A 144,179-nucleotide genomic window follows, 5' to 3' on the forward strand; every position below is an offset into this window, starting at 1 on the left:
AGATCCCTCTAAAGCCTGCAAAATGCACCTAATTCTCTCATTTGATCCTCAGAACAAATTTGTGAGGTATGTACTATAGGCATTTTTTTTTTTGCAGATGAGGAAACTGAGGCTTGGAGAAGTTAAGCTGGCTGTTCATACATTCAGTAAGTGTCAGAGTTGGGATTTGTTTGAACACAAGTATTTCTAAATCTGTCTCTTTTTCTGTCCATCATACTATGCTGTCCATTATTCTATGCTGCCCCCTAGTCACTGAAAAGGGGAAAAAATTGAACAAAAATGCCAACAATTTAAGTTCCTGAACTGAGGAGAAGAGAAGGGAGGTCGTTTCCAGCTGCACTTTTCTTCCTGCTGAGAATCCCAGCAAACCACGGGGTGGGAGTGGGGTGGGGCTGGAGGGGATAATGGCAACCGGTTTATGGATCTACCCTATGGCTTTCTGATGTCTGATAATTACTGACCTGCTGGTTGAGAACTCCAAAGCTACAAATATTGTCTTAAGTATCAGCAAGGTGGCACAGTGGGTATAGTGTCAGGCCAGAGTGGGGAAGATCTGAATTCAAATTCGGCCTCAGGCACCAGCTCTGTGACTCTGGGCACTTAATCTCTGCCTCAGCTTTCTCATCTGTGGGATAGGTTAATGATAGCCCCTACTTCTGAAGGTTGTTGTGATGATCAAATAAGAATTATAAAATGCCTGGTACATAGTAGGCACTATAAAAATATTATATATTAGAGGCAGCTGGGTAGTCTGGTGCCAGGAAGGCTTCCAAATCTAACCTCAGACACTTTCTAGCATGTGACAGTAAGCAAGTCACCAAGCCACTTTCTGCCTCAGTTTTCTCATATGTAAAATGGGGATAATGATAGTACCTACTTCCTCCTAGGGTTGTTGTGAGGATCAAATGAAATGATTATAAATCATCTGGCACATGATAAACGCCATGAGAATCTTAGATGCTGTTATTAGTTATTAATTATGTTGCAACCAAGGATGTATCTTTAATTAAAATAACTCAAAATGTGCAAATTTAGAGACATCACTACTCCAAATGTTCATTTGGACTATTTGTGCCTGAACTGTGGTAGAACCATCCAAGCTTATAGTAGTCTGATCGGCCATAGTTGGACACACTGTACCCTGACTCCAACATAGAAAACTGTCATTTTGGTTCTTTGTGATCATGAAGGACAATAACCAACCAAACAACTATATATGCCTTTAAGAAAATCAGCATTTCATTCACTCTTCTATGGACCTTTATGTGTGGCTGCAATTCCCACATTTATTCATAGCCAGCAAGAACTTTGGCATTTGATGAAAGGTCATCAGCTACAGTTACAGACTGTGTGAGTAACTCAACTCCTAACCTTTCAAAGTAGCTGCAATGGGGTATCACTGAGGCACCTGGCTGTCAGTTATAGGCCAGATGGTGCTAGAAATAGCCAAGCCTCCCTGGGCTCCCTTTGCCGGCCTAGGTTACACAGAAGTTACTTAAGAACACTTTAGTTCAATCTTTCAAGATAATTTCATTTTCATTGAATAGCTGATATCAGGATTACTTCTCCCCGAAATTACAGATTAGATCAGGAAAAAACCCTAGAGACATTAGTTAGGCCAAAGAAGGAAATGAAACCTAGGTCATTTAGCTAATTAGTTATCTGGCCTGGCGGAGGCTACTAATTCCCAATTTAATGCCCTATATTTCACCTTATCACACCCTAGTTTTAAGCAAATATAAGTTTTATTAATATGTTTTGTTTATATATCAATTTCAATTGGCCTCTTACTGAAGTAAGACAAATCTTCTCACTAAGCAATTTATTTTATTATTTTTTTATTAAAGCTTTTTATTTTTAAAACATATGCACGGATAATTTTTCAATTATAATGTTGTGTTCCAAATTTTCTCCTCTTTCTCCCAACCCCCTCCCTTAGATGGCAAGCAATCCAATATGTCATACATGTTAAATCCAACATATGCAAACATTTATACAATTCTCTTGCTGCACAAGAAAAATCAGTTTAAAAAGGAAAGAAAATGACTAAGAAACCAAAATGCAAGTGAACAACAACAAAAATAATGAGAATGTTATGTTGTGTTTCACACTCAGTTCCCACAGTTCTTTCTCTGGGTGTAGATGGCTCTCTTCATCACTGCATAAGTGGAACTGGTTTGAATCATCTCATTGCTGAAGAGAGCCACGTTCATCAGAATTGATCATTGTATAATCTTCTTGTTGCCTTGTACAATGATTTCTTGATTCTGCTCGTTTCACTTAGCATCAGTTCATGTAAGTCTCTCCAGGCCTCTCTAAAATCATGCTGCTGATCATTTCTTATAGAACAATAATATTCCATTGCGTTTCATATACTATATGATATATACCATATACCATATTCTTATACCAATTACATACACTACATAACATATACCCCCACACACATACACACACTATATTATACCATAACTTATTCAGCCATTCTCCAATTGATGGGCATCCACTCGGTTTCTAGTTTCTTGCCACTACAAAGAGGGCTGCCACAAACATTTTTGCACACATGAATTCTTTTCTCTCCTTTAAGATCTCTTTGGGGTATAGGCTCATTAGAAATACTGCTGGATCAAAGGGTATGCACAGTTTGATAATTTTTTGAGTATTCACTAAGCAATTTTATATCCCATTCACTATGACAGCTGATCTAAATCTTCTCTTTTCCCCTCAAGCCTCTTATGGCACCCCCACCCTTCCCTCATCAGCTGAGGACTTCTTTTCATACTTTTCAATTGAAAAAATTGATATTTGTGTCTTCATCTCATATTCTTTGAAATCATCCATCATTCTCTCCTCCTCTACTCTGGTTTCTGATAAAAAAAAATGGTCTTTCTTCTCTCCAAAGTCATGGAACCCCAAACCCTATTCTCTCTGGTATTATCTAGAAAAATGTCCCTACTATCATTGTGACTCTAATTTTCAATTTCTCTATCTACTAGCTCCTCCTTTTCGTTTTTCTTATTAGTACTGGCTTATATACTTAAAAAAAATTCAATAGTATTTTATTTTTCCAAATACATGTAAAGATAGTTTTCAACATTTATTTTTGTAAGACTTTATGTTCCAAATTTTCTCCCTCCCTCTCTTACCTTCCCTCTCCGAAATAAGGAGGTGGTCTGATGTAGATTGCCATTCTTTTAAACATTTCCGTATTTGTCACATTATGCAAAAAAAAAAAAAAAAAAAAAAAAAAAGCCAAAAGAGAAAGAAAACCACAAAAAAGAAATAAAACAAACAAAAGCAAAAATACTATGCTTCGATTCACATTCAGTCTCCATAGTTCTCTCTCTGAGTGCAGCTGTCATTTTCCAAACCAAAAATATTAGAATTGACTGGCTCCCTTTGTTTCACTTCCTTGATACCTATAAAGTCAAGTCAAGTCAAAACAATTTGAATTAAGAAACAATTATGATAAGCCTACTATGGTCCAGGCACTGTAATAAGCACTGAGAAGGCAAAATTAAAAAGAAAAGGCAAAATTTTCCCCCAGAACAAAAACATAAACCAATCCCTGCTTGCTCCCAAAGTGTTCAAAGTGCAATGGGGAAGACATGAAAATGATTATGCACAATTTACACTAAGGATGTATGGAAAATAATCACAGGAAGAAGGAATGAGCATTAAGGAGGACCAGGAAAGTTTTCTTTATAGAAGATGGAATTTTAGCTGATGTTTAAAGAGAACCAGGGAATCCAGGAGACAAAATAGGGGGTGAAAATGCTCAGATTTGAGGATTTAAGCTAAGGTCATAGAGGTCCAAGTAAGGATTAAGTGTAAGAAGACTGAAAAAGAAGAAAGGAAATAGGCTAGTTAGGATTTTAAAAACCAAAGAAAGGATTTTATACATAATCCTGGAGGTGACAGGAAATCATTTAGATTTATTGAATGACATTGGATAACATAGACTTGTATGTTTAGGATGATCATTTTGACAGTTGAGGAGATGGTAATGGGGAGAGATCTGAGACAAGGGGAGCAAACAGCTACTCTTGCAATAGTGTATGCATTAGATAGTGAGGGTTGCTGGCACCCCGTTGTTAGGATCAGAGTAGAAAAGGGGCCACATACTAGAGATGTTTCAAATGTAGAACTTATAGGACTTGGTAACTACTTGGATATGGGGGGGTGAAAGAAAGTGAAGAGTCATATATTATAAGCCTTGGTGATGCTTTGGAAAGATGATGGTACCCTTCACAGTAATAAGGAAATTAGAAAAGGGAAAGTTTTGGTGAGGAGAAGATAATGAGTTCAGTTTTGGACCTATTAAGAAATCTATGTGACAGCATCTCATTATTCCAGTATTGGAGATGTGAGAGTAGATAAGTTAGGACTGGATAAGTAGACCTATATATAGATAGCAATCAAATCCTTGGAAGCTGATGAGATCATTAAATGAAACTGTATAGATGGGCAAGAAAAAAGAGCCCATAGTTATTGGGATTGACCTTGATGAAGGTCTAGCAAAGGACATTGAGAAGGAGAAAATGGAAAGAACCAGAAGAGAGCAGTCACAAAAACTTAGAAGAGGATATCAAGAAAAAGAAAATGATAAGACTATTGAGAGGTAACAAAGGAGAATTGAGAAAAGGTCATTGGATTTGGTAATTAAGAGATCATTAGTTATTTTGGATAGAGCACTTTCAATTGGATGACAAGGCCAGAGACCAGATGGCAAAGAATTAGGAAGAGACTTGAGAAGAAAGGAAATGGACTCAGAAATCATAGATGGCCTTCTCAAGGAGTTTAGTTATAAAAGGGAAGACTAAAAAGGGAGGATAGTTATTGGGATTAGACAAGTAAAAAACAACTAGGTCTCTCCTATCCTTAAAAAAAAATATTCTTGGGGCAGCTAGATGGCACAATGGATAGAGCACCAGCCCTGAAGTCAGGAGGACTTGAATTCAAATCTGGCCTCAGACACTTCCTAGCTGTGTGACCCTAGACAAGTCACTTAACCCTAATTGCCTCAGGAAAAAAAATATATATATATATATATATTTTTTTTTTTTTTTCTATCATCACAAGGGATCAACCTATATCTCTCTTCAGGTAAATTAATTTAAAAAGACATCTACTCAACTGCTGGAAGAGATGTAGGAAGAAAGTTCATTAATATTGTCCTGGAGCTGTCATTCTACAAAACATTTTGAAACTATACCCCACAAAATACAGAATCATATATAGCTTTTGATCTAGTGATACCATTACTAGATATGTACCTGAAGAAATTAAAAAGGAGGAAAAACCTATATGTACAAAAAATTCTTAAAGTATATTCCCCTTTTGTTGTTCAATCATGTCTAACTATTCAGGACCCCATTGATTTTTTTTTTTTTTTTTTGGCAGAGACATTGGACTAGGTTTGCCATTTCTTTCTCCAGCTCATTTTACAAATGAGAAAACAGGCAAACCAGGTTAAATGACATATTTAGGGTAACACAGCTAGCAAGTATCTGAAGCCAAATTTGAACTTGGGAAGATAAGCCTTCCTGATTCCAGACCTGGGATTCTCTCCACTGTACTACTTAGCAACTTCTCTTATATTTCAGAAAAATTGAGGGTGTTAGGGATCAAGCACAGAGAAAATGATCTATGAGTGTGATTGAATATTTTGTGTCTTGGTAAGGAAAAGAGTCTGTAAGTAGTTCATTTATATATTAATAAGGGCAAGAGGACCCAAGAACTCTCTAAAACGAAATGTGGATTTTATGCTTAAATATGAGGAATAGAGAGTTCTTTCCCATTAAGGTAGTGAATATAAAATATGGGTATGGCACATGTTATTTATCATAGAAACTGCATAAGAAGCAAAGGATACAAAGACACACATGAACAAATTAGGAAACATAAAACATTCAAATTATCCATTACATACATTATTTGTTGTTATTCAGGTGTTTCAGTCATGTCTGACTCTTTGTTACCTCATTTGGAATTTTCTTGGCAAATTCTCTGAACCAGTTTGCCATTTCCTTGTCTAGCTCATTTTACAGATGAAGAAATTAAAGAAAACAGAAATAAGTGACTTCTCCAAGATCACACAGCTAGTAATTATCTGAGGCTAGATTTGAACCCATGAATTTGGGTCTTCCAGATTCCAGGACTCTATCCACTGCACCACCTAGCTGCTTCCTTTTCTACTACCATTGCCCCCATCACATTATGATCCCCTTAAAAAACACCTTGAGCTTCTAACCTGTCTGAGTAACACACAGAAATTATCATGGAGAGTTGGTTCAGATTTTCTGGCCAGATAGGAAATGGCTTTCTCTAGTCTTTTATAGAGCGATTTTGAAAGCAATTCTTTTTTTTTTTTTTAACCTAAGGAGCAAGCTATTTCAGAAATCACTACCCTCTTGTTGCCTAAAATCTGAATTCAGGAATGGTCAAACCAGATAATCCCCAAAGTTGGAAACATTCCTTTCTCAGGATTGTTAGTGCTAATATGCTCAGAAGAAATGAAATGGGAAAGAAAGCAGTTAGAACTTCTAGGTTTAGGGACAGTAGTTTCAAACTGTGGGAAAGCACATGCCTCTCATTTCTCTGTGCTTCTGCTGAAAGATACCATTTCTTTTGGGAGCAGAAGAGGATCCCCTTTCTTGCTTGATGTACTGCTCTCAAGGAGGTTAAGGTCAAAGGGAGAAAGGGGAGAAGTGCATAGAAGATATGGACTATTGTCTATGCTGTAGAGTTACTGTATCAGCTGATTTTATTTCATGTTTTTTTTTTTTTTTTAAGAAGCAAAGGTTCATTGAATAGAGGGAAAGAAATGACAATGATATAAAAACAAAAAAAATCAATAAAAATGGATTTTTTTGTGTAAGGGAGAGGAATTGGGGAGTCCCTGATCAAATCTAGGAGATGAATTAACTTTATTATAGGAAATGGACCATTGTTTGAAGACAAGTGCTGTGACATAGGTAACTCTTGATTATTGTCTAATAGGATTACATCTCCTTGTATTAGTAAGGAAGTAAAATTTTTTCATGTTCCAGAGCTCCTTCTTCATTTTTCCTCTTGTACCTTATTCCACAGGTAGTGAAGAGCCATTGGGGATGGGAGGGGAGAATAGTTGGTGTGGAAGAATTTTTCCCTTTTTTCCTGTTCTCCACTGGAGCAAGAAGGATGATTTATAACTGAAGAACATGGCAGTGTGCTTGGACATAGTCTGAGAGGGGAGTCTCAGTCACAAGTATCTGAACCACAATAACCTATGGAAGAGGAGGGAGGAATTTTGAATTCCCTAGGCAAGATCACCCTGGAATTTGACTGGAATAGAATTCTCCTGGGCAGTCTCAGTTTTGGGGATTACTTCACAAGTAACTCCAAGCCCCAGTAGTTTCTAAATTTGAAAGTTTAAGCATCTTACTTCAGAGAGAGATTTCCTGATATAACATACTCCTTGGAGAAAGAAGTGAGCAGTCCATATGATTCCAGGGCAGTGTCCTATTTGGGAAGCAAAATCAATACTTGGACTGCTTGGACATTGGGGTGCCAGCTGCTTAGATATGGATGTCAGTCTGATGGGACAGGGTCTTTTTGTTTATCAAACTCCAAAATCTGGTTACTTTCATGGATCTAGACCACAGAGTAGTATTAAAATTCTTGGGGAGACTTATAATAATAACAAAATAGCATTTATATAGGATTTTAAGGTTTATAAAGCACTTTACATATATTAACTCAGTTGATCCTCTGAACAACAATGTGAGGCAGGTACTAAGGTCATTCCCATTTTACAGGTGGTTAAACTGAGGCTGGGAGAAGCTTAGGGTCAACACAGATAATAAGTGTTTGAGATAAGATTCAAATTCAGTTCTATCCTTGACTCTAAGTCTGACACTCTATCAAACCATACCATTTAACCGCTTATGTTATACTAGTAATGAGAGGTTTGTCCCAACAAAAATGCTAAGTTCAGCTCCATTATGGAAAGAGTTGATAGTTATAGATAGGAGTTGATTTGAAGGTGTTATGAGTCTGTATTTGTTCTTTGAATCTTTTGAATATCATATAATCTCTATGGAGAGAATAAAGACTGTCCCCTACTCAATATTCATACATTGGGTGACTGTAGGATTGAGGCAAAGAGCGCAAAGAAAACTGCCCCCCTTCTTGATGGGGATGGGTAGAAAGAGAGGGACAGGGACAGAGAAGGAAATTGGATAGCAGTCCTTGCTACTTGGCTTGTGTAGCTTTGGAAAACATCCAGGAGAAGAGATTCCAAACGGCATTTCCCCAGGTCTGTTCTGAGCCATCAACATCATGTGGCTTCTCTTAAAAACAGTGACATGAACATTACATGTTACTCCCTTAGCATTAATATAGTGAACTGGGAGCCTCAGCCCTTGAAAGAATAGAAAGAGTTCTTGCCTGCAGAGGAAAATCATTTGAGATCTCTGGGTCAAAATGTCAGATAGAAGCCCCTTTGAAACAGACATGCATACCCTCACCAGGTTTGTTATGGAAAAGGGTCGACAAGCTAAAGGGACAGGAGAGCTCACGCAGCTGCTGAACTCCATGCTGACAGCTATCAAGGCCATTTCATCCGCTGTGAGGAAGGCCGGCCTCGCACATCTGTGAGTACTGAGGAGAAAAGGAAGGTGGGCTGGGCTTGGGTGGGGTTAGACTCTGCCCAGATGATAAAGGGAGAAGGGGGGAAGAGTCTAAACTTTAGTGGTCTTCAAAGTGTAATCCAAAGAGTTGTTGGGGTCTCTGAAACCCTTTCAGAGGGTCTACAAATTCAAAATTATTTTTTATTTCTAATATAGTAAATAGCTATAAATATAACCCATGTGAACAAAAACTCTTTGAATAGATCCTCGATAGTTTTTTTAACATGAAGATACTGAGAACAAAGGTTTGATAACCTTTAGACTCTAAAGACTTTTGGGATCGCACTACATAGTAGTATAAGGAAGACCAGAATCTCATTTCTCCTTACACATATTGGCTGTGTGATCCAGGCCAAGTACATTAACCTGTCCATGTTTCATGCTGGTAACTTTCTATGACTGAGTTATAAAAATGTCACTCTATATTGTGGTGGGATTTTCTCCTCTAGGAATTCCATAAATTCTCTCAAAGTGAGGTCCAGGAACTCAGGGTGGTTTGAAATCCTTTTCTTTTTCTTTCTTTCTTTTTTAAATAATAACTTTTTCTTCCCTTTTCTTTTTTTTTTTTTTTTTTTTTTGCTGAGGCAGTTGGGGTTAAATGACTTGCCCAGGGTCATACAGCTAAAGTCACAGAGTTTTAATGAGAAAAAAAATATTCATAAAGATCTCAATTAGGAATGAATGATTTCTTATATTTTTGCCTTTTGCCTTGGTGATTACATCTTTTAATTTCATTATCATTCTTTTTGTTGAGGTACCACTTTGTATAAAGTGCCATGTTAGGCACTGTCTTTTGGGTCCCAACAAAAGGCTTCCGCTTATTTGTTTGGAAGGGTTTGACTCGGAGTTTGAGATTGAGGGTATTAAAGTGCAAACATTTAATCTCATGTAGAACTGAATAAATCTGCTATCAATTAATTTATTCAACCAGCAGATGGCAGGCACAACCTATGGAAACAAGCCTTGGGTTTTCTCAAGAGTTTTGTTTGCTATTCATGTATTTGCTATATAAATTTACTACTTATGAGGGTATTTTCTGCTTTTCATGTCACTATTAACTGCCCAAAGCATGTTAGTCTATCCTGGTTTAAAATAACTATCTGTAATTTCAGATTAATATTTGATTTTTAGATCTAAGTAGCAATCAAGAAGAGAAGTCAAATCAGGCTTCATTTATTTGATGTTATTCAGTTGTATCTGACTCTTCATGACCCTGTTTGGGGTTTCTTGGCAAAGATACTGGAGTAGTTTGCCATTTCCTTCTCCAGTTAATTTTACAGATGAGGAAACTGAGGCAAACTGGGCTAAATGACAAGGCGTTAATAAGCATCTAAGGTTGGATTTGAACTCAGATCTCTAATCACTGTTACCACCCAGCAGCTCTTAGCTTTATTAGGTATTTCCTATGTGCCAGACACATTAAGTATGGGAATATAAAGAAAGGTTGAAAACAATCAGTATTCTTGACAAACTCATTTTTTAAAGGGGAAAAAACAAACTATGTACATGTAAGATCTGTAAATTGGAAGTAAACTCAGAAGGCAACCATTCGTGGGATTGGGGAGATGGGATGAGAGGGGCCCCCAAAAAGCCTTCTGTGGAAAGACAGTTAAGTCATGAAGGAAATCAAGAGGAGCAGGTGTGGAGGGAGAGTTACTTCAAGGATTAAGAATAGCCAGTGAAAGGTTATAGAGCTGAAAGATAAGAGTACCATATGTGAGAAGCAACAAGTATATGGTAGGGAGAAAAGTATTAGAAGACTGGATAGATGGAAAGAAGACATTTTAAGAATTTTAAAAATCAAACAGATAATTTTATAATTGAGCCTGACGTAATAGATATTGTTATTGTTATTCCATTGTGTACGACTCTTTGTGATCCCATTTGGGGTTTTCTTGGTAAAGATATTGGAGAAGTTTGCCATTTTCTTCTCCAGCTCATTTTACTTAATTAAAATTAAGTTGATTTTTAAGATGATTACGTTGAGACAAATAGCCTTAAATGACTTCTCACAGTGTCTGAGGTCACATTTGAACTCAGGTTTTTCTGATTCCAGCCCCTCAATTCTATCCACTAACCAAGCTGCCCAGGATATAAGTGCCACTTAGAAGTGTCATAGTCAGACATACTAAACATAGTCAGTGTTTAGTAAGAACACTTTGACAGCTGAGTGGAAGATGGACTAGGGTGGGAAGAGACCTGAAGTATAGAGACCAACTAGATATCTATTATAACAATCCAAATTTTAAATGAAGAGATTATGTCAGAAATGCTACTATGGCAGAAGCAAAAAGGAAATGGAGTTGGCAAGAGATTTTACATGTGAAGTGAATGAGAATGAGGAGTTGAGGGGTGTAGACTGTAAGCCTGGGTGACTAGGAGAATGGTGGTGCTTTATGGAATAATAGGAAAATTAGGGAAAGAGGAGGGATTGGAAGAGGGAGAGAAAATGAGTACTGAAATTCTGTAAAGGAAAATATTTTTGCAAGTCTTAAGAATACTCATTAATGTAACCATTGCTCTTGAAGACTGATGGATAACCATACTCCCCATCTTTTGGCAGAAAGATGATAGATACAGGTATATAATGGGACATACATTTTCAAACATAACCAATGTATAAATTTGATTTGTGCAGTTACACATTGTGACAAGGGAGAGCTTCAATTTGGAGAGCATATTTGGTTAGTGGATAGTTATAATGATTTTAAGAAAAGAAGAAAAGTATCAATGAAATAGTAAAAATACAAACAAGAGAAAAAATCATTTGACACAAGGAAGCAGAATAATTTTGTTGATGTCATGTTAAATTTAATATTCTCTTAAAGCAGGAGATCTTAATCTTCTTCGTGTCATAGGCCCCATTGGTGGTCTGGTGAGAAGAATCCCTTCTCAGAATAATGTTTTTAAATGTATAAAATAAAATTTATATAAATAAGAAGGAAATCTGTTCATAAAATCCACAGCCCAGTGAAAATATATACTTAATATTATCAAAAGGCAGCAATAAAACACATATATGTATATTTATAATCTATATGTACATATATGTCCTGTTCTAGTGCTTTGCTATAGTGAGGTTTTTCAAAATCTTTTATCTCTGTAAACTCTGATCATTGAAAAGGTTTCAAGTTGATGTGCAGTGATGGTGATAGTTGCAAAGGGTGATCATCAGGTAAATAGCAAAGGAAGGGATTTTTTCCAACCATAAAAATTCATGAAGATTATAACATGTTTTAGTGAGATTTCAATCTGAATTAGTATGTGTACTGTCCACATGGAAGAAATTACAGATTTTTGAGAAACTGAGGTATTTAAAATGTTTCATAAAAACATAAAAAATATAGACAGCTCTTTAGGGAAGAGGAGAGATTGGAAGAGGAAGAGAAAATGAGTGCTGCAATTTTGTAAAGGAAAAACTTTTTTTGCAAGTCTTAAGAACATTGGTCAATGCAATGACCATCACTGCTCTTGAAGACTAATGAATAACCATATTCCTCATCTTTTGGCAGAAAGTCAGTATCCCATTAGAGAGAACTAGAATTAGAAGAAAGTTCCCGGTGAATTGAGTGAACAATGAAAAGAGCAGCAGGTCCCAATGTGTGACCTGATGATCTCCTAAGGTTTCCCAGATCCTGTCAGGGGGACTAAGAGGTTAAAAATATTTTTATAATCATGCTAATGTGTTATTCGTCTATTAAAATGCCCCCTCCTGAAAGAGACCCAATGTTTGTGGTAGCCCTTTTTGCAATGACAAGAAACTGGAAACTGAGTGGATGCTCATCAGTTGGAGAGAAATGATCAGTAGGATGATTTTAGAGAAGCCTGGAGAGATTTATATGAACTGATGCTGAATGAAATGAGCAGAATCAGGAGATCATTGGACATGGTAACAAGATTATATGATGATCAATTCTGATGGACTTGACTATCCAATAGCAAGATGATTCAGGCCAGTTCCAATGATCTTGTGATGAAGAGAGCTATCTACAGCTATCTAGGGGAGAGGGTGGGGGGAAGGAGAGCAAATTGGGACACAAGATTTTGCAAGGGTCAAAAATATCCTTGCATATGTTTTGAAAATAAAAAGCTTCAATAAAAAAAAATAGAAAGAAAATTTGACCTTGCACAGATATGTAGTTTGAAAAGGGCAGGGGCATTTTAAAAATTATTATTAAAGCTTTTTATTTTCAAAACATATACATGGATAATTTTCCAACACTGACTCTTGAAAATCATTATATTCCAAATTTTCCCACCCTTATCCCCATCCTCTCCCCTAGATGGCAAGTAATCCAATATGCTAAAATGTTAAAAATATGTTAAATCCAATATAGGAATACATATTTATACAACTATCTTGCTACACAAGAAAAATCAGATCAAAAAGGAAAAAAAAGAGAGAAAAAAATAAAATTCAAGCCAATAACAACAAATGAAGTGAAAATGCTGTTTTGATTCACACTCAGTTCCCACAGACCCTCTCTGGGTATAGATGGCTCTCACTATCAAAAGATCATTGGAACTGGGCGAGGGCAAATTTTCTTCATATACATCAACCAAAACAATATATAGTAACAGATTTAATATCTCATATTATACCAGACATGAGAGATTTATAAAACTTATGTAAGACAATGTTATTTCTCACTAAATATTTTTGTTTTAGTAAATGTAGGGCTTTAAAAAAATAAAATATAGCATTTTTGTTCATGTATAATGTGTTTATTATTATTTAAAATAAAATTTGTAGATTATGGAAACTTAGAACTAGATCATAAAATCCACAGCCCAGTGAAAATATATACTTAATATAACTGATGTTTGTTAACATCAATTAGCTTTTACAAAGATATTTACTGAAAAGATATAGCAAGAACCAGAGTATAAAAACATTCCTTCTGAGTCAGGGCATATTGTATTGTTCTCTGGAGAGAGTTGGTTCATATATTTTTTTTTATTAAAGCTTTTTATTTACAAAGCATATGCATAGGTAATTTTTCCAATATTGACCCTTGCGTAACCTTTTTGTTGAAAATTTTCCCCTCCTTCCCCCCATCACTTCCCTAGCTGGTAGGTAGTCCAATACATGTTAGATCCGATATATGTATACATATTTATACAGTTATCTTGTTGTGCAAGAAAAATCAGATCAAGATCAAGAAGGAAGAAAAGGAAAAACAGAAAGAAAACAAAATTCAAGAAATAACAACAGAGAGAGGGAGAATGCTATGTTGTGTTCCATACTCTGTTCCCATGATTTTCTCTCTGGGTGTAGATGGCTCTATTCATCATTGCACAAGTGGAACTGATCCAAATCATTTCAGTGTTGAAGAGAGCCACTTCCATCAGAATAGAACCATATATAGTATTATTGTTGAAGAGTGTAATGATCACCTGGTTCTGCTCATTTCACTTTGCATCAGTTCATGTAGATGTCTCCAAGAGAGAGTTGGCTCATATTTAAAGCCATTATTATTATTATTTTTTACCATCAAGTTCACTTCCAGGTATAGCTATGAATAAGTCATTCCTGAGCCTGAAGGACTCAATGTCTTGACTGCCAGCTTATTCCACTTCTGGAATAAATCCCACAGGTCATTCCTTGGTGCTATATTCCTTTCATTGCACTATATTCCATGGTGAAAACTCTATTATGGGGTTGTACTCTTGCATCTCTGGTGATTCTTTTTAACTTTTAAAACTTAAAGATAGCTTGGTCCCTTCTATCTCCTGAATTCCTTAGCTTAGAGTGGGAAAAATGATGAAACACAACAGAGTCAGAAAACCAATATTGTGTGTTCAAGGATAGCTAGAAACCTGGATTGGGAGATAAGGTTTACTAGAAGGCTTACATATTTCCCCCATAATTGCCACCATGAAAAGGGATCTTGATCTGCTGCTTTGTGCTTTTCTTTCTTTTCTTTCTTTTTTATTTGCAAAGCTTTTAATTTACAAAACATATGCATGGGTAATTTTTCAACATTGACCCTTGCAAAACTTTCTCTTCCAAATTTTTACCTCCTTCTCCCCACCCCCTCTCTTAGATGGCAGTTAGTCCAATATATGTTAATTATGTTAAAATATATGTTAAATCCAATATATGTATGCATATTTATACAGTTATCTTGCTGCTCAAGAAAAATTGGATCTAGAGGGGAAAAAAAACTGAGAAGGAAAACAAGCAAAACATCAATAGAAAGCATGAAAATGCTATGTTGTGGTCCACACTCAGTTCCTACAGGCCTCTCTTTGGGTGTAGATGGCTCTCTTCATCACTGAACAGTTAGAACTGGTTTGAATCATCTCATTGTTGAAAAGAGCCATGTCCATCAGAATTGATCATTGTATAGTCTTGTTTTGTGCTTTTCTTTTTGACACTGACACTCAGTTCTGGTTCAACAGTCAGTCAAAAGATTTTTCTTCAGCATTTACTAAGTAGAAATGAAACAGTAACAGTCACTAACAAAATACTTGTGCAGGCTCTGAACCAAAAGCAGGATCTGTATTATGTTGCTGTTTAATGGTTCAGTCAAGTCCAACTTTTCATAACCCAAACTTTTCATAGACCAAAGCACCCCAGGTTCTTCTATCCTCCACTATCTCTCAAAATCTGTCCAAGTTCATGTTCATTGTTTCCATTATCCTATCAATCCATATCCTCCTCTGTCATCCTCCTTTTCTTTTATCTTCAATCTTTCTCAACCTTTCCAGTGAGCCTGGCTTTTCATTATGTGGCCAAAGTATTTAAGCTGAAGTTTCAGTATTTGAATTAATTGCCTAAACTAATTTCTTTTAAAATTGACTGATTTGGCCTCCTTCCTGTCCAAAGCACTCTCAGAAGCCTTCTCCAGCACCACAATTCAAAGGTATGAATTCTACATTTTCAACTTTTCTGATAGTCTTAAGTTTCACAGCTATATTATATTTCTACTGGGAAAAAAATCCGCTTTTAGGTATGCTGTCCAGATTTATCATAGTTTTCCTTCTAAGGAGTATTTTAATTTCATAGTTCAGTTGCCATCTGCAGTAATCTTTCAGCCCAAGAATATAAAATCTGACACTGCTTCAATTTCTTTTCCCTCTATTTACCAGGAAGTGATAGGACCATTTTCAAGATAAAAGTTGTTTTTTTTTTTTTTTTTTTATGATAAGTTTCAAGCCAGCTTTTACACTTTCTTCTTTCACCCTTATCAAGAGGCTTCTTAATACCTTTTCACTTTCTGTTACTAGTGGTACCATCTGCATATCTGAAAATGTTGCTATCTTTCCTGGTGATGTTAATTCCACTGGATTTGGAACAGATCCATTTATGTGCCATTCATAGCTATACCTGGAAGTGAACTTGATGGTAAAAAATGTTTACAATCCTTGAAAAAAAAAAGGAGGGTGCATGTCAAGGAATGTTCAAATTATCACATAATTGTACTCGTTTCATACATCAGCAAGGTTATGCTTAAGATTCTAAAAGCTAGGCTTTAGCAATATGTGAATTAAGAATTATGAGGATGTATATTGTCACCTTATTTATTTAACTTACATTATACTAGCCTGGATGAATCAAAATCTGAAATTTAGATTAGTGGGGAAAAGAACAACAATCTTAGATATAAAGACCTCCATTATACATCATCATAAACTCAGAGAAGCAGGCAAAACCACAATATAGGTTGGCCACAAGCAGAAACTTGCACACGCTCTCAGAATTGGACTCTTATTAGCCAGTTTCCCATCATTTGCAATTGCGATTTATGTTTATGTATTATAAATGTATGAAGATTATAGATATGTAAACATTTATATACGTAGCACATATATGTATATATAATTTTCCCCCTGACCATTTCTGAATACTTTTGACTCTATAAACATTTATTTTTGTAGTATGTCAATATAGTGTCCTGTGCAGTTGCAACTTTACTGAATCAACTGTTTTTTAAATGTAGCTTTTTATGAATAAACTTTCAACCTGGAAATTTATGATGAAATTTAAAATTTTAAAATTATTTTGCCTATATATATATTATTTTATTATGTATATATTTTATAAAAAGATAATTTTTCTTTTAAAACATTTTTTCTCAGAGGCAACTAAGTGGCACAGTAATTTTTCTCTCCCAACATGATTCATAAAGAAATGCATATTGAAAAAGTTAATATACAACCAGAAAAAAATAACAAAAAAGTTTTAAATCTTTACACAGCATTTCTACTAATATGGAAAACAAACAAACAAAAAAACCAAATATGCTCTATCTAGTATACAAATAGAATAGAAAATAGGAAAATAAAAAAAAATTTTTAAGAATGTTAAAATATAAATTTAAGACACATGTAAAATTTAAATCAAAATCACATATATGTCATATTAAAATCTAAATTGTAGTAAACACTTGTTTACTTAAATTTTTCTCTAAGTTCAACATTCCTATAATGCAACATATTTAAAATTAACTACACACAAAATACTTTTTGCTTTTTGTTTTTCATTGGAATGTCAAATTTTTAAAATTTTAGAATTTTGACACAAAGTTTTATTTACCTTAAAATTAAGAGAATTGTTTTTTTACCTGAGGCAGTTGGGTGACTTGCCCAGGGGCACATAGCTAGGAAGTGTTAAATGTCTGAGACCAGATTTGAACTTAGGTTCTCCTGATTTCAGGGCTGGTGCTCTATCTACTGTGTCATCAAGCTACTCCATATGTGTTTTGTTTTATTTTATTACATGTAGATTGACTTTAAAATACACTTTCTTTTTTTATAAAGCTTTTTATTTTCAAAACCTATACACAGATATTTTGACAATATTGACTCTTGCATAGCTTTGTGTTTCAGATTTTCTCCTCCTCCCCTCCACCCTCTTCCCTAGATTGCAAACGATTCAATATATGTTAAATATGTTAAAATATATTAAATCCAGTATAAACATATATACATATACATATATGTAAGCATATTTATATAATTCTCTTGCTCCCCAAGAGAAGTCAGATCAAAAAAAGAAAGTAAATGAATAAGAAAACAAAATGTAAGCTAACAACAACAAAAAGAGTGAGAATATTATGTTGTGATCCACACTCAGTTCCCACAGACCTCTCTCTGCATGTAGATGGCTCTCTTCATCACAAGATCATTGGAACTAGCATCATTCATCTCATTGTTGGAAAACATCATGTTCATCAGAATTGATTGTCATATAATATTGATGTTGTCGTGTACAATGATCTCCTGGTTCTGCTCATTTCACTCAGCATCAGTTCATGCAAGTCTTCCCAGGCCTTTCTAAAATCATCAACTGATCATTTCTTATGGAACAATATTATTCCATAACTTTCATATACCATAACTTATTCAGCCATTCTCCAATTGATGGACATCCACTCAGTTTCCAGTTTCTGGCCACTACAAACAGGGCTGCCACAAACATTTTTGCACATATAGGTCCCTTTCCTTCCTTTAAGATCTCTTTGGGATATAGGCCCAATAGCACATTTCTTTATAAATCATATTGCAAGAGAAAAATCAAAACAAAAGGAGAAAACCACAACAAAAAATGAACATAGCAGGTTTTGATTTACATTTAAATCTCCATAGTTATCTTTTGGATGCAGATGGCGTTTTCTATCCAAAGTTATTGGGATTTCCTTGGAGCCAATGCTTTTTTGTGATACTACATATTGAATCCTTATATTACATTTTTGTTTTCAATCTTAGGTATGGAATTGCAGGAACTCTCAATGTGACTGGTGATGAAGTCAAGAAGTTAGACGTATTATCCAACTCTTTGGTTATTAACATGCTCCAGTCCTCCTATAGTACCTGTGTCCTAGTCACAGAAGAGAATAAAGATGCGATTATTACAAATAAAGAGAAGAGGGTGTGTATATTCAAATACCCTTAAATCTCTCCTTGTCTGGGTTGGGAATGGTGTTCTTCAGTCTACCAGCAGATGGTGTGGTAACTTTGGTTTTTGAATCATTTTCTGTTTTTTAAATTGGTTCTTTACCAATGAGTCTGTAGTGTTGAGTAACTGGATTAAAACATAGTTGGAAAACAACTCATCCAGGAATGATATGGGGGTGATTTACTGAAACTCTCATTACTCACAAGAGAACCAGTAAAGCAGGACTCCATATGCCTTAGTGGCCCCATCATGGACAGTCATTGGGGCAGATCGGTTGGGGTTAGGGAGAGGCAGTAGAATATGGGAACATATGGGAAAGTTTAGTTACCTTCTCCCTCTTCCCTGTAATTTATAAATAAAACACTCTACAGTAAACTGTTTTCCAAGGCCTGGGATTTCTTTATAGTAGGAGTAAGGGGTGAAGAAGTCCCTATGTCATAGATCCCCTCTAGCAGTGCTGAATCCTATTGTTCCCTTCTCAGAATAATGATTTGTTGTCTAAATTCATAACTGGAGGAAATACCAATTTCCAGTACATGCACCCACTGAAACTTATGGAGTCTAGGATTCCATATTTAACAACACCTTTTTTTTTTTAAATAGAACCTGACCTGTCTTAATACTTTGACAAACTAACTGCTTGTTTTTATAAGCCAGAAAGTTTTCCTTAACAAAAAGTGATCAGAAGCAGACTTTCCCAGGTTATAGATTCATTTTACATTCTTTTTTTTTCCTCTTTCTTCTTCTGGCCTTTGACCCTTTTATTGCTAGTTAAGCATTCACTTTTCATGTTCCAGTTAAGAATTTAGGCTAGAATAAAGGAGGGGGTGGTTAACAAGTGGATGACAGTGTCCAATTGAAAAATGGGCCTCTAAATGGGCTAAATCTATGATGATGAAATTTAATAGAAAAAAAATATAAATCCCTATAGTTGGATTTTTAAAATGTTCATGAAAAAATTGGGCTGGGGTTAGCTGACCACAGCCTCAGTAAGAGTCACTTAGGGAGGAAAGAGAAGAATAAGCTTAACTATGTGTCAGACACTTTGCTAAATGCTTTAAAAATATGACCTCATTTTATCTTCACAATAACCCTATGAGGTAGGTGCTAGTATGACATAACAAAAGAGTATCACGATAGCTAAAAAAGTTAATTTAACCTTAGGTTGTATGATCCTGCAAATGGAAGGTGATTGATCTACTGTTCTCTGCCCTGGCCCATATCCGCTATATTGTGTTCCACTTTGGATACTTTGTCTTGCCTTAACTTTGGAGAGCACATCTTGAACTTGCTAAATTCCTAGAATCTTAGGATGTTAATTCTGTTTCTATTAACAAGTTACTTCCATGAAACATGATTCAATCACATCCAGAGCAGGAAAAAACTAGATGCTGAATATGAGATATGTACATCTCTGTACAAAAAAAGCAACAAAAAAAAGTCATGTCAAGTTAACAAGAAGTTATTAAGTACCTGCTATGTGCAAAGCACCATGCTAAGTATTGGGGATACAAAGAAAAGCAAAAGATAACTCCTATTCTCAAGGAACTCATTGTCTATTAGGGGAGATGATGTACATCATATACAATAAAATATCATATACAATCATATACAATAAAATAGAATAAACTGGGGAGCAACCTTGGGTGGAAAGCACTAGGATTTAGGAGAACTGTCACTAAAATTGTTGAAAGAAAAAGGAATTATATGTCTCACTTTATTTAACTGTTTCAGTAGACATAAAACAACTTTGGTTTATTAAAAATCTTGTTATGCCTTCAATAGGCATATTTTTTAGAAAGTTGGTGAATCTCTCTCATTCCTTATATGTATATGCTTGGTGAACACTAGAATTTGTTTCTTTGTATTGGGGTTATGGGAAGATTTTCTGAGAGGGAGGGGATTCAAAGACCCAAAAATGTTGGGTATAACTGTTGAAGGATTGTTAAGTGGGATACTAATTGGTACTAGTCAATCTCTAGGCTAAATCTTCTTAAATTGTGAGTCATGGAGTCATATAACTGAATATGGAGGGGGGGAGGGGTGACAAAAAACTTGGCAACTGTAAAAGGTATCAAGTATTCCACCAAGATTTAATGCTTTATGTAAAAATAAACACATCCATTTTACTAGTATATAAATTTGCTTTCATCTTTAATAAATGGTGCAATTTTATGTATATCAAAGAATTGTTTTAAAATAACTTTCTTGATGATTTATTATCAGTAAATGTTTGATTTATATCCCTTTTTTACATAACTATACACCTGGGGTCATGTAAAAATATCTTAGCTGAAAAGGGGTGGTGAGTGGGAAAAATTTAAGAAGCCCTGATCTAGGGTACTCTCCAACTCTGAGATTCTGAAACTTTTGTCAGTAAGATGATAGTAGATTGAAGTTTGGTGTGTTAAGGAAGGAGCACTGGATCTGAGATATGAGAGACTCATATCCATACTAGAAGGATGGTCTCTAGGTATAATGGTAAAATAGACAAAGCTTTTCTTTGGCAACCTTTTTCTATATTCTTCCCCTTCCCCTTCCCCTTCACATATACTCCCCTAGACCCATTTCATCTATCCTGTGTAAGGACTATTCATCTTCATTTGACCCAATGCTGCAAACCCATCTTTCTAGTTCCCAGTTGATCAAAGTTCTTCTCCAAGGAATTTTACTCTGGTTGATCTATTCCAATCAAAGGGTCCTGAATTCTGGAAATCCAGAATTCAGTTGTTACTATGTTTTACTCTTGTATTAAAAACCTCTTGCCTAGTAACTCATCCCTAAGTTCAAGTCTGTCAGTCCTTCCCAGATAAGAGTTAATTAATCTGGGGGGAAAAAAACAACCTATGATCCCATGCTAATGAGAAAGAACTAGAAATCTTAGGTGCTTACACATACATATAGTAGTCATGGCCTTCTAGGTATAATATACCCACTTCTTTATGTCTGACCCAAAGGAGTGACTCTAAAGGTAGGAGGAGGAAGGATGGTGCAACAGGAGACTGGTAAGGATAGATATTTTGATGCAGAAAGAGCCTTGCCCCTTTGTAGGCAGCCACCTACACGTTTATAATTTGAGCTGGCCCTGGGTATCAAGATTTAAATTCTTTGGCTTGACATCCCCTTACGTAATTGGACATCTTTGATAATGAAATCCTTTTCATTTAAGTCATTTTTTTGGTAAGGAAGATATTGTCTGATGGAGTTAAAAACAAGTGGAAGCTTAGCAGGAAGATTTTTGTTTGTTTGTTTATTTATTTTTTTTTTTTTTAAAATAACTTTTTATTGATAGAACGCATGCCAGGGTAATTTTTTACAGCATTATCCCTTGCATTCACTTCTGTTCCGATTTTTCCCCTCCCTCCCTCCACCCCTTCCCCCAGATGGCAAGCAGTCCTTTACATGTTGAATGGGTTGCAGTATATACTAGATACAATATATGTGTGCAGAACCGAACAGTTTTCTTGTTGCACAGGGAGAACTGAATTCAGAAGGTATAAATAACCCGGGAAGAAAAACAAAAATGCAAGAAGTTTATATTCATTTCCCAGTGTTCTTTCTTTGGGTGTAGCTAGCAGGAAGATTTTTAAGTAGAAATTTAGGAATCCCTTCTAAAAACTCTCCATAGATGTTCAAACAGAAGCTGAATGATCACTTTATCAGAAATGTTAAAGAGGAGATTTCTATGTGGGTAGAGTAGACTAAGTGACCTCTGGGATTCTAGTTTATGATGCTACTATAAACATAAGTGATGTAGTCTTTGTATATGTTTAATTTAATGTTTTTATGTCCTCTCCTTCAGGGTAAATATGTGGTCTGCTTTGATCCACTAGATGGCTCTTCCAACATTGACTGCTTGGCATCTATAGGAACTATATTTGCAATCTATAGAAAGGTATGTATCTGTATGTTCTTATACTTAAGATTTCCATATCTTTGAGATTTAGTAGGAAACGTCTGCAACTATGTTAGGAAACTTACATTCTAGTTCCGGATCATCTCTTTTCAAGTGGAAATTGTCTTATTTGAAAGGGAAAAAAAGACTGGTTTCAAGTTCAGTTTACTTTAATACTTGATTTTAATGACTCTTATCGTTTAAAAAAAAAAAAAGCTGCTTAGCTCCAAATGGAAGAAGTATTGTACTTGCTAAGTCATGATGTTCATTATTTGCCAATTGTGCAATTAAAATTCAGCTAATCAATAACTATCTTTCTTGATATCTGTTGTTTTTGTAAATGAATTAGGTGTTACCTTTTTATATTTTTAACAAATGATTTCGAAACTCACTGAAACACTTTGTTTATGTTTCTAGGTTCCGTGTATATAGATAAGAATCAGCAGTAGACAGCATTTTGGGCAAAAACAACTTAGAGTTTTAAAAAAAATGCATTGCTCATAACTTCCTACTGTTGTTAGCTAATCTCAAAGCACAATAGGGTGAAGTTCATCATGTACGACACTGGATATAAATCTGTATTTCCAATAATCCTAATAATTTTGATTTTTAATGGACTTCTTGTCAGATCTGGTTTTATTATTTTTTATTGGTAATGTGAAAGAAGATTTCATATTAGAATTTTCAGTTCTGTTATTTTCTAGAGTGCTTGTACTCACATTTTTGGTACTATCTTCATTCTGTTCTTACTTTGTAAAATCTTTTAAAGCCAGTCTTCCATTTGGTGAATTGTTTATATAGGTCATAAATCCACCTAATTGGGCACAAGGAAAATTTACAGTAAAGTCAAGAGTGGGTCAAGGTTCACCCTCTGTAACAAGGAGCTCCCACTTGTTTCCCATTTGTTTATGGAAGTGTTATGTGACTTTCTGACATACAAACTGAGTGACAGAGTCTCAGACAATAATGATTATAAACTTAGGAGCTTAATTTCTTCTCTTTATGATCAAACAGGGATTTATGAAAAATATAATTTAAAAAATCATAATACTTTCAAATTTTAGTCTTGGGATTCAAGTAAATTTACTAGAACATGCAATTGTCTAGTGTCGAGTAATTTTAGCAACCAATACAACTCCAGTCTTCTAAGATGTTGCTAAGGAATCAGCAGCATCCAATTCCAGCTCCAAAAAAGAAAACCCACCCCCCAAAAAACAAATAAAAACAAAATATTTTGCTACTATAAAAGTGATTAAAATTCAAGTAATAATTTTTAAAATGGAGTCTAGCAATGATTATAACATTAAAATGTGTATTTGAGGCCAAGTTCATTTTCTTAAGAAGGAAAACAAAGAAAAGGCTATTTTTTTCTCCAGGAAGTTTGGAGAAGGTACTGTCTACCCTAAGACAAAAGGAACAATGAGGGCTTTGGGGAACTGAAACTTGGGCATGGCTTTTAAGAAGGATCTGAATCCATAGCATCCCTGTCCCTTCTGAGAACTCTATCTAAAAGCAGCTGCCCCCCACCACTATAGCCATCACGTGGCTATAACTCTGACCATTGCAGCCATCCCTTTTGTTATTGTAGCCCTTCTTTTCATGGTCTTGTGAAAGATTAGAACTGCCTGTAGCTGTTAAAGCCTCTGTACCTATTACTTATTTTTATTTTTATTATTATTTTTTTATTTCGTAGCTTTTTATTTACAAGTTATATATATGGATAATTTTATAGCATTGACAATTGCCAAACCTTTTGTTCCAATTTTTCCCCTCCTTCCCCCACCCTCTCCCCTAGATGGCAGGATGACAAGTAGATGTTAAATATATTAGAGTATAAATTAGATACATAATAAGTCCTATTATTTATAGTTACTATTGAAGCTTTGGTAACTTCCATCACAACTTTGCTATTTTAATCATCATAATTGTTAATTGCCAATTTTTTTGGAGAAAACATTTTGCCTTAGCCATTGCTATGGACACCCTAGCATATACTTCATATAGGCACTATCCTTACCACCAAGATGTATATTTTCTTTGGACAACATCTAATCTTTTTCAGCTTTATGTACAGTGCCTCTGGGTAGGGCAAAACTCAACATGTCCTGTCTGTGATAGAATCTCCCTTCTTGAACTACAAAGAGATTTCTTATGAAAAAGTGTTAGGGAACGGCTCCAGGTCATTGTCAATTGCTATTGTCTTAAATCTCTGACAAATAGCTTCTTCATCTTGGACATGGGTACCAGCGTGATCAGAGTCCTTCCTGGTCATGCTTGAACTTCATCTTATTGCTATCAAAGGAGTGACATAAAGCAGTCCTGGAATGTTGGCCTTCTCCAAACTGGAGAAAGTCAAGGACCTGAACCAGTAGGATCACTTTTTTGGGGGATTCACCAACACTTTGTAAGTTGTCAGCATTCTGAAGAAACCCCCTTCCCCATCCACCATAAGCTAGACTCACCTATTTGCCTGTTGAAGCCACTGATAAACCCCTTACACAGTTGTGAGGATTTCATCTCTCCAGCCTTGGCTTTCTCATCACTTTTATAATTTTGTCTTCCTACTTGTATGGAGTAAATTTCAAAGATGCTACTAGGGTATCCGGCAGTCAGTCAACAAACACTTGTTTATTTGTTTATTTTTGATGAAAGTATAGCAAGACAATTTTTGAATGAATTCTTTTTTTTTTAATAATAGCTTTTTATTTTCAAAATACATGTAAGGATTTAGACATAAAAGAGTGATATTATAAGCAAATTAAAAGAACAAAGGATAGTTTACCTCTCAGATCTGTTGAGAAGGAATGAATTTGTGGACAAAGAACTGGAGTACATTATTAAACACAAAATAGATAATTTTGATTATATTAAGTTAAAAAGATTTTGTACAAACAAAACCAATGCAGACAAAATTAGAAGGGAAACAATAAACTGAGAAATTTTTTTTTTTTACATTCAAGGGTTCTGATAAAGGCTTCTTTTCTAAAATATATAGGGAATTGACTCAAATTTATAAGCATTCAAGTAATTCTCCAATTGATAAGTGATCAAAGGATATGAACAGACAATTTTCAGATGAAGAAATTGAAACCATTTCTAATCATATGGAAAGGTGCTCTAAATCACTATTGATCAGAGAAATGCAAATTAAACCAATTCTGAGGTACCACTACATACCTCTCAGATTGGCTAAGATGACAGGAAAAGATAATGACAAAAGTTGGAGATGTGGAAAAACTGGGACACTAATACATTGTTGATGGAATTGCGAACTGATCCAATCATTCTGGAGAACAATTTGAAACTATGCTAAAAAGTTATCAAACTGTGCATACCCTTTGATCCAGCAGTGTTTCTACTGGATTTATATCCCAAAAAGACCATAAAGGAGGGAAAGGGACCCATATGTGTAAAAATGTTTGTGGCAGCCCTGTTTGAAGTGGTAAGAAACTGGAAACTAGAATTCTCCATCAGTTAGAGAATAACTGAATAAGTTATGGTATATGAATGTCATGGAATATTATTGTTCTATAATGATCAGCAGGATAATTGCAGAAACGCCTGGAAAGAGTTACATAAACTGATGCCAAGTGAAATGAGCAGAACCGGGAGATCATTGTACATGGCAAAAACAAGATTATAAGATCAATTCTGATGGACATGGCTCTTTTCAACAATGAGATCATTAAGGCCAGTTCCAATGATCTTGTGATGAAGAGAGATATCTACTTAGAGAGAGGGCAGTGGGGACTGAATATAGAACACAACAATAGTATTTTCACCTTTTTGTTGTTGTTTGCTTGCATTGCTTGCAATTTTTTTCCTTTTTGATCTAAGTTTTCTCGTGTAGCACAGTAATTGTATAAATATATATACATATATTGGATTTGACATATATTTTTTAACATGTTTACTATATATTGGATTGTTTCCCATGTAGGGGAGAGAGTAGGGGGAAAAGAGGGAATTTTGGAACACAAGATTTTGCAAGAGTTAATGTTGAAAAATTATCCATGTATATGTTTTGAAAGTAATTGGCTTTAATTAAAAAATGTGTGTACACTCATATGACTACATTTTTAAAAATACATGCAAAGACAGTTTTCAATATTCAGCCTTGCAAAACCTTGTGTTCCAATTTTTTTCTCCCTTCCTTTCCCTCACCCGCCTGCCCTAGATAGTAAGTAATTCAATATATGTTAAACATGTGCAGTTCTTCTGGATATATTTCCACATTTAATCATGCTGCACAAGAAAAATCAGATCAAAAAGAAAAAAATGAGAAAAAAAAGTAAGCAAATAACAACAAAGAAGGTGAAAATCCTATGTTGTGATCCATATTCAGTTCCCACAGCCCTCTCTCTGGGTGCAGATGGCCCTCTTCATATCACAAGATCTTTGGAACTGGTCTGAATCACCTCATTGTTCAAAAGAGCCATGTCCATCAGAATTGATCATCACATATTCTTGTTGTTGCTACATATAATTTTATCTTGATTCTATTCATTTCACTTAGCATCAGTTCATGTAAGTCTCTCCAGGCCTCTCTAAAATCATCATGCTGATCATTTCTTATGGAACAATAATTTGAAGGCCGGATTAGCACCCTGGATGCCTTAGAATCAGCCGGAGTCAGGATAAGCAAAAGTCCTTGGTCTTTATTCTTGGTCTTAGGTGTAGAATTGAAGGGAATGGACACAGCAATCTCCACACCTTCTTTCTCTTCTTCTCTCCACAAAAAGTAACTCTGGCTTGTCTTACTCCACCCCCTAATCCCTCCTACAATTCTCTGTATACATCAACAGATCGAACCAGCACAGAATAGTGGGGTGGGCCATTTTCCAAGCATATGCTAATAAAGTATTGTCCAATAAGTAATTAGCCTTAAGTGCTTGGTTGTCCAAGTGCATCTGCTCAGAGTTTCAACTCTTTACAAATAATATTCCATAACATTCATATACCATAACTTATTCAGCCATTTCCCAACTGATGGGCATCCCCTCAGTTTCCAGTTCCTTGCCAATACAAAAAGGACTGCCATAAACATTTTTGTACACGTGGGTTCTTTCCACTTTTTTTATGTCTTTGGGATACAGACTCAGGAGATAGGGTATGTACAGTAATAATCATTTATTAAGCATCTACTATGTACCAAGCACTATGCTAAACACTAGGAATATAATGTAAGGTTTAAAAAAAAAAAAAAGCTTAGACTCTGCTCTCAAGCAGCTCACAGTCTAATATGGAAACAACATGCAAACATTACAAACGAACTATAGATAGCAAGGCTTCTTAAGTTTTTTCACTTGTGAACCCTTTTTGCCTGAGAAATTTTTACAGGATCCTTTACACATCCAGAAGTGTTTCTGGCAGCATCTATGCACTCATATTGCAAAGTGTGCATGTTGTGTATTCAGAACCAAAGCTTCAGTGAAGTAATGTGATGCAACACAAGCAAGTGCTGCCAGAAACACCTTGGATTCATTATGCGTTTGATTTTGAATTAATTTTTGGTTATTACGTTCAGAAATCTACTATGGCCAAATTTTTTGTGACCTACATTCACTTACACAAACCCAAATGGGGTCACAAACCACAGTTTAAGAAGCTTTGATATATAGGATAGATTAAAGGCAATCTTGGAGGGAAGGATTTTTCTCTAAGAAGAATCAAAAAAAGCTCTTTGTAGAAGATGATATTTTATCTGGGGTTTGGAGGAAATCAGAGATGTGAAGGAGCAAATTCCAGGCATGAAGATGGGCAGTGAAAATATTCAGAGTTAGAGGAAAGGAAAGAGCATCTACTATGTGCAGGCACTTTGCTAAGTTCGATTTTTACAAATATTATTTCATCTCCTTCTGAGGTAGGGGATGTTCCTATCTCCATTTTACAGTTTAAGGCATGAATGTTATATGCAAGAAGTAGCAAGAAGACTGGAAAAGGTAGGAGGAGGCCAGGTTTTGAAAGGCTTTGAATGATAGAGAATTTTATATTTGACACTGGAAGTGATAGATGTCCACTTAAGGTAATTGAATTGGGGGGAGAGGGTGGGCAGGAGACATGGTTACAAGATAGCTGCTTGATAAGCCTCAAAACTAAGAGAAGGGGATGCGCCCCAGGAAGCAGCTTTGGCAAGTAAGAGACAGAACAGAAAAATCACTATTTGAGCAGGAATGGAGTAGAGTGGAAAAGATGAGATCACCAGTATAAGAATCTTAACACTTCTAGGATCCTATTTTCTGAACTCACCCAAAGGGAAAGACCCAAGGTTAGTGAATCTTCACTTTTTCTCCTTTTTGAGGCGAGGGAGTGAAGGGGAAACTATGACTATAGGCAAGAAGTTCAAAATGGAGCTGGCATGAGATGTAGTAGGTTGGCCATTTTTCTTCTGTGTTGTCTAATTTGACAGAGCTGAGGGAGAGAATGGACAGTCAAGCCCAATGAGAAGATCCAAGAAAGAGTAGTGCCATCCTCATAAAGGTGGGACCAAAAAGGAGGAGAGATAGCCTTCCTCACCAACAGAACAACTCTCCTTCCTTCCATTACTAGACCATACTACTTCTTCAAATCTGTCAAATGAAGTTATCCATACTTATCCTACTGACCTTACATGGATTATGTTACATGTAAATTGTCTTAACAAATAATAAAAGATTATATAAATTTAAGGAGAAAATTCTGTTATTTTTATTTTAAGTATTGTTTTAAGGAACAGAGTTTAATGCATTTACAAACTATGTTACAACAGGGTTATTTTCCATACTGCATATGAATAAGATGAATATGCATACATTTTAGTTTTAAAAAATTTTAAATCTATTTCCATTGCTATAAGTTTTCTCTATAATTTCCTGCCAAATAGGGAGATTATTCAAAAGTGGAGAGATACATGAAGAATAAAATATGTCAAGTTAAATAGCAGAATAAGCTGTGATAGAATACAGTTAGGTTGTGATTTATGTAAAACTTAATTTAGCATGAATTTTTAAAATGAAACCAGATCACATTTAGTGTGAGCTAGTTGAGGGTTTGGTGGCAGCTAAGTCAAAAAGTAAATGGAGTGCTGGGCCTAAAGTCAGAAAGACTGTTCTTCCTGCATTCAAATCAAACCTCTTAATACTTACTAGCTATATGACCCAAGGCAAATTACTTAATCCTGTTTGCCTCAATTCCTCATCTGTAAAAGAAGGAAATGGAAAATGACTTTAGTATCTTTGCCAAGATAATCCAAAATAGGTGTACAAAGAGTTTTGTACCACTTAAATGACCAAACAGTAAGCTCAGAGTTTTAACAAGCCATTATGATCTCAATATGCTTATAGATCTGATGTGTAGTTATGTATATTACCAGTAGTTACAAGAGCTCTTAATCAAATAGATAAATGGAGTAATCCTTCAGATAGAAATACTGCTAGTGCTAAAAAGAGGAGGCTTGTTATTACAACAAAAGTGCGATGTAGCTGATCTCGGCAGGCAATCACAATATCATGAAATTTATATATGAAAACCAGATTAATTATGAGAGAACTGAATGTGAATGTGGAGCCCAAAAAGTTCACAATTCATAAAGAAGTTTGTGTATTTTTGATAGCAGACTAAAGGAAGGAGGAAATAGCAGAAAAGCTATCCAAGCATGGCATGGATGGGGGGAGTGCAGTTAAGGTAGGAAAAAAACAAAACCCCTTCGGAAGGGAGGAGCAAGGCAAGTCTTATTCTATTCCCTTGGGAACTGCTAGACTATGAAGATAAAATGGTCTACATATCTGTAGGGTTTCAAATGCACAAGCAATTTCCCAGCCTGGCACAGACTGACCTCTTGTCTTTCCTCTCAAGGATACACAGGGAATCCAGCTTGGGGAGTAAACAACAAATTATGTCAGCCAGGGGTGAAGGATATTTTCTCCTTGACACATTCAGGGTCTCCTGCATTCTTTGAGTCCAGTCTTTCTGAAAAAATATAGTAACTCAAAAAGATAAGTTCAAGAGACTCCTTAACAGCCCTTAAACAGCCCTCTCTACTTGTTGAACTTTTCCACTTCTGTAACACAAAATACTTCCCTAAGTTACTTCTCGCCAAGAAAATTAATCATATTAAAAATTCTCTTATTCAAACAAACTGAAGATGTTTCCAAATCAGTTTCAATAATTAATAGAGTAACAGCTTGGTCCCACAAATAGTTTTATCAATACTATCTATATCTATCTATTCTATTTCTTTCCCCCCTCCTCCCTTTCTCTCTCTGCCAATGACTATAGGGAGCACACAGTGGGTAAAATATTACCATGGATACACCTGAGACAGTATGCAGATACAGAAAGTAAAAGTCAAAGGGGACATAATAATGGACATAAATTATAAAAGACATTAAGTTTCCCTGCAACATAGTACTCCTTTCCAATATCCACTCAGTCAACACAATTCATCCTGGATCTCAGACAACCAAATGTAGTCTTTTGAACCTTGGTACATCTTTCTTTGTGGCAATCTGGACAAAAACAGTGTGCTCACTGGATTTTTCATTCTGGTTCCAAGCTGTAGAAGCTCCTTAGATGTTCTTGCTAGAATCTCTTACAAACAGAACTCAATACAAGTAGTCATAGCCTCACAAAATTTACTTCTCCAATAACTAGTTCATGTTGTTAAAACCAGTTCAAACTTTGTAGTCCTAATTTAATCAATAACAGAGTTGAAAGGGGGAAACCAAAGTAGGCACCTGGAGTTTACTTGAAACCTTAGAAAATTTCATTTGCAAATACACCTGTTTCTAATTTAATCTAAACTCATTATCTGACATAAACACTGTTCACAAGTTAAAAGTTTACTGATATATTGATGTGCAAGACATGTGCAAACTAAACATTTTAAATAATTCAGAATAAAGAACTCTCAAAACATTCCCAACTATGTGTGTGTATAAATTTGATCTTATGATTCTTTAAATTTCTACTCAAATATTGTTTAACTTCACAATATTTGTATATATGTATGTGTATATATACATATATGAGATACCACTTGGGCCAGGACAAGATTTTACCCTTAAGGAGACCTACTGGGAGGGTGTTTCCCAAGAATCATTGCTAGTCATTGCTTGTTTGCAAATAGAAAAGAGTGGGGGGATCAAGAATGTAGAAGGGGAAAATACCATCAAGTTTGAATCAAGGCTTTGGTTGTTGGGCACATAACTAACTACATGCCCACAAGTTTGGCAGCTGTAGGAATAGTCAGAAGGACCTGATAGAGGCCTTTAAAAACAATGATTGATTACCAATTTTCCAACAGATACGTAGTTTTCTTGATATGGACAGTTGTGAGAAAACTCCTTGCATCAAATTTGGGCCTGAGATTCTGGTCAATATAATATAAATCCGAAGTTAAGAGTTTCTAACACATAAAAGATAGTCCAGTCTCCTAGGCATGCAGGGCTAGGATACAAGTTTTTCACATGGTTCCCATAATTTCATAATTATATTGTCAGGGACAGATCAAGCTACTCATAGGGCTCACAATGGACTAGTTCTGAGAAGGGAGATTTACATGTCACCAAGGTAACCAAGAAAATGTAAACATTAACATCAAGTTCCATCTAACAGAGGCACAGAGCTAATTAAACACCCTCTTAGCCTGAGGTGGGGTGGAGGGGGACAGGCACCGAAGCCAGAATAGAGCAGGTAAGAGCCTCCTGGTCTGTGAAGGTAGGAGCCAAATACATCAGGCAGGAACAATTGGTGAGGGGAACTGAGAGTAGAGAAAGGATAGTCCTAGATATTTTATGTGGGTATCTGGTCTCTAGATACTTTTCTTGGATAATATACTTTATTTTCAGGACAGCTTTAAAAGGGGACTCTGCTTCTCTGGTTCCAAATCTAAAATAATTTAAATATGGTTTTCTAATTTTGAAACTTAAGAGAATTTAAATTTATATTTCCTTTGCTATTTTTATCCTAACCTAATTCTTGTAACTGACATAATGTATGATAGAATTCATTTATAAATTTTTTTTTTGTTTTATATGCTTTTTCTTAAGAAGCTCATTTATGGTGTACTCTAAAATGGTCAGACAAATACTTTTAAAAGTAGGAAAAGAATTTCATTTTCTTTACCATTATCAATACAATTTATGTGTAAAATTTAACTAATTCTTAATAAACCCTTAATCCAATTTTGAGAATTTATTACTAAAACATATTCAAAGCTTAACTTTCCATGACAAACTTTTGGTAAGCCAGTCATATATATCTAAACACAGATCTTAGAGAAAACAGTCTAATTCTGTTATTATCTTGTCTAATCATTTCCTTTTTTAGGATATCTTTGCTGTATTATAATTTATCCACAAATGTGGGTTAAAATTGTAAGATGTTTATACCTGAATCCTGTTATAGTAATTCAGAGATGTTGCAGTATCAATTTATTTAGTATTTAATATAGATTTAGTGTTGTACTTACAAATTTTCATTATGGGAAAACATGCTGAAAAATAAAAGAAAGGGATATAATTATAACAATGTTGTTCTATTATGACTGGAGAGAACTCCCTTAGCTCTGTTGGATTGAAGCATAAGTCATATCTGGTAGATAATCATGTAGGCACAGACCAAAATTTCAGATTAACCAGATGAGAATTTTTCTTTTTAGAAAGAAAGTAGAATCAGGAGGATCCTATGTAGGCCATGCCTAAGACATCTCCAAAATCTCCCCCAGGCATAGACATCTATTTTTAGCAATTCCTAGAGTTCAGCACATGCCATTTTCCACTATCGTCTTCATGACAATTCAGACAACTATTTCTATAATCAAAGCCCAAAACAAAGTAAATTACAATCCCAGAAATTTTTACCTTAAATAGTAAAATTTCTACAACTTAGAGCTTAATAGCTTTCCTGATGTTTCCCTAATGGTTAACATTTTTATTAGTCATTTAATTATAAATTAAAACTGCCCTTATTCTGGGACTTCAGATCCAGTAAATATGATAGTTGACTCATCATTATTATGCTGAAGCTATATCTTTAAACCACTTAAACACTTTCATGAAAGCCAAATGAAAATGTGTTATTATAGTAAATAATAGTAGTAGGAGTAGTAATAGTAACTTTTATAACAAAATATACCTCATCACATTTGGAAAGGTGCTATTATAGTAAATAGGAATGGAAATGTGCTATTATAATTAATAGTAGTAGTAGTATTCTTTATAACAAAATATACCTCACTACATTTTTTTTTTTTTTTTTTTACTGAGGCAATTGGAGTTAAGTGACTTGCCCAGGGTCACACAGCTAGGAAGTGTTAAGTGTCTGAGGTCAGATTTGAAGTCAGGTCCTCCTGACTTTAGGGCTGGTGCTCTATCCACTGCACCATCTAGCTGTCCCACCTCACTACATTTTTAACAGTTTTCTGTTACCCAATTTTTAAAAAATCACATCCTTTCAAAAGTCAAAATCATAATATAATAACATATGGATTAATGGGAAGTCTTTTCTAATTGCATTTCTGATTTATAATATTCTCAAATTTTACAACATAGATTTAGAAATGATGTAGTTTAAAAATACAATAATAAAACAAGCAGTAAACTTCAGATGATATCAATTACATTTCCAAATTAGCCCATATAAAAATCATCAATCTTATTATCTTTGGCATTTTAAAAATCACTTTCGAGTTATTAGGTATGGAACAATTAAATTCAATTAAAGAATGATATATGTTTAGTATATGCCAATCAATCACTGTTAAGTATTTTACAATCGTATCCATAACCACAATTCTGAGAGATGGATGCCATTATTATTTTTTTCTTTACAAATCAGGAAATTGGGGCAAACAAAGATAAAATAACTTGCCTAACATTGCACAGCTAATGCATTTATGCAACCAGACTAGAAAAGGGTGGGCTCAACAAGGGCACAGCTGGCTGACTTTCCCCCCCCCAATTCATACTGCCAAATTGGTACTGCCAGTGGTACCCAAACTTTTCCAGATAGAAGCTGGGTAGGACCTATCAAAGTCTAGACCCACCTTGGATTGGCTTTGGGGGTTATGTCAGAGGATACCATTTAGGAGCCGGGATGGCTGGAGCCAGGAGCCTCCTGGGTTGCAGGGTGTAGTGAATACTAGTCATGGGAGCTGTCCAATCCCTCCCCCTCTTTCACCAGGCTAGATAGCATATGATTCGTTTCACTACAGTTCTCCAGGATTCTTTTTTATTAAATTAATCTGAGTTGAGAAAGGTTAACAGAGAGACAGGGGTTGTAATAGTCTTGTTCACAATCCCCAGAAATGAGATATATTTATGACTCTAGGGGAAGGTGGAAGAGTTGTCATCTTGTCATCTTTCCCCAGAGTTGTATCATGGTGAGTGATCAGGTTTGGGTGGGGTCCCTCAATACTTTTTGGGAGCGGGGAGGCTTTCCTTTTTTTACCAGAACAAAATAAATCCTATCCTTTATTCTGCATTCAATTTTCCACTGATCAGGTATCTTAGAGTAAAAATAAATTCTTAGCTTGCATCTTTTGTTGATTCAAGGAACCATACTTTCCTTTTCTAATGGTACAGAAGGGACTTATGACTAGTTTCATTCTCTTCCTCTAGTTGCAGTGTCAAGGAGGAACCCAATGTCAGAATGCTGCTTGATTTGTTTAGAGATAGGCAAGGGAAGATTATTTTTAAAAGATTTTTAAAAATTAAAAAAAAAACCCTGAAAAGTCAAGAAAAGGTTAATGAGGTTGCTATGAAGTATAAACCATTTACCTTTTTTTTTCTTTATTTCACTCTGTTATTATTAACAAGCTATATTTTCTTGTCCTAAAGCAACAAAGCTATAAATCTTACCACTTATTTTTTTTTAAAGGTTGATAAGATTTTAGAACAGATTTTACAGAGTGGTACCACAAAACTTAATAAAACTTATTATGTTTCAGAAGGGAGCGAGTTCCTGGAATTATTCCAGTCTCAGGAGTTCTCTCTTGCTATGTTAAAATGATTGATCTCCAAACCTCTTGAGTCTGCTAAGATGTTTTTAGTGGTACTACAAACTTTGGTTATTTAATTTTATTTCCATAATTCCAACTTGGCTAATATTGGGATGACAGGAAAAAAGTGTTTTAGGGGTTTTTCCTCTTTTTCTTATAACCTAATCTCCCCGTAGAAAGCCTAAAGTGGGAGTTAGTTCTGATTACTGGGACAAGTGATTAGCTATGAAAGCTCATTTATCTATCCCAGTGTTCAAATTTTCTGATTGTAGGCCTTAGACATTTTTTTGAGCTGACTGCATTTTAAATCTTTCAAGTTAACAAACCTAGCTCACAAAATAGAAAAAAAAAAAATAACATTCTGAAACATACAAAGACACGGACATAGAAAAAATGACAAGTACAAACAGCAAGATAAGCAAATCAGTTTAGCCAGTTGATTGTGAGGTAAACAGAGCTACTGACATGCAGGAAAAAAACAAAACAAAAAAAAAAGGCACTCATAAATCAGAGGAACACGGAAGGACCAATTAACAAAGGTGTGCAGAGGAAAAAAAAAAAACGAGAGGCACACAACAACAAATTTACAGAGGCATGCAGGGAGGAACTGAGGTGTATATAGGATATCCTTACCAGAAACAGGTCAAGGGAGGAGCCCTGGAGTTTTCCTCACAAAAAAAGGCAAGCTCAGTCAAAGGGTGAGACTGGCATTAGAGCCAGAAAAAATCCTCGGACTCAACAATGAGAAGAGTGAAGGTGGATAAGGAGAGTGGAGGGGCTCTCAGACTCTGGAGGATTCCCACTGGTATTGGAAAGTCCACTTGGCCCAGTTCCATCTAGTCCCTCTTCTAACACGAATTAATGTCAATTAGACCAGAATCGGCCTCTAACCTGTGAACAGCTGCAGCTGAATGGAGCAAGCTAGACACAGGAGAATCAGGGATCAAATAGAAGTTTAATTAATTTCAGAATGAGGGAAATGCTTGCAAGTAGAAGCCCACACCCAAGGAGGCGGGCTTAGCCTACTGAGGCAAAGGCAGGGTTTATATACATACATAAAAAAATACAAGTGGGCCGGACCATGACACAATCATTCTTAGGTCTGGATTAGCAGTTCCCACAGCAGGCTCATGCTTGGACACTACAGGCCTTCGTGGGTCCTGGGGGAACAGTTCTAAGTTGTAGCATGGCAGGAACAGGAGTGCAGTACCTGATTTGGTTCATTTGGCAGGTTCATAGACACAGGGGTTGGGAGATGTAATAAATGGCTTGGCTCTGAGGCCTCTAGAAAATAGGGGAACTGCAACAAATCTAAGCAGTTGTTGATTAGCATGAAATTCCTTAGTGAACAATTCACCGTGCTGGTGAAAATAATACATTTTGCCAGAGGATGAGATCATCTAGACTGCAAAGGACTGTTGTTATACCAAGGTCAGGAAACAGCCTGCTTAATTGAGCTTTACCTCTGGGATGTAATAGGGTGTCTTCAAATATCTTGATATTTTACATATATATACATATATACACACTCACATACATATACATATATATCATAAATTTATATATCTATTTATGTCTATATCTATATCTCCATGCTTAGTAAGAAAAACAAAGTAGTCCATAGCAAAAAACAAAAAACCTACAAGGAAGCAAAGAAAAGCTGAACATCTTCAAAAATAATATGTAATATTTTATTAAATAGGTTTTCTTGAAATGGAAATTTATTGCTTTATATTGAATCCTCTTTTATCTTCTGCTATGTACATGATAATGTTTCTTTTTTTTTCTTTTGCACTTGTTTAAAATAAATTTGGAAACAAGAAAAGAATAAAAATACATATATATGTGTGTGTAAAGAAAAGCACTTGTAGCCACAAAAATGAAGAGAAGAGAATGATCTCAAAGGGGCAAACTTATAGTTTGATGGGTAAGAATTCCAAAAGCTTTCTGGGAAAGGACTCAGCTGTAAATGTCTATTAATAACTGAAGACTGAAGTGATTCATGGCTCTCTTCAACAATGAAATGAACCAAATCAGTTCCATTTGTTCAACAATTAAGAGAACCAGCTACACCCAGCGAAAGAACTATAGGAAATGAATATGAACCACAACATAGCATTTCCACTCCCTCTGTTTTTGTCTGCTTGCATTTTTGATTTCCTTCTCAGGGTATTTTTACCTTATGTCTAAGTCTGATTTTTCTTGTGCAGCAAAATAACTGTATGGAGATGTATATATATTGTATTCAACATATATTTTAACATATTTAACATGTATGGGTCTGCCTGCCATCTAGAGGAGGGGGTGGGGGAAAGGAGGAGAAAAGTTGAAAAAGAGAGTTTTGTAAGAGTCAGTGCTGAAAAATTACCCATGCATTTATCTTGTAAATAAAAAGCTATTTAAAAAGAACTGAAGTTATTTCAAGATGCCTCTGAGTTTCTGAAAACTTTGTTTATTACATATTCATTTATTGTGTTTTGAGTTTCTAGACTAACAGGCATGCTTGGATAAAGGTTATTGTTTTTCTATTTAAAATAAAACATAATCCACATATTACTCTCTTCTCTTGCCCAGACCACAGATGATGAGCCTTCAGAAAAAGATGCCCTTCAGCCAGGATGCAATATTGTGGCTGCTGGCTATGCTCTCTATGGGAGTGCTACTCTGGTAGCTCTTTCCACTGGACAAGGAGTGGACCTCTTCATGCTGGACCCTGTAGGTGTCATTTTATCCATGTCTCACATACTTTCTGTGTGCAGGTTAGGCTGGAGTCAGATTGTGAAGTGCTTTAAATGCTAAGTAGGAGACATTCGGGCAATACTTAAATTAACTTGGACTATTTCTTAGAAGGACAAATACTGAAGCTGAAGCTAAAGGCCATGGTCAACATCAGCATTTTGGGAAAGACTAAGGCAAAAGGAAAAGGGGATGGCAGAGGATGAGATGGATAGTGTCCTAGAAGCAAAAATAATGAACATGAACTTGGACAAACTTTGAGAGATAATGGAGGATAGAAGGGTCTGGTATGCTGTGACAAAGAATTGGACAAGACTAAACAACAAAAATAAAGAGGCCTGGAATTTTATTTTAGAGATAATGGGGAACCACTGAAATTTCTTGAAATTTGGAATAAAACACAGAATACAGATCTGGGCTCCAAGAATATTAATTTGGTGGCTCTAGACAGATTAGATTAAGGGGGACTAAGACTGGATTCAGAAAATCCAATTAGAAAGTATTTGTTGTAGTCTAGGTAAAAGCTGATAAGAACTTGAAAAGAGCTGTGGTAGTAGGAATGAAAAGAACTGATGTGAGGGGTGTTGAGGAAGTAGAATGAAGACAATTTGTTAACTAATTGGCTTTAGAAGGGGATGAGAATGAAGAGTTGAGAATGAGCAAGCATTTATTAAGTACCTTTTGTTGTTTAGTCACTTTTAGTCATGCCCCCATTTAGGGTTTGCCATTTTCTTCTCCAGCTCAATTTACAGATGGGGAAACAGGCAAACATGGTTATATGATTTGCCCAGGGTTACTTAGCTATGTTTGATATTTACTGTGTCAAGTTGAATTTGAATACAGGTTTTCCTGACTCGGGTCCAGTTATTTATCCATTGAGCCATGTACTATCTGCCAGTTATTATGCTAAACACTGAGAATACAAAGAAAGAAAAAGTCCAATCTTTAAAAGGTGCTCACAGTTAAATGATAAAGTAAACTTGAAAACCACAATGTATAAACAAGATATAGACAGGATAAGTTGGAAATAATCTTAGAGGGAAAACATTAGTACTAGGAGAGATTGAAAAACACTTCTTATAGAAGGAAGGATTTTTGCTAAGTCTTGAAGGAAACCAGGGAATCCAGCGTTCCTAGATAAGAGGAAAAGTTATCCAAGCATAGGGGACAGCTAGTGAAATGTCAAGTTGGTGGAGTAACAGGAGTAAGTATAATTAAGTTCTCTCATTTAGGACATTTTTACATTATCCATATTAAACTATTAATTTTGTCTTCAACTGAACATCTTTAAGCAGGGTTGAGAAAGATTCAAAAAATCTTGCATCAAGATCTATAATGTGGGAAAGTCTAATACCCATCATCAAAAACAGGTGTCTTTAATACCCACCAAAAAACTCATTTGTAACAATGAAAGATACACAATTATAAATTTTTGCTAAAGTACATTACCCTACTCCATTGGAGGCAGAATACCAAACTTTGCTCTGGGAACCTGGGTACCATTTAGCATTTGTATGCCTTTCCTCACCACCTTGTGACATAGCTAGTACAGATGCTATTACCCATTTTATAGGCAAAACTCAAAGAGGTTGAGATTTATTTGCCTAAGGGTACAAAGTTAAAGAGTGGTGGAAGAAGGGATTAAAACCCAACGAAGTCTAATACTCCTCCTACTCAACAATACTACTCTTCTTCTGGGAAAACATCCAAAATAACCAAACTATCCAAATACTATGGAAATACATATCAAGTCAGATTTTCCAGTAAGAAAAACAATCCTGAACATCCTCCCTCCCCATTTTAAAAATCTACCAGAAACTTTTGTCAGAGGGATAAACTTAAAAACAACTCCTTTTTTATACACAGGAGCCTTTGTGATGAGTAACCAGAGTTAATAGATAAGCTATAGATGATTCATAGGCTATATGAATGGAGAGGAGAGGCATGTGACTTGGTATTCTTTTAACTTTGTGAACTACTTCAAGTATTGAATGCAGGTAGACACTGCCAGGGAGACAGTGGCTCTGCCATGGAATATCTTAAGTAGGCCTAAAATAGACAATTTTTTTTTTCTGAAACTAATTTGTTATATAGGAATAGATGGCACAATTTATGTTAAAAAAAAATAGTTCAAGCTGCTGGATCAAGGGAGTGGGGGAGGAAAGGGAAGATAAAAATTTTCAAATAGAATTTTTTTTTAGTTTCCAACATAAGAACCCATAGTCTTGATTCTAATTTTTTAAAAAGCACTAAATGGTCCATATACAGATTTCTTTTTAAGGCAAGGGAAAAGAAATCTAATAACAAAAGAGTTCATCCGTATTTACTATAAAAAACTTTCCACAGAGTAGCCACATTAATACAAGATGATTAGATTAGCCAGTGCCAGGTTTTATTTCTGTATTATCCCTTAGTGAATGAAGATACTATCTTCAAGATGTTCAGTGTCATCTATTTTGCACATATACTAATGATGCTATTGCTAGTATGGTCCCATGGGAATGCTAGTCTAAGGAACTAGAGAGAAGTCATGCTCTCAAGACCAGAACTATGTTGATACCTGGTTCCTTCTAGCAGAGCAGAGCTAGAAAGAACAGGGGTTCTTAACTTTTGCTATGTGTGTGTCATGAATCCCTTTGGTAATCCAGTAAATCTTAAGAACCTCTTGCCAGAATTGTACTTTTAAAAATCATGATTGGAAAAAATGTTGAATTTCAGTTAGAATTTGGTGATAATGACATTTTTCCTTCCATGTTCATGAGCCCCTGAAATCTATTCTTTGAGACCAAGTTCAGAACCCCTACATTAGACATATTTTTCAACTGTTTTATTGATTATGTTTCTTAGTGTCATGTTTTTCTTTTTAGGCTCTTGGTGAATTTATCCTGGTGGATAAAGATGTGAAAATTAAAAAGAAAGGGAAGATCTACAGTCTTAATGAAGGCTATGCCAAGTACTTTGACCCTGCCACGACCGAATATGTGCAGAAAAAGAAATTTCCTGAGGTGAGAAAGACCTACGTGACATATAGAAGTCTATGGTTTTGCAGTGAGGATTAGTGGAATCTTGCTTAGAGAGGCCTTTTTAGATGAGTAAAATTCAGCACTGTATGTTAGGTCTATCATCTTTGGTATGATAGTGATGTACTCTTCCTTATTAAGCAAGGAAAAAAATGTTCTAATTAAAAAGCACCTGCTAAAGCTTAGCTTATTAGCTTCTCACTAGGAAAAAAAAAAAAAAAAAAAGAGGCCCTAGGTAGGAGGTTGGGAAAGGGAGTTGTGATAACTTCAAAAATATCTTTGCATTTATCTGTCTGGACCAGGTATGTGTATACCAACAGGGTTTGGAGCCAAGGTACAAGTTAGAGGGAATTCAGAGGTTTCTCAAGCAGATAAGTACCCAGTGTAGTAGTATCATGCCAAGGGTGTGAAAGTAAAGCCAGTCATAGACTGTGAAGTGAAGTGAAGTAAAGTGAAGTGAAGTGAAATGAAGTGAAGTGAAGTGAAATGAAGTGAAGCAAAGAAGTCACATCTGATCATCAGTGGTATGATAGACCAGGTTGAAGGAGCTGCTGGACCCCTTTGGAACCAAAAAGATTCCTCAGGGATGGGGAGAAGGTGCCAGATATGAATGCTGTTATAACTACAGCAACCCCTTAACTCTTAGGCTAACAAAAACATTAAAGAAAAAAAACAAGTTTATTCACAATAATAATCACATACAAGAAGGAAACATAACTGAGCATTTGACAAAGGTGTTCTCTCTGATGAGACCTAGCTATAACCAGTAATATATATAAGATCTCAGAGGGGAAGCCTGGGAGTAGAAATACTTCCTTATAAAAAGTGTGGCTTTTACTGAGGCTTAGAGGAAGCCAGAGAAATTAAGAGAAATTGAAGAGCAACTATAGCAGGGATGGGGGACAACTAGTGCAAAGATTCAGAGATGGGAAATAAGTATGCCATATCACATTTAGGGATTGAGAATACACAGTACTTAAAAGATTTATTATCTATAATTCCATTAGGTAATATAGTATAATATGTGCTTTCATGTGACTTATGATTCTGATGTGTTCTATTAGTGACTCAGTTGTATGTGACTCATTGGAGTTGGATAATACATGCCTGTGGGAAACCTATATATAATTTTACTTTGCATGTAATATTAACATGGATAATTTATGATGTTTATAAATCTACACATGTAGACTATAAATCAAGGTAATATGAAGAAACTAATAGTCTTTATAATTGAGGGGAGAATATTACTAAGAAGATAATATGAGTTGAGGCAAATCTTCTCCCTTCTGCATGGGATAGTAAAGTCAAGGTCACATATAGGAAGCCAACTATTGCTGATGCTGCTCATGAGATATAAAGGTGATTACTGAATACTGCTGGTACCCTTCTAAGAAAATAAATAAATGAGGTAAGCTATGGACCAGACTGAGGAAGCAGTACTGCTACTGTTGTGAGAATAGCAGACTAGAATATGGGACTATTGCTCTTTGCTTGAATAGATACATTTGACAGAGGCTTGGGACACTGAATCAACCTTGGGGCCTGTGGTGTCTCTCCCAAACTTTTTTTCAAATACAAATTTATGAAGCATTGTATGCAGTTTTTCATAAATATTTTCAAGTGCAAATTTGATAAGCATTAATGCCTTTATTCACTATTGACAAGCTATTAAATTGTACAGACCTGAAAGATACTTCCCCTAGAAACTTCCTTCAAAGTTGAGATTGAAACATTTATGACAATTCTTTGGTATAGGCAACCAGTGCTGGATCCATCTAATTAATTGCACTAACTTTCAGTCTGCATCTTTTCCTCTTTCCCACAAAAGTAGCATAAGATTTTGTTGTTTGACTGAAAATCAGGTAAATTAAGTCTACAATCTATTGCTGTCCTTTGTTCAGTTGTATGTGATTCTTTGTGACCCTTTTGGGGTTTTCTTGGCAGAGATACTAAAGTGGCTTGCCATTTTCTTCTTTACTTTATTTTTACAGATGAGGAAACTGAGGCAAACAGGGTAAAGTGATTTGCCCAGGGACATAGAGCCAATAAGTATCCAAGGCCAAATTTGAATCAGGAAGGCATATCTTCTGTCCTAGATGTATCATCTGGTCCCTACCATTTTAATAATCCTGTTTTTAAAAAATGTAATAAGATTACTCTGGCCTGACCTGTTTTGATTGTCACTCTAATTAAATCTTCCTGTTCTATGTTCATTAACAATTTACCCAGGACTGTTAATCAAGCTCATAAGACTACATACATTTTATTTTGTCTTGAAACTAGCTTGTAAAGCATATTATCATTTCTATTTTACAAATGAGGAAACTGAGGTTGAGAGAAATTGATTTGTCAAAGATCATGCTCCAGTCTCCCTTGTATTTGCTCTAGAAAACTATGAATTCAGATCACCCAGCTAAGTCTCCTCCATTCTCTTACCTTTTCCAACAATGAAGTATCTTTTCCATTCTCCTCAGTCTTTAGAAGATAACTGACAATGACTCAGTGGTCACATTTCTCATTCATTTCTTTCTCATTTCTTTCAGTTCTTTTGGAAGTTATGCACCTGGGCTCAGTAATGAAGTTTTCTGTCTGAGAAATAGCAAGGAGGTCAGTGTCACTGTATAGTAGAGCACATGAAGAGTAGTAAGGTGTAAGAAGACTTGCAGAGATAGAAGTGGATCAGGTTATGAAGGACTTTAAAGGTCAAACAGAACATTTTATATTCATTCGAGGGAATAAGGGAAACTTTGGAGTTTATTGCATAGCAGCTTGATACTTCTCTAACCCTTTCCCCTTTTTGCCTCTTTTGCTTCTTTTCAATGAAACATAGTCCATCCATGGGCTAATGATACCAGTGAAGTGAATTTGCCTCTTTGCATTAGGACCTATAGTTTATCTTCCATATTAGCCATTTTTGTGCATTTATGTAGATATTTTATTTTAAATTATTTTTTAATCATCAAAAATTATTCTTTCAATGGTATCCACTCTTTCCTTCTCACTCTATTGATAAAGAAAAGCAACTCTCCAGTTATAAGCATCTATAGTGAAGCAAAATAAATTTCTGCTTTGTCAAAGTTAAAATAAAAAGTTCATTTTGTACTCTTTCACCTATGAGAAGGTGAGTAGCATGTTTTATCATTAGTTCTCTAGAATAGTGTTAATAATTATGCTGATTAGAGTTTGCAAGTTTTTTCAAGATTGTTTGACTTTGAAATATTGCTATCTTTTTATAAATTATTCTCTTGGGTCTGCTCATTTTACTTTGCAACAGTTAATTTAGGTCTTCTCAAGTTTCTCTGAAATCATCCCTTTCATTATTTCTTATAGCACAATAGTATTCCATCACATTTATCTATCTTGTTTGGCCATTTCCCAATTAATAAATATCCTTTCAATTTCTAATTTTTTTTCACAATAAAAGGAATGATAAATATTTTTGTACATTCTTAGATTTTGTTTTGCTTAGACCTAATGCTTCCCTTAATTTATATTTCCTCTTTTTTCCCTCTTTCCTGTTCTCATATTGAGTGAAATATATTTCAGTGCCCAAATATATATATATATATATATATATACATGTATCTCCCTCCTTTGATGAATTCAGATAAAAGTGAGACTCGAATCTTGTAAGCTCCTTCTACCCTTTCTTCTTTTTATTTCTGTGCACTAATTATGTGAGATAATTTCCCCTAACCATCCTCTTTCTTCCCAGACCCCTGCCCAATATATTACTCTTCCCTTCCCTTTCTATTCTTTTCTTAAGATCATCAAGATATACCAAAGGCAACTAGGTGGTGCAGGGGATAGAGCCTCAGTCCTAGGGTCAGGAGAACCCGAGTTCAAATTCAGGCTCAGGCACTGACACTTTAGCTGTGTGACTGGGCAATTTCTAATTGCCTTAGAAAGAAAAGGGAAGAAAAAACACTTAATAGAACCAATTCCAGACCTTCTGTCTAATTAGATTCCCTCCATGATCCCCAATGAGGATTGTGTTCAAAGAGGACAAATGTATCAACTCCCTATCCTTTAGTTCCCTATGATTATGTTTACTTTTTATATTTGTCTTGACTTTTGTGTTTGCACTTCAAAGTTTCTGTGTAGTTCTGGGGTTTTCTTCATGAATGCTTAGAAGACTTTCGTTTCATTAAAGATCCTTTTTTCTCCCTATAAGACGATATTCAGTTTTGCTAGGTGTTATTCTTGATTTTAAGTCTGTAATTTTCCTTCTGGAACGTTATATTCAAGATCTCTTCCTCTTGCTAAATCATGCATGATCCTTATTGTGGTTCCTTGGTGCCTGGCTCCTTGGGACTTTTAGGAAATTGCTGCTTCTATCAGCCACAATCAGTAAGATGGAAAACCTTGCTGGTTCAGAGTGACAGAACTGCTATTTTCTTGGGTATGTGATCCTTGCAAAGTTATTTCTCTGCAAGATTCAAATTAGGCTAAAAGTTCCAATCCTAGTCACAGGTTTCCTCTTCAATCCACCCTAGATTTGTGACAGAACTGAGTGTTGGATGACAAAACTGACTGTGGACACATTTTCTTGAATCCTGAACATGGTTGAAATATTCTGGAATGGGTCTGGAACCTTCCTACTCTACACAGCTTCAATTCTTTTTCCATTCCAGAGGACTAGAATTCTCTTGGGATGTGGACTATGGACAGACTCCCATCCTAGTTTCTATTGACCTTTCTGTCTCTCTATGAATTTCTGAGCTGGAAAAAATATCCTGTTGTGACATTTACTTGGATTTCCCCATCACGATTTAGTCTACTGTATTTTCTTGACCTGCTTAGAGGTTTTTTTGGTTTGGTTAGGGGATAGGATGAATATTACTTTACTCTCTGCTAGTCCATCATCCTGGCTCCTGATTTTCATATTCAAACTTTTTTTAAAAAAGCACTGATAATGATTTTTAATAGGATTTTCTTTATTTTTATTTTGAACTTTATTATGAACTTAGAGATTTCTTTATAGTTGTTCTTCCTTCATTATGATAACTCTATGGTATCTAATAAACAGTTTCTCCTTCCTTTTCATTCATTGATAAGATTTGCAAGATTCTTGGCAAATGTACTCTTATTAGTCCCTGTTAGGTACATTACATCTTCTTTCATTCCAAAATTTAAATGATAATTAAAAAACCAAAATCTCATTTTCAAATATCATCTCTGATTTGCTGTTCACTTTTTCTTTCTTTCATGACTCGTGCCCTTAACCTAAGAGCAATAATAAAAACACAACCTGTGATCATAGAAATCTTCACTTTCTTGTTCAAGATTCTGTCTTTAGCAATATTCTCTCTATTCCTTCTTTCTCAATCCCACTTTATCTAAGTCTGTGTTACATTAGGATCATGGGAACAAATGGACTTGGCATACAAGGAGCTGTTCCTTTGTGTAAATAAGCATGTTATGTGACCTCATTCCTTTATGTAATAAACTATTTGAGGAAGTAGTTATTGAAGAATTGAATTGTACATGGTATGTAGTCTTAACAACAGTATCATTTTTATATAAGAAAAAACAGAACATTCTTGGCAATTGAAAGATATTTTGCTCTAGAGAAATAATACTATATATAGAAATTAATAGATTAATAGATAATAGAAATTAAATACTATAGCAATTTTCATAATAATAATGAGCAAATGAGCTAGCCTTCTTAGATTTAAATTCACATTCTGTTTGTATTTGGAGGATAACAAGATCATTAAATCTCTGTAACTACAGGATGAGTATGAGATCATGGACAAATCATTTAATCTGTCTAAATCTAACTTTCTTCATCTCCCATGTATGGATAACAATACCAATAGTATCTATCTCAGATGGTTGTGTTACAAGATTCATATGAGCTGTAAATCACTTTGAAAACTTTAAAGCACAATATATTTGTTTGGATTATTAGCATATTAGTGAACCATATTGATAAAAAATTAACATTTTTATTACATAAATTTAGTTATTTAACAGATTCTTTTTAACAATGAAAACAGTAAATAATAGCTATCATGTATATAGTGTTTTAAGGTCTGCAAAATCTTTTACAAATGTTATATCAGCTTAAATATAGGTTAGGTACAGAGCACTGTGCTGGGCACTAGGAATGTAAATTCAAAAGAGCTATCCTCAAAGAGCTTATGATTTAATGGGGGAGAGGAGAAGAAGGGATAAGACAGTATTCAAATAACTATGATTTGACTCAAAGTGTTATAAGAAAATTATGAAAGGTAAGATCTCTGTCAAGATCTGAGATGAGAAATGCAGATCTTAAAATCCAATTTTCAGACCTATGTGGAAAAATATGGAGAAAACCAATCTCTCTCTTTTAAAAAATTTTTTATAGTATTTTATTTTCCAAATATATGTAAAGATAGTTTTCAACATCCATCAAATTTTCTCCTTCCCTGTCTTATCTTCCCTCTACCCAAGACAGTAAGCAATTTGATATAGGTTAAATATGTGCAATTTTTTGAACATATTTCCGTATTTATAATATTGTCCAAGAAAAATCAAATCAAAAGGAGAAAACAAATATGAGAAAGAAAACAAAAAAATAAAAATAAAAAGTGAAAAGATGCTTCAATCCATAGGTATTCATGGGGTAGAACCATGATTTATTGAGTCGAAATCAATTATCTTAATTAGATTAAAAACCTATTCAGTTCATTCAAGGCCTTTTTGAAATCATTCATATGCTAGCCCCGCTCCCCAGGTGAGTAAAATAATGAGGGAGTAGGCTAGGGCAAGTACTGTGTTGGTGGTTTATAGTTGGATAGCTCAGGGTAGAGGGAGGAGATTCAGTTTCCATAGTTTGCCCTCTGGATGCAGATGGCATTTTCCATCCCAAATCTATTGGAATTGCCTTGAATTACCGTGATATTGAGAAGAGCCAATTCTATCACAATTAATCACATAATCTTGTTGGGTACAGTGTACAATGTTCTCTTGGCTCTGCTTGCTTCACTTAGCATCAGTTTATGTAAATCTTTCCAGACTTTTCTGATAGCCTGCTCATCATCTCTTCTAGAACAATAATATTCTAGTACATTCATATACCAAAACTTGTTTACTCATTCCCCAATAGATGGACATGCACTCAGTTTCCAGGAGAAATGGAATCTCAACACAGTCTCCTTATTATCATCAGGCACTGGGCTCCAACTTCACACTTTTCCTCTTTCCCATTAATCTTTTCCCCAATCTTACTTTCCACTTTACACATACATTTAACTTTATATTTTAATAGATCCATGACAAAAATGGCAATTTTTCTATCACATACGATGAAATTCTTGCCCATGTCTATTCATAAAATCTCTCATAAATGATCTAATAAACTAGAGGCCTTTGTCTTGTTTTTTTATTATCTTAAGGGATATTAATATACCTCCTGGGGCAGTATTTGTAGGAATTTCATTTTATCCTATAGCCATTAATTTTGGGGGGAGAGGATAGTAATATGATCAGATAGACTTAGCATGTTGTGAGGATAAAATGAGATATTTGTAAGGTGTTTGCCTACATGCTTGACACATGGTAAATGCTATATACGTGTTAGATATTATGATGTCATAGGAAGATTATTTTGTCAGTTCTGTGATGGATAGAAATAAGGAGAGATTGGAAGTAAATAGACCAAAGAGAGTGCTATTGCAAAAGTCCTGATAAGAAGTGATATGGACTGAGGTGGATTGTTTTGTGGTTAATGCAAAGAATAGAAAAATTGAGGCTATGCAGAGAGAAATTAAAGTTTCTATCCTCAAAGAACTTTATATATATGGATAAATGAAAACAAAATGCACACAAAATAAATAAAAAGGCATGAGAGTCGGTAACATTAATAACTGGGGGAACCAGGAAAAGCCTCTTGTAGCAAGGGACACATAAGCTGAACTTTAAAGGGAGCTTGAAGGTAAAGGGAAGTAATTTCCCTATGTTTCCAAAAGCTTTCTGTTGTCAGCTGAAATTCATTACTATGTATGATGAGAAGTAGTCTAAGAAAGACTGATAAAGTAGACTACTTACTGAATTGAACTGAGATAAATCTTCTTCACTTTACCTTATACTTTTGATCAGGGAAAAAGTAACCTCAGTGTGCCATATTTTAATTTACATTTTAATTCTATTTGTCTGGTTATGGTATCTCTTAGACTCTTCTTGGTTTTCTTAGGGGTATAAAAGGTACAGTGAACAGAGCACTGAGTTTGGTGGCTGGAGACCTGGGGACTCTCTTTTTAAAAAATTACTTTTTATTTTATTTTCACTTCTAAATTCTCTCCTTCCATTCACCCTATCATTCACCCTTTGAAAAGGCTAGTCACTTTCCCTTTTTTTGACCTCATTTTCTCCATCTTTAAATGACAGCACTAAACCAAATGATCATTTGGGTCCCTGCCAGTTCTAAAGACTCTGATCCTAAGGGGGGAATGCCTAAACATCCCTTTATATAATTTTCCTTTTTGTTTATCAGAAGATATGCTATGGAAGGGATTATTTGGTCAGGAGTTTGAAAAATTCTCTATTCCAGTTTATTTTCCAGACCTGATAAGATAAGCAAAGAACAAGGTCAGATGACTACTCACATGGCCAGGATAAAAACAATCAGTCCTTCCCTCATTCATCACATGTCCAGTTAGCTGTGTTTGGGCTTTGATACAATATCAAAAATTATTGCCAAAATTGATCTTTGTGCTGTTGTACCAAAGTTCGCTTTTAATGTCCTGACCCAGTTTCTTTTAATGTCCTGACCCAGTTTCTCTAATTGTCCTATTTAGTTACTCTGCCTCAGGTTATAACCTTTTCCTCTTAATGTTTCATGAGATAAAGGTCTACCTCAGTTACTCTGCCCCAAAACCCCAGGCTATAATCATTCCCTCTTAAATGGTTAAGTGGTTGATGAGATGAAGGTTTTATATCTTTAGGTTATAATTATTCCTTCTTAATGTTTGACAGGATAAAGGTTTATCCATTTTAGATGTCTAGAATATCAGTAATCTCCCTCCATTGTGTCATCCCAGGGCCTCCCCCACCATTAGGTTATCCCCATCTAGGTACTTCCCTTAAGTCACTGTTCTTGTTATTCTTTAAAAAAGTTTGCTGTCCCAGTACTCAGGGCTGGACTCTATGAGATGATAGTCTCATCCAGCCCTGAGACCAAGACCCATCTGGTCCCAGTATCTCTCTCCATTTAATAAACTATTGAATTAGTCTCTAACCTCTGTCTTGCTCAATTTCTTCGGCATTACAGTGCCAATGGGAGTTTGACACACACACAAAAATCTGTCAACCAACAAATATTTATTGAACCCTGATAATCATGTAGTATATTCTGTGAGACATTGGAGACAGTGTGATACAGTAGAAAGAGTATGGCATTTGAAGTTAGAGGTTCTGGTTTCAAATCTGGGTTCTGCTGCCTACTAGCTATGTGACTTAGGCAAATCATTTCATCCTAATAAAGCCTCATGTTCCTCAACTCTAAAATGACATATTTAGAATGAGACTCTAAAGTTCCTTTAAACTGAATAGAGGTAATCCATGACTCCACAGTATCTGGTAGAATCAGAGAAACATGAAAACAATGATTGATCAGCATGGAGTCAGTTTTCAGATAAAACCTATAGATTGTTAGAGATGTACAACTATGAGAAACTCCTTGTATCAATATTAGGATCTGACTTGCTTTCTGGTCAGCATAATCTAGGTTCTTTGTTCTTTATAGTCAGTTGTTTCAGTAATGTTCAACTCTATGTGATGCCATTTGGAGTTTTCTTGACAAAGATACTAGAGATTTACTCTTTCTTTGTTCAGCTCGTTTTACAGATGAGGAAACTGAGGCTAATCGGATTAAGTGACTTGCCCAGGGTTACACAGCTAGTAAATTTCTGAAGCCATATTTGAACTTGTCTTCAGCACTCTCTTGACTGTATCACCTAGCTTCTTTATAGATCCTTAGTAAAGGCTTTCTAAACAGCTGGTAGAGGTGGTCCAGTTTCCCAGCCACACAGGGTTAAGTTCAAACAATGCAGTAAGATTTTTCTTCCAATTCTCACAATTGAATAGTTTTTTAACCACAAATTTTCAAATTGTTGTGCATAATGGAATAGAAAGGGAACTGATTTAGCTCCAGAATTGAGTCACAAGATAAAATGTGTGGTTCAATCAATGCCCACCACCACTTGCTTCTTCAATTATCTCAATTCCCTCAGAGTTATACAAATAATGAGAACTAAAAGAATTCACAAAGGGATTGAGAAGCTCTGCAAACTGAAATTCTGAAGACAACAGAAATAATCTAATAAGGAAGAAAAGAGAAAATTACTACTCCCCCCCCCAAAAAAAAAAAAAAACACACCAAAAACCAAAACTTCGTGGCTATACAGAGAATTCATGAATCAACTTAAATTAAAAAAAAAAAAAAAAAGCAGAGACATAGAAGATAGAATCAGGGCAGGTACATATAGTAACAGATACAAAGGCATATCATGCAATCATTTCAAGAGCACTAAAGTAAGAATAGCTGAAGCTTGACAATGAATTCAAACACACAACTTCTATAGGAAAAAGACTCTTAAGACTATGTTGCAGTCAGAGAAAGCATTTAAATTGACAAATATTAAGTATTTACTTTTATTCTCTATGGTAACTATCTGTAGACTGGTGCAAGATTACGTAGGGGCTGTGGTTCTGAACTTAGAAATACAAAGACAAAACAAACATTTGTTTATGTGAGTGAATTCATTACCTGTGCAAGAAAATAAATACAAGAGCATGTACAAAAGTGCAAGAGATCTAACAACTGGGAAAATCAGGAAAAACCTGATTATGTTGCCTTGAAGGAAGCAACAAATTAGGAGAAGAGAGGTATGGAGAGGATGGGGAAATGCATTCTGGACTTTGGTTATCTTTTATACAAAGGTACGTAGGTGAAAGAGGAAAATTCATATATACATATCAGTCCAATTGGAATTGAAAGTGTGGAAAGGGAAAAAATATAACATTAAGACTAGAATAGAAGATGGGTTACAAAGGGATTTACATACCAGAATGAGAAGTTTGTCTCTTAACTTAGAAGTAGTAGGGAACCACTAAAAATTTTGAGTAAAGGACTGAAATGGTTGGATCTGTATTTTAGGCATATCAGTTCCGCAGCTTGTTTAGGGGATGAATTAGAGAAGGGAAAGATTTGAAAAAGAAAAAGTAATTATGAGGCTATTATCCAGGGAAGAAATTATGAAAACCTGAACTAGAATGGAAGTTATATGAATAATTAGAAGGAAATGGATATAGAACTCCTTCTTAGCCTACATGATAATAAAAAATGTTGGGTTTGGGTTTTTTGTTGTTATTGTTACACATTGTTTCAGACTTTTTATGACCCCATTTGGGATTTTCTTGGCAAAGATACTAAATGGTTTGCCATTTTCTTCATTTATTTTTTATAGATGAAGAACTGAGGCAAACAGGGTTAAAGACTTTGCTCAGAGTCACACAGCTAGGAAGTGGCTGAGGCCATATTTGAACTCACTAAGATGAGTTTTCCCAATTCCAGGCCTACAGTCTATCCACTGAGCCATCTAGCTGCCTATGAAGAGAAAGCATAATTAACTAACTTTTATTTTGCTTTTTTTTTTTCTGCTATGACAAACAATCTTCAGATGGAAGGGATGTGGAAAGGGAAAGGATTTAAACAAAACTAGGAGCTGAACTTAAAAATAGTAAGAGAGCACTTAAATTCCCTTGAAGAGTTCAAGTCTTCAGATTTTTATGAATTATACTTCCCAGGATACTGAGAAATAGTGATAAAATGGTTAAGTTGTGTTTAATAATCTTTGAAATATGGGATATTTCAAAAGCAATTAGAGATGAAATCTGCACTAAGACTTGTGGGAGACCCTGTTTTATGAAGACTAGGGGTGGTCCAGTAAGAAATATGTTATCCAGATTAATAAAAAAGAAGAGGGGATAAAATTGTCAAATTGTAGGCCTCTGGATCCAACTTTTGAAAATTATTATTCAAAAGCTTACTTATAAGCATTTAAAAAGAGAAGTACAGATTATTGAAAGCCAGCATGGATTCATAATTCAACAGATTACTAATCTTATTCCTTTCATTACTAGAAGTATAATGGGCTGTTAGATCAGGAAAATGCATACATATTGTATAGCTAGATTTTAGCAAAACATCTGACAGTCTTTCATATAACCTTTGTAGAAAAGATGGAAAAATATGGGCTTGATAACATCATTATTAGGTGGATTTTGGACTAGCTGAATATACAGGTTCAAAGAAACATTGATATTTTGATATCGACTTAAGAGGGAGGTCTCCAGTGGAGTAACCTAGGGCTCTGTCATTAACTTTGTTCCATTCAACATATTTATCAGTTATTTGAATGAAGATATAGAAGTTCTACTTTTCACATTTTCAAATTATGTGAAGTTGAAATGAAGATAGTATGATATCTTGACAGGACCTTGAAGTCAATAAAGACCTGAAATCAATTTTTTTTTGACTCATACTGACTCTGTGATGCTGAGTACGCTATTAAAATTCTCAGTGCCTTTTGGGCAACTTTTTTTTTTTTTTTCTGAGGCAATTGGGGTTAAGTGACTTGCCCAGGGCACACAGCTAGGAAGTGTTAAGTATCTGAAAACAAATTTGAACTCAGGTCCTCCTGACTTCAGGGCTGGTGCTCTATTCACTGTACCACCTAGCTGCCCTCCTTGGGAAACTTTCTAATACTATATTTCTAATACTATAATGGTTGCCATTGATTAAAAAAAAAAAAAAAAGCTTCCTCAAAGGAAGCCTAATAGACTGAAATTGTTTATCCAAACCAAAAAACAAAACAAAGCTGGAAAGGATAGCTAATATGATTAGATGATTAAAATCAGGACAAAACTATTTTGACAATTTAGATCAATGGGCTGAATCCAATAGGTGAAATTTATTAAAACTAGATATAAAGCTATTCTTGTTGTTTGGTCACTTTTCAGTTGTGTATGACTCTTTGTAATGCTATTTGGGGTTTTCTTGGCAAAGACACTGGAATGGTTTGCCATTTCTTTTTCAGTCAACTTTACAGATGAAGAAAATAAGGCAGACAGGCTTAAATGACTTGCTCAGGATCACATAATAAGTGTCTGAAGCTAGATTTGAACTCAGGAAGTTCAGTCTTCCAGGTCCAACACTTTTTCCATGGTGTCACCTAGCTGCTCACATAAAGTCCTATATTTGTATTAAAAAATACTTTGGAATGTTATTTCTAGAATAAAGGGACATAGCCATTTTTGCTGAAATAGCTATAACAGTGGACTTTTGTATTAAGAGGACTGGGTTCTAGTTCAAACTATATATCAATGTAAAACTGCTTCAAAGAATTTACCACATCAGCAGTTTTCCTGATCCTTCCCACTCAAGCTTCTCACCATTAAGAAAAATCTCCACTCAGCCATTTCACTGAATAGGAAAGAAGTCAATGTTTCCTATTGACTTCTTTCCTCCAGAAACTGTAAATACCAGTTTCTTCATTTGTTGACTAATAAAAGTAAAAATAAGAGGTGGAAACATTTGGGGAAACATCAGCTTATCATTTAACTTCAGCCTGGATGTCATGGGCCCCAGAGCTCTGTATAACTTAGATAAATAGCTGATACTGTGGATTCCTGGGTGAGCAGAATTGAAACTACACCCATCCTTCCCTGTTCTTTTCTGATTAGTTGACTAGCAACTAGCTTCCCTCGTAATTGCACGAAGTGTTTTAAATGAACTTTTTGTTACACTAGTTTGGCTAACTTTAAGCACATTATACTTTGGACAGTGTCAAAGATAAGACATTATTACTGATTGTTTTTACAGAGACACAATGGTATTATGAAGAGTAAAAGGGTCTTCAGTCTAAACTTCAGTTTTTCTTAAAGCAAAACCCAGAATACAGGACACTTGTGGAGATTTAGGGTAGTGAATGAAAGCTGGGGACTCTTTAAGTTTCTGATGAGAAAAAATCAAGACTTGGCAGCTGCAGTGTAGTGGGAAGAGAAGTCAAAGATGGGGCAGGGAGAGGGGATGTCCCACATAATTATGTATAGTAGCTCTTTTGTAATAGTAAAAAACTGAAAGGAAATTTGGTACCCAACCACTATACCTCTCAGATTGGCTAAGATGATAGGAAAAAATAATGACGAATGTTGGAGGGAATTGGGAAAACTGGGACACTGATACATTGTTGGTGGAGTTGTGAACACATCCAACCATTCTAGAGAGCAATCTGGAACTATGCCCAAAGGACTATCAAACGGTATATATCCAGCACATGTCTTTACCGGGCCTGTATCCCAAAGAGATCATAAAGAGGGAAAGGGACCCACATGTGCAAAAATGTTTGCGGCAGCCCTTTTTGTAGTGGCAAGAAACAAAAACTGAGTGGATGTCCATCAGGTGGAGAATGGCTGAATAAGTTATGGTATATGAATGCTATGGAATATTCTTGTTCTATAAGAAACAATCAGCAAAATGATTTCAGAAAGGCCTGGAGAGATTTACATAGACTGATGTTGAATGAAGTGAGCAGAACCAGGAGATCATTGTACATGACAACAACAAGATTATACAATGATCAATTCTATGGATGTGACTCTTTTCAACAATGAAATGATTCAGGCCAGTTCCAATGATTTTGTGATGAAGAGAGCCATCTACCTACAGAGAGAGGACTTTGGGAACTGAGTGTGGATCACAACATAGCATTTTCATGCTTTTTTTGTTGTTGTTTGCTTGCATTTTATTTTCCTTCTCATTTTTTTCCTTTTTGATTTGATTTTTCTTGTGCAGCAAGATAATTGTATAAATATGTATGTATATATTGAATTTAACTTTTTTTTTTTTTTACCATATTTAACATATATTGGATTACTTGCCATCTAGGGGAGGGTGAGGTGGGGGGAAAGCGAGAAAATTGGAACACAAGGTTTTGCAAGGGTAAATATTGAAAAATTATCCATGTATATGTTTTGAATGTAAAAAAGCTTTAATAAAAATTTTTTTTAAATTATGGGTAAAAAAAAGAAATTTGGTACCCATCGATTGGAAAATTGGGTAGTGGCTAAATAAGCTAAATATATTTAAAAAGTGAATTATAAGAAAGCAAGTACTGAAATGTCAAATAAACTTCAGAAGACAGACTTAACCAGAAGAATAATTTTCATGAAGGATACAGTGACTTAAACATTAAAAAACAAAAACAAAACTTCAGAACTCTGACAAATGCATTGAGGAATCATGACTTCTGAGAATTAAGTACAGAATGAAGGTTTTCAAGATATTTTCAGACAAAGGAAAGTTGGGAGGGGGAAATGACAGACCTTTTAAAAAAGTGCACCAATAAAACCTTCCTTCCTTTCTCCCTTCCTTCCTTTTTTTTCTTCTTCCCTCTTTCCTTTTTCCTCTTCTTCCTCCTCTTCTCTCTCTCCCTCTCTGTCTCTGTCTGTGTCTCTCTCAAAACAAAACTCTGAATAGGAAGAAAGAACTTGAGTTCATCTTATTGATGCAATTATCTATGCATGTGGCCTCCTAATTACTGAATTTCTGTCCTAGTAGTTTTTGCCCCTGTAAAATAAAGGTATAGGAAAATATGATTTCTATTGTTTCTTCTATCTCTAATATTCCAAACCCTATGATTTCTAAAGCCAACTGGATAAGGCTACCTTTTGAGGAGGAGTATCTGGGGACATGGGTATATATGAGAAACATGGAAAAGCAGCTTGAAAATATAAGTAGAGGAAAGGTGAGACCTAGAAATGCCAATAAGTAAAGAAACAGAATTTGTGACATATAAAAGAAGGCACAACTTAGATATTGAAATGGAAAGGAAAACTGACCAATTTAGTTGGGGTAGCTAAGTGGCCCAGTGGATAGAGTGCTGGGCCTAGTGTTCAGGAAAATCTGAGTCCAAATCCAGCCTTAGATACTCAGATAAGAGGAAAGAAATCCCTTAACCTCTGTTTTCATCAGTTTCCTTATCTGTGAAATAAGGATAATATTAAAACCTCAAATGAGTTAATAATTTTAAAGCATTTTGCTTACTGCCTGGCACATAGTACTATATAAATGTTAGTTGTTGCTGCTATTATTGTTAATATTGTTATATCATAATGTTTTATAAATTAAAAAAAAGGTAGGTTTTAGGAAAACATTTTTTAGTCTTGAAACTTATTCCTGCTCCTTTCATCACATGCCACAGGTTCAGAAAAAAGCAACCAAGTATTTTGCATAATCAATCAGCAGACCTTTTTAAAGGTACATAGCATGGTTTAAAACATGTCTTTGGCATTGGGGAATATATATATAAAGTTCCTGTCCTCGAGGAACCTATAAGCCAATGGGGAAGATAACATGTCCATGTATAAGTACAAAAAATACAAAGTTCATGAAAGGTAAATCTTAATGGAGAAGGCCTCAGAAGTTGGGGATAATCAGGAAAAGCTTCATGCAGAAGATAATACTTAAATTGAATCTTAAAGGAAACCAAAAATTTCAATTCTAGAAGTGGAATTGAGTAGGAAGAGCATTCAAGATAAAATATCTTCATTTACTTGGCTGGGTCTATGCCCCAATAGACAGTCCAGCAACGTACTAAGTTGTGCTGTGAATATGTAATGAGATAAGAATTCTGAATGGCTAAGAGATCACTGAAAATGTGTAAGCTTATGGGAAGGAGAGGTGACTGCAGGAGTTTGGATGGCTTCAAAAGAAGCAATTGACATTGGCAGGCGCAGGCTTTTGAATGGCTCACTGGAGATCTCCTCAGAACTAGTGACAGGCTGTTCTGTCCCCAAACATCACCTGTTCTTCAGAAACTATTAAGAGTAAATCACCTTCCCCAACCTATTTTGGTAATATTGTTTTGTCTTCTTGATTGACCCGAGATCTTATCGATTCCCAGGTGATTAGATTATTTATTCAAGTATTATTTAGTTGATTCTAATCTGTATAACTTCACTATCTCTATTGTTTACTTCAATAAAAGAGGTATACTGTTGATTCATGATAGTTTTTTATGTAACCAGCATTTAGTGGGAAAGAGATAATCTGGGAATAGTAAGGAAGGTATTACTCTCCCCTTTAGAATAATTAAGGAAAGTGTTATTCAGCAAATATTTCACAATTCTTTCTTTGGGGGAATGAGGATGGGGAATGTATATGTGAAGTACTTTTAAATTTTAAACTGCATTATTAACATTTTCTCCTATACTTTCTTAAGTCTACATGGTTAACAAAACAAATCAAGTCCTAATTTATGGTGTTTGCCAATTTCCAACGTATAAACTATAAATTTAACAGTCAGTTCTTTCAAACCAATTTGACCTATTTCCAGCACTTCCTAATAATGTTAATCCTGAGTTTTAAAGAACCTTACCTCTAATCTATCAATATTGAAGGGCAACTAGGGGGTGAAGTAGAGTACTGGCTAGAGTCAGGAATACTCTACTTGTATGACACTAGGCAAGTCATTTAGTCCTATTTGTCTCAGTTGTTTCATCTACAATACGAGCTGGAGAAGGAAATGACAAACTACTCCAGTATCTCTGCCAAGAAAATCCCATGAAGAGTTGGACATGACTGAAAAACAAACAACAAATATAATTCAGACTTACTATCCTTAAGATCAATGTCTCTCTTGACTAAACACTTTCCTGGCCTTTCCTATGTTTATATGTCCTACAGATAATCATTCTCTCCATGGGAAGTAATAACTCATATAATCTTGAGCAAATCATTTAACTTTGGGTTTTATTACCTTAATTTGTGGGATTAGGGTAGATGACTTCTAAGATTATTTCTAGCTTTAACTCTATTAAACCAATAGGAAGTATCCCACTTACCTAGAAACAAAAAGAACTAAACTCTTTCTCCATTCATTAAAACAAATCAAAATAATAAAGATCTGGGAAACTGGGAAGAAATTGGCCATTGGAAAATTGAGAGGCCTGATATCCTGGAGCTTTTACCAACTTATAATACTATAGCATAGTATTATACTATAGTATTCAAAGTATGCTATGCTATATACCATGCAATACTATTACTATTTTATACTACATATATTATCATCTATATCACATATATTAAAGTATACTATAACATATGTAGCATAAAATAGTAATAATATATATCATATACTATATATAGTATAAAATAGTAATAGTGTATTATAACATACTTTGTTTATAGTAGTTAGTGCTATGATGAGATGCTATTAATAATCCAAGATTTAGTTTCCATTAACAATATCTCATTGCAATTCCAGATAGTATTATAGTCCTGTTATAAGTATTCAAGTTGTCACCTCAAGAAGAGTAAGCATAAATTGGCATATAATTTCCATTTAATTATTTAATATAATGCTGCAACATATTTAACATATATAGGACTGCTTGCCCCATCTAGGGGAGGGGGTGGAGGGAGGGAGGGGAAAAATTAGAACAGAAGTGAGTGCAAGGGATAATGTTGTAAAAAATTACCCTAGCATGGATTCTGTCAATAAAAAGTTATTATTAAAAAAAACTATTTAATATAAGAATATACAGAAAATCTTTTAAACCCATCTCTTTTCCTTAGTTCCTCAGCTAGAATTTGCTTTACCTTTAAAAATTATTGATTGGATTTTTCTTATGTCATTATTCAAATTATAGTTCCTTTGGTGCTATTCTAGACTTAATCAAAAATAATCCCTTTTTGGTTTCATATTCCTAAGTCACCATGTATAGGTTCTAATTCAACTTTGTCTTGTAATTGTTCTCTAAATATATTGAATATGTGCCTGAATACAAAACTTCAAAGTCTGTTGTGCTCATTCTCTGTATTAAATTCAGTCTTTTTTCTGAAGATTGTCATAGCTTATTATTTACTCTGGAATTACAGAAACTGGAATTAATCTTGAGGAAATCTGGTTTCCCCCCAAAAAGAGAGGATCAGACTTTTACAAACATTTATCTTGCTAATTATATCCCCATCAGAGAATTTTGAGGAAAATTTTTAAATCAAAGTTTAGGTATGACTTTTTCTAGAAATGATTAATGGAATTCCCTCCAAAAAAAAAAGTACTTGATGGACAAAGTAGATCTGAGGAATAGGATATAATTATGTCCAAATTTTCTGGCCAGCCAAAAATGACACATTAATCCATCCTTTTAGTCAATCAATCAGTCAAAAGGCTGATGTGTTAGTGGTAGTATTGCAACCTAAGTGTTAGTGATGCAAAGGAAAAGCAAAAACCATTCTTTACCTCAAGGGGCCTATGTTCTAATAGTTAGGACATTATATCCATAAAGTAATATATAAAAGGGGATATAAGAGATACTTACAGAGTAGATATAAATTAACATTAAAAAAGACATGCTCGCTAGATAATAAGTGATAGTTTCCAGAACAGAGTTTCCATATCCTTGGCAATATGCACCAAGTTGGAAAATCTTGACTTTTCAAACTCAAGTGCTTCTATAACATTTCTAGTTCTTTGTGGTTCAGTTGCCAGTCATCTTGACACAGCTTCTGCAGTCAGTGTACCAAGGAATCACAAATTGCACTATCTTTATCAAGTTTCTAGAGCATATGTTTTACCAGGAGGTGAGATAGAATATATATACTCATATAGAATATGAGAAGTCTTCCAGCCTAACTTTTGCTATATTTGAATTATTTCTAAGCTTTTTATAAATACAAAACACAGAATTGATAACCAAAAAAAACCAAACTCTCTAGGGGATGCTGGATAGTGGGGGGGAAATCACAAATGGGCAGCAGAATAGAAAAAAATAATCTGTAAAATGAAGCAGTAGCATTGTAGATAGAGGGCTAAATCTGAAATTAGAAAGGTTTGAGTTCAAATACTTCCTCAGACCTTTACAAAGATAGTTGTATAATCTTAGGCAAGTCACTTAATTTCTTTCGTTCAGTTTCCTCAACTGTTAAATGGTGATAATAATAGAACCTACATACCTAGGGTTGTTGTAAGTATCAAATGAAATGATACTGTATGCTCTGTACAGTAGGCATTGTAAATGTGCTAACTATTATTCTCATCATTATTACAGAAAGAATTCATTTAAGGTACAATGACTTTCTTTTTATTTTATTGATGATTTAAAAAAAAATCACTATAATTTCCTCTTGTGTCCTTCCTCCTTTCCTAAAAAGAGTTATCCTATATCACAAATTTGTTGTTGAGTCTTTTCAGTCATATCCAACTCTCCAAAACTACTTTTAGGGTTTTCTTGGCAAAAATGCTAAAGTGGTTTGCCATTTCCTTCTCCAGCTTATTTTACAGATGAAGAACTAAAGCATGTAGAGTGAAGTGACTTATCTAGAGTCACACAGCTAGTATAAGAAGTCAGATTTGAACTTAGGTCCTCCTGACTCCAGGGTTGGTACTTTATTCACTATTCTCACCTAACTGTCCCATATAACAAATAGCATTTTTAAGACAAAAAGAATCTATAAATTAGATCAATATATCAAAAATCTCTGAAAATGTATGCAATGTATAATATTTGTGGACTTACCTCTACGAAGGGTGAGAGGAGGGTGGGAGTATCTTTTCCTTTCTTTTCTTTCTAGCCAAGTTTGTTCTTTATGTAATGTTCACTTTGGATCTTTGTGTGTTCTTTTTCATTTACATTGTTGTAATCATTGTGTATATTATTTTTTTGATTCAGCTTACTTCACTCTGCAGAAGTTCTTAGAGATCTTTCCATGCTTTCCTGTCAGTAATATTCCAGTAATATCCTATTCCATCCATGTACTACACGATGTTTAGTCATTTCTTAAATGATAAATCTATTTTGTTTCCAGGTTTTTGCCATCATGAAACATGCTGCTATAAATATATTGGAGTACATGAGGATCTTTTCTTCTGATCAATGGCTCCTTAGAGTGTAAACCCAATAAAGCATATGGAAAGTTTAATCACTTTATTGGCATAATTTCAATTGATGGTCGTCTTCAATGTTTCAATTCTTTACTATCATAAAAAAGTGCTATTACAAGTATTTTGGTGTATATGGGGGACTTTTTTTCTTATTGCTGACCTCCTTTTAGGTATATACTGAATAATAGAATTTCTACATCAAAGAGTAAAGAAATTTAGTCACTTGCATAATTCTGAATAGCTTTCCTAAATAGTTTTATCTAGGCACAGTTCCACTAATGTCAGTATTAGTTTGCCTATCTTTCATAACCCTTCCAACATTGTCATTTTTTGTCAATTTTCTTTGTGTGAGGTAAAACCTCAAGAGTTTTTTCTTTTATAATTGGTACAACAGGCCTTAATAAAATATTATAACATTAGTTGCCCTCAGACATATTTTTCTCTCAATATCCATGTTCTCTCATTTCATGATAGAAGTCAAAGTTTCTATTGTTTCAATGTTTCCAAGAAGTAAGCCTATTTAATTTCCTAAAAATAATAATAATCATTGCTCTATTGAATTGAAGGTTGAACACTACTTGAAGTTCAAGCAAAAGTTTTTCTTGTTCTCAGAGATCTGAGAAAATCTGAAAACAAGACAAGCCAAGGCATATGGTGGGACTTTGTAACCCAACTTAAAAAAATGTATCTTTTAACAATTATTCTTATTAAGTACAAAGAAAAGACTGTATAAAAATTATACAGGCATGAATATACTTGACTTTTTTTTCCTTCAGCTTCACTTTGATATGGCAACAATTTGCTATTGGAGCTGGGCAATTGTTATAAGGCTGTTAACTTTTGGGGGGCCATGGATCCCCCTGGTCAGTCTAGTGAAGTCAATGAACTACTTTTCAGAATGATATTTTTCAAAATACTTTCAGAATGATGTACAAAATAAATTTACATAAGAGTACAGAGGAAACCAATTTATCAAAATATTTTAAAAAATAAATTAATGGATCCCTAGTTAAGAATTTTAGGAAGATACTTCATCTTACTCTATTAGTTTTTTACACAAAATAAGCAAGGATAGAAACATTTTTATTCAAGTTTTTATGCTAACAGATACCTAGGCACTTAGGGAATTGGGCAAAGGAGAGACAGATCTGTGAATCAGGGCTTCTTAAACTTTTTCTCATGCCTCCTTTTTGCCTGAGAAATTTTTTCCATGACCCTGAGTATAAAGGTAGATAAAATAGGTATACTAATCAAATTTATTTTAATTTTATTAATTTTATTTTAAAACATTTTAAAATAGCACTTTGGTATACATATAATTTTACCATTTATTAGAAATGAAAGCAAATTTGCACACTGAGATGGATGTGCTTGTATTTTTACATAAAGAATTAATTCTTATGGAATATTTGATATTTTTTGTTGTTGCTAAATTTTTCATGACCTCTACATTCAATTAATTAAGTCACCCAAGATAGGATTTGCCATCTACAGTTTAAGAAGCTTTACTGTGAACAACATAGCAACTTTTGCAAATCCAACTTTATACAGTACAACTAGCAATCTATTGTGCATAATATGTCATTGTTGATACAAAAGGCAAGATGAAAAGCAGTCTCCCTGCCCTAAAAGCTTACACTCTGCTCACAATGGCAATAGGTTGTTTCTTTAGATAGGTAGTAAGATGCCATAACTACTTCCATGCTCATCTCAAGATTTTATTAACATTATTTTATATCAATTGATTTTAATTTAGTTTATTTCAGTTGTGATAAAATGGAAAGAGCACTTGGAATCAGAAGGTCTAAATTTGAATCTTGGCTCTGCCATGTGTAACTGTAATCTTACTTCTGAGTTTTAGCTTTCTCATCTGTAAAATGAGGATAGTGATACTTGTGCTATCTTCTTCACAAGAGTTGTAGAGAGGATAAACTGGAAATAATGGAGGTAAAAGTGTTTTAAAAATCATAAAAGTACCACATAATGGATATGAATGAATAAAATTATTATTATATTGTTTATATGATATGCAATATATCCTATTATATGTAATATAAACTATAATTATTATTATATAGATAACTATAAACTATTATTATTAAATAGTCTGGAGGTATAAGAAAGAAGGCCAAGTGGAATGAAGAGAAGGTAGAAGTCCTAAGTTTAGGAAAGCTAAGGCTTAACTCTTATTTGGGATCTGAGTTTTCCTAAGAAGGGCGTGGCTTCTGTTAATTGCCAGGCTCACTACTGACAGTGCTATCTACTTCTTTCTGCATCTCTTAGGATGGCAGTGCTCCCTATGGGGCCAGGTACGTGGGATCCATGGTAGCTGATGTTCACCGTACCCTGGTCTATGGAGGGATCTTCATGTACCCAGCTAACCAGAAAAATCCAAAAGGAAAGGTAAACCCCCAGGGTCTTTATGCCCTTTTTTCGGCTTTTACCTGCTTTTTGGTAACTCCAGTGCTTGTTTGCATCTCTACCAAAGAACAATCAGATGGAAATAAAAATAGTTAAAACTCGATGATAAATGCTGAGATTCTGGAGAAGACAAAAAAGTAGGGAAGGCAGAGCTGTCCTATACCTAGAATGTCTTTCTCATCTACCTACATATAGCTTAAGAAATCCTTCCTATGTTTCAGGGCTCAGCGCAAATGCTTCTTTGAGAGGGAAACAAGCTTTCTCTTCCATTGATCCCTGCCAATAAAAGTATGGCATTCAATCTTTGACAAGTTTATACTCTGACAGATGTTTTCTCCTGCAGGTCTCACAGGGTTGTACCAGACAGGGCCCTCTTGGTACAGATTACTATCTAGCCACTTTTTTTTTTTTTTTTTCATTTTATGTGATTCCTATCTCCCTTAGATCTTAATCTAGTTAACATGATGATGGCCTTCCCCTAAGTCTTTTTCTATTTTGTGGATACCAGTGCAATATTTAAAAGATGTCTATATTTTTGGAAGCTTTACTCTTTTTACGTGACTATTTGTCTTTTTTTCTGATCATGTATTTTATAAATAGTATTCTATGTATCACTTTTTTGCATAAATCATTATTAAATAATTCAGCAGTCTGCTTATGCTCACTCTGAAATCTCTGTTGCCTTCTGTGACATTTGTAAGATTTATTCTTTGGTCACTACAATTGCTTAATTATATAAAATTACTCTAATAATATTTTTTATTGAGAAGGCATTGGGAATACAAATATAAAGAATGAAATCACTGATTTTTTTCAAGTAGCTTTCATTCTAATAATAATGTATTTGTATTTATCACCATTGATCTTTTTACCCTTCACATTTTACTTACTTTCATGCACTTCATAATCTAGCTAAGATGTCTTACCATTTCTTGCACATGCCAGTTCTCATTTCTATGTCTTTTTACTGCATGTCTGTCTCACTATAGATAGTGTTCTCCTTTCTTATTTTTGCTTCTTTCACAATTCAGCTCAAATCCCACCTTCTACAAAATTCCTTTGCTGGACTCCCTAGCTTCTAACAATGCTTTCTCCTCTGATAGTAAATTGAACCTATTTTGTTTTTTTTTTTTTTTTTGGTCTTTACTCTTACTCAGCCCTCAGTAGTTAAATGGGTATGGTCTCAGACAAACTGAGACCTGATAAAGAACTCAACTTAGTACAACCAAGGTTAGCCACTATATTCTGGACCATCACTAATCATCTTGACTTTTGTCTTGCTATTGGACTTGGATGACTCTGGAGGAGAAAGTGAGGCTCATGATTTTGCACAGCTCTGTCCTACTCATATCCAAATTTATATGCAAGTCAAGACTTTTCTTTCATGATGTATCAGTCTTTGAAGAATGAACAACAGTTTGGTTGATTTCATAGATACTAATGTTTCCATCCAGGTAATCCCCTCTCCGGGACGCAAATCTGTGAAGCTTTTCTGTTTCTCTAGCATCTTGCTTAGACTGGAGTCCTTAGGATATTGCTTCTTCTATGAAAGAAAAATATGATCTGCCGACTTTTAGCTCAAAATCCTGAATCTTAAGCTATAGACATTTTATAAAGGCAAGACCTTCACAACTTTTCTCATCTACAAGGACAGTCTCTTAGTTCTTAGAGCCTTGGATATTATAGAAATTTTCCTTTTCAAAAGTAGATTCATCTACTTCAATTTGATGATTATTAGAATAGCTAGCCAGCCAGCTAAGCAATGCCTACAGGCTTTAAGTCTGAACTTCCTTTTCACCAACAGCAGAATCTGTCCAAAATGTCTTTCTGATTTAAGATCAAAAAATTATTTTAACTCCCTATCTAATGTTTAATCACTAAACTGCACCCATTTGGCATTTTTTTTTTTTTTTTTTTTTTTTTTTAGATTTCTCTTTTAACAAGTCATCAAGGACCATCTGGGTTTTGAGCATTTCTGGTTTGTTTCCAAAATTTCAAGATTCCTTTTGGTCAGCCATAAAAATAATTTTGGGTGCGGGTGGTTAGGGAAATGGAAATAAAACTTTTTAGAATGAACTATTTCTGGGAAAGTATCCCTGTCTACCTCAGTCTTTTGTCCCAGATTTAATAATATTTATATAGGGCTTACTAAATGCCATGCATTGTGCTAAGTACTTTGAGAAATATTATCTCATTTAATCCTCACAACAACCCGGGGAAATAAATACTATTATTATCCCCATTTTACAGATAAGGAAAATGAAGCAAGTTGGTTAAACAAATTAGGGTCACAACACAGCTATTAAGTGTCTGAGGCCAGATTTGCATTCACAAGAATGAGTCTTCCTGACTCCAAGCCTGGTACTATATCCACTGTACCACCTAATTGTCTCTAAATTCTGCCTTTAATCCATACATATGGCTATTCTCAAAGGTTTCTAGGCATTCAACCTACAATTTTAAGATGACTTTACCATGAAACTAAATCAGACTGAAGGAGGAGAAACATATCATCTATAGTATCACAATAAAATAAAGACTATGAAAACAAAGAAGTTAGCTTTTTAAATCAATTATTCTTCGCAGGGATCTATCTTTCTTCACAGAAAATGATTGTTTTGGTCCCTTGGGAAGTATGATTTCTTACAATATAATCTTGCTGCATTAAGATGATATTTTACTTATAGCAGAGGAGAATTTTTTAGTTAGTTTTTAGGCCCAGAAGAGGAGCTTCTATTTCAAGAGAGAGCTTGTTGTTCACCTTTGCTTCCTAATTAGAAGGCAGATATCCCCCAAAGCATAAAGAGCAAAAATCTTGATTATTATAATTTCTTCCCAGGCTGATTGGCCACTGGCCTAGTGGGGAATCTAAAGACAATTGAAATGAGTGCCAATTGGCAGCTCCATCTCTCCCTAAAGGTCTTATTCCATGTAGTTCTCATAAAAATGCTAAAGAGGCAAAGGGAGTGGGATAATTTTAATCCTACTGTGTATTTTAAGAAAGATTGGAATAAAAAGATTCAAGATGGAAAATACAACCAGAGAAATAGCTACAGAATCTGAATGCATATCAATGCACACTTTTTTCACTTTTTGTTTTTGTTTTTAAGTGGCTTTTTCCCTTTTGTTCTATCTCTTCTTTTACAACATGACTAATGTGGAAATATTTACATGATTGCATATGTATAACGTATATCAGATGACTCGGCCGTCTTGGGGAAGGGGAGATGGAAGGGAGGGAGAGAGGAAAAGTTTGAAACTCAAAAATCTTATTACAAATGAATGTTGAAAACCATCTTTACATGAAATTGGAAAAAATAAAATACTATTTACCTCCAAAAAAGAATTATAAAAAGAAAAATTGGGATTTCAGAGTTCTTTTACACACATGTTTGGATGTGTTTCCCTGCAGCTCCGGCTCCTTTATGAGTGCAACCCAATGGCCTTCATCATTGAACAGGCTGGAGGTATAGCTACCACAGGCACCCAGCCAGTGTTGGAAGTGAAGCCAGAAGCCATTCACCAGAGAGTCCCTCTCATTCTTGGGTCTCCAGATGATGTACAGGAGTACTTGGCTTGTGTTCAGAAACATCAGCAAAGTGGCCAAGATGGACGCTAACTCTATTTTGATTCCTCTTCTGTTCTCAAACCCTACAAATTACCCTGTGTCCAGCACTCCCTGTCCTGAATGGAAATTCTCTTTTGAAGATAACAAGGGTAACTTGTTATGTACATTGGAACAGAAAGGCAAAAAAAAAAAGAACTCCTGAAGCCAGGTCCTGAAACAGGAAATGGCTCAATGAAAGGTGGTTAAAAACAAAATAAAACAAGATGGCTTTGTCTTGCTTCCTGGCATGCCAGCGAAATAAAGAGTCTTGGAATGCATTTGTTAACACACACACACACACACACACACAGACACACACACACACACACACACACACACACACACACACACACAATTGGCAGCTATTCAAATGCTGACAGGGATGAAAGTGCTCTTAGATTTCACCACTATTGATTTTGAAATTTGAATCTGACCTACTCCAGTGGCTCAATTTTTTTTTTCATCTGATAAAGTATATCTCTATATCTCTATATCTACCTGTAGATATAGATATATGAACATATATTTATATTTATTTATATATATGTGGTACAAATGCATATATGTATACACACATGCATTCATTTTCTTGGAAAACATTTCTGTTGTTCTAGAAAACCTCGGTTTTCCTTTTGAGCAGTTCTGAAATCTTTGATGTAAATTTTGAGGGACAACTAGGTGGTGCAATGGATAGAGTGTCAAACCCAGAGTTAGGAAAACCTGACCAGATCCAGACCCAGGCCATTTACTAGCTATGTGATCTTGGCACAATCACTTTACTCTGTCTGCCTCAGTTTCAAAATCTGTAAAATGAACTAGAAAAGGAAATGACTATCTTTTCCAAGAAAATTCCAGAGAGTCACGTCAGACACAACTAAAAAAATTACTAAATAACAAACATTATTGGCCTTGAGTAATCAATAAAACCTTATTTGAATGATAGAGTTGGTTAGTCATTTAAAAACAAGTGCCTCTTTTTCACTGCCTTTTGCCCTCTCTTTTATATTCTTTATGAGGGACTTGGACAAAATGTCTTTGTGGTGCAATGTAAAAGAGGTCAGAATTAGAAGCAGAAGACCTTTGTTCAAATCCTCCCCCTCCCCCTTGCCATTTATGGGATCCTGGACAAGTCAATTAACTTTGCCAAATTTCACTTTCCTTGTCTGCAGGAATGAGGGGTTGGATTGGATTGCCCCCGAGATGTCTTTTATCTAAATCTGATTCTATGAATTGCTCAAGATGACCTTTCACTCAAATTTTGAGTATTAGACCTGAAACAAAGAAGCTGTGGCTCCTGAAATAATGGTTTGCTTAAAAATGATTTCATAGAAGTGAGAGCTTCGAATGCACAGAAATCATCTGGAACTAGAAGATGCCTAAGAGTTCTCCAACTATTTTACAAAGTAGAAAGCTGAGGAACAGGGAAGTATTCCCACAATTACAAAGATAGTTAAGTGGCAAAGACAGGATTTGATTCCAAATCATATTTTCAATCCAATTTCATATCAAAGAGGAGAAAACTAATACCCAGCAGTGAAATAACTTCCTTCAAAGTCACATAGATAATGAGAAAATGAAAAATTTTTTGTCAGGCCTTGCAGCTTCAAATCCAGGAATCTCTTCCATTTTTTTCTAATTCAATTTTTTTCAATTAATAAAAATCTGCCATTCTCTCCCTCTGACTTCCTCCCTCTCTATTATGAAATAGAAAAAAAAATCTCCCACGGAAACCTTGTTACAAAAATAAACTATCAAGAAAAACAAATTGCTCCATTGATCTGTTTCCCCAAATATATCTCAGTCTGTACTCTGTTAAAAGTTGAGTGGCATTCTGAGCTTTTCTCCCAAGTTTTTCAGGATTGTTTATCTTTAAACTATTGTTATTGTATTTTATTTCCTGGTTCTATCTACTTCACTATCTGTTCATAGAAGTCATTTCAGGTTTTTCTGAAATCATTCCATTATTTCTAGAGCACAATATCACGTTCAGAAGATAATTAAATGGCTTAGTAGATAGAGCACTGTGGTCAGCAAGACCTGAACTGATAGCTGGTCTTGGACCCTGTTATTTAAACATGGACACATCATTTAACTCATTTGTCTCCATTTCCTCAACTGTAAAATAGGGCCTAATTCTCAAGATTGCTGTGAAAATGCTTTGGAAAGTATCTGGTACATAATAAGCACTATATGAAGGCTATCTGTTATTTTTACACTTGTATACCATGACTTTTTCAGTCATTCTTCAGATAATGAGTTTGATTTTTATTGGAAAAATATCTCAGAAGGGGGAAAAAGATTCACTATCATCTTCAGTTCATAAATTGATAAAAATGAAGTAAAGAATACTTGAGTCGTCACTTTATAATAACATCAACATCCCAGTGAGCTAGTGAGAAATCAAATCTAATTATGCTGTGCTATCTTTAATCATAAGACTTCTTTCTTGGAAGGCTGATAATATGTTCATAAACTATTTCTTGGAAGCTAAACTAAAACCACATGACAGCATCTTGTGGTATAGTCATATTACAAAAGCTACCTAGAAAAAATAGCAGGGAACAAAGATCGGGGTATATAAGAGAATTCATTGCAAATATTTCTTTAAATTGGTGGTTTGTAATCTATGTCCTTATTTTTAGTATTAAATAAGATCACTAATATTTTTAAATTCTAAGTTTGGCCACGTAGAAGTACTTGTATTGTGTCATAACCAATACTAATTAATTTGCTTGCCGTCTATTTCTTTTATAATACCTTTAGACACTTATTTAAACCTAGGCAAATCATTTAACTCATTTCCTCAATTGTAATAAAAGTGCTTGTTCTTTCTATACCTTCGAAGGGGAAAAAATGTAATGGAAGGGAGGATGAATGGCATTTAATTTCATTAAAGAGATACAATTAGTGTAGAAGAAACTACAAATGATGGGGGTGAACCCTGAAACTGTCCTTGACTTTTAGGGTGAGCCCTGAAACTCTCTGGACAGGGACCATCCTTTGGGGCAGTTAAGTGGTTTCATTAAGATTGGCCCAGGACCACTCCCTACTTAGCTCAAACTTAGCTGGAGATCTGGACTTGATATTTTTATTGAGTAGCTGCACTCTCTATTGAGCTGAATCTAGGCCTGGAGGCAGTGACAACATTGAAGTAATTTCATTGAATTGAAACTTCATTCTCAGATTTCCTATTAAAGGGAAATTTTAAACTCATTTCTTTGCCAAGGCCCAAAGCAGGACTATTCCTTGTCAAGGAACCTCTTTTCTTGGCAAAGCTGCCTGTCAGGACCCCTGCCCACTGTGAAGACATTCTCTTCCCAGTCTTAACACCTCTATCTCTCTTCCAGGATTTCTCTGCTAGGGCCTTTATCTCTCTGCCAGGACTTTGTTAATTGGAAGTTGGTATTCCTAGTAAAAGCTGACTCCTGTAGTGTCAACAATAAACTTCCTTTTGCCAGTCTAATATTTTAGGTTTGTGAAGTTTTTCACATTGGACCTGCACTGACCAAAGAGGAATTCCTAGTACTCTGTCCGGCCACTGACCGCATCATTTGGTTCCCTAAACCGCATCATTTGGTTCCCTAACCGCATCACCAATATTAGAGAACTGGTTGTAAAATGTCTCCTGTGAATCAGATAATATATTCATATATTTGGGTTTATATATATATAGTCTTTTAATGCCTCTGGATATCATGTGCTTAATTCCCTCTTACATACACCTCATTGTTCCTCGGAGTTTTATTTTATTGGAGGGATTTGGGATAAACAGGAAAGTGGGTAGAAATCTAAAACTTGTAGATGCACACATCCCCTGTTCTTCCCAGTTCAGACAGAACTCTATATAGATTCCTGAGTCTCCAAATGAAATGATTCTCTTCCACGGAAAGAAAAAGACAAATTCTGCCTACCATTACAAAACCATTACTTTCTCATTAAACTTGATTCTCCTTTATATTTCTGGTCTTTTTCTGTGTGGACTCAATCTTGTTTAATTCAATAGAAATATATTAAGTGCCTACTATATGCAAAGTATTCTGTTTTATCATGGATTTGAAATTGATAAAGTAACTGTTCTCAAGAAGCAGCATACTAGATAAATATAGTGCAAGGCAGAGTAAGATGGAAATCAGAGATGCAGACAAAGCATCCTAAAAAAATTTGAAGTAGGAGAGATTATTTTTAGTGGAAGAATTAGGGAAAGCTCCTGGGATCTGAACCAAACCTTAAAATGGATTCTGAAAGATAAGGCCCTGCTGTAGGCTACAGCGCTAGGCAGCAAACTAAAATTTCAAAGCAAAGAAGGAATCTTGGATATGAATTAGCCAGGTGAGAAGAGTTAGCTAGGTGCAACAGTGTATAGAGAGCCAGGTCTGGAGTTAGGAAGGCTCATCTTTCTGAGCCCCCAACACTTACTAGCCTATGTAATCTCTTCACTCTGTTTGCCTCAGTTTCCTCATCTGTAAAAGAAGCTGGGGAAGGAAATGGCAAATCATTCCAGTATCTCTGCCAACACACCCCCAAATCGGGCACAATGAGAAACAATTCTGAAAAATAACAAATCTGATATTCATTCTTCCAGAAGGGGAGTATTTGTCAGAGAGTCTGAGAAGTCAGTCTACCTAAGCAGCTGCAGAATTGGAACTAAAAGCTCCATTTGTTTAATCCTTGTCCATGAGACAAAGTATTATATTTTATATTATATGTAAAGTATTATGTTTTATCATGAATTTGAAATTGACAAAGTAACTGTTCTCAAGAAGCATTATACAGTTTGCAGGGAGTGAACATACATGATAAACTAATTATTCACAATTTTTTTTTAAGGTATGTATGTGGGGATAATTAACATTACAACATGTTCTTCAGTGTGATATTATGGAAAGAACATTCAGTTTGGAGTCACAGGTCTTGGATTCTAATCCTGAGTGGGTGGATAAGGTTCATTCACAAGTCTTAATGTATCATTTTTATTACTTTTAAAGTGCAGAGGTAGACAAAATGCCTTTTAAAACTCTTTCCAGCTCTATTATTCTCAGAATCTGTAGGGTTCAGGATTAACCAGTTTAAAGAGGAGACATAAATTTGAGTCCTGCCTCAGGCACTAATTTGATTATATCACCCAAAGTAACTCAGATAACTCCTCAGGGCTTCATTTGTAAAATGAGGGAGTTTGGAATAGATGAGTTATTCTGTCCCTTTCAAGGCTAAAATTCTGTAATTCTCTGAAGATTAAAAAAATATCTAAATGACAATCTTGTTAGTTCAAGTGGAGTGCCTGAATATTCACTAAGAAATTAAGACTGGGTTCTGAAGTTTCAGCCTCTGCACACTTGTCACATCTCATAAACCTACACTGTCCTGACTGCGTTCATTCCTCTGCCAACTGGCAGGCCCCAAGCATCACATTTCTACTTCAGTGCTTAGCTTGTTTTGTTTCTTGAAGCTGCACAGATGAAACCTGAAACCCTTAGCATGGAGCATGAAGTCAACACACTCCAGCGTTTCTAGAACTAAGAGGAGAATTAAAAAAAAAAAAAAAAAAAAAAAAAAAAAAGCCTACCTTCCAAGGGACCCATATGGCTTTATTGAGATATATTTGTAATTTTTAAAAAATGGAAATTCCCTCCTGGTAGCCCAGATTTGCACTGGGAAAATTCAATTGCAGTAAGTTATCCTTTGAAGTTGGGTGATTCTTCCTCACTTATTCGCTGGCAAGACTAAAAGAAAAGAACCCTTCCTCCTGAGATTGGTGAGTGAAATCTAGCTCTACAGCTGCTCTCTTATCAACTAAAGTTAGACTCTATCTCCTGTCAAAAACACATCATTTCCAATCTGTATTTTTTTTTCTCTTTTTTTCTTTCTATTTTAACAGTAGGAGGAATAAAGTTAATATAAGAAGCAAAAAAAGGAGAGGAAATAGAAGCAGTTTTGAGAAAGGTGGGTGGTTTCTGTGGGGCCAGGTGAACAGAACCTTTTAGAGAAATGACTGGCCCTACAGGGGCCTCTCTTGTCCTCTCAGATGGATCTCAGAGAAAATACCTTATCTTTCAGGTTCAGAGAATTGTAAATCAGTCACTAAGGAAACAATCACCTCCCACTCAATTACTGAGCCAGGACTTGGATTTGAAGGGTTATGTGTTCAGGAATAGATTCTAGCTGGAGGCAAAGTCTTAGGTGTCTTACTCACTTCAGTGCCTAAACTCATTTTGTACTTTCAACTTTGGGACACATAAAGATAAAAAGAACAGCATAGTTCTTTTTTTAGTGACTCCAAGGATTTGGTCACTAGGGCAAAGAATTCTAGAATTTAAAGCTGAAAAGGGCTAGTGAGATAGCTGAACTAGTGTTTTCATTTTGCAGATGAATAACCCGAGGTTCATAATGGTTATCTAACTTGTTTGAGGTCACACAGGGAGTAAGAAACAGAACTGGAATTTGAACTTAGATCAGTTGAAAAAAAAATCCATAAAACTTTTCTATAACCATTGTCTGCCTTCCTCAGCCACATTATTATTTTTTTTTTTGGAACAAGGGTTTCTGACTCATCAGTTTTATGCTTCCAATTACTTTCCATTCTTCTTTGTCACCTACAAAATATCAACATAAATGTTTTCAGTCAGTAGGTCAGTCAGTCAACTAACCAAGGACTTTCTGAATGCCCAAAGGAAACCAAAACACAATCCAAGATGGCCTTAGGTAAGGAGAGAGATGCCCTGATTGGTCAGGGTTCTAACTTTGAAAAATGTTATACTCTCAGTGGGGAGACCAGACGAACAACCAGGACAACAAAACTGGACTGTGTAGATGCATATAATTTTTATTCGGTGGCAAGTGTTGGAGTGACATGGTCAAAGTGACAGGCGTGACAAATTATTCGGGGTCTTGTAAGTAAAGCAGTTTATAGAAGGCAGAAGGAGCAAAATTGGAGTGACAGTTGCATCCAGGTGCAAAATGACAAATTTCTGAGCAAGAAATTAATTAGCAAAAATGGCTATGTTGTGTAATTAAGAATTGCATAGTATGCTCCTAAGAAATTAATTTATTTTTAATTTGTGGAATAAAATTAGCATTTACATAATAGTACAATAAAAAGATGATTGCATATGAAACTGCAAATTTACTATGTACAACTTGCTATTCCTTTTAAATATACCACAAAATTATCATGTAAATTTCTTTTTTTCTCTTTTTTTCTTCCCTTCCTCATGCCCTCCATCCTTGAGATGACTACCAATAGGCATATAGATAGATTGAGATAGATAGATGGATCTGTATATATGTGTATATGTATGTAAAATTATTCTATACATACTTCTACTTATCAGTTCTTTCTTTGAATGTAGATACAATTGAAGTAGCAATCATTCCCTAAAGGGAAAACAAATCAATACCGGGATTCCAATAGATAACAAACCCAGTGCATTCTTGATTATTCCATTCTATATGCTTAGGGAATTTGATTATCATTTGCTGATAATGACACAAAGTAGTTATTCTAATCCATTTAACTAGGGTTTAAGGATCTACTATGTACCAGCTCTTGGGAAACAAAGGATGTAGGTCCTAATTTCAAGTAATTTATAGTATCATGATGGAAATGATAAGTATACATATAATTTTAATGGATGGTAAGAGTTAAATAAGAGCAAAGAAGATCAGATAAACTGTTATGAGAAATTTGAAAAAGGAGACATCATTTCTCTCTAGGAGATGGGGAATAGGAAGGGTCAGGAAGGTTTCACTGAGGACCTAGCATCTCAGTTGGGCTTTAGGAAAAGTATAAGATTCGATAGAAAAAAACAAACTGGGAATAGGATGATAGGAATAGTCAGTTTTAAGTATAAAAGATAGTGCTGTGGGATAAATTGGACTCATATTGGTAACTTGGCAGTTTAGGTCTAGTATTAAAATGAAATAAGATACTAGTAAGTCTTTCAAGCTACATAGTACAATGCACAGAATGCTGGACCTTAAGTCATGAAAACTCATCTTCCTGAGTTCAAATCTAGCCTTTGACATTTACTAACTCTGTGATCCCGGCCAACGCATTTGACCCTGTTTACTTTCATTTCCTAATTTGTAAAATGACCTGGAGAAGGAAATGGCAAATTATTCTAGTATCTTTGCCAAGAAAACCTGACAAAGAATCAGACATGACTGACTGAGCAACAAACAAAAATAAGGTCTTGATCCAATTGGTGGTACAATAATAGAACATCAATGTGACTCTGAAAAAGTCACTTAATCCCTGGTTGCCTCAATTCCCCATCTGCAAAATGGGGACACAATGGAGAAGGAAATGACAAACCACTCCAGGATTTTTGCCAAGAAAACCCCAAGGACAAAATGCATGGGGTCATGTAGACTCAGACACAACCGAATAGTAACAGCAAAATCATTCAACAGTTAACCAGAGGAGGTTGATTTAGCAAAAGCAGAGGAAATCTATTCAGCAAGAACGTCATACCGATTCACCTTAAGATTATTTCCTGTTTTTGATAATATTGTCAGTCTAGATCAGAAGCCTGAGAGAATAGCAGCTCCTCATAGCTTTTTGTACTCAGGTGACTCAGGAAGCCACAACAGCAAAGTAAACCAGCTCCCTTAGCCAAGGAAATTTTTTTTTAACTTAAAAAATATTTATTTATTTTGTAATAGCTTTTTATTTTCCCCAATACATGCAAAGATAGTTTTCAAAATTCACCTGAAACCTTGTATTCCAGAATGTGACAATGTGAGAGAGAATTCCAAAGCCTAGTAGGATTAAAATGTACACTTCTGGGTGACCAAAGAATCAAAATAAGTGCTGGTATTACTTTCTTCCACTACCCCCAGACAGCAAGAGAGCCAATATAGGTTAAATTTGTAATTCTTCTGAACGTATTTCTATATTCATCATGCTGTGCCAGAGAAGTAAGATCAAAAGGGAAAAAAAAAAAAAAAACACTAGAACGAAGAAAGCAAACAAACAACAAAAAAGATGAAAATACTATGCTTTGATCCACATTAAATCTCAATAGTGCTCTCTCTGGATGAGAATGTTTTTTCCTATCACATATCTATTGAAATTGCCTTCTTAAGGAAAATTTCAATACCTCTTGAGGAAAAAAATTAGTCTCACCCACATGGGGTTAAGACTTTAAGTTAGCCCAGCCTTGATTGTAGGAAATTTTATTTCTATCTCATATAATATGAAAATATATGAGATAGAAATAAAATGGAGATAAAATGGAGATGGGAATGTCCAGAATGAAGATGGAAGATGGAAAGTAATACAGAATATTTGAAAAAAAAATAGTAAGAGAAGACTAGATAGATAAATTGGTACCAGATTATGAAATGTCTTGAATTCCAATCTGGAACTTGCAGGTAAGCAATGTGAAAATACTGAAGGTTTTTAAATAGAGGACTGACATAATCATAGTTGTATTAAGTTAAGAAGACTACTTAAGCAATAGGTGGAAGATGGATTGGAGAAAGGTTAGGGAAGAGACTGAATCTAGGAAAATCATTTGGGAGGCTATTACAATTATCTAGCTCTAAAGGGCCTAAAATAGGATAGCCAGAGTGAGAGCCCAGAGAAAAGTTCTAGAGATATAAAGACAAAAAGTGAAACAGTACTTGCCCTCAGGGAAATTATGTTCTACTAGGGGAGTTAACACACACACATACATATGTATATACACATACAACATAGACATATTTATCTACCAGCTTTTTATCTATAAAATATATAATGCATGTATATATAAACATATGTAGCAAACTTTCTAAGCTATACCTTTAACTAGAACTCACAGGTTGAGTTCCTAGAGAGACAACTACCTTAGTGCTCAAGATATTTAGTGAATCTAAAATCCTAACTCTATAATTTGTGAACTCCTTTTACTGTGCTTATTTTTAATAGCCAGCTGACATTATTAAGCCAAGGCAAAAGCATTTACTGTGAAGGTTATTATTTATCATTCATTATATTATTCAGATAACTTATTAATAATTGTTTGTTTAAATCCAACTTCATGTGACTAGAATGTTTGAACACAGAATGTTGCCCTGACCTCAGTAACTCTCCAGGGATGCCAGAGATAATTACAAGGAATCATGGCTCCCCCAAGTCCTAGGCTCCCTTGATTATCTCTGTAATAGCAAGTGAATCTCGGTTTTTAAAGGACTACTAGGAACAAAGTCAATCTTTGGCCATTGAATGGCTAGCTAGTTGCCTTCTAATTCAATTAACTTTGATCAGAGAATTTCTTCACTTAATAAAATAAAAGGATGACTGTGTGAATACATCTGCATTTTGAGATCTTATTATCCTATGGTTTCTTACCTACCCTTTATCTTCTGTGAATTCCTTAATTGAAGCAAGTGGAAATGAATAATTAGGAGGCATCTTTATCAATTCCCCTCCTCACTTTATATACAAAATAAATACAAAGTAATTTAGTAGAGAATAAGAGGCTAGGAGCTGGAGAATCAAGGCAAAACTCATTAAGAAGATATTCCTTAAACCGAGTCCTGAAGGACACTAGAGATGTTAAGATCTGATTTGAGGAGGGGATGATTTCCAGAAATTTAGATCAGCAGATGCAGATCCACAAAGGAGATAGATGAAGTGTTGTATATGAAGTAAGAAGGTCAAATTGACTGGAGCACAGAGTATGTGAAGGGGAATAAGGTGTAATAAACCTGGAAAGGCAAGTTAGGACCAAGTTGTGAAGAGCTTTAAATGTCAAATAATGGGAGTGACATAGTTAGACATGTACTTCAGGAAAATCCCTTAGGCTTAAGTGTGCAAGGTGGATTAGATGGAGGAAAGACTTAAAGAAAGAAGACCAATTAGAAGACTATTATAATAGTTGAGTCAAGAGATCATGAGGTCTGAACTAGGGTGTTGGCTGTATAAATGGAAAGAAAGGAGATAGATTTAAGAGCCATTTTGGGGGTAGAAACAAGAATTTAATAGTGACAAATATAACTTCAGTACTTAGGCTCACAGAACTAAATGTGTAAGTACAACATGGAAAGACATGTCTGGACAATAATACCTGTGCATAAAGAGGATAGGAATCAAGCTTGCCATGTGGTTATTGATAGAAGCTAATGTAATCTGAGATTGCATTAATAAAAGTATAGCATCCAAGTTAGGCCATATTTGAAGTATTGGGATGTAGAATTCAGTTCTGAAACTCACATTTAAATGAGATTTTGACAAACTTTAAGATAACCAGGAAAGTGAGGGAATCACAAATAACACCACATTGTACAGAATCACTCACATTGTCAAATGTAGATGGTAATTGCAGTGAGTTTTATTGAACTGTTTTTGTCCCTTAAAAAGGAAAGCATTAAAAACAAAACAAAATAAAAATAAAATGAAGATTAAAAAAAAAAAAAGGAAAGCGTCGAGAGGAATGAGGAGGAAGGGAATGATTGTGATGTAGAAGCAAAAAGAATCAATCAAACTTTAAAGATATATGAAGATCATTTGAAGTAAGTAGGGATATTTTATATTTATTCTATATATACTTATATTGGGCAGTGATGTAGCATAGTGGTTAGAATGCTGGACTTGAAGTCAGGAACACCCACCTTCATGAATTCAGATCTGGCCTCAGAAACTTCTTAGCTGTGTGATTCTGGGCAAGTCAATCCTGTTTGCCTCAGTTTCCTCATTTGTAAAATGAGCTGGAGAAGGAAATGAAAATCTACTACAATTTCTTTGCCAAGAAAATCCCAAATGAGCTCACCAAGAGTTAGACATGACTAGAAGAACTAAACAACAACAATAATAGCTTTTTGTTGTCATCAACATTTAAATGTAAGCTCATTGTGAACTGATATTGTTTCATTCTTTGTATTTGTATCCCTGATGACTAGCCTAGTGTCTGGTACATAATAGATGCTTAATGAATTCTTGATTGGTGTAAGGGAGATATGTTGGTTGTTTTCAAGTATGAAGGATCAGAATAATTTCACCCCATCCCATAAGATAAAACAAATTATAGTGAATGGAAGTTTAGAGAGGCAGATTCCAACTTAATATATATAAAAACATTTGCTTTAGGGCCATCCTCATAGAATGGACTAGTAGAAGAGTCAGTGAGTTCCCTGCCACTATAGGTCTTCAAGGAGAGCCTGGATCAAATACTCTTGACCAAAATCCACATATAAGGGGTGGGAGGAACATAAAACCAAAAGAAGCCATTTAGAGATGTAGGTGTTAATCAAGAAGCTAATGGAGGAGACAGTGGTTTGTGACATCAAATGCTGGTGAAAAGTCAAGAAAAGCTACTCAAATGGAGCTGTCAACTCATTGCTTTGGGAATTCAGTCCAGAGATAATTCTAAGATTATTATAGAAGAGGTGTCATGAGATAGGAGCTGAATTAGGTGACTTTTGGGGTCTCTTCCAATTTTAAGATTCCATGTTTCTGTAGCTCCCATAGAAATCTATAGATTTAGGATCCACTAAAGAAAAGTAGAAATTAAAACTGTGCGAATATATGTTCTCATTAAGCAAAAGAGCACTTAGAGAAGTTGTATATCAGGAAGTGGAGAGGCTTGAGGAAGCTGGCCACTTCCTTCCTTGTGCTCCCATCCACCTATCCATTATAACTCCTTACCCTTGTCTCTTCTGAACCAGAGCTATTGTCCTGAGTTGTTGTTGAGTCATGTTTGACTTCTTTTGAGATTTTCTTGGCACAAATACGAGAGTGATGTGCCATTTCCTTCTCCAGATTATTTTACAGATGAGGAAACTGAGTCACATAGGGTTAAGTGACTTGCCCCAAATCATACAACTAGTAAATGTCTGCGGCCAGATTTGAATTCAGAAAAATGATTCTTTCTAACCCTCTTTGTAATCTAAGAGGAACTGAATAAATTTGAGTTAACTTTGTTCCAGGTAAATTGACTTGGGACACAACTGTGGGCTCTTTGGACAAGAAGTTCTCTGAAGTCCAGGAAATCTCTTTTCTGATTGCTTTAATCTCCTTGATTATGGATTTTATCCTCCGGACTGCTTTTACTTGCTTGTTTTTTGTATGTATTTTTGCCATTTATATATATTTTGTAAATTTTATAAATTATATATATTTTTTATTAAATGATTTTTTTTATTTGAAGTGATAGGTTGTAGCACATATGGCATAACCCTCAGAAAATAAATGGAACTCAAATAAAATCTTGAGGAAAATCCACATATAAAGGCAGGGAGGAACATAAAGCTAAAAAAAAGCCATCTAGAGATGTAGGTACTAATCAAGAAGCTAATGGAGGAAAGGGTAGTTTGTGGTATCAAATGCTCATGAAAAGTCAAGAAAGAATTCTCAAAGGGAGCTGTCAATTCATTGTTTTGGGAATTCAGTCCAAAGATAAGCATCTAGGATTGCCTATCCCATATGACTCTTGTCCATTTCATCTAATACATTCAACATAGAAGGTACACTAAAAAATGCTGAAGGACTTTCTCCAGACATTGTGAAAATACTAGCAAAGTACTCTGCCTGTCTCACCATTTCCCTTTGTGTGATGTTCATTTTGAATTTTTTGAACATTGTTGTAAACTATTTCTTGCGACTATACAGCAATACTGGTAGAATGTTGGCATTAAAAAAACAAAAAGAGGCTTCCCCCCTCCCCCCCTTTTTAGGAAACTTGGTGCGAAAATAAGTTTTCCAATTTGCATAAGTCAATCTCAATTTTCATAAACAGTTTCCCTCCAATTTGGGCATGGATTGGGATCTAGTTCATGACAGATCTCTTCTGGCAAATATCTGTCTCTTCTATTTCTCACCTGATGACCAGAGAGAGATTTGTTGAATGGGGTTATTTCTGTTTTTATGTCATTCAAAGAGGTTTGGGTTATTTTACAAATAATTAGAAGACATATTATTGGAAAAAGAGATTTTCAAAGTAACTTTTTTCTCTGATGAATCAAGTTTTTTTTTTTTTTCCCTAGCAAATACTAAGCAAAATGGAATCTTATATGTGCTATACTTTTCACTTGTTCAATTGATTTTCAGTCACATCTGACTTTCTATGAACCCATTTGGGGTTTTCTTGGCAAAGATATTGGAATAGTTTGTTATTTTCTTCTCTAGCTTATATTACAGTTGAGGAAATTGAGGCAAAGAGGGTTAAGTATCTTACTCAGGATCACACAGCTATTAAGTGTCTGAGGCCAGATTTGAACACAGGAAGATAAATTTTCCTGACTCCAAGCTCAGCATTCTACTTATTCATGCCACCTAAATGCCCTCGTATTTCTCTTGTCTTTGGACCTGTGAACTTGTTGATCAACAGGTCATTGTTATTCAGTTGTTTCAGTTGGAATTGGAATTCTCTTTGAACCCATTTGGGGTTTTCTAGGCAAAGGTATTGGAGTGATTTGTTATTTCCTTTTTCAGTGGATTAAGGCAAATAGAAGTTAAATGACTTTCCCATGATCACTTAGCTATATTATTGAATATCACTTGCAAAGTCTGATGATTGTTTACTCATTGAGAGTGCTCCATGCTTATGAATATAAATTTTGCCTAGGTTAGAGAGTAATGATGTAAGTTAGTAATTGCTGATGTTTTCTTGGGTGCTCTTTTAAGGATTAATACTATCCAAGATTGTTTCCATGTCTTTAACATGTTTTCTTCCTTCAATACCTTGTATCTTTATCATCCTCATAATTATATCCTTTCAAGCACAGTTTTCCCTCTGTATATTCTTGGTCTACTCTGGCTGCTTCCCCTCTTTTTTTGTTTCCTTTAATATATTTCTCCCTATCCCATTAGCACAGCTAGAACTATGATATTAAAGTATGTCTAGTCCTACTTCCCTTGATGGTGAAAATTATTTTATAAAAATATTTATAGATCATTTAATTTTTCTTCTCTTTCTTGTCCTTTCATTTCTATAAAGCTCTTGAGATGATTTTAAAACAAATGAACAAATTAGTTTTACCTTCTACTTCTTTTTCCTTTGTGTAACAATATTATTCATGCCATCATCCTTTTTCTTTTTTTAATTCATTTTTAATTTATAGAATAAAACAATCATTTCCATAAGAGTACAATAAAAAGATGATTGCACATAAAACTGCAAATCTACTATGAACAATTTGCTATTCCTTTCAAATATATAAAAAAAAAATCATGTAAATTTCTTTTTTTTTTTCTCTTCCCCTACTTCTACTCCAGAGATGGTTACCATTAGACACAAAGAGTCGTATTTACATAAAAGTATCCTGTATGTATTTCAAGTTATCAGTCCTTTTTCTGAATTAGATAATATCTTTTTACATAGATCCTTTTTATTTCATTTGGATATTTATCATAGTTAAAATAAGTTATTTGCTCAGTCATTCTTAAAACAATATTGTTTTTATTGTACATAATGTTCTCTTGGTTCTGCTCATTTTCTCTTCATTATTTTGTGCAAGTTTTTCCATGGTTTTTTAAAATCATTGAGTTCATAATTTCTTATAGCACAACAGTATTACATCACAATCATATACCACAACTTTATCAGATGTTACCCAATTTATCATCTTTTTTCATAACATTTGGTAAATGAATCAGATATTACCCAATTTATCATTTCTTCATAACATTTGGTAAATGAATTTATATTCTCAACCACTTTGACCACTATTCTCTTTGACACTTTCACTTTTTTGTGGTGTTATTTGCCATTAAGTATGTTTAAGCAAACCAATTCTTTTCTTGCAGAAGGTATTTATTATGTAAACCTAGGAAACTTTTGTACAGTCTACGACTATTTAACTTCTCTCAATCCTTTTTCCATATATGTTTTCTGATATATTTTTCATCATTCTCACCTTTTCTCATCTTTAAATTGGGGTCACTGAGTATGTGTATGTTTTTAAAAATGAATATTTATTGATTTCATTTCATTTTTATATCATCTACATATATCCCTATTTTCCTCCTAGAAAACCATTCTTATTTGGTTGTTTCAATAATCTCCAACTCTTTGTGACCCCATTTTGGGGTTTTCTTGACAAAAGGACTGAAGTGGTTTGTCATTTCCTTCTCCATCTTGAGTAAAACTAAGACAAACAGGGTTAAATGACTTGCTTGGGGTTACACAGCTAATAACTTCCTGAGACCAAATTAAAATTCAAGAAGATGAATCTTCCTAGTTCCAAGCTCAGCATTTTATTCAGGGCGCCACTTAGCAGCCCCACCTTAATGTTAGAGAACTAATAATGTTGATCCAGTAGATAGAACACTTGGCTTGGAGTAAGAAAGACCTGTATTTGAGTCTGGTCTTAGATATTGACTAGCTGTACAATCCTGGGCAAGTCACTTAACCTCTTTTTTTACTCAGTTTTCTCAACTGTAAAAAGGAGATAATAATGGTACCTTTACAAGTCATTTTGAAGATCAAATGAAGTAATATTTGTAAAAGTGCCTAGCATATGTCCTAGTACATAGTAACTACTATATAAATGCTTATCCCCTTTCCTTCCTCTCTCTCCACTCCTCACTCCAGAGTCCAAAAGCTTCACTGAAATGCTTGCTTTTCTACATCACATGAGTCTTGCTTACTTATGATCCAGAAGTTTGGGTGGAAATAGTCCAAAATTGTGGTTTTTCTATCTATGCAACTTAGGAGCTTATAAGAGTTATTTATTCTTTTAAAATCCCCAAGTCATAGTATTATTATGACAACTCAGAATCTCCTTAGCCAGCATTATTTTAGTTATTTTAGATCAAGGGAGGTCTCTGTCCTGTTTAATTCTGTTTATTCCAAACTATTCACTGACTTCCTTTATTACAATGTTCTGTATACAATTAATAAAAAAAGAGTCATCATAATTATAATGATACAAAATCAAGAATTAGAAATAATATAAAGAAATAAATCAGGTAAAAAAATGTTTGCTAGTTGCAGACATAAGGTAAACAGGGAGGAAATGAAACACTTGTTATCTCTCTGCTAATTTCAAGAAGTGATCAGATCCAACCATTCTGGAAAGCAATTTGGAAGTATGCCCAAAGGACCATTAAAAACTGTGCAGCAGCAGTGCCATCACTGAATCTTTATCCCAAAGAAATCATAAAAGAAGAAAAAGGTCCCATGTGTGCAAAAATGTTTGTAGCAGCTCTTTTTGTGGTGGCAAAGAATTGGAAAATGAGTAGATGTCCATCAGCTGGGGAATGTCTGAATCAGTTATGGTATATGAAATAATGGAATATTATTCTATAAAAAATGATGAACAAGCTGATTTTAGAAACGCCTGGAAAAATTTATATGAACTGATGCTGAGTGTAACGAGCAGAACCAGGAATACATCGTACACAATAACAACAAGATTGTGTGATGATCAACTATGAAAGACTTGATTCTTCTTAGCAGTTTAGTATTCCAAGGCAATCCCAAAAAACTTTGGGTGGAAAATGCTATTTACATCCAGACTGAGAACTATGGAGACTAACTGTAAATAAATACATGCTATGTTCACTTTTTTTTTCTTTTTCTTCTGTTTTTTTTTTTTTTTCCTCTCATGGTTTTCCTTTTTGTTCTAATTGTTCTTTCCCAACATGATTTAGAAGGAAAATGGGAAATATATATATATATAAAATATAACCAAAAAAAATTTTTTTATGTGTAACTGGGGAAAATTTAAAAAAGAAAAAAGTGACCAGCAAGGGTAGCAAGGCCATTCCAATTAAACATCCTCTTCTGTAAAGTATTAGTAGCCTAAATCATAAGCAGGAGAGAATTCTAGACTTATCAACACCCACTAGCATTAGTGTCCTTTCAAAGCACTTCCTTATTCCTCCTCCAGACCTGATTTGAACTTTTCTTTCACTAAAATCTTGCCAACCTTATCTTCCAGAATAATGATATCTCATCATTACTTCTCAGATGTCCATGTAGTCATGCTCTGGAAGCTTTTCTTCTCTGTTTGCAAAGGAGCAGACTGCCTCAAAGAATAATATTTCTCTCTGGGGTTTAGAATTTCACAGTTCTATGTAAAATAAGCTGTGAGATACTTGGATCTTGGAATTAACATACCACTGCCTCAAAACAAACATCAGTACTTAATAGAACAAGGATGATTTAACTTGTATTCCTGGTCTCTGACATTTTAGCATTCTATCCAGAGCAAATCATATGCAGGTAGGTGTGTGTGTATTACATGCAATAGATAGAGCACTATGCAAAGCATTATTTGATAGGCTGATTCAGTGACTAAAAGTCTAAATTACATATAGGATATAAAACATGCACAAGTCCCACCGGGACTTGTATATCCATATAACACTAGGAAACATATAATCTCAAGCAAAATTAAAAGAATATCACTTTATCTATAAAATAAAATATCAAGAAATAACAAGATATATAATTTTATATATTTATATGTATAATAGCAAAACTATTCATAGCCAACAGACTAATTAGCTTAATACAGATTAAAAATTATCATAAAAGCAAATAAACATTAAAAAACGAAACAAGAGCACACTTAGTACATACAGGAATTACACATACATTAATCTATCTAATTATATTCAAGGCACACATTACATGGGTAAGCATGAGCAACATCATCTGATTATATGTATAAGTACTTCTCCAGATTCCTCTGGGACATCATTGTCTGATCATTGGATAAATAATGCTAAATATTCTGTGACTTGTTGACCTGTCTGCCACTATATGGGAACTAGCTGATGTTATGGATATAAATGTACTGCTGTGACTGCATGTATTATATCCTATATGTAATTTAGACTGATTATAGTCTTTATTAAATCTATAGTCCTGCCTATCTCCAGCCATTCAATTTCCATGTGTTATTCCTTTCCCCCTCACCATGAGGTTAGATTTCAGTCTAAAAGAAGAAAAAGGTCCCACGTTGCAAAAATGTTTGTAGCAGTTCTTTTTGTGGTGGCAAAGAATTGGAAAATGAGTAGATGTCCATCAGCTGGGGAATGTCTGAATCAGTTATGGTATATGAAAATAATGGAATATTATTCTACAAAAAATGATGAACAAGCTGATTTTAGAAAGGCCTGGAAAGATTTACATGAACTGATGCTGAGTGTAACGAGCAGAACAGGGAATACATTGTACACAATAACAACAAATCACTTCCTTCCCTCCTTAGAGCTCTCTAACCATAGATACTCTCCCTTCCATCTTAACTTTACCATCATGGTGTCTTGCTCCAGATTGATCCATCCTTTCCACTGTACTCTGAAAATAAAAACCTGCCTGATAAACAACATACTTGTTTTCATCTTTAAACCTTTCCTTTCTGTCATCATTAGTATTCAGTTTATCCTTGGTTTCTCCTGAGGTAATTGCCTCCCTGGCTACCCTTTCTAGTACTAGTGACAAATTCAGTGATACCTTCTGACTCACTGGTAGTGATGAGGAAGTTGGAATATTCTTTGTACTCCACTGCTGTTTCCAGATTCTCCCTCTACCACCACCATTTAACATCCTCTCCTTTGAGATCCATGGTATTTAAATTTGTCATCCTCTCAAACCCAGATGGCCACTATCTATTGATCTTCTAGGATATTCTTCCTTCCTTGGGTTTTTACCTAGCTCATAATCTTTTTACCTCAGCTCCTGTTCTCATAATGGGAATTTCAATATACATAGAGCCTCCCTCAAATACACTGCCTTCCCAGTTCCTGAGTCTACTCAATTTTCAGAATGTACAAGCATTATGTGCATGTTTTCTTCCTCATAAGAATGTGTGAGATTTTTGAGAGGAGGGATTATATTTTGGTCTCCCCGACACTTAGTCCATAATAAATGCTTGTAGACTGACTAAACTTGAACCAGTAATGGAATGAAGGTAGGCAGCAGTCTTACTGCTAGGTAGGGTGTGTTTGTATCATTAAGTCTCCAGAGCTGACATCAGAAAAAGTGAGGTTTCTAGGTGCTGTCCACTTCCATCTTTGGAACTGATGACTAGGGTAGAGCTTTTAAATGACTAGTAGATAGTCTCTTTCACTTAGAGCCTGATGTATCCATCACCTGATATATCTGATCATCAGGGAAATACAAATAATCCACTTATTGGGAATAAAGGGTTTCAGTGAATTACCTTTGTAGGGCTCCTGGCAGTCTTGGGGACTATCTTATAAAGTGGGAAGGTGCCTAGACTCTCCAAACCTAGTTTTGGAATGGTTTCACATCTACTACTGCTATTTTCTTTGTCCCATAGACAAAAAATTTCTCAGCAAAAAACTTATTTGTTGAATGTGTGGAAAACACATTTGAGCATCATACAATTACTTATCTCTTTCAGTATTCTTCTGGACTGATGTAGCAAAGTGCTAAGTTAGAATTGAATTTCTCTCAGCTTATGGATGTTCTGGTTGTGAGTGTGTGCAATTTTTCCTTCCCCAAAGATTCCTGTCCACAAGTCAATAGGGAGACATGTTTCAAATGCAAATCACAATATGGGGAATAAAGCTAATGGCATCGTTCCTAGTGAGCTCTTACCCATGTACTAAAAAAGTCATATGTTGACTTTGCTGAGATTTTTGTTTTTGTGCAGTTAAAATGTTCATTTTGCATCTCCCCTTCATAGTGGTAAGGTATTATTTCTTATTTCTATACTAGTCAGATCTAACATCTCTTTCACTGGTAAGCTTGTGTTTTCAAAGCCTCTCCTTCGGTATGAACAGATATTGGCAAGAAGGATTTTTGCACAGAGAAATAGGTCTTTAACAATGCTTTAAGAATCATGAAAGGTTTTTTTTTTTTTTATTACTGGATGGCTGTCTGTGTATACCTTACAAAATGGCCAGTCACTCCCAATATACATCTTGTGTTTCTACTGTCAACTTCCAGAGACTCTGACAAATACAAGTTCCAAATGTCTGGTGGTTTTTGTGTTCTCCAAATGTGCCATAGGAGTTGGTAGGATTTGTCTTTGTGTATGGCAAGCACAAATCTGACACTGTGGAGGAACATCTTCAGCTGATTTTGGCCAATGAAATCTGACCTTTGCTAGTTCTCGGGTTCTTCCTTGAATCACATAAGTCTAAAGTCATCACGTAAAGTTTTCATCCTTATAAAGCTATCGTCATTGAGCAGCCATTACCTGCTTTCTAGTATCACAAGCGGTATCAGACATTTTATTGCATGGCTCCAATTTCTGCCTCTATCTCCATGATAGGGTGCTTTTGAGCTGGATCTTGTTAAGTAAGTTACCCATCTTCCTACTTTAATGAGAATGCATCTGTCTTTTTGCTAAGTTTCTGCCTGAATTACTTCTATTTTTCTGGTATCAGAAAATGCCCAAAGTTAAAATTTTCTGGATCTTCAAAGACTATCAGAATTTTCCCACTGACTTGTTGATACTAGAAAATTCTTTCAAAAACTCCAAGATTTTTGTCCTCTCTCCAAGGCAAGAGAGATCCATTCTACTTTCCACTTGGCTGACACTTATTTCAAGTATGAGCAATTTTTGAGTTTTCCAAGGCCAAATTCTTCTACAGTCAAGGCATTTTCTTTTTCTTTTCTTTTTTTTTTTTTTTACAAAATGCATATTTTATACAAAAACACATATATACATACATATATGCAAAATACAAAATAAAAATTATAGAGAAACTCAAACAATAGAATCTCTGTTCCAATTTTTTTTTCCCCTCCCTTCCTCCACCCCCTCCCCTAGATGGCAAGCAGTCCTTTCTTTATATGTTGGATATGTTGCAGTATATCCTAGATACAATATATGTTTGCAGAACCGAACAGTTCTCTTGTTGCATAGGGAGAATTGGATTCAGAAGGTATAAATAATCCGGGAAGAAAAACAAAAATGCAGATAGTTCACATTCGTTTCCCAGTGTTCTTTCTTTGGGTGTAGGTGCTTTTGTCCGTCATTTATCAATTGAAACTCAATTAGGTCTCTTTGTCAAAGAAAAGGGCATTTTCTTAATATAAATAGTATGTTTACTTAGAATCTATTGTTCAAGATAGTGTTGTTTTATGACTTCTTCATTGTATTCTTCACACAAGGTCTTAATGAATCCAGGAATCTCTAAGAGCTACTGATTAGGTCATGCCCACTTTTTGCAGCAAATAAAGTAACATCTTTCCCTGGGATCATGTCCTTTTCCTGAAGCTAGCCCTATAACCCACAACTTAGGTATCTTCAACACTATGGTCTCCTGAGTTTCAATTGATAAATGACGGACAAAAGCAGCTACACCCAAAGAAAGAACACTGGGAAACGAATGTGAACTATCTGCATTTTTGTTTTTCTTCCTGGGTTATTTATACCTTCTGAATCCAATTCTCCCTATGCAACAAGAGAACTGTTCGGTTCTGCAAACATATATTGTATCTAGGATATACTGCAACATATCCAACATATAAAGGACTGCTTGCCATCTAGGGGAGGGGGTGGAGGGAGGGAGGGAAAAAAAATTGGAACAGAAACGAGTGTCAATATAAAGTAATTATTAAATAAAAATTAAAAACAAAAAAAACAAAAAAAACACTATGGTCTCTTCAAAAGTGCATATAGTCTATGTGTAGTGTAATAGAAGGTGGTTATATTTTGTTTCCTCCAGATAGCAAAACAAGAGTTTCAGGAGTAATTATGAAAAAAAGTGAAAATCTCCTTCAGTCACGTCCAACTCTCATTTGGAGTTTTCTTGGCAAAGATACTGGCTTTCCATTTCCTCTCCAGTTTACTTTAAAGATGAGGACACAGGGTTAAATGACTTGTCCAGGGTCACATCTAATGAATTATATACTATCACAGGGATAGTTATTAAGTGTCTAGTCTAGATTTAAAATCTTGAGTCTTCCTAACTTCAGGTTCAGTCTATCTACTATACTATCTTGTAATCTCTTGTACCATATGTCAAATTATACTGCAAATCAATAATCATAAAAAATTATTTTAAAAATTAAATAATATTATGGAGAAAAATAACTTTGAAAGACTTCAAATTCTCTGTTGTGATGGTAAACCATTATTCCAAAAGAATGAAATTAAAACATGCCACTTAACTCCTAACATAGGTGAAAAAACATAATTTCAGACATGGCCAATATTGGAATTTGCTTTGTGAGACTACCATGCAGCTATATATTGAAGGCTTTATTTGTGTTGCATCAGTACTTTTGTTTGCTCAATGGTGAAATAGAGTAATGAGAACAGATTAATCTTTTAAAACAAAGAAAAAAGAAACAAAAGTGATTTTTTTAAAAAAGAAAAATGCCAGTATCTTTGATTTGTGGGTGAGCATAAAAGGAAATATAAAAGCCAAACAAAACAAAAAATAACCAAAAAAAAAAAAAAACCCCAACAGCTAGGAACTTTTCCCTTAGGTCGTTATATGCTTCTGCAACAAATCATCATTTCTGCACGAGAAAGGAGAATTCTCCCTGCCCATTTTGCCTTCCAGTATTTTTTCTTCATTCTATTTAGAAGTCCAAGAGAGAAAAAGCATATGAAAAATAGCCAAATCACTTCACAGCTCTTTTTAGATCATGAGTATTCCAACAATATTCTATTCAAATTTTGCAATAATCATAACAGCACAAACTAGGAATTGATGAACAGCTAACACCTTTTACCAAGATAAGGTAGAAATGGGTTCATGATTCAGACATAAAGGGTGATACTATAAGTAAATCAGGAGAAAAAGGGATATTCTTCTCAAATCTGTGCAGAAGGGAGAAATTTATGGCTAAAGAACTAGATAACATTATGAAATGCAAAATGAATGATTGCTTTGCACAAAGTCCCTCTTGGCCTCCATACTAACTGGATTCTAACATAGTGGTATCATTCTGGTCTTCTTCAAGGACAACCAATCAACCTTTTATAAAATGGGGATAATAGCACTTAGTTCATAGGATGTTGAGTCATTTTAGTCCTGTCCTATTCTGTGACCCATTTGGGGTTTTCTGGACAAAGACACTGGAGTAGTTTGCCATTTCCTTTTCCAGCTCATTTTTTCCTACATGGGGAAACTGAGGCAAACAGGGTTAAGTGACTTGCTGAGGGACACACAGCTACTATCTGAGGTTGGATTAGAATTCAGGTTCTCCTGACTCCAGATCCAGAACAAAAACTATCCATTGATTACTAATGGCTCCTGAAAAATTGAATAATTTCCCATGTTTTGCTTTTCAAGATACTAAAACAGTAACACCAGAGCTACAACCAAACTTAATGATTTACATTTAAAACAATATGTTGTAATATTGGATTCAGTCTGAGAAACACTATTTGTAGCCACTGACCAACTAAACTGACAAAAACCAGAAACCCAACTCTTTTGTCCCCTATTCCAAAATTGAACATGTTGAAGGAAATTGGCTTTCCCAAAGTTCATGTATTGAGGTTTATTTAAAAAGGTAAAACTTTTTACACATGTAATTATAAAATGAAAATTTATTAAGTCTTTGAATTAAGCAATATTATAAGCTACTTATAACAAAGTAGTATTTACATTTCACAAATATAAAAATATCACCAAAAAATTAAATTGTAACTTGAATCCTGGGGGATTCAAGTGTTTTATATTCAATGATACATGTGAGATCATATCCCTCTGTGAAGCAATCCTCCTTCAATCACCTTACACTTCAGGATAGCTGGCTACTGTTGCTATTCCACAGTGGTTGTCGCGGTCCTTGGCCATTAAAATGTATCCCTGATTTCCCCAGTCCTCACCCCAGCTGAAAAGAAAGATAAGTATTAAGTTTCAGAATCAAACTCTTCATGATCCCATTTGAGGTTTTCTTGGTAATAATACTGAAGTGGTTTGCTACTTTTCTTCTCCTGCTCATATAGATGAGAAAACCGAGTCAAATGGAGATAACTGACTTGCTCAGGGTTACACAGCTATTAGGTGTCTGAGGTCACATTTGAACTCAGGTCCTTCTGATTCCAGGGCCAGCAGTGAATCCACTGTGACAACCAGATGCCCTATTTATGACAAGTACTCACTCTACAATAAGTACCTTTAAGGTTTTCCAGGTATTTTTCCCACAGGATCTTGTGGGTCAGTCTGATAATAAATAATAATATTAGGACAGTCCAACAAACTAGCCAACAGGAAATTGTTTATATTATCTATTTATCAGTGATATCAGTGATCATGCAAAGTATGAACCACTGGGCAACTATCTACTTGGGATCCTAAAAATAGGACCGTTCCACACATAATTATCCCTTCTCCATTTCACAGGATCCCAGGAATTCCACTCTTCTTCAAAATGAAGTAACCCAAAATCGGCAACAAGCACATCAATGACATTGTAGGTAAGAAATTGGTTTACCTGTTCTTGACAATCCAGTATTTCTTGCCGTTTTTTCTCTCAACACCATAGCCCACAGCCAGCACGCCATGATCTAGTTGTTTACTACTGCAGTCTGGTTCATAATAGACACCTAAGATAAAAAAAGTGAAATTTTAACTTGAGATTAACAAAGAAATGACAATAATATGGTTTTAAGTGTATCGTTACAGAAATAACGAAGAACAAATGCTTACCAGATTTATAGAATTGGAAGGATTGATGTGATGCATCAATAGCAACAGAGACTGGACCCACAGTTGCCACGGCCTTTGCGAGAGCCCGTTCCGCCCCCCTTGGGATGTCCACATATCCAGTGACATTAGCACCAGAATATTGTGGGTTATACTGACAGATACCATTCTGTTAAAATGAATCATATAAAAAGTTTGGTTTAATTTTCAGTGGTGAACACAAAATTTATAAAATTGATGGGCAATGTTCTACCAGCCCATTTATTAGATAAAGAGCTCTAGAAGACCAGCTGGATATGAGTGAGTAAAGAACTATCTGAAAGTACATATTGAAAAGCAGCAGAGAGTGAACCAAGGACTAGTAACATTCCTACACATCACTCCCCAGTCAATATGGTTCCTTGTGGGGATCTTTAAAAACTGCTAACTCATTAGAGTTGATAGATTATTGATCTGATCTTACAAGGAGATGTTTTGGGCCAGAACCTGAAACAAGGTACTAAGTAGAACTAATTGATACAATGCTTGTGTTCACACCTTTACTCATTGGAGTTCACACGTTTGGGAGATTTCAGGGTTTAGTATGAGATTCCGAATTCATACCTCCCTTGAAGCTCTTAGGGCCAGAGAGCACGCTGGGAGATATCCCACAATCCCACTCTCTCATATATAAGAAACAGACAGAGAATTCAGCTGAATTAGATTGAGAGGGGAGCATCAAGTGAGTTCAGCCAGAAGCCCTTTCTCAGAAGAGTTACTTCTGGTTAGAGAGAGTTACTTCAGGACATTGACTGGGGTCGGAGAGGAGCACTCTGGGAGGAAGCCCACAAGCCCTCTCTCTGAGGCAAGAGAGATCCATTCCATTTTTCCAGTTGGCTGGCTGGAGGCTGAAGAAAGCAGAGGCAGAAGCAAAGGACAATCTGCAAGAGCTCTTGGAACCAAGCAGAGAGATAGGCCTCAACTAACTGGGCTATTTTGGAAGGAGAAAATAAACATTTGCATTTTTACTGGCTGCATTTTGGGTGATTATTACTCTTAACTGAAACTAAGGCTGCCTCCAGAAAACCTCCCCGAGAAACCTCTCCCCCAGAGAAAACCATTATTAAGTAATTAATTAAATTTAATTTAATACAAAATTTATTTTTTACAACATTATCCCTTGCACTCGCTTCTGTTCTGATTTCCCCCCTCCCTCCCTTTACCCCCTTCCCTAGATGGCAAGCAGTCTTATATAAGTTAAATATGTTGCAGTATATCCTAGATACAATATATGTTTGCAGAACCGAACAGTTCTCTTGTTGCACAGGGAGAATTGGATTCAGAAAGTAAAAATAACCCAGGAAGAAAAACAAAAACCATTATTTTAAAAGAAGAAAATCACAATAGTTCCTGTATCCTGTATGAATTCTAATGTATGGTTCAGTGGCCCCCATTTCTACCACTGTTGTAAAACTACTAACTAATTATTAAAAGCTTACTAGTTTTAGCATAGCTCAGAGACCTAGTTTTGAATGTAGTTTTCCACTCCTCAGTAGTAGCTAGCTATTATGCAACTAAGAAAGCAATTGTGGGTACCATTTGTTAGGAATGCTTGAGTGTAGGGCACCAAAGACAAGAATGGATTTAGGTTCAAGGTACTGGAATTTAAATCCAGATTTTGCCATTGATTAATGTGGTTGTGATCTTGAAGTCATTGTAAATTGAAGATGTGTGACTAAAAACTTGCCAGAGGCAACACAGTAGACATATTTCCCAAGACTCTCATTCAAAAAGATTTCTTCTTAATGATTGTATACACAGTCAAGGTATCTAATTTTAATTGTTAATGTTTCAGATTCAGTGGTAGGTCTCTTCAAGCCTCCTCAACTCCCATCCCCCAAACTGAGATTCTCCTTTTAAATATAGCTAAACCAAAATGATGGGGAAATTAAAAAATTATATTTACCACTGCAGTATAGGGATAGGATTCTTCCGTTTCAATTCCTCCATTTTCCTCCACATATTTAAAGGCATTATCCATCCAGCCACCATAACAGCCTTCATTGCCTTGAGAGTCAGAGCAGTCAACCAAATTCTGTTCACTAAGTGAAACAAGTTCTCCTGTTTTACGGAACCACTGGCCTTCAATGGCACCAGTTGCACTAAATGCCCAACAAGAACCACACATACCCTGAAAAAGTCAAAAGGAAACCCTGTTTAGTTTACAAGATAAATATTAATCATCTTTTAAAGACAGATCTAAACAGTTTTGAATATGGAAGGGGAAGTGATCTTAAGTCTCAGTATTTAAGAGGCTATTTATCACTCACAAGCTTCAGTGAATTTTATCTGATTTATCTATGGATCAAAGGTAAGCAACTTTTAATACCTGATTCTTAACAGGAGTTACATAGCCTTTGTCTCTCCAGTCTACAGATTTAGGGATCTCTACCAAGGGAGGTTCACGAAACAGTTTTCCTTTAGTGCTCCTTTGAACTCTGTTTGTTGAAAAGCTATTCATCACTTGTCTGAATTCTTCATTGGTCTAAAGTGAAAAAAAAAAAAAAGGCAATCTAAAATAAGTATATTGGTAGCAAAAGATAATAACCTGTTCAGTATCAACACCAGAGGGTTACAACACACCCACCATATCACCAAACTTGTTCATTTCCATCTGGAAACTGTGTTTGCCAGCACTGTATTCCAGATTGTGCATTTCAATCATTCTCAAATTCTTCTCCCATGTTGCTCTCCTCCAATCTTCGTCATTCTGGAAGCAAATACAAAAATTAAGGTTCAATAAGATTCTGCTCATATTGTTACAAATTCAACTATCCTCACTGTCAGTAAAGAAGTCAGCACACAGTTGGGATGGTGATCATATTCAAATATTGCCATCTCAGAAGGGTTTTTAAGTTCTGATGCTATGGGCATTCCTACCCTTGGGGTAAAGTGGCTATCTTGGGCAAATTTGGCTCTCATCTGGGCAATAGTTGGCTTCTGGGAAAAGGCCATTTTACTAGTGCACCTTGGACATGTGCCCAATAAAGTTGAGGGAGGGCAAAGGAGTAGTTTAAAAGTTACCTCTTCATAAACCTTTTTATGCTGTGCTTTCCATTGGTACCACTGAGCATCTAAAATCCAGTCAAGTTGTGGAACAGCAGCTACTATTCCCAAGTATAGGGAAAGTAAACACAGGTAGAAATTCATGCTTCAAATCTTGAAGGGGAAAAAAAGAAGAAAGATACAAATTGTGTCTAATTAAAAAAAAAAAAAAAGACCAACCCAAACCAAAAACCCAAAGTCTTGTTTCTTTGAGAAATAAATACAATTTTCCTAGTGGAAAAATAAAATTCATTTCACCAAATATTCATACAATATGTATTTATATGTTAAGCACATTATGTGAGATGGGGTAGAGTGAGGGCAAATACAAGAGATAATGCTGATCTAGAATTTTTCAGTTAGTTTAGACATACATACAAAACCACAACTGCCAACATTAATGGTACAAATAATAAAAGCTGATACCAAGTTCAAAAGCGGTAACTGTTTTTAAAACTTAAAATTTTAGGACAGTGAATCCCAAATGGAAGCCAAGGTCTGACCATAGTAGGTTAGAGGTAATTAGATAGCAGAATGAATTATGTTAGGTTTAAGACGTGGAACAACATCCTATTGGAATTCCAGCTGTGGACTACAGGCAAATTCTTAGCCTCAGTTTCTGAGCCTGGAAAATAGGGATAATAACACTACCTATCTCACAAGGTTGTGGTAAGGATAAAATGAGTAAGGTTCTTTGCAAACCTTAATATGCTACTTTTTTTTTAAATTATCATTTTTGTTAACTACTCAAGAGGCTGAGATTAGACCACATCCCTCTCCCTGACAGTCAACCTAGGAAACCTGTCTCATACACAATAATCTACTTAGCTTTCTCCCTCATATTCCCAATCTCCCCTAACTAAAGGTAGCTGTAATAAAACTACTACCAAGCAGCAGCCACTGTGAAAATAAAAGAGGGAATTGTAGCTGGAGTAGTGACTAGTAAAACTCCCATCTCTTTTTCAGTGAGTTCCACAGGTAAGGCAACTGTGTATGCAGATTTTATTACATTATTTTTCTTCTCCAACCCATCCATCCCTTTTCCATGTGCTAGTATAGCATACAATAGTATGTTATTATTGTCAAGGATACCCACCACCCTTCCAAAGTTCTTAATCTCAGTTATCACCTTCAACTTCTCCTCACTCCACATATTCAAACAGTAGCCAAAGCATTTTTCTCATTTATCTCCATAACAACCTAGTTCCCCAATCGCTTCTCCAATGAACTTTTGCAGTATAGCCTTCCAATAGATCTCCCTGCCCCAAGTCTTCCTCCATTCTGTCAATCTTCACATAGCAGCCAAAATCATTCTAAAGCGACCAGTTTGCTCTTATCTCCAGTATATTCAATCGATTCTATTGCCCCTAGTATTGTATTATTTCATTTTTATCGGATATTTAAAAAATAAAACCCAATAACCCTTCTATTTGTGTTCATTAGCAAAGTAGTACATTATAGAATTGATAGAAATAAACGAAAATATATTGGCCAAGAGTGCTCACAATTTTTTTTTTTTCTCCTGGTGGAGATGTGTCTTAGAAGTCTGCAGAGGTTTACCAATGTTCCCTCCATTGGAATTGGAATTTTCTTCATAACCTTCCCAGAAAGCAGAGGCTATTAATTTGTCCCTATTTTACCGAGATTCGGGTAAGGTCACATCGCCTTAAGACTCAACCGCACCCCCCATCCCCTTGTTCAGGGAGAACCCACCACACACACTTACACTCTGGACTTGGATTAAGCTCTGCCCACCCAACCACAAATGCCAGCAGAAACCACAATAATAAACTCTCTCCAGTCACCCCTCTTCCCAAGCCCAGGCTCGCTCCTTCCTTCCTTCCCGATTAGGACGTGCCCCGAGCCAAAGGAGTTAGCCTCTGTCCCAGCCCCTGCAGGATTTTCCCCTTCCAGGGAACTGCGGCTAAATGACTCCTCACCTGGGCGTCTCACCTGCAAGAAGGCGACCTAGAAGGAAACTTGAAGGTACCGTGGGCTGCATGTTCATCCCGGGTCTCCAACTCCTTTATAACCGGCTGAGCCTGCCCAGTCTCACCTCCCATCGCAGCCATTGGCTCTGTCGGGATGAAGGGACCACTAGTAGGTCAGACTCAGTGGCTAGAGCTTAGTGGGTTAGGGGAGTGTCTGCCGCAAGCTTCTCCCGCGGAATGGGCGGATGAGTATAAATTATTTCAAAGGCCCTGAAGGCATGTAAAGCTGGTGTATGGAATGCTTGGACAACTAAGGCACCAAGGTCTTCCGCTGTGTCTCCCGCCATCACCAGTCTTCTGGAATGTGGTGACTGGAAGAGAGAATGAGGTTAAATTTGGGCAACTCTGCCTCACTTCAAGGCAATTTATGCGGGAATCAAAAGACCTCACCAAAAATAGATCATCGTTCTATAGATAGATCGATAAAAACAAAGGTGCAGTGATTCCTCCATGGCCCCACCTGTTGATGTTGCCTTAAAAATGGAGACGAAATGGGGCCGGAGGGGAGAGTGAGGAAGGAATTTGGCGATTAGGAGGCTGATTTATTTTCCTTATGCAAAGGTGAAATTTTTCTGGAATGACCTTTGCTGGCCTTGGATTTTAAGTTGGGAAATGGGTAGGAGTAAGGAAGAAATAACCTAGTTACTATACACGACTTATAGTCATGTATATATATATAATGACTATGTCTATATATACATATATATATATTTACACCGCTTGGCAGATGTGACCTGGATAAAACAGTTTTATATCTTTGCTAATTCATTTCAATATTTAGAGAATCTTAGAGTTAAAGCTGGATGTGATCTTCCAGCTTTGCATTTTAGATATAAAAAAAATCGGGACTCATGTCCAACATCAAGCAGCAAATAATAGCACTATGATTCAAATCCAGGCGCTTTCATTCTAAATTCTGAGCTTTTGAGTATGAAGGCTGAGCCAGGAGATTTACAAGGTACAGATCTGATTACCAAGGAACTTAACTGTGAAGGGACATGATTAAATATGGACAGAAAAAATATGTGCTATAGGTATAGCAAAATTGACCACTTGGTGAGGTGGGGTTTGGGTGTAGGGTTGAGTCAGAGGCAGGCTTCCTTGTAGAGATGACATTGGAACTGAGTCAATGGAGTAGAGAGTGTTCCAACTGACAATACGATTGGGACAATATTCTAAGCTAAGAAAAAATAGGCAAAAACTTGGAGATGAGAAAACCACATTTTTGTACTGGGAGCTATACATAGATCACACAGCTCTCTCTTCTCTCACTAATCTTCAGTTGCTCCCTACCTATTGGCTGCTTCTTCGACTGACTACTTAAGTTCCCATGTCTCCTTTACCCTCAAAAAATCTCCACATAATTCCTGCTAGCTATTCTTCAATATCTATTTTTCGCTTTGCAGCTAAACTCCTTAAGAAGGCAATCTATTTTCTTTCTTCTCAATTATTTCTTATCTTTTTGCAGCCTGGCGCCAGATTCATCATCAGATTCATCAGACAGCCAGTAAAAATGCAAAGGAGATGGAATGTGATACTTGAGAAATAACAAGGGTCCCAGTGTTCTCAAGCATATGGAGGGAGTTTGATCTGAAAAGGGAGAAAGAGGCCAAGGTTTGAAGCATTTTATTTTTACTTCTTGGAATAATGGGGAATCACAGAGTTAACTAAAGAGTGGGGTAATATGGTCAGACCCACATTTTAAGAAAATCCATTTGAGTGGAGGATGGATTTGCGTGGGGAGAGCCTTGAGACAAGAAAAGCAACCAAAAAGCCATTGAAAAAAATCTAAATATGAAATGTTAAGGGACTGTATCAGGGTGGTGGCAGTGTCAGAGAAGAAAATTTTGATAAGGAAACTTATCTTCTTCCCCAGAGGGCACAAATAACTTACACTCAACAAGGTTATACTATTCTACATATGAGCTAAGTCTTCTGAGTCTTTCAATGTATTGCTTTTTCAATTGGATTCCACTTCCTCTGGCATTCAAGGCTCCCCACAATTTAACGAGCTCATCAGTTTTATCTCTATGGTGGATGGAAGATGAAATGACTAAAGAAACACGGGTTTGAACTTCAACCATATGAACTATTAACCAATATATACCAATTGTTTAACAAATCAGTTCTAAGAATTGCACATGTTTAACCAATATTGGATTGCTTCTTGCCTTGGGGAGGAGAGAGGGGGACATAGAGGGAGAAAAATTTGTGGTGGTAGTGGTTTGATTTTCCTAGCACTTGCGCCTCATGTCTTTTCCCCAAAGATATGCCATTGCCGAAATAAGTAGATATGAGAATCAGCAGAGAGATGATAATTGAAATCATGGGAGGTGATGAAATCCCCAAGTGAAATTATATATATTGAGAGAAGAATAAAGAGTCCGTGACAGAATTTTGGGAGATACTCTTAATAAGTGACCAACATAGGAGAATGGCAAAAAATGGTCAAACAAGTAAGCAAAAAATGAGGAGAAGAAAATGACACTAAAACCTAAGAGAAGAGAGTATGAATGATGACAATAATCAAGAGTGGCAAAGGCTGCAGATAGGATAAGGAAGAAAAGAACTAAGAAAAATAGCTTTAAAAATTTAGTAATTAACAATTCATTAGTAATTTTGATGAGATCCAACAACTCATGAACTTTTTGCTAGAGGCAGTTCACTCTGTCAACTTTAGAGAGAACAATTTCAGTTGAATGATCATGTCAGATTCTAAATTGCCAAGAAAGAAGAGAGTGAGAGGAAAGGAAGTAGAGGCAGCAATTACAGATGAACTTTTCAAGTTTAGCCTGAAAGGATCAAGATTATATAGGACAATAGCTAACACGAATGGACAGATCAAATTAAAATTTTTTGGAGATCAAAGGACTCTTGAGAGAATCAAGTCATCTAAATTTCATTAAGTATATTATATAAGTCATCATAAAAGCTGAGGATACAAAGATAAGAGACAGTTCCTGCTTTTAGGGAGTTTTTCTTATGATGGTAGGAACAACATGCAATTATGTTCTTCAAGCTATATGTAGGATAAATTGGAAATAATCAACAAAGCACAGGCACTAGCATTAAAAAGGATTGGGAAACCTATGACTAGTGATCCTCTATCATATGCTAGGGATTCATAGACAAAAATTAGGTTTTCTTTGACTTGAAAGATCTGACATTTAATGGGATGGGATTTGGGGGGGAGGTGTGGACATGTGGGAAGATAAATTCAAAATATATACAAAGTTAATGCATACAAAGCAATTTTGAAAGAATGTCGCGGTATATTAGCATAGAGAACACTAACAATAGGCAGATCAGGATCAGGCAGTAGATGGTACTTGAGATCAGCATTGAAGGGAATTTGGAATTCTAAGAGGTAGAGGTGAGTTCAACCCAACTAGTTAACAAGCATGTGTCTTGGGGTCTAGTAGTAATCTCAGCCCTTCAGACACTGTAATTGATCTTTCCAGGAAATGGTTCTCAACAGAAAAAGAAAGGAAAGGGTATTCACACATTAATTATTAATTATTAAAATAATGCCATAATATTAACTTCTTTGACACGGGTAAATATGTACTTTAGAAATATCAGATTGGCAGTTATGTGGCAGATAGATAAAAAATAGAAAAAATAAATAACTTTCAAGAATAATAAAGATAGAAAAAAGAAACCGTAAACAATTGTACCAGTTAGGAGGCAATTACATTCATCTCTGTGTATCTCTCATTGTATCTAAAATCACTTCAAATTCCTGTTCAAAACTCTTCTTCAAAACTCTGTCCCTTCTGACTTCATTATTTCTGTCATTGTCATCAACCCAGCATTTTATATCCAAAATCTGAATATAAAATATAATGTTTTATTTTTTTTTCTTCTCTCATCTTCAACATCTTGTCAGTTTAATTCTATTAATGGTATTTGCAATATTTTCCCATTATTCTCTCTTTACTGGTCCCATTGTCATTATTCATAATTTTCCCTCTGCTCTAGTCATAGATTTCTCTGCCCAAATTTTGTTGATTCCCAATTACTTAGGAAATACTATTTCTTATAAATTTTTTTTAGTCTAAAAGAAACTTTAAAGATGACCAATTCCAACCTCCTTATTTAATAGATAAGGAAACATTTTCTTCTCCAGAGAGCACAATTGACATGCTCAAGGTGATACTATTCTGTATATGAGCTGATTTATCAGTCTCTCAATTTATTATTTTTTTCAATTTGATTTCATTTTATCTGGCATTTAAGGTCCCCCACAATCTAATGGAAGGTCAATCTTATCTCTGTGGTAGGTGAAGGATGAAATGATTGAGGAAATACTGAGGTTTGAACTTCAACCATATGAATTTATTAACCAATGCATCCCAATTGCTTAATAAATCAGTTCTAGGTCCCCTAGCTGTAGCCGTGGACTCTTGAATATAGGGGGAGAAAGACTTTTATGCATTAAAAATCAGAACAAGAATTGTCTTACTTCCCCCAAGTGGCTATATTCAATTAAAGAAACATGAAAACACTAACTTGTGACTGATTTTCAAATAAAACATATGGAGGATTTAAGATATAAAATTCTGAAGGCAGCTAGGTGGCGCAGTGGATAGAGTGCCATCCCTGAAGTTAGGAGGACCTGAATTCAAATCTAATCTCAGACATTTCCTAGCTATGAGACCCTGGGCAAGTCACTTGACCTCAATTGCCTCAGCCAAAAAAAAAAAAAAAAAAAAAGTATAATTCTGAGAAAACTTTTTTTCGGTCAGTTTTTGAATCTGCTGTGTTTTCTAGTCAGCAAAATCTAGTTCTTAGTTAAGGATCTCTAAGTAGTAGTTAGAGGTAGTCCAGCTTCCCAGTCACACAGGCTGAGATTTAAATAATGCAATCAAGTTTCTCCCAAATTCTTACAACTGAATAAAGTTTTCTCACAAAACAGAAACTAAATTGGTCCCATAATTGAATAGAAAGGGAACTGAGCTAGTTCCACAATTGGAATCAGTGTGGTTCACTCAATTGTCATTACCACTTGCTCTTCTAATGCCTTCAATTTCCTCATCTCAGACTACTACTCATATGTTCTAAATTCCAGTGAAATTAGTACAGTCTGTCAGCTAACCAACTAGCCTTTATTAAGTATCTACTAGATGCCAAGTGCTATGCTATTCATTGAGGATACTAAGAAAATTAAAATTTATAAATAAATAGTACCTGCTGAAAAGGAGCTGGCAGTCTAGTAGAGGGTGGGGCGGTTGTACTAGCATGCAAGATAGTTTATTGGATTGTGTTGGATTGATCCCATCATGGTTGAATTTGGGGAAAGATAACATGGAGGAAGTGAATCTCCACTTGGATGGGCCAATGCCTCTTACTGCCTCAAGCCAAGCTTTTTATGGCTGAATACCAGAAGGACCCAGAGAAAGGGATTAGATAATAGTCTATCTGTAGCCATATATTCACTAGGAGAGGTAGAGAATTCCATTGATAAACAGGATAAAGAGCTTGATATTTTCTTTGATTCCCTAGACTTGTCAAACTTCTCCAGAACAGAAATTATGTGCCAATGATAAAGAAACTTTAGTTTTCTCCATAATTTAGGATATTTAGAATCCAAAAGAAGATTAAAAAAACAAACCAACTGAAAAATCCATGAACCGATGTCTACCCCAAGCTCACACAATATCCCTCCTCCACTTATTATGCTATTGATCCACAAGGAACTTTTAACAAAACCCAGTCATTCATTCATCTTCTCTCTCTGTTTCCAGGGCCATGGAGACCTGGGTTCTGGGTTAGAGAAGCCTGCTCTGGCCTGGACATATAACCACTTTGGTAATTTGAGCCTCTTCCCCCCTTTATTGTTAATTTTGTGACTGTTTAACTCACTTTTGCACCTTTGCAGTGCTCTGTATAAAGGAAGGTCAATGGGGCCCCACAGCTAGTGCTGGACCAAGTAGCATTCTTCAGCAGAAAGGGACAGATGTCTGGGCTTGAAATAGAACTCAACACTGCATCTTTTCCCCGACCTGATTCTATCTTTTCCTACATACCTAGAGACACATATACTAAAAATCAATCCTGTAGCATCAGCACGGCAGCCCTCTGAATTGCCAGTGTCTGGCCAGAGAACTGAGGAACAGAGGGAGCAGGACAGTATAACTAGTCAGGTGTGTGTGTGGGGGTGGAGGGGGGGGGGAGGGTAAAGGTGTGGCTACCTCCCATCCCCAAGACCCACTTCATTAACCTTGAAAAAAGTATTTAGCGTGCAGCTGGGCCCAGTTTGGTTCATAGAAAAGTCATTTGGGGTAGAGACTTAGGCTAGTGCACCATGAATTGCCTAGTGTAGGAAAAGGTACATCCCAACAAAGAAAAGTGAGTTAGTCACAAAATTAACAATAAAGGGGGGAAGAGACTCAAATTACCAAAGCTATTGGGAAGAGGAAAACCCAAAGATTTTGAACATAAGCAGATAATTAATGAGAGAAGACAATAACAGTACAAAGAAACATGGCCTTTAAAACTAGAACACTGGCTAAGTCATCTATGAATAAATGCTGCAAAATAAAGGGAAAATGATCCCATTTGAGAAGGCAGAAGACCCTATGGAATTTGAGAACAAGGAAACACAATATGCTACTCTTGAGTGGTTTAAAAGAGAAATGAGAATTATGAAAGCAGAATTTATGATTTGTGTAACAAAAATAATGAGACTAAAGAAAATGGAATTTGCAATGGCAAATCTCACAAAAGAAACAAAAAAGAGAACATTAAGAACGTAAATACACTGAAGTGAAAGACAATACAGAAGAAAAGATAAAACAATAACATTAAAGAAAATATTTTCACTATGCCAGCAAAGCATACTAATCTTGAAGAAAGGTTACATAGAGACAATTTAAGAATCACAGATTCCAAAGAAGAACATGACAGGACAAAAAAAATTGACAGTATAATGCAGGAAATAATATAAGGGAGTAGTCAGAACTTCAGGGCATACAGAATGTAATGCCAATTGAACGAATTAAAAAAAGAATTTGAAACAGAAGAAACTTCCAGAAAAACAAATAAAACTTTAAAATTCCAAACTCCAAAATATATAATGGTTAGATTTAGAATTCATTTCAGAAACAAGTTCCACAAGCAAAAAAGGGGAAAGTCCTTCAAATATGAAAGAAAATAAACCCAAATGATATAAGATTATTTTGCACCCGTTAGAAGCTACAAGAGAGATTGGAATAATAAATTCCAAAAAGCAATGGAGCTCAGGATGCAGCCCAGAATGACTTAACCTACAAAGCTGAGTTTAAAATGATAGATATTCAATAATAAAAAAAATTTGTAACATTAAAAAAAAAAAAGAAAATTAGACCTGAAGTATTATTTGCTGCTTAAATATCCCAAATAATAGCAATTCAGGAGGAATGAATAAGTGCAGCAGCCAAGGACAGCCCAAGCAGAAACCAATAAGAGATTTCTTCCTAAATGTACACAAAGAGATAGGAGTAACTATAGAGGATAGGTTATAGTTAAGAGATATTATCCGTAGACACAACTTGGTGATACCCTCCCTGTAAGTGAAAATGCTTTTTTTGTGGGACTACATTACAAAATAGAAAACTAGATGACATAGTGATCTGAGTGCTGGGCTTGGACAGGAAGATCCAAATTCAAATGCAGCCTCAGATATATAGTAGGTGGGTGATCCTGAATAAGTGAGTTACCTCTGTTTGCCTCAGTTTCTTCATGAGCTGCAGAAGGAAATGGTAAATTGTTCCAATATCTCTGCCAGGAAAACCCCAATAGACTCACAAAGAGTTGGACACAACTGAAGAACAAAAAGAGGGAGAATGAATGAAAAGGGAAGAGGGGAATATGTGATGTGAATAAGACAAATCCAGGGTCAACAATCAGGGGAAAGTTACTCTGGCTATCTGAGGAGGAACCTACAGGGGAGTGGGTGAGGTGTTGAAGAACAGGATTGAAAAGGGAGAAGAACAGGAGAAAGGTCTTACTTTAGTAGTGAGATAGGTTTCTATGGGTGAAGCGAGATTTTCCATAAAGAGAGATGGGGACCAAATACTATGGCATTTGATGCTTGGAAAGACCACTTGTTCTGCCTTGGGACAGAGGCATTTCAATATCTTGGGAGTAACTGGCTCCAGGGGGAAGATGGACCAAGGGAAGAGATTTTGAGACAAATGGAGAAAAGGAAGTAACTATGGAGAACGTATATATCAGTGGTGGGCTGCAAAATCAGAGAAGTAATGAGTATGGGGGAAGGTTCCTTATACGAAGTGTCTCACCTGCCTCATATAGAACTTGAATGTGTTTTTGGAGTAAGGTACAATGGAAAAGGGGAATCTTCTGGGTACTCTCTATGAAGAATGTGGGCAGAAATTGTCAAGAAAGGAAAAGCACAGAATTGGATTGCTTAGAATTTATAGTTTCATAAGAAATACAGAGAATAGAGAGAAAATAAATAGTTATAGAGGCTAAACCAGAGCATGAGGACCTAGATTAGATAGAAAGAAAAAAGGAATAAAAAAGAGAATGAGAGAAATCCTCTCTGGAAAAGGATGTCAAAAATGAATTAACAGAACAAGTTGAAGAGCAAGGGACGAAGTGTCAATCTACTTGACTGAGAAAAAAGAGAAGAATTAACTATAAAGCAGGAAAGAAATGGGAATTAATTTGTAAAATCTGAAAGGGAAAGGGGTAACAAATGGGAAGAGGGGAATCATTATGAAGCGAAGAGAGCCATTGGGAATAGAACATCTTAAAGAATAAACCAAAATAATTGAAGGAACATAATACTGTGTTTACAACAGAAGGTAAAAAAATTATACCTTGAAAAAAAAAAAAAAACAACTTCAGAATTGGAATTAAATGGAGGAAAATATAAATATGATGCTGGCAATTTTAAATATGAATTTAAATATTATATAAGAAAACAAATTCCTATTATCTCTTTCTTAAAAGAAACACATTTGTATAACAAAGATATATGTAAAATAAAATTGAGGGGATGGGAAAAAAAATTTACTATGTATCAAGTGAATCCCAAAAAAGCAGAAGTTGCAATCATGCTCTCTGACAAAGTTGAATCAAATGTTTGGAAAATAAAAAGGATAATAAGCAGGTAATCTGCATTAAGGTGAAAGGAATTATAGACTGTTGTTTGGTTTACTAACCTGTAGAGGATGGCAGATAGTGGGGGAACTCTGAGGGTGTTTACTAAGTGTGATTGATGAGATAATGGTTTTCTAGTTCACATATACTTAGTGTGATGTAATGATGTAATCAGACTGAGCTATTTAAGGGCTGAGAGGACTGGAGAGAAGGGCTTGAGCTTGATCTCAGATTCAGACTCAGACACAGACACAGACACACAGACAGAGAGGAGACACAAAAGATGGAGACAGAAACAGATCCTCCTGGTGGCTCTCCTGTCTTCATGACTCCTCCACCTAAGATCAAGGCTCTTCCAGAGATCCTCCAGAGAGCTAGTCTAGACACTACACTAACCAATAATAATAATAAATTTATATACTCCAAATGCCTTAGGATCAAAATTTATAAAGGAAACATTAACTGAGCTACACGAAAACTTAGACAATAACAGTGTTCCATCACTTTTTCCCCTGTCACTTTTTGATATATTGCAGGTTGGCATAAGAAATTAAATGGGAATTTTTGGGGGAGTTTTGTAGAAGTTGCGGACAATGAACAAAGACCAACAGGGACATAGAAAAAAGTTAGTTTTACAAATGCATGGAATATATGGATAGTATTGCATAAAATCAACATATATTTGTTATGGAAGCCACCTGCTAGTATCTGCTGGGGAGCTAATTCTGACCAGCAGAATAGATCCCTTCTTATGAGAGGATGATAATGATACAAGGACACTGAGAGACAATTGCATTCTCTGACCTCTCTCCTCTTCTTTCTTACCTCCAATTTATTTCATTCCCAATTCACAAGCAACAACTGAGTCAGTAAAGGCTGATTTGTAATTCCTTCAAGTGTGTTATGATTCACAGCTGTGGGAGCTTTCAGAAAATTGACCTGCCCCCTTCACACTTAGGTGTGGTCTTTAACATGTTATCTTATAATATCATAATGATTTAGACTTTTTTTCTGCTATGAAGGAAAGGTCAAAAAATTTTACATGGATTTTCCACATGGCTTGGTTGTCACACTCCTAACCCTTGTGATGTGGAAGAGAAAACTTTACTAATAGGTTGTTCAGTTAAGTAGCACTAGAAATTTGAACCCTTGCCACGGGTTCAGTGTACATGATTATTTCATGCTTTCTGTGAGAATATCCAAAGTATCTGTTCTTTTTTTTCCCTGTGTTAAACATTTTTTAAAGCAAATTGACTATCTGCCCTATAGCACTCTGGTTCAGAGAAACATCAGCTGGACTGATAAAGATAAAGTAAAACTCCTTGACCATCTCACTGAATTAGAATGGCCCTTTGCTCCCTGTGATTACTTCAGAAGAACTGATCTAGGGATAATTAAGAAGTCCTATCTCTACTAGGAAATTTTTTCATTCTCCCCCTTTAACCAACTGTAACCTAAAACCTTTGATCCAGAGTCAGTTTTTAGACCATAGTGCTGATACTGCTGAGGAATAGGGGTAAACAAATCAGAAACTCACACCTCAAAGTCTGCTCTTCCTTTTTCTCCCCCTGCTGTTGTTTCCAGGGTTAATTCTGGGCTTATCCTAATCTCCAGTGAAAATGCTCTTTTCACATTTTTACCTCAGAGTGTCTCCCGACTTCCACTATCTTCTGTAGAAAATGCTCAAGATTCCCTGAATTTACTTTTTCACTGAAATTTAAGTGAATCACTTCTATTCTTTCCTGGAGCCAAGTAATCTAGTATTACCTACATGGAAATATTTCTTATGGGATCTATATGAACGGAAAAGTGGGTTCAAGAAAAAGAACAGGAGGAACATTTTAAAACTCTAGTCCAAAGTAGAAATGGGGGCAGCTAGGTGCCACGGTGGATAGAACACCAGGCCTGGAATCAGGAGGACCTGAGTTCAAATTTAGACTCAATTATTAGCTGTATGACCTTGGACAAATCATTTAATTCTCATTGCCTCAAAAAAAAAAAATAGAAATGTAAATAAACAGGTTATTCTCCAATGCCAGAAAAGAAAAGAAACAGAATGACTTTGGAGTCTGGTATCAAAAAGACTCCATGAAACTCAGCAGGGTGTAAACCTAGGATGAGCTATAGCTCCCACTGCTTCCCTAGTTGCAAACTGATCCTGGAGTAAAGTCACAACCAACATTCTTTTAGAGTAAAAGAAGAATACTATATTCAACAATTCTCATTAGAAGCAGGTGTGCTCCTGAGTGGGACACACACCAAATACAGAAGCAAGAGCAAGCTTTCTCCTGTAAGTTTGCTTCTTTTCCCCTCCCTTCAAGGTTCTGATTAGTCCAAGTTACAATCTGGAGTTACAATTGGTCTGATTTACAATTTCGATTACAATTGGTCAAATTTATAATCTGAGTTATAGTTGATTGGATTTAAATCTAAGTTAACAATTGGTTGGATTTACAGTCTGATTTACAAATGGTTGGAGTCACAATCTATTCACCCATTCCATATGTCAAAAGTATTGTCTCCTGTCATTGACCTTAGCTAGTTTGGACCAGGTTAGACCTGGGCCTCTGTCAGGAACTTTGTCTTTTAGCCAGTTTTTTGACTCACAAAATAATTGGTTAGAGGTATCTTAATACAGTATTTCACCCTCCCCTTCATCTGTTTAGACAATATCTATGGATACCCAACTTCTTATACTCCTCACAATTCCACCATTTCTTTTTTAATAAACAACAACAAAACTCATCAAGATCTGATAGCTAAGTTCCTAAGATATTCACCAATAGATATTCAGTCAAAGAATATGACCAGGTAGTTTTCAAAGAAAATGACCCAAGTTATGAATAATCATAAAAAAGCTCCAAATCACTAAGTAATTAATAACTAATTATTAATATATTGTGATATATTATTAAGAAATAATCACTAAGTCTTATTAAAAAATACAAATTAGGGCAACTTTGAGGATCCTCTTCATATCTCTCAGATTGACAAGCATGATGAAAGGGAAATGACGAATATTGAGGGGCTATTTTCGGTAGGATATACTAGTATACAGTTGGTGGAGATAAAAATTAATAGAGAAATTCAGGAAAGCAATTTGTAACTATGCCCAGAAAGTTACCAAAATAGGCATATCTTTTGACTCCTAAGCCTATATTCTAAAAAAATCAAAGAAAGAAGAAAAAATATATATCTAGTATATATGCATACATACCCAAAAATATGGATAACAACTCTTTTCATGATAACCAAAAATTGGAAATTAAGTGCAAATCCTCCCTTTGGTGAATGACCATACAGCATAATATATGAATGTAATGTTATTGATCCATAAGAAATGATAAAATGGACAGTTTTCAGAGGAAATCGGGAAGACCACTATGAATTGATGCAGAGTAAATTGAGCAAAATCAGAATATATAATATAATTATAATAATGTTATAGACAAAAATAATTTTGAAAGACTTCAAGACCTGTGATAAATGTGATGATAAAGTGCTATTCCAAAAGAATGAAGTTAAAACATGCCACTTAACTCCTAACAAAGGTAAAAAAAAATCATACATTTTCAGACATGGCCAATATTGGAATTTGTTTTGTGAGATGACTATGTATCTATGTAATGAAGGCTTTATTTGCATTGTATTAGTTCTTTTATTTGCTCAGTGGTAATATGGAGTAAGAAACCTTTAAAAACAAAAAAGAAAAAATTGATTAAAAAATGAAAAAATTGATTTGTGGGTGAACATAAAAGAAACACAAAAGCTAAAAACCAAATCAAACAAAACCCAACTCCCCAAAACAACAACAACAAAAGCAAGCAACCAAATTAAAAATTCAACACCTATGAACTTTCCCCTTGAGCTGGTCATATGCTTGTTACATTTTTTTTTTTCATTATTATTTCTCCAGAGAAGGAGAAAAAAGATTCTCCCTTTCCATCTTACTTCCCAGTGCTTTTTCTGCACTCCAACCTCTAAAAATCTAGAAGAAAAAGTATATAGAACAGAGGCCAAAATCATTTTACAACTCTTTTTTTTTTTTTAATATATCAATAATATTCTGTTCCCTGATGCCGCCCCCCCCCTCCATTCCCAAACATCAGTTGCCAGGTATTTTGGAGGCATCCTTAATTTCAGGTAATTAACCAGAGGGTTCCCTGAACACTGCTATCCTGGTGCCAGGGTGTATGTCTGCCTTCATGGGAGATGCACTTCTAACAAAAATCCATGCCCTATAATCTCACTGGACTGATTAGGGGACTGATCAAATTGATATAGGACTCTTCTACTAGCACTTCCTCCCACAATACTGATTTCTTCTGATAGCTGTGACAATTGTTAAAAACTCATTGGGTCTGAGAGGATGGAAATATTGCAAAAAAGTTGCTATTTAGTCATTTCTGTAGTGTCTAATTCTCTATGACCCCATTTGGACTAATGATTTAATTCAATTGGATAAGTTTTTATTAAGTACCTGCCAAGTACCAAAAATTGTGCTGGGTTTTGGAGATACAAAGACAAAAAGCCAATCCTTAATGAATTTATGTTCACATTAGGTGGAGAGGTGGAGTGAGGAAGAGGGAGATGTAATATATTCATAGATAAGTAAAATAGAAAATATATGCAAAATAAATGCAAAGTAATTTTAGGGATGTAACTGAGGGAATCATTAAATGAATACAAAATAATTTCAGAAGTAGAACTTAATATGTGCCTAGAATTGTGGGTTCAAAGACAAAAACAAAAATTCCTGCCCTCAAAAGGCTTGTAATAAGGAAGAAGCCAGTGAAGTAAATGAACAAGAAATAGCAAACCAAAATATAAAGAATGAAAAAATAGAACTGAATGTGAAACATAAGAAAAACAACAGATCTAGAGAATAGATCAAGGAGAAAAAATATAAGAATAATTGGACTACCTCAAAGTTGTAATCAAAAATAGAATCTTGTCACAGTAATTTGAGAAATTATCCAAGAAAATTGTCCTGAAGTGATAGAATATCAGGGGAAAGTAGAAATATAAAAAAAAGTATTGTCAAATTTTGAAACTCCCAGGACAAAGAAAATATTTTGCAAGAAACAGCAAACAAACAAAAAAATAACAATTTGAATATAATGGAGCTACAATTAGAATTGTACAGGACTCAACAGCAGCCACAATAAAAGATGGCAGATCCTAGAATAATACATACTGGCAGTCAAAGGAACTAGGCCTGCAGCTAAAAATATTATATTTAGCAAAATTATCCATAACATTAAATGAAAAAAAAAAAAAGGACATTCAACAAACTTGTAGATTTTTCAGGACTTTGTCTCAATCAAATCTGAAGTTGAAAGAAGATTTAACATATGAATCAATATCAAAGATTAATTTCAAGGAGCTCAACATAGACAAATCATTTGTTTTTTACATGGAAATGTATGCCAGATGTTTAAGATGGACATTTGTTTAAAAAAAGGTAAAAATAATAGTTTTAAACAAATGTGCAGAGGAAGAATGATACAGAGGCTTTAGAGGGGGGAAAAGGGCTAGTAGTTCTGAAAACCTACTCACATCAAGAATGGGTTAAATAGAGAACATTAAATACATACATACCATGAAGGATAAAACATGCTCCAAAATCTATAAAGAAATAAGGAGGGAGAAAATAGGATAATAGAAGGGTATGTAGAGTGATAGTTGTGGACAACACTTGTAGAATAATGGGAAAGGGATAAAGAGTGGCAAAAGGGTGGTGTAAGATAAGGTGGGGTACAGAGGGTATTTAGATTAAATAATAATATAATAATATCCCAGGAGTGGGATAAGATGTGTAAATTAATAAGAATGGTATAAAAAGAGAAGGAAAGGGTAGAGGGAAAAAAATAAGGGAAAGATCCATGGGTGAGGAAGTTAAGTAATAGCAAGGCAAGTTAAGGAGCAGAATTAAAATAGAAGAGTTAACAGGGATACGAAATGAGAGACATACACAAACATTAAAACAAGGCTCAGCAGTAGAATTTATTAGAAAAAAATGGGGCTAGTAATCATTGATCTTAGACAAAATCATACTGAAAGATTTGATCAAGAGAGAAATCTACATTATTTCTCAGCCATATCAATATTAGTTTATATGCATGTTTACATATGAGTAAATGCAAATGTAGATATATGTGTCTGAGTATATATGGGTATGTATACATGTAGATCTATGTATATGTAAACATATATATATATGGGTCTATAGGCGAATGTGAATATATATATGTATGTACATATACACACACATATATGCATACATAAATATATCTGTGCTCAATTGTAGCCTGCTTAGGGGAAATAGGAGGAATGAAAAGAATAAAGTAAAAAAAAAAGGCAGCACAGAACAAAAGTATAACCTATAAGGAAGCAAAGAAAAGATAGACTCTCATGATTGTAATTTCTTCCATTATTGTACACACTTTGTTGAAAAGGAAATTTATTGTTATATATATTTTGGATCTTCCTTGATGTTCTTCTGTTGGGCACATGACAATATCCTATTTTGTTTTATTATTTTCCTTTTCTGTCTTTTTTCTTCTATTATTTTTTTTTACTTTGTATTTAGTTTAATAAAAAATGTTAAAAAAAAAAAAGAAAGAAAATAGCAGCTAAAGGAGAGGTATCATGTAAATGAGTTGAACTTGGATTTTGGGCCCCTGATTTTATATTTTATGTGTTCTTTTTTTGAACATAGATAAGAAAACATTGATCCTGAAATGGTCAATTTCCAGTCTTAGAGGTAAACTTGTGTGAGCTGACTTGCATCAGGGGGTGTTTCTACCACAAAGAGGATGAGTAGCACCAGGACAATTAGCCCCAATCCTTTCCAGAAAACAGTGACCTAGGAGTTTTTTATATGGAGCAGATCTGAGGTAAAATGTCAAAGACCAAGTCTACACAGGTGGAAAAGAACTATTAGTATTCTGATCTCAAATTCTCCTCAGTCTCAATATTCTAGAAGAATGTTAGAGTAATATCATTGCTATTGTTTATTTTTAACTTTTTCAAATGTATGCTTGTATGTCTTGTGTATGTTTAATATTGCTTTTGTCCTATACTTGATCTACATTAGAAATTGAGTACCTTTCTACTCTTCCCTTTTGGAGATTCCCTAAACGTGAACTGTACTAATGATTCTCTTTGGGTGGAAATGTATATATAGCCAGAGATAATAAGAAAAAAGGGTCTTTCTTTGAAAATCAAGATCACCTGGTTTTAAACTCAGTCCATGTACATGAATGCAAAGATGACAAAAGACCCTTAATGGAGAGGGAGAAGGCTTATGACATTGTCCAAATGGGCCTAGCACCAATTATTTATTATTACATGCAAATATAAGTAGATACTATACACACACGCACACACACACACACACACACACTCACATACATACTCACATAAATGTATAATCACTAAATTAGTGCACATATGCATAATTAGTTAATTAGTACAATAGTTTATATGGTTATAGTGTGCAATTATAAACACATGCACATGTTTAGAGTTGATTGATATAATTAGTGTATATATAATTAGTTAATTAGTTGGGGCACTGACACCTGGAGATGGGGGAATCAGGGAAGACCTATGTAGGTACAATATTTGACTTGTGCTTTGAAGAAAACTAAGAATTCTAATAGGGAAAATTCAGGAGAAAGTGCATCCAGATTTACTGGACAACCTACTCAAAGGCATGGAAGAAGGAGATGGAATATTATATGTGAAAGACAGGAAGTAGACCAGTTTGATTAGACTACAATGGACATGAAGGCAATAGGAAGCTCTTAGAGCTTAACAATAGGGGGCTGATATGGTCAGACTTCATTTAAGGAATATAACTTTGGTAGCTGTATGGAGAATTTATTGGAGAGGGTAGGGAATGGAGGCGAGGAAATTAGTTAGGAAATTATTGGTAATAGTCTGGGTAAGAAGTATAGGAAATCTGAACCAGGGTGATGGCCCTATGAATCAAGAAAAGGGGAGGGAGATCAGAAATTTTGTTATGGTAGAATTGATAAAACTTGACAGCTGATAGTCAATAAACATTTATTTAAATACATATTATGTAGTAGTGTCTACAGGCACTACACTAAGCATTGGAGATACAGACAAAAGGCAAGAGTAAGCGTTGAAAACTATACATATATTTTGAAAATTAAAAAAAAACACTTTAATAAAAAAAAGTATTTTCCAAACAGAAAATTAATGTTCATCTTGTGTTAACTTTAAAGCAAAGAAAAACAATGGGGTCACATTTCTTTTTACAATGATCTATTGTTATTCCCTTTATCCAGAACAAATTTATGTTAATTTATGTCAACTATATGGAAAAAGTTCCCTCACTACTATAATAGTTTAAATGAGATTTCCTATCACCAGAAACTAAGAATCTTAACAGAAAATAATTTTCTTGGATTGTCATGAAATATAACAGGAGACATAAATCCTCTTTACTGATTTATTATATTTTATAAATCTCTGCTCCATATCAATGCCTGTTTTATTCCTGGGAATTAACTCAGTCAAATGTGGAGTAGGCACACTCAGTGGATATATACAAATGTAATATCATAGTCTCCACAGAAATTAAGCACATTATTGAGTTTTGAATGCTCATAAATAAGCAGATTTAGAGCGTGAGGGGAGATTAGAGATTATCTGCTTCTAAATCAGACTTCAGTTTATAGATAACAAAACTGAGACACAGAGAAGTTAATTGATTTGCCTAAGGTCACATTGGTGGAAAAGAATTGTTAGGATTTTGATTTCAAATTCAGGGATATATCTATATCTATATCTATATCTGTATCTGTATCTATATTTATATCCATTATCTATATAGTTATATCTATATCTATATCTATATCTACATACCTCGCATGTTTTCCTATTTCACATTCTTTCTCTAAAGAATCTGAGGGTTCATGCATGCACTAAACCAATCAAAAGAAATGCTCTAAATACAATGTCAGAGCAGATCATGAAGAAATGTTTCCAGTGAACATATTAAAAGCATATCTCACATATCTTAAGAGAGACTGATTTGAAAGTGTGAAAACGATATTCCAATTGCTGTTTAATTTATTGGCCTTCAATCAATGACAATCAACTCAATTTTGATTTGCTATGAGAGAGTGAGTCACAAAAACCTAGAGAGAAGAGATTTTTCAGGGAGAAATAGGTAAACATGAGTTATGATTATAAAATGGAAATATTCTTACCTTCACAAAAGAATATGTGTGTATATATGTACACAAATGTATGTGTACATGTATATGCACATATATTATTTTATTTATGCATAATACATCACAATATAGAATACATGTACAATATAGAAAATACCATTATTACTGTGCTCAAAAATTTTTTTTGGAATTAATTCTAGGGTTAATTTATCAGTCACACAAAATCATCAGTTTTATTAATTTAGTCCCAGAAAAATTTCCTATTCAATTCCTTTTTCTTAATACCCTTCTTTCTCTTTTTATTTGAGTTTCTTTATTGTACCTCCTTTCCCTTTCTGCTACTGTCAATGTTGTTCAGTCTTTTCAGCTATGTCCAATTCTTTATGATCCCATTTAGGATTTTCTTGGCAAAGATACTGGAGCGATTTATCATTTTCTCCTTCAGTAAAAATTAGGAAACTAAGGCAAACGGGGTTAAGTGGCTTGTTCAGAGTCACATGGCTGAAGTATCTGAGGCCAGATTTGAACTCAAAAGGATGAGTCATCCTGACTTCAGGTTCAGCATTCTCTCTACATTTCCTAACTGCCCTGTGACTGTGAAGAAGCTCTGGTTAGGAGCTCTAGGACCCTCTCCTAATCCCCTCTTGTAAAGGGAGGGGGGAAGGTGCTTTACTATTGCCTGAACAGAGAAATCTTGCTAAAAAGAAGCTGTTCTTTGAAACTGAAAGCTACAAAGGACTGTCAAACTGTGCATCCCCTTTGACCAGCAGCGTTACAACTGGGCGTATATCCCAAAGAGATCTTAAAGAAGGAACATATGGGCAAAAATGTTTGTGGTAGTCCTTTTTGTAGTGACAAGAAACTGGAAAGTGAGTGGATGCCCCTCAATTAGAGAATGGCTGAATAAATTGTGGTATAGGAATGCTATGGAATATTATTGTTCTGTAAGAAATGACCAGCAGCATAATTTCAGAAAGGCCTGGAGAGACTTATAAAAACTGATGCTAAATGAAGTGAGTAGAATCAGAAGAATATTGTACACAGCAACAAGACTACAATATGAGGATCAATTCTGGTGGACGTGGCTCTTTCCAACAATGAGATGATTCAAACCAGTTCCAATAGTCTTGTGATGTAGAGAGCCATCTGCTCCCAGAGAGAGGGCTGTGGGAACTGAGTGTGGACCACAATATAGCATTCTCACTCTCTCTGTTTTTTGCTTGCATTTTATTTTCTTTATTTTTTCCTTTTTGATTTGATTTTTCTTGTGCAGCAAGATAATTGTATACATATGTATGCATATCTTGGATTTAACATATATTTTTACCATGTTTAACATATATTGGACTATTTGCCATCTAAAGGAGGGGATGGAGGGAAGAGCGGGAAAATTGGAACATAAGGTTTTGCGACAGTCATTGGTGAAAAATTAGCCATGCATGTTTTAAAAAAAAGAAATTGAGGGGCTAGAGAGAGCTTCATCCTTTAAGATTTGCAAAATTCTAAATCTTTACAACCCTCTGAGATAGGTATCATCAGATCTTTTTACAAAGGAAGAACCTGAGGTTGAGCATATATGACTTGTTCAGGCTCACAGACCTGGTCTCTTGAAGGGATCTGAATTCAAATCTTTTGACCTGCATTATCCATTGTGCTACCTATCTAGAGGGAAGATTGTTTGCAGAGCATACCCTGTAACAATCTGGATAAGATAGGTTCATTTTTATGCTACCTGCCTATGGAAAAGAATATATCTTGCTAAGTAATAACTAGAAATCAATTAAACTGAACACTTTAAAAGATTTCCTTAAGAATTACACTTATGTCAAAATATACTCAAATAAATTAGAGAGAATCATTGCTATAGGATTAACTCATTTCCACAGTCTGTGGATTAAGACCAATATTATTTAGCTAATAGAGACTTCACCTCAGAAAACAAAACAAAATCACTGTTAGAAAATGTAAGCTCATGGAAGGCAGAGATTGCTTCTCATTTATGCCTTTGTCTCACCAAAATCAAGCATAGGTTCTTGATAAAAGTTTATCATTCTTTGACCAAAAAACTAAAATTCCATACTCATATACTTTTTATTCAATGATCTGTAAACCCTTGGCCATATTTAATTACATCTCTGGGATATAGTCATGCATTCCTGTTTTGAAGAGTAGTTATATGACTTGCCCCATATTTTCAAAGTGAATCATTAAATTCATTAAGGGAGGGAGAGGAAAGTAATTAAAATTTTGACTGTAGGAATTAGAAACATGACTATTTGGCAATTTGGGTTCTGAATGATAATGTTGTCTATTATAATTGTTTGCATATAGTGAATCGTGTGATCTTAGTCAGAAAAAACCTGGGTCAAAATCCTGCCTCTGACATTTGTTAACTGTGTTGTCAAGTGACTTGGGAAATCATAACCATTCTGAGCATCATTAGCAAAAGATAATAAGAGCACTTATCTTCCAGCATTATTATACGGCTCAGAGGAGATAATCTGTGTCAGTACTTTGAAAAGTTTAAGAAACTATATTTTAGACATGTGACAAACACTGTTTCTTCACACGTAACATGTAGTCTTTGTGTGACTCCAATAGACATTTCTTTCCTTTTCTTCTCCCACCCTTGTTGAAGAGAGATATTAATTCCTGTCAGGAGGTTGGAACCAGAAATTGTCACTTTCCTCAGAAAAAGAGGATACCAAGCTAGAATTATATCTATTTGCTCCCTTAAGTATTAAAAGTCTAAGGGATGGGGTTTTGAAGATCAATCTAATTTTTCACTATTGAGGACCCCAACTTTTTTTCCACTTAATAATATTTTATTTTTTCCAATTACATGTAAAAATAGTTTTCAACATTCATTTGAATTCCTTTTTTTTCTTCTTTCCTTCCTTCCTCCCCCTCCCATCTTCAAAACAGGAAACAACTTGATAAGAGGTTTTACTATTTTAAATGTATTTCCATATTAGTCACATTGTGAAAGAATAATTAGGACAAAGGTAAGAGTATGAAAAAGAAAAAAAAAGTGAAAATACTATGCTTCAATCTGGATTCAGTCTCAATGTTCTTTCTCTGGATGGGGACAGCATTTTCCATCACAAGCTTTTTGGAACTGTCTTGGATCATTGTATTGCTGAGAAGATCTAAGTCTATCAAAGTTGATCATCACACAATATTGCTGTTACTCTGTATAATGTTCTCCTGGTTCTGTTCACTTTATTCAGCATCAGCCGTGTAAGTCTTTCCAGGCTTTCTGAAATCAGGTTGCTCATTATCTTATAGAACAATAATATTCCGTTAGAGTCAAATACCACAACTTATTTAGCCATTCCCCAATTGATGGGTTTCCACTCAATTTCCTGTCTCCACAAAAAGAGCTGCTATAAAATTACCCTGGCATGGAGTCTGTCAATATAAAGTTATTATTAAATTAAAAAAAAAAAAGAGCTGCTATAAATCTTTTTGCAGATGCAAAACCCAAGCTTTTTATCTGAGGCTCGACTCCCTATCAGATACCAGTTCCACAATGAATATAGAAACTAATTTGTCCAAATTGGTAGCAAAACAAAAATCAGAAAAAGTATATACATGAAATTATATACCAGATAATTCAGCATAAAGGAATTCTCACTGGGAGTGAGGTAACTCAGTTCACCCAAGAGAGGAAATTTTGGATTTCACTGAAAAGGAAGTTTCCTGAAATCTCTAGTGAAGCAAGGTGGGCAAAGAAACATGATAGAGACTGTTGCCTACTGTCTTGTTTTCCTTTTTTTTTTTTTTTCAGCAGCTTGAAGTGAGGTTGACCTGATGCAACTTCCCTCTACATAGTGAAAGCCAGAAGAGCCCAAAGTAATTGTGGGACCTCAAGCAACTCCAAGTGTGAAGAAAATCCAAAGAAACTAAAGAATTATCCTGTCTCACTAATTCTGTCCTGCCATGGAGGGCAGGACATTCATTTCCACCAATAAGGAGTTGCCATACATATCAATGGGGTTTGAGGTAGGGTTACATGCAATTTACATAATTTTATTTTATAAAGTACTATTTGATAATATGATAAAATACTATATAATACAATACTATGTAATAATACAACTTATTGTTAATATTGAAATATTGTTAATTATTTAATTATTGAAATATTGTTAATATTGCAATATTGAAATATTGCAGCATACCCTTCCTTCCACGACCAATGAGAATTGCTACATTGAACACTGTCTATTAAGAAGGTAAAGTGGGGAAATTTTGTCAGGTATATCCTCTGGTCACTGTTGATTTGGGAAAAGTGATGGATTTTCCACAGGGAGAAGAAGGTATTTGACCTTGAAGAAAGAAGAGATACTAGTAATAAAAAAAAAAAAAATTGGGGATCAGGACAGAAAGAATTCTATCTGAAATTCTTATATTGAACTTTTTCAGCATAAGGTTGAGTAGTAGGGGAATTAGGTTATGTAACACCTGGAGTCAACCACCAGAATTCAAATCTGGCCTCAGACACTTATTAATTGTATGATCCTGGGCAAGTCACTGTTTGCCTCAATTTCTTCATTAATAAAATGAACTAGAGAAGGAAATGGCAAACCACTCCAATATCCTTGTCAAGAAATCTCCAGAGTCACAAAGAGTTGGACATGACTAAAATGAATGAATTACCCCCAAATTGAGTTTTCTTATTGTATTTTAAACTACTAAAACAAGATAGCTCTTGAATCTGTTCTAATTCTATTTGTTTGAACATGAACAGAACAATTGAAAGGAGGGAGGATGAACCTGGAAAAGAAGGAAATCTAAATTTTTGAGGTTTTATAACCTGGTTAGGAATTCAGAGCTGTGTATTTAGTAGGGAAGAGAGTTTATTTGAAAGGAACAATGATTTTTCCTTTTCCTTATAAGGTTGTATATACCATAATTCAAAGGAAAGTCATTGACCAGTAGGGCCTGTTCCAAGATGGCAGCAAATTCCCTTTTTGTTTGTACCAACATGATGGCAATACCTACTTTAACTGTCATGTTGACAGTGAATTCCCTCTTTTCCTCTCTTTTGAGAAATTCTTCTTTTATTCAAATGCTGCCTCCTTTACAGGGCCTTTCTTGATCCCTCCAGTCATCTTCTTCTTGTAATTACATTTATTTAATTTATTTAACCTGTGCACATGCTGCATCTCTCAGCACATTGCAAGCCCCCTTGAGGCAAGGACTGTTTTATTTTTGTCTTTGTATCCTTAGTATTTGGTTCAATTACTTACACATTGTAGATTCTTAACAACTATCTAATATCTCTATTGATAGCTAACATTAGTTATTATTATCTAATATCTCTATTTTCATCTATTTGATTGTGAGCTCCATTTGAGGAGGGCTTAGGTCTTTCCAATAGTACTATTGATAATGTTTTACATGTAACAGAAACTCATAGACACTCAAAAATATTTATTGAATTGTATTGAAATGAAATGTAGTAGGCACTAAATATTTTTTGGGATGAAAACTAAATCTATTTTGTGGCATTTAGTCCAGTCTTCTGAAATAGAATATCCCATAGCAGGATTCTTTTTGGGAAGGAGGGAAGAAATTGAGAAAAGGAAGAAAAAGAGATTCATAAAATGCTTTGTGATTTCCTCAGTAATCAAATTCCTAAATACTTACCATTCTATCCTGGGATGCTGACCATCCCAGGCCAAGCAATATTCATGAGACTATGCAATATAGTACAATAGAAAAAGCACTGACTCTTTAGACAAAAACCTGAGTTCAAATCCCACATTTATCTTTCTATGACTTTGGAAAAATCATTTTACTTTAATGGATATCTCAGTGTCCACCTTTATAAAATGGTAGGATTGGACAAGATCAGGGTTTTAACCTTCTGTGTATCATAGACAGACCTCTTTGGCAATCTAGTGAAATCTATGAACTTCTTCTCTGAATAAAATTTTTTAACATACCTAAAATAAAATAATTATATATAATGTATACATATACATGTATATGCATACATAATGTGTATACATACAAACATAAGTTCATGGACCCCAGGTTAAGAATCCCAGGACTAGACAACCTCCAGATTTCGAACCCCAAACCTGATGGTCCCCTCAAGATGGCATAGAACTAATAAGATTATGTGGTTAGTGTCAGGAAACATGTTAAAACATTGCAATTTGGTTCATGAGATTAAGCAGGACATCATAAGATATGAGCCTGCGTTTTCCCAATCACATGCTGTCTTACTCATACAATGCAATAGTATAGACCTAATACAACAAAAGCAGAATGCATGCAGCAATTAACTGGTCCACAGCCAATGGTGTTTTAAATAAATAAATATTAATTTACATATCTAAAAATAATAGAAAACAAATTAATTACTTTTATGATTTCTAGAACAAAGGAAGAAGGAAAGGGACTAAAGCCAGTGCTTTACTATTCAAAAAATATCTTAACATTATGAAATGACTAGCTTATCACTGTTCCAGAGAACCCCAAACAAAACCAAAGCAAAACAAGAGAAAAAAAATCAATATAAATAAAAATATAGAGAGGGAGGGAGGAAAGGGGAAAATTGAGTGTCTAGCAATGAAAAATGGTTTTATTTCTAAACTGAAGGGACATCTAGGTGGTACAGGGAATAAAGTGCCCACATTTAAAGTTAGGAAGGCTCATCTTCTTGAGTTCGGAAAATCAGACACTAGCTATGCGTACCTGTGCAAGTCATTTAATTCTGTTTACCTGAGTTTCCTCATCTGGAAAATGAGTAGGAAAAGGAAACATCACATCCTCCAGTATCTTTACCAAGAAAACCCCAAATGAGATCATGAAGAGTCAAAAATGACTTAAAACTCTCTGCTAGTACAAAAAGTTAGTACAAAACACAGGAGATAACAATGGTATTTATAAAGTAAATATGGACTTCCCCCAACACTGTTGACAGAGAAGAGAGAATCAGCACTTTATTTAAATAATTAGATATAATAGATATATCTATATATAGATATTTAGACATATTTAGATATACAAATATTCAGATTTGCCTTTCTGGCAAATCTAAGGAGATAAGAATGTGGAATAATGGTGTTTAAGAAAACTAAGCAGAAACTTTGGGGGGAAAGGGAGAGTATAATGCCCTTTTTCTTACTCTAGTCAAAACTCTGAAAAGAGTCATTCCCAGATACAAATACCAAGAGTATGATTTGTTTTGCTTTGTTTATATTTTAAAGAAACTGACATATATGCTGTAGTACTTGCTCTTAGGGCTTATGACCCCCATATCTTCTGTTTCCATAACTGTACAGAAGGACTGCAAAATCTAAAAGCGCATCAGATGCTCTTGAAATTTGATTGAAAAGCTGACTTGCTTTCCTTTTTGTCAGACGCTGAAATCATTCTTTCTAAGATAGAGTGGGGAAGAGGAATGTGCTTGATAGGAAACAAAATACTATATTATTGGTATCTATATATGATTGGTAACTGGTGACTTGTGTACAGTTATTTTCACTCTTTTATTTGACCTTTGATTTTTTATTTATATTGATTTTTTTCTCTTGTTTTGCTTTGGTTTTGTTTGGGGTTCGTTGGAACAGTGATAAGCTAGTCATTTCATAATGTTAAGATATTTTTTGAATAGTAAAGCACTGGCTTTAGTCCCTTTCCTTCTTCCTTTGTTCTAGAAATCATAAAAGTAATTAATTTATTTTCTATTATTTTTAGATATGTAAATTAATATTTATTTATTTAAAACACCATTGGCTTTGGACCAGTTAACTGCTGCATGCATTCTGCTTTTGTTGTATTAGTAATTTTTTATTACTAGTATCTCTTCTATCTTCAAGGTCAAATACCCTCTTCTCCCTGTGGAAATCCATCACTTTTCCCAAACCAACAGTGACCAGAGGATATACCTGACAAAAGTTCTCCACTTTACCTTCTTAATAGACAGTGTTCAATGCAGTAATTCTCATTGGTCGTGAAAGGAAGGGTATGCTGCAATATTTCAATATTGCAATGTTAATAATATTTCAATAATTAAATAATTAACAATATTTCAATATTAACAATAAATTGTATTATTACATAGTATTGTATTATATAGTATTTTATCATATTATCAAATAGTATTATTGCATTGTATGAGTAAGACAGCAAAAATGTGAATTAAAACATTTTAATAAACATCAGGCATTAATTACTTATTTCTTCAGAAGAATAAAACTATACCTTTATAAAAAAAAGAGTTAATATGAGTAGTTGCTTTCCTAATTACTGTCAGTGGCTTTCCCCTCCCTCATTAACATGCCAAACATGATAATATATTCCAATCATCTCCTTCCTAATTATTTGTTGAGTCATTTACCAAATATAAATGAGGGCAATTGAAAGGAAATAATATTCATACAATCATAGCTTTAGAAGATGGAAGGACCCTCAATGAACATCTGGTCCAACTCTCTCATTTTACAGATGAGGAAACTGAAGACTAGAAAGATTAAATGATTTCCCCAAAATCATATGCCAGGTTTGAACTGAAACTAAATACACCATTCTTTTCATTGTTTCATGCTGCCCACCCACCAAACTAAGATAGTCAATGATGATTTAAATGTTTTAAATTTGTTATTGTTCAGTCATGTCTGACTCTTTGGAACCCCATTTAGAGTTTTCTTGGCAAAGATACTGGTTTGCCATTTCCTTTTCCACTTCATTTTCCAAATGAGGAAATTGAGGCAAATGACTTGCCCAGGATCATACAGCTACTAAGTGTCTGAGATTGCATTTGAACTCACGTTTTCCTCACCTGGCTCTGGGACCAGTGCTTTACCCACTGTAAAACCTAACTGCCTATCATATTGACTATCCACAAAATTAAAATAGTGACTGATGATAAAAATATCTTACAATGAGAGATCCTTATCATGACTGAAAGAAAAGATGTTTCATAACCAGATTTACATGAAATTACATTAGCATTTACTAGTCATCCAAGAAATGAGGGAAAAGGGATGAGTAGATTATATAATTAGAGGAAGAAAAGCTTATAATGTGCATATATTTACATATATGTGTGTGTGCATGTACATATATATGCATATACATATATGAATATATAAGCACATGAAATCTTTGTTTCAGCTCAATTTAGTATTTTTACTCTTAGTAGTTCCTAGAAACTAACTTGGAAACTTAATGTAGTAAATGCGATTCTGTGATGCTTGTTTTTTTTTTTTTCCCCCAAGCAGTTGGGGTTAAGTGATCTGTACAAGGTGATAAATGTTTGAGACTGTATTTGAATTCAGGTTCTCCTGACTCCAGGGCTGGTGTTCTACACATTGTGCCATGTAGCTGCCCCAACAATGCCTCTGAGCAAAACATAACCCAATTATGTAGGAACTCTCCTAACAAGAAGACCCAGAGATTTCTGGCAAGATAGCTAAGCCCAGCTCCCCATCTTCATCTCAAAATAGCAAGAAATATATTCAAGAAAGTAAAAGAACAACAACAAAAGGAGGAGGAAAACCTTCATAAGTTATTTGTTGTAGAAAAACTAGCAGCATAACAATAATCATAATAATTACATAGCATTTTGAGGTTAGCAAAAAGCTTTACAAATACTCTCTCATTTAATCCTCACAACAACATGGAGATATCCCAGTTTTATAAATGAGGAAACTAAGGCAGACATAGATTAAATGGCTTGCCCCAAAGCTAGTGTCTGAAGCCTCTTTGAATTCAGGTCTTCCTGATCTCAGATCCAAGAAAAGAATAACTATAAAAGAGTTCTTAATTCATTGTATCAATACTATACAGATGGAATTAGGTTTCAAGGCAAAATCTCTAGGCTAGAATAATTTAGCAATAAAAACAATTAGATCCTGAGAAATAAGAATCAACTATTTAGTTAGCAAATTTTTCTTAAGTGCTTTCTCTAAGTCAGTCACTGTCCTGGGCACTGGGATGTAAGTATAAATAATCAACTAATCTTTGTTCACAAAAAGGATAACATTTAAATGGGGGATACCACAGATATAGATAAAAATATACGAATCATAAGTATAAAATGACCAAATACGTATGCATACATACACATACATTTTATGTTTATGTTTTGCGCACACACACACGCTAGTTAAATATAATTTGAATGGGAGGGCACTAGCATTTGAAAGAATCAGGAAAGAATCACTAAGAAGATAGTGCTTGAGCTATACCTTAAATAGTCTCCTGGAAAGGGACTTTATTAGGTGGAGCTAAGGAGCATATGCATTCCAGGCATGTCAAACAGTCAGTGAATAAAATGAAGATGAGAAGTTATGTGTGAGAAACAAAATCCTGGGTATGATTGAGAGGTTAATCAAAAGAATTAAAGGAAGAAAAAAGGAGGGAAATTCAATTAGATTGAATTTTTAAAGGACAAATGAAAATCTAAAGTTTAGGTAAAATAATTTAATAAAAATGTTAGACACTCTGAAAAAGAGTCTGGCAGAGATAGAACATAAGAAAACAGAGATTCAATAAGAAATACTAAAACAATGAAAAAGGAGACCTTTTTTTAAAGGCAAGTTTTAACAATTTGTATATGAACTAGAAGGGGAAAAAGAAAGTGAAATGTGATATCTGAAGTAATTATTATTAGAAGCAATTATTAGTTGATGCATATCTGGTCCTAATTTTTAATAAAAGAAATGATAACATGTTTTATGGTGAGAATAACAAATTAAAAATTACAACCTTGAATGTTATTATTTTTTTATTTCATGAAAAATCTCTTAAGATTTACCATAAATTTATAAGGCTAAGAAACATTCTCTAATATACAAGTTGTCAAATTATTTATGTAAAAGTTTTTTAAAGGATATTTAAATGAATGATCCTATGAAAAATTGTTCAAAATGCCTAATAATCAGAAAGATATTAATTAAAACGATTCAAGTACCTAGTCACATTTATCTAATGAAATTAGTATAGATGGTATGGCTGAAATATTCAATATTAAAAAGGATATGGGAAGTTAGGAACTTTGTTTCTCTATGGAAAATTGATTAAAACAGTTTGGAATTATGTAAGAAATTACTATTCATATTCTTTTGATCCTGAAATTCCTCTATTGGAATTATATTCCAAGGAAGTTAATGACAACAAGCAAAGACCTATAATGCAAAAATATAACTCACTCTTATAAATTCCACTGACTCCTTAATTAATTCCAAGATCAAATATAAAGTCCTTTATTTAAAGTTCTTACTACCCACGCCTCCAGAGGGAAAACTGATATAATCTAAGGAGAAAATAAATCAAATTATTTTAACTTTAAATTTTTCTTGCTTTTTTTTTTTTTTTTTTTTGCAATATGGTTAATATGGAAAAATATTTGCATTATGATATTGAGATAATGAATTCAGTCAGATTATTCTTGTACCAGGCTATCAGAATAATGGGGTTAGTCAGTAAATGATGAGGTATGGGATGATACCCCCAAATATATTGGGGTTACAGGCTGGTGTCACAAGTCATCCTAAAAGAATTTGTAGCCATAGATTTCCAAATCAAGGGACAAAGAATTTATTATGCTGCTAAGAGCTGGCTAAACTTCCAAGAGGAGTAAGCAAGGAAAGTTTTAGCAATTAACAATGGGAAAGACTAGTTCCCTAGTGGAACTCACAATCAACCAGGAAGATGCCATTAAAGGGAAGATGCTATGAAGTGGACTAAATTCATAGAGAAGTTAGCTATAACAAGGAGAAAGGCATCGTGAGGTAGGAGGCTAACCCTAAAAAGGAGTTAATGAGGATCTGTAGTATGAGCAGATCCTTTATAGGGGAAATATAGCCTCAGAGGTTTGACGTAATTTGGCTTTCTGACTAAATATAGTACAGGTGCGGTTTCTAAAGACCTCTACCAGGAGTGAGATGTAATGGAAAGTCCAGTAGAACAAAAGGCTTACTTAAGACTGAGACTCCCAGCTTGCCACAGGCAGTAACTAGGTTTCCAGATCTTATTCAGTGATTCAGACATTTTCTGCCAACTCCCAACCTAGCTGCCTAGGTTCTCATCAATAGCATATGTTAAAAGCGATAACACATTTCTGGCCTTCACAATGGATGAGAAAGGTGCAGAAGAGAGGGAAAGAATTTGAAACTCAACATTTTTTTTAAAACAATAAAATAAAAAATAAAGCTCTTTCCAACCTAGCACTTTCTTACCATTCCAATTTTCTTATATCCTCTTCACATACTCTATGGCCCAATTATATACTAAACTAATTATTCCTCAAACACACCACTTCATCATTAACTCAGTGCCTTAATATGGGGTTTTCCCATGCCTGAAATGCTCCTCAATCTCTACTATTATTGTCAGTCATTTTTCAGTCCTATCTGACTCTATGATCTCATTTAGAGTTTTCTTGGCAAAAATACTGGCCTTGTATGTGTCCAATGATTAGAGAATTTCTGGACAAATTACGGTACATAAATGTAATGAATTATTGTCCCATAAGGATTGAAAGTATAAAGAATTCAGCAAATCATGTTAAGACTTGATGCAGACAGAAGAAAGCAGAGCCAAAAGGACAATTATGTACACTAATTATAGAGTAAAAAACTAATATTAAAAGCCAATTCGCTGCTCTAATGGCTTAAAACTGCACTAAGACATTTGGGACCCCTTGTAAAATGAACAATGAAACTTTATAAAAAAAAAAAGAAACTTGTAAAATTGCAATAGTGGAAAGTGACATGTCTCACGAGTTGCATTCACCCTGTGAGATGGTTTTTAGCTGCGGGAGAGAGTTGGGGAAGTTGTTGGGTGTTTGTGGAGTCAAGGTGTCTATTGTGTTAAAGAAATTCTAGGAAGTCAATCATGAAAGCCCTCAGGATAGAAAGTTTAATCACTTAATAGACTTGGGGAATAATATCAAATTTCACATCATTAACAAACATCAAAAGATTTAACAACATAAATAACATTATATATATATATATACATATATATATAGTTACATTTTTTATGTTTTCCATTTTAAAGTAAGAAATTTGGCATCCTCTATGTGACTGTTTTGTGTGAGTGTGAATATTTTAAAGGAATACCAAATATAAATGTTTCCAGGTGAATCTCTGGAGTCCTAAGAGTCTAGTTATTGGATGTGACATCATTATCAAAAGGTCTGGGTTGTCCCACATAATAGTGCCCTCGGTTTATCATTTCTTTAATAGTGCCCTTGGGTTTACCATTTCCTTCTTCAGAGGGATTAAAGCTTAAACATTTAGCTGCTAAGTGCTGCCCAGGTAAACTGATATTAAGGGTCTGAGACCACATTTGAATTCAGGTCTTCCACTTAGCTGTCTCATACATACCGGAGCCAACATGAAAACCAGGTCATTGAGACTTCAGTTCTCCCACCGTACTTCTGCCCATTCCATGACAATACCAACGATACAGTTATTCGTAAATCATAATTTAGAACTAAAAAAGCCCTTAGAGATCTATCTAATCCCAGAGAGCTAATCACTTGTCTGATCACATTAGTACATAACAGAGGCTGTATAGAAGAGCTCAATACTTTTGACTCCACATGTAGGATTTTCTCAACCAAGCCCTGTCATCTCAAACAAGTCACTTTGTGTAGTGGCTTTAATAAGTCTGAGGATCTGTAAAAACGAACCAATTGGAAATGATCATTCCTAAGGTCTAGACGAGCTCTAAAATTGATGCTTTGCTTGCCCTTCTCCTTTTTGTGGCAGAATACCCTTGACTATGCAAACTACTATGACTTAGTTTGGTAGAGTTGGTACTGAAATTAAGACCAGAGTTCAAAACCTGCAATAATCATTTGTCTAATGGCAGAAACAAAGCATTGACAAATATCTTAACACCTATAAAGATAAGGTGGAAATGGGTTCATGATTTTAGATATCATAAAAGGTGATACTGTAAGTAAATCAGGAGAGCAAGGGATAATTTTACTTCTCAGAGTTGTGCAGAAGGGAAGAATTTATGGTCAAAGAACTAGAGAATATTTTGAAATGCAAAATGGATAATTTTGATTACAATAAAATTTTTTAAAACTTTATTGTCATTTACTTATCTCCTCTGGGTCTCCATACTAACTTGATACTAACATAGTGGTATTATTTTGGTCCTCTTCAAGGACACACAACCAACTCTTTGTAAAATGGGAATAATAGCACTTCCCTCAGAGGGTGTTGAGTCATTTTTGTTCTATCCTATTCTGTACCCCATTTGGGGTTTTCTTGGCAAAGATCTGAGCGGTTTGCCATTTTCTTCTCCGACTCATTTTTTAACATGGGCAAACTGAGGCAAACAGGATTAAGTGACTTGCTGAGGGTCACCCAGCTACTATCTGAGGTTGGATTAAAATTCAGGTTCTTCCGACTATAGTAGGTCCACTCTTACAAAGTATATCACCTATTGCCCGCTCACAGGATTGTAAGGATCAGATAAGGTAACACTGTTCCTTTATTCCTCATCTACATGCAATACGCTGGGGCTTCTGACTTTTCCACCCTGCTTGAATACCTTCCTTGGAACCCTTTTCATTTTATTTTTGTCTTGTCTTCCCTAATTAAAATTGTAAGCCCTTTGAAGGCAGTTATCTGTCTTGTTTTACTTCTGTATCCGTAGCACTTAGCCGATTCTTAATGTTTATTGATTAACTGAGTGTATTCTATAAAGAGCTTTGCCAACCTTGTAAAGTACGATATAAATATTAATTATGTGACCATCTAAGATTCATTCCACCATAAAAATAATTATTTTGCACAAAGACCTTAAGTTATGTCTTGAAAAAATTCTTTGAACTTGTCTTGTATATGTCTATTTACATCAGAAACAGATGAAGTCAATAGAATGAGTCTGTACATTGATTACTGTTGGCTCCTGAAAATTGCATAACTATTTTCCCACATTTTGCTTTTCAAGAGACTAAAGTAATGCTAAAGCCACATCCAAACTTACTGATTTGCACTTAAAAAGTATGTTGTAATAAGCAAGGTACAAAATATTAGATTCAACCTGAGAAACATCGAAGCCGCTGACTAACTCCCCAACCTACAACAAAAAACTAGAAACCTAACTCTTTTGTCTCTTGTTACAAAGTTGAACATGTTGAAGGAAATCAGCTCTCTCAAAGTTCATATATAACGAATTGAGGTTTATTTAAAAAGGTAAAGCTTTATACATACAATTTTAAAATGAAAATTTATAAGTCTTTGAATTAAGCAATATTACAAGCTATTTATAACAAAGTAGTGTTTACATTTCACAAATGTAAAAATATCACCAAAAAAAAAATTCAAATTACATCTTGGATCCTGGGTGGTTCAAGTATTTTATACTCAACAATACAGGTCAGATCACATCTCTCTGTGAAGCAATCCTCCTTCAATCACTTTACACCTCAGGATAGCTGGCTGCTGTTGCTATTCCACAGTGGTTGTTGTGGTCCCTGGTCATTAAAACGTATCCTTTGTTTCCCCACTCCTCACCCCAGCTGAAAAGAAAGTTAAGTATTAATTTTCAGAACACCATCTAAAAGTACACTTTTTTTTTTTAGAGATGTACAACATTCTGACACCTATTATGATTGAATTTAGAAAATGAATTGGACCTCTTAGAATGTAATAAAAATTGCTGGTGATTATTTTATTATAATTTAGTTGAATAGCTGTGTCAGACTCTTCATGACCCCATTTGAGGTTTTCTTGGTAACAATACTGGAGTGGTGTGCTATTTTCTTCTCCAGATCATTTTACAGATAAGGAAACTGAGTCAAATGGAGGTAAGTGATTTGCCCAGGATCACAAAGCTATTAAGTGTCTGAGGTCAAATTTGAACTCAGGTCCTTTTGATTCCAGGGCCAGCAGTGAATCCACTGTAACATTCAGATGCCCTATTTATGACAAGTACTCACTCTATACTTGGAAAACCTTAAAAGCACTTATTACAGGTTTTCCAAGTATTTTCCTCATAGGATTTTGTGGATCAGTATTAGAATAGTCCAACAAACTAGCCAATGGGAAATCTTTTATATTATCTAGTCATCACTGATCATGGAAACTATGAAGAACCACTGGGGAACTCTCCATCTATCATGGATTCTAAAAATAGGGCTCTTCCACCCATAATTATCCCATTCTCATTTCACAGGATCCTTCTTCAAAATGAAATAACCCAAAATCGGCAACAAGCACATCAATGACATTGTAGGTAAGAAATTGATTTACCTGTTCTTGACAATCCAGTATTTCTTGCCATTTTTTCCCTCAACACCATAGCCCACAACCAACACACCATGATCTAGTTGTTCACTACTGCAGTCTGGTTCATAATAGACACCTAAGATAAAAAGTGAAATGTTAACTTGAGATTAACAAAGTAATGACAATAATATGGTTTTAAATGTATTGTTACAGAAATAATGAAGAACAAATGCTTACCTTCTCGATAGAACTGGAAGGATGAATGTCCTGCATCAATAGCAACAGAGATTGGACCCATAGTTGCCACGGCCTTTGCGAGAGCCCGTTCCAGCCCAGTTGGGATGTCCACATATCCAGTGACATTAGCACCAGAACACTGTGCATTATACTGACAGGTACCATCCTGTTAAAATGAAACATACCAAAGTTCCAGTTTAATTTTATCAATGTGAACATGAAATTAATACGTCTATGGGCAATGTTCTCCCAGTCCATTTATTAGATAGACAGCTCAAGAAGATCATCTAGCTGTGGGTAGGTAAAGAACTATTTAAAAGACATATTAAAAAGCAGCAGAGAGTAAACCAAGAGCTGGTAACATTCCTACACATAACTCCTAAGTCAATATGCTTCCTGTATCCTGTATAGATTCTAATGCAGGTTCAGTGACCCCCATTTCTACCATTGTTGTAAAACTATCAATTAATTAATAATCATTAAGAGCTTACTAGTTGTAGCCTAATTCAATTAGACCTAGATGTGAATCTACTTTTCCACTTGTCAGCAGCAGCTAGCTATTGTGCAATATTGGATTGAATTATTCCTAAGCAAGCAGTTGAGGGAACTAGATGAGTGTAGGGTACAAAGACAAGAATGGATTTGGGTTCAGGTTATCTGGGTTTAAATCCAGATTTTGCCATTGATTACTGTAGTTGTGATATTGAAGAAGTCATTGTAAATTTAAGATATCTGACTACATGTATGTTGGAGGCAATACAGTAGACATACTTCTTAAGAATCTTATTCAAAAAGATTTCTTCTCAATGACTGAAGATACAGTCAAGGCAAATAATTTTAATTGTTAATGTTTCAGATTCAGTGGTAGATTTTGTTTAATTAGGAAAGTTGGTGTTTAAGTTTGCAGTCTCTTCAGGCCTCCTCAACTCCTATTCCCCAAACTGAGATTCTCCTTTTAAATATAGCTAAACCAAAATAACGGGGAAATTCAGTAACTATGTTTACCTTTCCAACATAGGGATAGGATTCTTCCGTATCAATTCCTCCATTTTTCTTCACATATTCAAAGGCATTATCCATCAAGCCACCATTACAGCCTGAGTTGCCTTGCTCTGAAGAGCAGTCAACCAAATTCTGTTCACTAAGTGAAACAAGTTTTCCTGTTTTACGGAACCATTGGCCTTCAAGGGAACCAGTTGCACTAAATGCCCAACAAGAACCACATGAACCCTGAAAGTCAAAAAGAAACCCTGGTTAGTTTACAAGATAAATATTAACCATCTTTTAAAAACAGATCTAAACAGTTTTGAATATGGAAGGGGATGTGATCTGAAGTCTCATTATTTAAGAGGCTGTTTATCACTCACAAGGTTCAGTGAGTTTTATCTGACTTATCTATGGATCAAAGGTAAGCAACTTTTAATACCTGATTCTTAACAGGAGTTACATAGCCTTTGTCTCTCCAGTCTACAGATTTAGGGATCTGTACCAAGAGAGGTTCACGAAACAGTTTTCCTTTAGTCCTCCTTTGAACTCTGTTTGTTGAAAAGCCATTCATCACTTGTCTGAATTCTTCATTGGTCTAAAATGAAAAGAAAGGCGATCTAAAATAAGTATGTTGGTAGCAAAAGAGAATAGCCTGCTCAGTATCAACATCAGAGTGTTACAACACACCCACCATATCACCAAACTTGTTCATTTCCATCTGGAAACTGTGTTTGCCAGCACTGTACTCCAGATTGTGCATTTCAATCCTTCTCAAATTCTTCTCCCATGTTGCTCTCCTCCAATCATCTTCATTCTGGAAGCAAATACAAAAATTAAGGTTCAAGAAGATTCTGCTCATATTATTACAAATTACATATTATTACATATCCTCACTGTCAGTAAAGAAGTTAGCACACTGTTGGGATAGTGATCACATCCAAATATTGCCATCTCAGAAGGGTTTCCAAATCTGATGCTATGGGCATTCCTACCCCTGGGGAAAAGTGGCTATGTTGGGCAAATTAAGCTCTTGTCTGTGCAATAGTTGGCTTCTGGGAAAAGGCCATTTCATTAGTGTACCTTGGACATGTTTTGTTCAATAAGGGGGGGGGGGGAGGGAAGGGGGAAAGAAGTAGTTTAAAGGTTACCGCTTCATAAGTTCTTCTATGTTTTGCCTTCCATTGGTACCACTGAGCATCTAAAGTCCGGTCAAGTTTTGGAACAGCAGCTACTATTCCCAAACATAGGGAAACTAAACACAGGTAGAAATTCATGCTTCAAACCTTGAAGGGGAAAAAAGCAAGAAAGATACAAATTATGATTTAAAAAATAACCAAGACAAACCAAAAATCCAGGCTCTTTGTTTCTTTGAAAAATAAACACAATTTTCGCAGAGGAAAAATAAAATTCATACATTTATTTATGTGTTAAGCACTTTGTGTGGGATAGGGATGGAGTGAGGGCAAATACAAAAGATAATGCTGATCTAGAATGTTTCAGGAAGTTTAGACATATGTACCAAAAAATAAAAGTTGACATTTAGTTCAAAAGAACTAATTGTTTTTAACAACTAAAATTTTAGGACAGTGAATCCCAAATAGAAGCCAAGGAATGACCACAGTGGGTTAGAAACAGTTAGGCACAATGAATAATGCTTGGTCTAAGGTCAGGAAGAAGTGAATTAGAATCCTGCTGGGACTCTCTGGTTGTGGGGCCATAGTCAAATCCTAAGAGTGGTTAACACTCAGCCTCAGTTTCTTGATCTGGAAAATGGGAATAATAATAGCACCTACCTCACAACGTTGTGGTAAGGATAAAATGAATAAGGTGCTTTGCTAATCTTAATATGCTAACTACTTTTTAAAAAAATTATTACCATTATTGTAAAGAGGCTGAGGTTAGATCACTCCCTGACTGTCAACCCAGAGGGCTTATTTCTAGTCCACTAATAAATGTTTCCTAAGTAAAGGAAGCTATGAAACTACTGCCAAGCAGCAGTCATTGGGAAATAGGGGAAGGAGGGAATTGGAGCTGGAGACTAATAAAAGATTTTCATCTCTCTCCCTGTGAGTTCCATAGTATGAGGTATGTGCTAGGAGATAAGCAGATTTTATTTCTTCAACACATCCATCCCTTTTCCATGTGCTAGTATAACATACAATAGTAGGATAGGTATTATTGTCGAGGATACCATCACTGTCCTTCCAAAGTTCTTGACTTCAGTTACCACCTTTAACTTTCCCTCACTCCACAGTCAATAAGTAGCCAAAGCATCTCTCTCATTTGTCTCCACAACAGCCTAAATCAGGCTTTAATCATTTCTCCATGGACTTTTTTTGCAATATAGTCTTCCAACTCCAACTCACCTCCCTGCCAAGTCTTTCTGTTTTCAAATCATATCTTCACACAGCAGCCAATTTCATTCTAAAGTGACCATTTCGTTTTTACTGGATATTAAAAAAAACAAAAACAAAACCCCACAACCTTCTATTTGTGTTTATTAGCACAGTAGTACATAGAGAAATTATAGAAATAAATGTCCACATATTGGACAAGAGTGCTCACAATTGTTTTTCCTGATGGAGGTGAGTTCTTGCAAAAGTCTGTGGATTACTGCTGTCAAGATATTAGGAGCCAGACTGTTCCGGGGCTGAGGCCCAGCAAGCAAATAACAACAATCCTTTGCAATAAACTTTGGAACAGATGGTCCTGGAGCTCAGGCAACCATCAACAGGCTCGGCCTGGAAGCCCTTCTATGAATGGACTTTTTTGTCACTCGACAACCTTGCCACACTGTTGCTGTTGTCTCACTACTGTTACACTACATAGTTTGACTCATTGTCCAGCCACGTGAAAGCAAGACCCCGGCCGTCTAAGCCATTTCCCTCACTTGGAAATTAAACTTGTTTGAATATTGATCTCTAAGCCAGTTCTGTGCCACTTCAGCCATCCACAGCTGTCAGACCGACACTGCTTTACTGAGAGCAGGGAATGCTAGATGCTTGGCACAATGCCTGGCACGTAATGTGTACTAAATAAATGTTTGTCTTAAAGCCACTACAACCTTTTTAAACCTTTCCCTAAACCTAATCACCAAATGCCAGCCAGCAGCTGATGGAGTGGGAGAGGAGGAAAGCCTTTTCTGCCTTTTCTACAACAGGGATAGCCACCTACAGACTCTCAGATGCGATCAGTCTTGGATCTAAAACCCCATATATATAAGGATAAGGAAGCGGGTCACAACTGGTCATGCAAATCTCCCGCAACTAAGAACAACTTCTGGCCCGCCTCTCTCCAAGTCGGGAAAGGAGGTCACGTGCAGGCACCCCTGTGAGCTAAGAGCCCCCCCCCCAACACCCCCAGCCCGGCGGAGGGGACTCGGCCGGATGCCGCAAGCCGCCCCTCCCAGCACCATCCCCTCCCCCAGCTCCGGGGGGTTTGTAGGACATTCAAAAGAGGAGGGGGCGGGGTTGGAAGAGGTTCTTATTCCCCTCTCCAGCAGAATACTACATTCGAAAACAACAAAAAAGTACATTTACTCTTCCCTAGCCCTTCCACCCCAGCCCAAGGGATGAGGGCTGAGTTTGCAACCGGGAAAGAACAGTCCCTGATTAGATCCGGGAAGGGAATCACGGTTCATCCCAGGGCTGGCCATTCCCCATACCCAATTCCATCCAAACAGATGACCCTCCACAACATCCCCTCCTTCTCACTATCTCCTCCCCCGTTAAGTGCGGGCCAAAAAACACACCCCAGACTCCATAAACTGAGGACCCAGCTCCCTTCCCTTCCGTGATAATAGTGGTGATTAAAAATAAAGGCAAAACATTCCTTTAACGCTTTTTAAGGTTTGCAGAGAATTTTTATAGTTCTTCCTCCCACTGAAGCTTCAAAATGCTATAATTTGTCCCGATTTCAGAGAGGCTTAGGTAAGGTCACATCGCCTTAAGACTCAACCGCCCCCCACCCCCTAGTTGGCAGAAAACCCCCCCCCCCCAACTCTGGCCCCCAGTCGCATACGCAAGCTGCATGAGCAACAACAAACTCTTCCCAGCCCCTCATTTTCCCAAGCCCAGGCTCGGTTCCCCTTCCCATGCAGGAGATGCCCCGGAGTTGCCTCTCTCGGAGCCCCTGGGGCGCTTTCCCGCTCCCCAAACAGGGAGCTGTGTCCTCACCCGAGCGTCTCAGCAGCGGCAGGAGCGGGAATATCGGGACCTCTGCCTAAACTTGTCGGTCCCGAAGGCTAAATGCTTATCGCGGGGTCCCCGTGTCCTTTATACCAGTGTCCCGGGCTGAGCCTGCCCGCTCCCACCTCCCGGCGCAGCCATTGGCTCTGCCGCGATGAAGGGGCGGGGCCACCGGTGGGTCAGAGTCTCCGTGGCGCGTGATGCGTCTGTGTCTCAACCTGTCGCGTTTTGCTGTTGCCTAAGGGGTGGAGACGCAGTGGCTTGGGGGGAGGGGAAGGCAGGGGTTGGGCGATCCCGGGAGGCTGGTTTATTTTATTTCGCTTATGGAAAGGTAAAAGAGACTCGGGACTTCTCCGAAATGTTCTCTGCTACGCTTGGACTTAGAGATGGGAAATGGGTGGGAGTGACCAAAAAAAAAAAAAAAATAGCCTAGTCATCCTATAATGGTTTGGCAGAAGTGACCCGGATAAACCATTTGTATGTTCGCTTATTCATTTCAACATTTAGAGAATCACAGAGTCAAAGCTGGACGTGACCTTCTGCTTCTGCGCTTTATATATGAAGAAACCGGGGCTCATAGCTAAGGGCAAGCAGCAAATGGCAGCGCCATGATTCAAACCCAAGCCCTTTAGGACGGCTGAGCCAGAAGATTTACAAGATACTCATCTGAGTCCCGAAGGAACTTAACTGTGAAGGAAAATGATAGCTGTGGGTAGAAAAAATATAACGTGCTTTACTTAATGACAGATGCACCGGAGAAGTAGAGTCCAATTGACCCCTTGGTGAAGTGGGGGTGGGGTATAGCGTTGCGTCAGAGGCAGGCTTCCTTGTACAAGGTGCCATTGGAGTTAATGGGGTATAGAGGGTTTCAACTGGCAATACAGGTGGGACGGCGTTCGAAGCGTAAGTGGTAGTGTTCCAGATCAATCCTTCTCCCTAACCTTCAAAAATCTCTACCTGATTCCTACCAGCTATTCTTCAATATCTCTTCTGTTCCCTTTTGTGACTAAGCTTGAAAAAGCCATCTATAATTCTATTTTCTTTCCTCTTAATCAATTCTTACTCTTTAGATGCCTGCACCAGACTTACTCATTCAACTGAAATAATTCTCTCCAGAGTTCCCAATAATCTAAACCAGTGGTTTTCAAACTTTTGTTCTCAGTATCTTCATGTTGTTTAAAAAAAAAAAAAACTATCAAGGATCTGTTCAGAGTTTTTGTTCATATGGGTTATATTGATAGCTATTTACTATATTAAAAATAAAAAATGATTTTGAATTTGTAGACCCTCTGAAAGGGTTTCAGAGATCCCAACAATTCTTTGGATTACACTTTGAGGACCACTGATTCTAAACTTATCAAATTGAATGGCCTTTTCTTAGTCATTATCCTTCTGGATACCCCTATGTGTATGTGGCCTTTGACACTGTCAGTTACTCTCTTCTTGATACTTTCTAGTTTTCATGACACAGTGCTTGCTCTTGGTTCTCCTTGTTGCCATGTGAGGATTCCCAGAGACTTTGTCCTAACTCATCTTTTTTTTTTTTCTCTTTGCCATTTCATTAAATAATCTCATCACCTCCCATGATTTTCATGATCATCTCTATGTAGATCTCTCAAATCAATTTGTCCAGCTCCAACTTCTCCCTTAACTTTCAGTCTTTCATCTCCAAATGCCTTGTAGACATTTAAAACTGGATCCCATAGACATGTTAAATCTAATGTGTCCCAAATTGAACCTATTTCCTTTCTCCCTAAACCTTGCCCTCTTCCTAAATTCCTTACTACTACCAAGGGTACCATTCTCCCATTCACCCATGCTTAAAACCCACGTGTCACCCTCAACTTCTCGATCTCATCTCTTATAGTCAATCAGTCATCAAGTCCTATCAATTCTGCCTTTACAACGTTTCTTATAAATGCCCCCTTCTCTCTTGTGACACTGCCACCATATTGCTTTAGGTACCCATCACCTTAATCTTAGGCTATTGAAATAGGTTAATGGTTGGTCTCTCTACTTTGTCTTTCCCCATTTCAATCTATCCTCAATTCAAGCTGCCAGACTGATTTTCTTAAAATGTCAGTCTGACTATATTATCATACTATTTGATAAACTCTACTGACTTCCCACTACACATAGATCAAATATAAAATCCTGTCTCATAAAAGTTTTAATAACCTGGCCCTTCCTCCTTTTCCAGGTTTCTTATACCTAACTCTCTCCACATACTCTGTGAACCAGTGATGGTAGCCTCCTTGGTGTTTCTTGAGCTCAACACCCCATTTCCCATTCCATTGCATTTTTATTGTCTGTCTTCCATGCCTGAAATTCTCTTCTTCCTCATCTCAGATTCTTGACTTTTTTCAAATTTCATTTAAAGTCCACCTTCTGAAGGAAACCTAAATCTGTCTTCTTTAAATATAGTTCCTTCTCTATGTGATTATCTCCAATTTCTCTTAATTACATCTCATTTGTGAGGCAGGTAGGTGTTACAGTGGGTAGAGTGTCAGGAGTCAGGAAGATTTTTCTCCCAGGATTCAAATCTGAACTCAGATATTTACTAGCACTGTGATCCTAGGCAAGTTATTTAATTCTATCTGCCTCAGTTTTCTCAACGGTCAAATGAACTGGAGAAGGAAATGGCAAAGCACTCCATTATCTAATAAAAACCCCCAAGGAGGTGAGGTCATGAAGAGTTGGACATGACTGAATAACAACATCTAATTTGTATATAGTTGTTGGCATGCTAGTACAACCACCCCACCCTTTACTAGACTGCCAGCTCCTTTTCAGCATATACTATTTTTTTAAATTTTAATTTTCTTTGTATTCCCCATGAATAGCATAGCACGTGGCATATAGTAGGTGTTTAATAAAGGCTAACTGTTTGATTGAGATTGTACTAATTTCACTGGAATTTAGAATATATGAGTAGTACTTTGAAATGAGGAAATTGAGGGGATTAGAAGAGCAAGTGGTAATGGCAATTGAGTGAACCACACTGACTCCAATTGTGGAAATAGTTCAGTTCCCTTTCTATACAATTATGGGACTAGGTCAGTTTCTGTTTTGTGAGAAAATTTTATTCAGTAGTAAGAAGTATGAGAAAACTTTATTGCAATATTTAAATCTCAGTGTATGTGGCTGGAAAGCTGGACCACCTCTACCTACTTTTTAGAGATCCTTAACTAAAGATCTAAGGTTTTGCTGACCAGAAAAAACATATCCAAAGACTGACAGAAAAAAAAGTTTTCTCAGAATTATATTTTAAGCCCCCATATATTTTATCTGAATACTGGCCCTGTACCAGTCAATAAGTTATTGTTTTCATGTTCCTTTGATTGAGTATAGACACTTGGGGGGAGTGGGACAACTATTGTTCTGATTTTAGGAAATTGGGTCTGTTTGATCTCCCCCTCTTAATTTGTAAAGTCCCTAATCTTTTCTCCAATTAGAAATCACATACCTAGTTTTGTATCCTGGTTAATTTTCTTTTAATTATTTGGTCTTATTGGATGAATCATTTTTAATTCATAAAAATCTGTCTCCCCTGTATTCAGGGGTCCATTGCCAAAGCTGAAAGATTGGGAATTGATTTATAAAAAATTATTTTATTTTTACAAATACATGCAAAGATAGTTTTCAATATTCACCTTTGCAAAATCTTGCGTTTCAAATTTTTCTTCCCTTCTCCCTCCTTCTCTCCTCTCCAAGATAGTAAGCAATCCAATATAAGTTAAACGTGCAATTATTGGAACTGATTTGTTAAGCAACTGGCATGCATTGGTTAATACATTCATATGTTGAAGCTCAAACCTCAGTGTTTCCTCAATCATTTCATCTTTACCCCACCACAGAGATAAAATTAGTGTGCCCTTTAGATTGTGGAGGGCCTTGAATGTTAGATGAAGTGGAATCCAATTGAAAAAACAATAAATTGAGAAACTCTGATGACTCAGCTCATATGTGGAATAGTATCACTTTGAAAGCAGAACTTTGTGCCCATTTGGGGAAGAAGATAAGTTTCCTTATCTATTAAATTGTCTTGTCTGACACTGTTACTACACTGATACAGGCCCTTACCATCTCTCATTTAGACTTTTTCAATGGCTTTTTGGTTGTTTTCCCTACATCAAGGCACTCCCCATTCCAATTCATCCTCCACTCATATTGATTTTCTTAAAATGTGGGTCTGACCATATCACTATCACCTCACTATTCAATCAATTCCTGTGGTTACTCCAAGGATCAAAAAATAAAATATTCTGTTTGGCTTTGAAAACCCTTCAAAATTTGGCCTCTTCCTCCCTTTCCAGGCCTTTTATACCAGACTCCCTCCATATGCTTGTGATCTAGTGTCACAGGACCCTTGTTTCTCAAGCATCACATATCATCTCTTTTGCGTTTTTACTGGCTACTCCACTCTCAGAACTCTCATCCCCCTTTTCCCAGTCTCCTGACTTCAGAAATTACAAGTCTCACCTAAAAGCCTATCTCTCTAAGAAGTCTTTATGAATCCCCTTTAATTTGGTGCTTTCCTTCTGCTTATATCTCTAATCGATCCTGACTATATGTTGTTGGACAGATAGATGGTGAAGTGGATAGAGTATTGGGTCTAGGGTCAGAAAGACTCATCTTCATGAGTTCAAATCTACTCTGAGATACTTATAAACTGTGTGACCCTGTAACAAGTCATTTAACCCTATTTACCTCCGTTTCCTCATCTAAAACATGAGCTGGAGAAGGAAATGGCAAATAATTCCACTATCTTTGCCAAAAAAAAGCCCCAAATTGTGGAGTCACAATGAATTGGACATAACTGACTCAGCAACACAAGGTCTCTTGTTTATACCTGGCAGCTCTGTATCCCATTAGACTATGAGCTCCTTGAGAGTAGACTCATTTTTGCCTTTGTTTTCCCAGTGCTTATCACAGTTTGACATGTGTAAATGCTTAAGAATGCTCACTGGGGACTTCTTTACTCAACTTCAAGAGCTAAATCAGTAGAGGAACTTTGCATGGGAGGAAGCTCAAGAAATCACACCTCAGGATCAAAATAAACAAGTAAACTTCTGTACTCAAGATAGTAATCTGACTACTGTTATCCTATAGATGTTACAGGAATAACATCCACAGGCACTCCAACCAGATAGGTTAGTTTTTCCTTAAAATATATAAAAATATCCTGGATGCCTAAACGGTGAGGATACAGAATCCTGTTCTATAAGTAGCTAGGTGGCATAGTGGATAAGGACTTGGACTTAGTACCAGGAAAACCTGAGTTTAAATCCTCCCTGAGATGCTTACTGAGTTGTGTGACTGTGGGCAAATCACTTAATCTTTATCTGCTTAAGTTTTCTCAAATGTAAAAATCTTATAATCAAATCTACCTCCTTGGGTTGTTGTCAGGAGCAAATGAGATTAATATTTGTTAGTGCCTGACTTATATAAATGC

General features: G+C 35.4%; 3 protein-coding genes and 2 long non-coding RNA genes across 6 annotated transcripts; 2 read left to right on the plus strand and 3 right to left on the minus strand.

Annotated features, from left to right (window-relative positions):
- Positions 1 to 8,318: 8,318 nt before the first annotated feature.
- FBP2 (fructose-bisphosphatase 2) lies at positions 8,319 to 68,439 on the plus strand. Its single transcript, XM_051996919.1, has 7 exons — positions 8,319 to 8,636; positions 18,387 to 18,549; positions 22,379 to 22,471; positions 38,025 to 38,165; positions 41,054 to 41,191; positions 64,432 to 64,551; positions 67,982 to 68,439. Exons 1-7 carry the CDS (start codon positions 8,467 to 8,469, stop codon positions 68,186 to 68,188), a joined length of 1,032 nt encoding a protein of 343 aa, XP_051852879.1. The 5' UTR covers positions 8,319 to 8,466; the 3' UTR covers positions 68,189 to 68,439.
- Positions 29,312 to 36,737, minus strand: LOC127561734 (uncharacterized). The gene is made up of 3 exons (XR_007953521.1): positions 36,084 to 36,737; positions 30,285 to 30,418; positions 29,312 to 29,648 (listed from the first exon to the last, which is right to left on the minus strand). It is a non-coding gene; the product is annotated as an uncharacterized LOC127561734 (long non-coding RNA).
- Positions 68,440 to 73,060: 4,621 nt separating the features above from the next.
- LOC127561742 (uncharacterized) lies at positions 73,061 to 93,768 on the plus strand. 2 transcript variants are annotated; one of them, XR_007953527.1, is made up of 3 exons: positions 73,061 to 73,928; positions 93,393 to 93,466; positions 93,662 to 93,757. It is a non-coding gene; the product is annotated as an uncharacterized LOC127561742 (long non-coding RNA). The 2 variants fall into 2 exon arrangements; XR_007953526.1 differs by having other exon boundaries at positions 73,062 to 73,928; positions 93,675 to 93,768.
- On the minus strand, positions 92,576 to 98,234 carry LOC127561737 (procathepsin L-like). The gene is made up of 6 exons (XM_051996951.1): positions 96,322 to 98,234; positions 96,064 to 96,219; positions 95,641 to 95,865; positions 93,699 to 93,864; positions 93,484 to 93,595; positions 92,576 to 92,880 (listed from the first exon to the last, which is right to left on the minus strand). Exons 1-6 carry the CDS (start codon positions 96,487 to 96,489, stop codon positions 92,781 to 92,783), a joined length of 927 nt encoding a protein of 308 aa, XP_051852911.1. The 5' UTR covers positions 96,490 to 98,234; the 3' UTR covers positions 92,576 to 92,780.
- Positions 98,235 to 132,244: 34,010 nt separating this feature from the next.
- Positions 132,245 to 138,828, minus strand: LOC127561750 (procathepsin L-like). The gene is made up of 8 exons (XM_051996974.1): positions 138,713 to 138,828; positions 135,686 to 135,820; positions 135,229 to 135,351; positions 134,977 to 135,132; positions 134,556 to 134,780; positions 133,551 to 133,716; positions 133,338 to 133,449; positions 132,245 to 132,604 (listed from the first exon to the last, which is right to left on the minus strand). The coding sequence occupies exons 2-8, from the start codon at positions 135,809 to 135,811 to the stop codon at positions 132,505 to 132,507; spliced, it is 1,008 nt and encodes a 335-aa protein (XP_051852934.1). The 5' UTR covers positions 135,812 to 135,820; positions 138,713 to 138,828; the 3' UTR covers positions 132,245 to 132,504.
- Positions 138,829 to 144,179: the final 5,351 nt, after the last annotated feature.

The sequence above is a fragment of the Antechinus flavipes genome, chromosome 1 (assembly GCF_016432865.1).
Source record: "Antechinus flavipes isolate AdamAnt ecotype Samford, QLD, Australia chromosome 1, AdamAnt_v2, whole genome shotgun sequence".
In the NCBI taxonomy this organism is placed as follows: Eukaryota; Metazoa; Chordata; class Mammalia; order Dasyuromorphia; family Dasyuridae; genus Antechinus; species Antechinus flavipes.

Bases quoted from the DNA above. Each gene is read 5' to 3' on its own strand.
- FBP2 (XM_051996919.1), top strand. From the start codon at position 8,467: ATGTCAGATAGAAGCCCCTTTGAAACAGACATGCATACCCTCACCAGG. The intron at 8,637-18,386 runs GTGAGTACTGAG...TTTCAATCTTAG, and splicing joins AAGGCCGGCCTCGCACATCT to GTATGGAATTGCAGGAACTC. The intron at 64,552-67,981 runs GTAAACCCCCAG...GTTTCCCTGCAG, and splicing joins AGAAAAATCCAAAAGGAAAG to CTCCGGCTCCTTTATGAGTG.
- LOC127561737 (XM_051996951.1), bottom strand. From the start codon at position 96,489: ATGAGCAGAATCTTATTGAACCTTAATTTTTGTATTTGCTTCCAGAAT. The intron at 93,865-95,640 runs GTAAATATAATT...TCATTTTAACAG, and splicing joins CCTATCCCTATACTGCAGTG to AATGGTATCTGTCAGTATAA. The intron at 92,881-93,483 runs GTAAACCAATTT...CTTTCTTTTCAG, and splicing joins TACTGGATTGTCAAGAACAG to CTGGGGTGAGGACTGGGGAA.
- LOC127561750 (XM_051996974.1), bottom strand. From the start codon at position 135,811: ATGAATTTCTACCTGTGTTTAGTTTCCCTATGTTTGGGAATAGTAGCT. The intron at 135,133-135,228 runs GTGGGTGTGTTG...TTTTCATTTTAG, and splicing joins TGAACAAGTTTGGTGATATG to ACCAATGAAGAATTCAGACA. The intron at 133,717-134,555 runs GTAAACATAGTT...TCATTTTAACAG, and splicing joins CCTATCCCTATGTTGGAAAG to GATGGTACCTGTCAGTATAA.